Genomic DNA, 144,179 nt, shown 5'->3' on the forward strand with positions numbered 1-144,179 from the left:
TTGGGCACTGGCCATTACATACTCAACGTCCAGATTTTCGGAGTGAGCAGGGTTGTCAGACTCTGAAATTCCCAGATGGTAACTCAAAATAGTTGTCTTTCTCTTCAAAGTAGACCCCATGATGCCTAGGCATTAGTCTTTAGGGAAAATCATGGGCACTATCTGGACAGTGGAGCTATTAAAAGCCACTGGCAGAATTTTGATCCATTCAACTGTTGAAGGACACTTGGGTCACTTTTACTTTTTGGCTATTGTAGATAATGCTAATGTGAACATGAGGGGACATAGTGGACATATATGTGTTTGAGTCTCTACTTTCACGTCTTTTGGGTACTTACCCAGAAACAGAACTGGTTGATCAGATGGTAACTCAATTTGTACTTTTTTGAGGAAATGCCATGTTGTTTTTCAGAACCTGAATATGATTTTATCTTCCCAGCAACAGCACACAAGGGTTCCAAAGAGTGTTTTCAATTTGTTTTTTTGCTGAGGAAGACTGGCTCTGAGCTAACATCCGTGCCCATCTGCCTCTCCTTTATATGTGGGACGCCTGCCACAGCATGGCTTGCCAAGCAGTGCCATGCCTACATCCCGGATCCGAACCGGCGACCCCGGGGCCACCAAAGTGGAATGTGCGAACTTAACCGCTGCACCACCGGGCAGGCCCATAACATATACTTCTTAATTTATAAGCATGAGCTTCAGCTTTATGCTCCCTTGATTCCAGTGATACATGGAAACATTACTCAGACATTGCTCTATCCTCTTTTGCCATTTTTGTGGTATTTTTATGCAGATTATATCCATTAATGATATATCTCAATAATACATTGTCACACATTTCTTTACCCTCTGTAGTCATTTTCTTAGCTCAATACAGTTTTGCTCCCATCGTGTCATTTCTGCATTTAATGGCAAACATATTACACATAGAGAACCTTTCTACGAAGTACAGTCCCAACAGCACTTTACATACATAGCATTTTATACAAGTCCTTTGTTATCAGTTAAGTGAAGAAAGGAGGAAAAAGGTACTGATTCTGTCTTTCATACTTACATAATCACTTATACTGGTGTTTTAGTTTTTTATAATGATTTGAATTACCTCCTGGGGTCACTTGCTTTCAGCCTGAAGAACTCCTCCAGTAATTCTTGCATGCAAGTTGGCTCTCAACATAACCTCTCAGTTTTTTTGATCTGGGATTTTCCTTATTTTACCTTCCTTTTTACAAGGTACTTCTGATAAATATAGGAATGCTGGTTGAAAGGTTTTTTTCCCTGTGCACTTTGAAAACGTTATTCCTCTGCCTTCTGACCTCCTTTTTTCCTGCTGAGATGTCAGCAGTTAATTTGACTGCGGTTTCCTTGTAACAGATCTGTGATTTTGTCAACTACTGTTTTTCTGCCCAGTATGTTTGCATGTCTTGTAATTTTGTTGCAAATCAGACATTTTAGGTAATGTACTGTAGTAACTCCAGAAACTGGTCCCCTTCCATCTGGGGGGTTTTACTGGAATTGGCTTATTTATTTGTTCAGTGACTGGCTGGATTTCAGTCTATGTCCCCAACAGAGGGGAACTTCTGACACAGCTCCTAGAAGGGGACATGGCTTGGGGAAAACCTGCCCTCCTGGGCCAGTGATATTGGGAGGGCCCTCTTTCTCCTTCAGGAACCACAGCCAGTGGGTAAACTCCATTAACTGTGGGCTGATTTCTCTCTTGTTTTCACCAATGTCCTGAGGCACTTAAATTGCTCTAAGAATCAATTCAATAAAAGTGTGGCTCCTTTACAGAAATATTTTCTTCTTTTTGTTTCTAAAGATTGTCACCTGAGCTCACAACTGTTGCCAATCTTCTTTTTTATTTGTTTTTCTGCTTTTTCTCCCCAAATCCCCCAAGTACACAGTTGTATATTTTAGTTGTGGGTCCTTCTAGTTGTGGCATCTGGGACGCCGCCTCAATGTGGCCTGATGAGCGGTGCCATGTCCCTGCCCAGGATCCGAAGTGGCGAAACCCTGGGCCGCCAAAGCAAAGTGCAGGAACTTAACCACTCGGCCACGGGGCCAGCCCCAGAACTATTTTCTAAAGTCATGGGGTGATATTTCTTCTGAGCCCTGCAAGCCTCCTGCCAGCCAACTAATTCCCTGTTTTGCTTTGTTTTTGTGAGGAAGATTGACCCTGAGCTAACATCTGCTGCCAATCCTCTTTTTGCTGAGGAAGCCTGGCTCTGAGCTCACATCTGTGCCCATCTTCCTCTACTTTATACGCGGGACGCCCACCACAGCATGGCGTGCCAAGAGGTGCCATGTCCCCACCCGGGATCCGAACCTGCGAACCCCGGGCCACCAAGAAGCAAACGTGCGAACTTAACTGCTGTGACCCCGGGCCAGGCCCTCTATTGCAGTTCTTTATAGAACAAAGACAGACTTTGTGGGTGGCCCCATGGCTGAGAGGTTAAGGTCGCACATTGTGCTTTGGCAGTCCAGGGTTCATCAGTTTGGATTCTGGGCACGGACCTACACACCACTCATCAGGCCATGCTGTGGCAGCGTCCCACACAGAAGAACTAGAATGACTTACAACTAGATATACAACTATGTACTGAGACTTTGGGGACGAAAAAACCAGGAAGATTGGCAAGAGATGTTAGCTCAGGGCCCATCTTCCTCACCAAAAAGCATAACTAAAAGAAAAGACAGACTTGCCCTGAACAAGTAGAAACTCTGCCCCTCGACGGCCTGGGACTTGAACTACAGTTCTTCCCCTGGGTTTCCAGCCGGCTCAGCCAGACTGCAGATTTTTAACTTGACCCTGTCTTCATAACCACATGAGTCACTTTCTTTTTTTTTTTTAAAGATTTTATTTTTCCTGGGGCTGGCCTGGTGGCCGAGTTGTTAAGTTCGCGGGCTCCGTTGCAGACGGCACAGTGTTTCATTGGTTCGAATCCTGGGCGCGGACATGGCACTGCTCGTTGAACCACGCTGAGGCGGCATCCCACATGCCACAACTAGAAGCACCCACAACAAAGAGTATACAACTATGTACCAGGAAGCTTTGGGGAGAAAAAGGAAAAAAATAAAGTCTTTAAAAAAAAAAATTTATTTTTCCTTTTTCTCCCCAAAGCCCCCTGTACATACTTGTATATTTTAGTTGTGGGTCCTTCTAGTTGTGACATGTGGGATGCCACCTCAGCATGGTATGATGAGTGGTGCCATGTCCACGTCCAGGATCTGAACTAGGAAAACCCTGGGCTGGCGAAGCAGAACGTGAGAACTTAACCGCTCGGCCCTGGGGCTGCCCTGAGTCACTCTCTTAAATAAAAAGAAAACAGACATATATGCATGAGCACACATGCACATAACAGATCATATTGGTTGTTTCCCTGAGAAACTCTAACACCAGACTTTATTTTTCATAAATATATGCCAAATGAGTGATTCATTTTAAGTGGGAAGCCACTTCTCATTGTATAATCTTCCAAACAGTGATTGTTATGAAGTATTCCATGGCTTTTCGCAAAGGATACAAATGTCTCTCTCTATTTTGTTCACAAGTGATGTTAGAGCTTCTGCTTCCTTCCTACTTGAAACTGGTGAGTATTTCCTGGAATGGGCTTCATCCTCAGTGCATTAGGGTGGCGTGACCATGACAGAAGCTCTGCTGACCTACTCCTCAATAAAACTGGTGAAAATTACTTAATAACAAACATTTCAAGCCACTGGAAATAGTCCCAAAGGCAAACAGCAAGTGAAGAACATTTACTCAAGAAAATCTATGAAGTTTTGTAAGAAACATGAGAGTCTGGCACTTGAACCAAGAACAATCCACCCTCAGCTCCCCAGCCCATGTTGGGGGAGACTCCCCCTGAGACCACTGCGCCGAGAGCACCTGGCACCTTGTCACTCAGCTCCACTGACAGGGCTGCCCAGGAAGAACAGGATGCAACACCGGGAACCCCACCCCCAGTACCTGCTGCTGAGGGTTAACAAGCGCTGGGTGGGACTGTTGGAAACGTTGGGATGCTATTGTCTCAGTCCCTGCATGTGGAACTGAGGCGAGACCTTGGGAGTGGTGAGCTGACAAGACTTGGCTGCCAACTGCCCTTGTTCCAGCGCATGAGGCGGCTGTAATAAAAGAAGTTCCTGAGGTGCCAGGAGACAATCAGGAGGACCTCTGGCTGCTGCCTGTCTACTGCACTGCGCCCTCAGCTCCTAAAATGAGGCTGTCACTCAGAGAGGCTTCCTACTGTCCCCAAACACCGGGAGGGTCCTAGCACTGAGATTTCACCTGTAGATGAGGCCAAGTGAGACATCAACACAAAACTCTTAATTACTTTCCAAATAACTATCTTGGTTGGCACATTGTGACCTGTAAAATAAGGTCCTTGATTTCTGTGAGGCTCTGAGGGGACACCGCAGGTAGGTATAATGTTTTCTAGGACAATTTTACCCACAGTGTGACCTGGTGCCCTGCAGCATGGGAACACTTCAGTCCAGGGGAAAACACGCAGATCATTCCTAAAGCATATTCACACCCTGGAGATGCTGACGGTCAGATGAAGTCCAACTGCCATGTTCGAAGGGCCCAGAAGGTCAAGGAAATGGCCCATGGCACTGTGGATGGGCTCTCCAGGGTTCTGTTTGGGACATATGTGGATCTTTGATAAACCCTTGAAGCCAATTTGTGTATTGGTTCCCTAATATTGTGTTCCCCAAAGCACCATCTTATCAGTATCCCAAGGGATTAAATCATGAACAAAGCTTAGAATAGATTCCTGGAGGTGATCAGAAAGGACAGGACGGCCACTAGGACCAGACCATAAATTTTTCTTCCCTCGAAACGTGCAACCTTGTTCTGTCCATTTCCTCTTTTCCTGTCTAGTAGCCAAATGAAGGGCTTCCATGGATTCATTTTTTAAATATCTCAGAAAATGAAAGATAATTTTGGTTTTAGGCCAAATCCAAAGAGAAGTTTGTAATCTTGAAGAGCCACACTTTTTTGCAGCTGAATCAGCAAAATGATCACCTTTACTTTCCTCCACGTTTGCCTTAGAATGTCCAGGAAGCTTTGTTACTGCTGAAGGTCTTGTTCTCCGAATGGCGTCAACAAGATTGAACACACAGGAGCTAGTGTTTATCTACTGACCTGTAGAGGTTAGGAATCCTCTCTGTTTCCAAAGCATGCTGCAATCATGAGCTGCTCCAAAGGCACATCTGCTGTCCGCATAGATACTGGCAGTTTTCCCTTTGGCTGGATAACAGGCTCGGGCTAGGGCCATAAGTTCAGCCTGTTGTGCAGAGGTAGCTGTTGGCGAAGGACCAGCTTCTATTGTTTCTATTGAAGACACAGTTGCATATCCTAACTTATATTTGATATTTTCATCTTTCAGAGAAGACTCATCAGGAAAGCAAACTACATCAGCATTTTCAAGTGAGCGTTCTTATAAATCCAGCCTGGGGAACAATAATTGGTTTGTCAAAGTCAGAAAGTCATGAGATGTTTCATCAAAAGGCAAAGGGAGGAAAGTGGCAGGACTGAGGGAATGGCAGTTAGTAAGAGTGACATTTGGTGAAGATAGAAGAAATAGCTCATAGGGGGTTAGTCTGCTGGCAGAGAGGCGCTGAGTATCATGAGTTACAAATGGCTTCCATTGAGTGGGGTACACAAATAGAGGAGGGTTGGTGACATTTAGGCACTGGTGCCATTAGTCCCATTCAAGGTAGAGTGCTTGAGTCACCTGGCTAGTAGCACACCTGGTGGCATTTGGGGTGCAGCCCCTCTAGGGTTGACTTCCCTCTAGGGCTGCACCGGGCCCCCATCCGGGGTTGCAGTCATGGGTGAGGGCTGTGTGGTTCCAACAGCTTTCCAGGGTTGCCTCTCTGGGGTGGAGGAGAAGCCCATGGCCCAGATGGCACAAAGGCACAGAGGAAGGCCAGCAGTGAGCAGCCACATTTTATACTTTAGTCTCTGCCCATGGCTGCCCTGTGTGAAGATTATGGGGCTGTTGCGAGTCAGGAGCTCATGGGTGGCCTCCTCCAAAGTCGGGTAGGGCCACATGTTGTGACCATATTGCCATGCTGTCATCTCCTAGTGTTGCTGCTGTTAACCGACCTGAGTGCCTCTTCTCCCTTTCAGAGACCCAGACGGTTCCTTCACTGGGTCTGGATACAATTATTCCCACTTCCTATGGGGAGGGATGGTTAGGAGAAATGAGCCTCCACTAAAGCCACTAAACACTGGACTTTCAGCTGGTATTTGCAGACCAAGTGGGGAAGTGTGGCCCAGCAGCAGCATAGTGGTTCTGTGTTCTTCTAATGGGCCAGGACTGTATATGACCAGGGGTCATAGCTAACCAGCTGTCCCTGATTGGGCTGCCAATGAATATTGGAAGAGAAAATGACTGACATTTTTCAGCCAGCACAATGCCATAGTGGTTAAATGTGCATGCTCCGCTTGAATGGCCTGGGGTTCTCTGTTTCAGATCCTGGGCATGGGCCTACACACTGCTCATCAAGCCATACTGTGGTGGCATCCCACATAAAATAGAGGAAGATTGGCAACAGATGTTAGCTGAGGGCCAATCTTCCTGACCAAAAAAAAAAAAAAAAAAAGACACGACATTTCCAATGTGTAAGGTGACTCAAAATTGTTTTGACATAATATTGTCCCATAAGATGAAGGCGTCAGATTCCCCCATGACAATCATCTGCAGCATGGTGGGGGGAGACCAGTTGGGGTGAGGAGAATGATGGCCGTGTGGCCTAGAGTTTAAAGTGGTGAGCACCCCTGGCAGCAAGGAAGCCCATTTAGGAGTCCGTTTACCTCCTGGAAATTTAAGGAGCCAGGATTTTCCAAGACCACAGTGGCGTTCAAAAACACCTGTGCCTCATATGGGAGATGAAAGTTCCACTAGATGCCCTGTTGGAGAGCCCAGTGTTGGGTGACATGCGCCATAAAATGAGATTCTTTGATCTAAGTGGGGGGTTAAAATCCCCTACTATTATCGCGTTGCTGTCAATCTCTCCCTTGAGGTCTGCTAATGGGTACTGTATATATTTAAGTGTTCCCATGTTGGGTGTTGAAATGCTCCACACAGAGGAGGAGACAGAACGAAGGCTAGAAAGAAATGAAGGAAGTCTCCAGGAAATATCTGACTCAATTAGGAAATGGAACGTAAGAATTACAGGTATTTAAGAAGGAGAATGGAGCAGAAAGTGTGTTCAAATAATAGCAGAGAACTTCCCAAACCTAGATAAAGGGATGGAAATCCATGTGGAAGAGGCTTCCAGATCTCCTAGATATGTCAATGTAAAAAGACCTACTGCAAGGCATATAATAGTAAAACTGGGAAAAAATGAATGACAAGGAAAGAATACTAAGGGCAGCAAGGCAGAAGAAAATAACCTACAAAGGAACCCCCAGCAGTCTTTCAGCGGATTTCTCTGCAGAAACCTTGCAGGCTGGGAGTGAATGGAATGCCATATTCAAATCTTTCAAAGACAAAAATTTTCAGCCAAGAATACTCCATCCAGCAAAAATATCCTTCAGATATGATGGAGAAACAAAAACTTTGCCAGACAAACCAAAGCTAAGGGAGTACAAACCAGAAGACCCCCCTCCAAGAAATCCTCAAGAAGGCCCTCATACCCGGAAAAAAAAAACAAAAACAAAAGCAAAAACAGGGATAAAGGGGTTACAAAGCTCAGAGTAAGAAGATAAATAGGCAGACAGAATCAGAATAGGATAGCAAATACTCAAGTATAGAATTAAAGATAAAGGGAAGGAAAATACTGAAAACAAAGATAACTTTGTCATTTTAACCACCAGCTCACAACACAAGATGGAATAAGATGTGACAAAAACAATTTACGAGGGGAAGAGGAAAGAGGTTGAATCAGTTTAGACTAAGGAAATAAGAGGCTGTCAGAAAATGGACTATCTTATACACGAGAATCTGAACACAAACCCCTAAACAAAAAAGCAGAAAGAGACACAAATAACGAATAAGGACAAAACAAAGAAACACCTCATAACAAACTACATCATTCAATGGGTAGAACAAAGCACACAGGACAAGAAACAAAGGAAATGCAGGAGAACCAGAAAACGAGTGATAACATGGCAGCATTAAGCCCTCGTATATCGATAATCACCCTAAGTGTAAATGGATTGAATTCTCCAATAAAAAGGCACAGAGTGGCAGGATGGATTAAAGAATAAGAGCCAACAATATGCTGCCTCCAGGAAACACATCTCAGCTCCAATGACAAACACAGGCTCAGAGCCAAGGGATGGAACATGATACACCAAGCTAATGGCAAACGAAAGAAAGCAGGTATTTCAATACTCACATCAGACAAACTGGACTTCAAGATAAGACAAGTAAAGAGAGACAAAGAGGGGCACTATGTAATGATCAAAGGGACACTCCATCAAGAAGAAATAACACTTACAGATGTCTATGCACCCAACACAGGAGCACCAAAGTTCATAAAGAAACTATTAACAAACCTAAAAGTAGATATTAATAATAACTCAATAGCAGGGGACCTCAACACTCCACTCACATCAATGGATAGATCATCTAGACAGAAAGTCAACAAGGAAACAGTGGAATTACATGAAAAGCGAAACCAGTTGGACTTAATAGACATATATAGAACACTCCATCCCAAAACAGCAGAATACACAGTCTTCTCAAGTGCACATGGAATATTCTCAAGGATAAACCATATGTGGCGAAACAAGGCAAGCCTCAATAAATTTAAGAAAATTGAAATAGTAACAACCATCTTTTCTGATCACAAAGCTATAAAGCTAGAAATTAATCAAAGAAAAAAGCTGAGAAAAGCACAAAGATGTGGAGACTAAACAACATGCTATTGAACAAGAAATGGAGCATTGAAGAAATTTAAGGAGAAATAAAAAAGTATCTACAGAGAAATGAAAGTGAAAACATACTATATCAACTCACATGAGATGCAGCAAAAGGCATATTAAGAGGGAAATTCATTGCAATAAGGCACACCTTAATAAGCAAGAGAACTCCCAAATCAGCAATCTCAAACTGCACCTAAATGAACTAGAAAAAGAAGAACAAACAAAGCCCAAAGTCAGCAGAAGGAGAGAAATAATAAAAATCAGAACAGAGATAAACGCTATTGAAACAAAAAAGGTGGTAGAAAGGATCAATGAAACCAAGAGCTGGTTCTTTGAGAGGATCAATAAAATTGACAAACTCCTAGCCAGACCTGCAAAGAAAAGAAGAGAGAAAGCTCAAATGAACAAAATCAGAAATGAAAGAGGAGAAATAACAAGACTCCACAGAAATACAGCAGATTATAACAGAACACTACAAAAAACTATATGCCAACAAAATGGATAGCCTAGAGGAAATGGATAAATTCTTAGACTCTTACAACCTCGCAAAGCTGAGTCTAGAAGAAACAGATAATCTTAATAGACCCATCACAAGGAAAGAGAGTGAAACAGCAATCAAAAGCATCCCAAAGGATAAAAGCCCAGGACCAGATGACTTTCCTGGGGAATTCTACTAAACTTTCAGACAGGATTTAATACCTATCCTTTTCAAGCTATTCCAAAACTTTGGGGAGGATGGAACACTTCCTAACACATTCTACAAGGCCAACATCACGCTGATACCAAAGCCTGACAAGGACAGCAGGCAAAAGAAGAACTACAGGCCAATATCGCTGATGAACATAGACGCAAAAATTCTCAACAAAATTTTGGCAACCCGAATTCAGCAATACGTGAAAAGGATCCTATATCACAATAGAGTGGGATTCATACCAGGGACACAGGGATGGTTCAACATCTGAAAATCAATCAATGTGATACACCATCAACAAATGGAGGAATAAAAATCACAGGATCATCTCAATAGATGCAGAGAAAGCATTTGACAAGATCCAACGGCCATTTATGATAAAGAACTGTGGAAAAAATGGGGATAGAAGGAAATTGCCTCAACATAATAAAGGCCATATATGACAAACCCACAGCCAACATCATACTCAATGGGCAGAACTGAGCGCCATCCCCCTGAGGACAGGAATAAGACAAGGATGCAGACTATCACCACTCTTATACAACGTAGTACTGGAGGTTTTGTCCAGAGAAATTAGGCAAGAGAAAGGAATAAAAGGAATCCAAATAGGGAGGGAAGAAGTGAAACTCTCACTGTTGGCAGAAACATGATCTAATATATAGAAAACTCCAAAAAATCCTTTGGGAAACTAACAGACAAATTAACAACTACAGTAAAGTTGCAGGGTACAGAATCAACTTACAAAAATCAGTTGCTTTTCTATACTCCAATAACGAACTTGCAGAAAGAGAACTCAAGAATACAATTCCATTTGCAATCACAACTAAAAAAATTAAGTACCTAGGAATAAACTTAACCAAGGAGGTGAAGGACTTATACAATGAAAACTCTAAGACATTACTGAGAGACATTGATAACGACTTAAAGAGATGGAAAGAGATTCCTTGCTCATGGATTGGAAGAATAAACCTAGTTAAAATGTCCATACTACCCAAAGCAATCTACAGATTCAATGCAATCCCAATCAGTATCCCAATGACATTCTTCACGGAAATAGAGCAAAGAATCCTAAAATTTATATGGGGCAATCAAAGACCCCAAAGTGCTAAGCCAATCCTGAGAAAAAAGAACAAAGCTGGAGGTATCACCATCCCTGACTTCAAAATGTACTACAAAGCCATAGTGACCTAAACAGCATGGTACTGGTATAAAAACAGGCACACAGATCGATGGAACAGAACTGAAAGCCCAGACATAAAACCACTCATCTACGGACAGCTAATCTTCGACAAAGGTGCCTAGAGCATACAGTGGAGAAAAGATAGTCTCTTCAATAAATGGTGTTGGGAAAACTGGACAGCCGCACGCAAAAGAATGAAGGTAGACCACTATCTCACACCATACACAAAAATAAACTCAAAATGGATCAAAGACTTGAAGATACATTCTGAAACTATAAAACTCCTGGAAGATAATATAGGTAGTACACTCTTTGACACTGAACTAAAAAGGATCTTTTCAAATACCATGTCCTCTCAGACTAGGGAAACAAAAGAAAAAAATAAATAAGTGGAATTCATCACACTAAAGAGCTACTGAAACGCAAAAGAAACTAGGATCAAAACAAAGGGACAACCCACCAAGTGGGAGAAAATATTTGCAAATCATGTATCTGACAATGGGTTAATCTCCATAATATATAAGAAAGTCACACAGCTGAACAATAAGAAAGCAAACAACCCAGTCAAAAAGTGTGCAGAGGAGATGAACAGACATTTTCCAAAGAAGATATACAGATGGCCAATAAACACATGAAAAGATGTTCAACATCACTAATCATCAGGGAAATGCAAACCAAAACTACACTAAGATACCACCTTATGCCTGTTCAAATGGCTATAATCACTAAGACTAAAACCAACAAACGTTGGAGAGGGTGTGGCTAGAAGGGAACACTCACGCACTGCTGGTGGGAATGCAAACTGCTCCAGCTACTATGGAAAACAGTATGGAGATTCCTCAAAAAACTAAAAATGGAACTACCATATGACCCAGCTATCCAGCTACCCCATTTGAAATCAACAATCTGCACAACTAGAATGATCCACAACTAAAAATACGTAACTATGTGCTGGGGGGGATTTGGGGAGAAAAAAAAGCAGGAAAAAGAACCACAAAGATTGGCAACAGTTGTTAAAAAAAAAAAGAAATCAACAATCCAAATTAACATATGCACTCCTATGTTCACTGCAGCACTATTCACAATAGCCAAGACATGGAAGCAATCCAAGTGCCCACTGACCAATGATTGGATAAAGAAGATGTAGTATATATATGCAATGGAGTACTACTTAGCCAGAAAAAAGACATATTCATCCCATTTCCAATAATATGGAAGGACCAAGAGGGAATTATGCTAAGTGAAATAAGCCAGTCTGAGAAAGACAAACACTAGATGGTTTCACTCATATGTGGAATATAAACAAATACTTGGACAAAGAAAACAGTTCAGTGGTTACCAGGAGAAGAGGGGAGGCACAGGGAGTGAATGGGCGCACTTATGTGGTGACAGACAAGAAATAATGTACAGCTCAGGGCTGGCCCAGTGGCACAGTGGTTTAGTGCACACGTTCCACTTCAGTGGCCCAGTGTTCGCCGATTGGGATCCCAGGTGTGGACATGGCACTGCTTGGCAAGCCATGCTGTGGCAGGCGTCCCATGTATAAAGTAGAGGAAGATGGGCACAGATGTTAGCTCAGGGCCAGCCTTCCTCAGCAAAAAGAGGAGGATTGGCAACAGATGCCAGCGCAGGGCTAATCTTCTTCCAAAAAGAAAAAAAGGAAAAAAAACAAATAATGTACAACTGACATCTCACATTGATCTAAACTATTATGAACTCAATAGAAAAAGAAATTGCAAATAAAACAGCAATGATGTGTGATCAAACTCTTGTTAAATAAGTAGAACTCAAAACAGAACACCAAATATTGGTGAAGATGCAAAGTTACAGGTAAGCCTCATTCATAGCTGGTGGAAATGGAATTAGGTCCACCTACAGTGAAAGACAGGAACGTTTTTTCAAGTCAAAATACACTGTTACTATGTAGAGCGAGATCCAACAATCACACTGTTGTTATTTTTCCAAATGAGTTGAAAACACACAAAACCTACACATGAATGTTTGTTGGCACTTTATTCACAATTGGCAACAGTTAGCATTTTAAGCAAGATGTCCTTCAAGAGTCGAACAGAAAAAACAAACAGGGGTGCATCCATACAATGAAATACTGTTCAGTGATACAAAGAAATGAGGTATCAAGCCATGAAAACACATGGAGGCACTTTGAAAGTCTATTGCTAAGGGAAAGAAGCTGATGTGAGAAGTCTATGTAGTGTGTGATTCCAAGAATATGACAATTAGGAAAAGACAAACCAGGAGCCAGTAGAAAGATCTTAGTTTGTAAAGGATTTGGGGCTCGGGGGAGGGATGAGTCAATAGGTGGAGCACAGAGGAGTTTCAGGGAAGTGAAACTACACTCCATGACACAGAAATGATGGATCCACGTCATTATATATTTGCCAAAACCCATACAGTGGAGGACCCATACACACAGAGTCAACGCTAATGTGCACCGTGCACTGTAATTTGTCCAATTCACCCCTTTTTTTTTTACTGAAACAGGACATCTCTCGTTCAACACACTTCAATAAGCCAGTGTGGTGCTCTATGAGCCTGAGACCCATAAGGGAGGGGAAACTTCCATCGAATGCCTTGTTGGAGAACACGACACTGTATCATCTGAGAAGTGCCATGGTCACTCCCAGTAGTGTCAGAACTCCAAGGGGGATAGAGTGTCCTGGTGGGTCCTTGTATTGTAGACCTAGTAATGTACAGACAAGGGTTACCTTATTCCTATTTTGAGTATCTCTGAGTCAAGAGATTCTCAGAGTTCTTTTAGTACAAAGGGGCCTCTCGTAGACAATTGTCCAAGAGTTTGTGAACATATGCAGATGAGACCAACTTTTGGCCAGTAGAAAGATGACTGCCTGAAGTTTGGTTAGGCCTGGTGACACCTGGGTTTGGTTCTTCATCAGGGATGTCCCAATTAAGGGATGAAGAGCAGCAACTCCACTGAGCTCCGCAGGTATGAATGTGTATTGTTGTCCTTCAAGTCTATGCACTCCCCAGTGCTGTGCACTCAGTTAATCCCGAGGAACTACCCCGGGGACCACGGTGTCTGAGAGAGGGGAGACCTCCTCCAGCACCCCAGCATCTTTCAAGGAACTGAAGAAAGAAATGCCATGCTCCTCCTGCAGGTGGCACAAGCTGTAGGGCCAAGGTTAGGCTTTATCATATCACAAGTAGATGTCAGTCACTGGGCTGAGCTGACAGGGTGCTGTCTTGGGGGTCAAAGGCATAACAGGCACCTCGGTAGAGGGTCACATGCTCAGTGCTTATGAGAGCCTCTGTTTTCAAGAGATCTCAGTTCCTGGACGTAACAGCAGATCTAATGGCATATAGTTTGGGGCCCAGGGCAGTTTCTTCATAGGATGCCTATGGACAACTTAAGGCCCTCCTCCAGAGGGCATCACACCACTGCCATCAGGGTCACACGCCTCCTCCATGACAATTGGTTGCTTTAAAGAGTTTAAGGAACCCAGGCTTAAGGGGGGGTTGAACTAATCCCTTTGCTGTGCCAAACTCAGACTGTGGAGTTGGTCCGCTCTAACCCAGAGGGTCAGGATCTTTGTTGCAATAGATGCAGGGGTGGCAGCAGCTGTTACCTGGGGCCCTGGTGAGCCCTCTGTGATCTTACTACCTACTGGCAGCATTTTTCTGTCTCTTCTCTTTCTCTCTGAATAATTGCTCTTTAAACAGGGACCATCAGGGGGCTCAGCTAAGTCACACTATAATCATCCATTTAACCCCAGGCTCCCGCTAATGTCAAGGAAACTCCAGCCTCAGGCTCACCTTCACTCTAAACACACAGATTCCACTAAAGACACTGACAGAGGCCACATTCCTGCTCCCAAGGACAAGGAAAAACTGCCCCAAATTACCAAAACTGCCAACTTGGTGTTCTCTGTAGTTAGAACCCAGTGTGCTGGGTCAACAATGCAACACAGGACAGCACAGTGCCCAGGAGGAGCTGCCCAGCAAGCAGCAGCCCACAGGGCAGGAGCCTCCAGGCTTTCTCGTCAGCCTGTCCAGGTAAGAAGGCCCAGGGGAAAAGGGAGGATGAGGCTTAAGTTTACAATAGTCAAGCAGCAAATCTGTGCACCCTGGCCACTCATTACAACAGCAAACTTGGGTGAGGAAAATAAGCATTCACACTGGCTTGTTTTTACATAAAGAAACACGAACAGGATGGTGAAGGAGTGATCAACACTGGTCATGTAGGGAGGCTGGAGTCAGAGCAGAGGAGTGGGGCAGGACGTGCAGGCAGGGAGTCTCCTTAAGGGAGTTTCCTCTCTTAGGAATTTCTTAAACCTTCTCTTGCACTATCTATTTAAAATAAGAAGAGAAATTTATATACACCTTATTTCCTATGCTTGATCATTATTTTTAAATAACTTTTGCTTAAAAATTAATTTCATTTTAACATTTCTAAATAGGAAACCACTCCAAGGTTTAATCCTTTAGCACTCACGGCGATAAAGCTGCAAACCATAAAAAATTTACAAATCCCTTTCCAACAAAAAGGACAAAGGACCTCACAGTTTGTCCCTCCAGTATATTTACACTGTGGATATTATCAGCATGGAGTAGCTTATTGTAATCCATTAGGGGTTTGCAATTAAGCCCTGAAATAAACGAGGAATTCCAGAGATGTTCATGAACTTTGACCTGTTTTGTCATATCAATGAAAACAGGAACTCAAGGGGTCTTCCCTCACACCATTAAAACAGGAATTCATCCACCTTAGGAACAGCATAGCTTGTTAAATGTCAAAGTCCTCTAGGGACACAGATGATGAGGATCAAGGCTGCCCAGGGAGAGAAAGAAGCCCAAGGCGTCCTGCCCTATGGACCCACCTACATCATCCTCCAGGAAGCATAGGACGTCCTGACCTGACCACTCTGATTCTTATCTAAAGTTACAGGACCACCCAATAACCACACCCCACCTGTACTGAGACCATTTTAATGACTTTTTCACATAATCTTCCCCTTGTCTTGTATAGAGATAACTCACACACCTATGCCTTATAAATTTAGAGTTACCCTCAACCCATTTTTGCGTCTCTTCGCTGCCCATGGATCCTATCCCCATGTTGCAGCTCTTACTGCCCATGGGTCCTGTCCCCATGCTATTCTCTGAATAAAGGAGCACGACTGCCAGACCTTGAGAGTCCACAAAATCTTTCCTTCGACTCCTCAGCTCACCAAGCCCGCATCAATAGACACACAAAAACTCACCTAAAAATGGAATACAGACTTGAGAGCGTACATACACACATCTCACATCTTGAGGTTCTCTTGCCTAAATGGAACACAAATTCTATTTGGTTCCACAATTTTCTTCCCTTACTCACATAATAACTCTCCATCAACTTAGATTTTAAAACTCCAAGAGCAAACAAATCTAGAATCAGAGGGCTGCAGCCTTCAATTGATAAACGGATCCAAGGAAACACAAATATGCAGATCAGCTCATAGAAGCTGCCTGCTTACCTACAGTTCAGAAGGAAAACCCACACTCAGAAAGTTAACCATATTCCAAAACTTGCAGTCTAGGCTCTCCTGGCTGAGATGTAACCCCTGGAGGGGGTCGGTCCCTGGTGAAGGAGGGTGGGGACCTGAGCAGCCACAGGAATGAACTCTGGGAGGCCCAGAGGACAAATAGGTTTCATAGGACGAATTGGGCTGTTAAAAGCACTGGGAATAATCAACCCTTCACTAACTAGGCTTCCTCTACAGTTTCCAATCCTACAAGGCCCTGGGTGATTTATATTGGGCCGTATTAACTACTTTATTTGGGTGCTGAGGTCCCTGGGGTCCCAATTTGTCAAGCCAATTTGTAAGTGGCAGAAACTTCATTTAATTTTAACTCTGATCAATTAGCTCTGATCATTGGTTCAGAACTCCTCAGCTCACTATGGGATATTTTATGGTAATAAGTGTTATGACCATGGAGAATTTAGGCAGGACCACAGTTCTGATGGCTAAAGATGAAATACTTGTCCTATTTGTCCTCTATATTATATTCATTAACACCCCTAAGATCCTCAGGGGCACCTTCCTTAAATTTAGTGGGTTCCCAGGTATAACTGTAATATGACACCTAGTGCCACCAAGGTTGGGAGCCTCCCCTATAACAACTGGTTGCTTTATAAGGTTTAAATCCTGGGCTTAAGTCAGGTTTGAACTAATCCCTTGTGTCACAGGGGTGCCATGGGTCTTGTCCCCTCCAACCCTGAAGGTCAGGATCCTTGTGGCAGTAGAGGCAGGGGCAGCAGCAGAGGTACTGAAGCGGCCTGGGGAGCCCTCTGGTGTCAGGAGCGTGGACTCAGCCTGCCACCTACTGCCTGCCTTTCCCCTCACTTCTCTTTTTCTTTAAATGACAGCTCTTTCAAGAGTGAATATGTGATGGACCCACCTCTTACAAAGGGTATAGTCCCTGTCCACCCCCATCCCTGGAGTATGTCAGGGCCCACCCAGCCTCTGTCACAGCTTCACTCTAACACACAGAAACATCCCACCAGAAGCATGACCCAGGACTCATTTAAGGAGGTCTCAATCCATAGTCCTGCTCCCAACTGCCTATAAGTTCTTCAAACTGCCAGCACTGGGCAGCTGAACCTACAACTGTGGCTTAGAACTATAGGGTCAGCAATGCAACAGGGGGCCACTGAGCTCACAGCACGAGCTCCCCAGCAAGCTGCACCCACAGTGCCCGTCACCACAAGGCGGCAGAGCCGGTAAGCAAGTCAGAGCAGGACAAGACAGACCCACGGGTAGGGACATGTCTGGACATGCTGCGCGGGCGCCAACTGTTATGGTCACCTGCAGAGGGGTGGTTCCCTTGTTGACACTGATGCCAGGGTGGCACACAGACACACAGACAGGATAGGAAAAGGCTCAGGACTCACATAATAGAGGTCTGAGGGGAGGGCAGGGCCAGCCTCTCAAGCAGCTCTGACAGGGCTCAGAAAGCAAGGAATGGAGCCTGGCCTGGGGGTTCACTGGGCCTGGGGGTGGGGCCGGGGCAAGAGCTCTGCACACAGGCAGGGGCTGGTGTGGTGGGAATCTCCTGCCTTCTCTAGAGGAGAGAGCACCCAGGCTTCCTCCTCAGCTTGTCCAGGTGGGGGCACAAGGGGAGGAGAGTGGGGTGAGACTTAAGCTGTGAGCAGTCACCCAAAATGTAGAGACGGACTTCTCCTTACAGGGACAAATGTGGTTAAGAAAAATATGCATTCCCATTGATCTATATAAAGAAACACTGACAGCAGTCTCAAGAAATGATCAAGGACCGGCCCCGTGGTCAAGTGCTTAAGTTCGTGAACTCTGCTTTGGCAGCCCAGGGTTTCGCTGGTTCCGATCCTGGGCACAGACACGGCACCACTCATCAAGCCATGCTGAGGTGGCATCCCACATGCCACAACTAGAAGGACCCATAACTAAAAATATACAACATGTACCAGGGGACTTTGGGAAGAAAAAGGAAAAATAAAATCTTTTTTTTTAAAAAAAGAAATGATCAGAACTGTATTGGGGGTGGCTAGATTAACAGCACTGGAGGGGACAAGGCTATATTGGCAGTGAGTCTTCTAGAGTTCGACTTTGCTATCTTACAGATTCATTTCAACTAAGCAAATGTATGTATATGTAGGGGAGGAAGACATTTCCACTACCCACTCTAGGTCCTTCTGCCTGGACCACGAATTAAATTCACATGAGACAGAATAACAGGAGAAAATCCATCAAAACTTTATAACATGTATACATGGGAGAGACCCAGAAAAACTGGGTAGCTCCCCAAAATGGCAGAGTTTCTCACCTTAAATACCCTCCTCAGCTGAAGACAAAGGAGGATGCTGGGGGTGGGGGAAGTCAGTTATGGGAGGTTCCAAGAAAAGCACAGTAAACAAGAGTAAGGTCATTATGCAGATTTGAGTCCTTGTCTTCTACACTGAGAAGAGTTTCTAGAGAGAAGGTCATCCCCCCTTCTTCCTGGTACAGAGAGGGAGACACCTTTACAGATGGAGATTTCCTTTACAAATGGACATGTCTCTTACAAAGGCTAAATTCTACTTTTCAGAGTTTCTGAAAAGTAACTCTGATGTGACAGCATTTGTATGTTCTGAAATGTGAGTGACCATAATTGTGACTGGTGTCTGGAGAATATCCCTGCAAATTGGTGCTCTCTGAAGTCTACGGCCTTGAATGTGAAAATTGTCCCACTTCCATGGGCCCAACCAAACCACTAGCCTGTTAGTAACTGCCCATGGGTCAGTAAAAATGTGGACAAGAGGCTTGTCATGGGCAACGGGACTCTGCACAGCCATTTGTACTGCCACCAGCTCAGCAAGCTGAGCCAACCCTGACTTGCCATTTTTGATGAGTGGCACCACTGCTGTCCATCAGGCTCCACCATGTCCAGTGGTGGCATTGCTGTCTGTGAAGTACAAGGACTCTTAGTAGCTCCATCGGCTCTTCCCAGCGTCCACCCAGGCCACCAGAGGCTTAGGCAATGGGGGTGCTGTCACCAGTTCCTCAAGGTCCATGGGGTGAGGCTCAGGGAAGTCACATCCTCCTGTAATTTAGAAAGATCTGCCATGTCAGGTTTAGCCCATTCCTGAAGGTACCATTTCCAGTTTAGCAAAGAGGCATTGGTGGCCATGCCGAGCCACTGTTGGGAGGCATCCCTTTTCCATGATGTGACAGGAATGTGGGCATGCAGGAAAGCAGGCTCCTGTCCTGTGAAGGCCTGTTTCTAACAAAGCCCAATGAGTGGGCAGAATTTGATGTTCCAATGGGGTATAGCAGGCAGCTGGGGGAGGCAGCCCTCTGTTCTAGAAGCCCATAGGCAACCAGGAGGAGGCATGTTTAGTCCAAGGGTCCAGGACGCATAGTCCATGGTGGCCAGGGCTTCCATCTGAAGGGGCCAGAAGCACACAAGGGGAGAGCTTGATGAACTGATCTTTACACCAGCTGTGAGTCTTGCTGTTGAGATTCTCCCTAATGAAATGTGGGGGATTGTGTGACTGCGTGAATGAGTCTGAGAGTGATGACTAAGTGCGGTGTGTGTTGCTCCAAAATGTCAAGAGACCTAAGATGTGTTGGGCTTGTAGCTTGATGGGAGGCTGAATAGTTAAGAATTGATGTTCATTTGCAAGTGAAATTGCCCAGCCTTTAGAGGACCCATGAATTCCCAGAAATTTAACAGTTGCGGCTGCCTTTGAATTTTATGTGGGGCCAGCCATAGCTCATCCTCTACATTGTAGGTGGGTCACCAGCTATGCTAGGCTCTCATGCACCACATCCTCTGAAGTGCCCCGAGTTCGAATGCCATCAAGATAGTGTCTGACTGTGTGAGGGGACACTGTAAGGGCATCCAGGATTTGCCAGCAAAGATTGTGGGCAATAGCCTGGATATTAACATCACCCATAGGCAGCCGGGTAAAGGGATGTTGGGTCCCTTCAAATATGCAAACAATTTGACTGGGACTCCTTGGTGATCGATGCTGTAGAGAACACATTAACTGGATTGATCATGTCACAGTAGTCCCCTGGAGTCCTTTGGATGTCTTTTACTAATTGGACAACGTAGGGAATGGGAGCCTTAATAGGGGGCACCTGAGCATTTAAATTTCCATCGTGGACTGTGAGGCACCACTCCACAGGAGCAGGCTTCTATACCAGCCAAATGAGAGAATCGAAAGGGATGTAGTGTTTCATAAATCTTGAATTGTGGGCCGTAATTCCTCAGTCCCCTTTTGGAAATGATACTGGGAGTATTTACTGTCCTTAATGAGGAGTGGTAGTTTACTGGCTACCAATGGGCAGCTCCCACCAGGAAGGCCAGGGTTGTGGGTTTCTTCCAGATGGTGTGGTGGCACCTTGAGGTGTCCATACTATAACAGGAAAGGGTATGGCCAGAGACGTCACCACCACTAAAAGATTTTCTTTTTTTTCTTTTTTAGGAAGATTAGCCCTGAGCTAACATCTGTGCCCATCTTCCTCCACTTTTTTTTTGAATATATGTGGGACGCTGACCACTGCATGACTTGCCAAGCAGTGCCATGTCTGCACTCAGGATGCAAACCGGCGAACCCTGGGCCACTGAAGCACAACGTGCGAACCTAACCGCTGTGCCTCTGGGCCGGCCCCGAAGGTTTTTAAGGCAGGTTGTTTGGAGAGCAACATCCAATGGAAGTTGAACGCCTTCTCCTATCCCACCTGTTACACCTTGAAATTTAAAGGGTGCCCCTGGCTGATGTTTGGAGGGGTTCCCAGGAAGCACTGTAACTGGGGCTCCAGAGTTGATGAGACCAGTAAAAGGTTGTTTCTTGTGTGTGTCTCAATAGATAATTAAAGAAGTGTGCGGGCGATTGTCCCCCAGGGGAGAGACACTCTCTGGGGAACAGCCAGGTTCCTAGCACAGGGGCCTCGATTGCTGCCACTCTCAGAGATCAGGGGACGGATCTCGGATCCTGCTGCCAGGGCTGGGGCATTCTGAGAGATGACAGCATCTATACTTGGGTTGGGGGGGGTCAGCAGTCTCTTGCAGAGCCCACAGTCCCTGAGCAAATGCTTCTACTTTGTGATCGGGCTGTCCTGAACTTAGGTCATTCGGGACCCCTGATCTCCAGAGCTGCCAATGCAGGGAGACCTGCTGGTCATCTCATGAAGGAGCGAGATGGGACAAGGTGCCAGCCCTCTGTGGTACCAATAAGGAGCCTGCAAGCCCCCATATTCCCTAGGGACCCTCTGTTGTGTTTCTGGGGGAGGGGGCAGTGGGGCCCATTCACCTTTACTGGCAAACAAGATCTGGAAAATTCTCTTTTCTGTGTCCAGCTACAGCATTGATGCAGTCTACTGCCTGTTGTAGTGTAGCTGACATTTCTATGAATTGTGACAGCATGGCCTTAAGAATAGCAGACCCCCCTTTAAGAAGAACTCTTGAGATACTGGCCCCAAGGGTGTCTCCTCTGGGGTGGAAATGGTCAGGGGCTCTGTGGGGGCCTGCCTCTCAACAGAATGATACACCCATTGAACCATCCGATTTGATGTAACAGGAGGTGCGTGTCATGCCGGGTTTTCCATGCACAGCGAGCCTTCGCTGTGACAACCGTGATGGAAGGCTGGGCTTGGCGCCAAGCCATGAAAGTCCAAGTCAGGAGAGGCAGAGGGTCTCCCCCTCATCCCTGTGGGCTCCAGAGCTTGGGGGGGGTCTCTTCTGCAGAGTCCATTTCCTCCTTTTTTGTCTGCATCTTCTGCCCTGGTGGCTCACGTCTTTTGAGAGTGTCCTCGCTGTGGTGACAAGTCCGTGGTGTCCCCTAGGGTATCGGTAATAAAATGGGCCCTCAATATCTTGAGGTTTTTTTTTTTTTCTTAACAAATTGTGAATTCTGGGATCTTTGACCAGTCCAGCCAGCTGGCATGACTCAGTCTCAGTGAGCAACAGCTCGGAGCTTGGTCCAAAGACCTGTAAGAGCCAACATGTGCACCTCTCCTCCTCCCTTTGCACAATTTTTTCTAAAAACCCTTGGACTTCTCTCAGGATAATTATTATACTTACGTGTCTCTGTCTCTCACTCCTGCTGGATAGTGACAGGGAAGACCTGAGCACATTGCCTCTTCCCAACTCCCATTCTAGGGTGTCCCCGTCATCTCCCGGGGGCTGGAGCCCACCTCTACCAGTCCAGTGTTAGCTGATGCGCTCAGGAAAGCTCCCGAGCCCCAAGAACACACCAATGACGATTTGGCCTGTTGATGCACCACCGCGCTCAGTGGAGCCCAAGACATTGGAGCAGGGCTCTTACAAGCATCTGGTAGTTTTCCAACCTCCTCTGGGGACTTGGGAGGACCTGGTACCATGTGCTCAGGGGCCTGCTTTTCGGGAGAATTCATTCTGCTGCACCACATCAAGGGTGGGCCTCCCGATGTCCCCTGGGGTTAGGGATGATTTGTGACAGCTGCAAGGAAGGCAGCACCATAAGAAGAACTTCCCTTGGCAGCGTTTACCCGGGCAGACTGCCATGATGCCCCTGGGAGAGTTGCCTCTGTCACAGGGTAGGGCTGGCTGGCTGAGCTCAACACCCCGATACCTGCCACTGACACGGTGGGCCCAGCAGCCACCTCCCCTCCCGGCAACGATCTAGGGGAACTCTCCTCGGCTCCCAGGACCTGATGGACCAGGCCCCTGGTTCCTGCCTGGGGGGACGGGGCAGAGCCCTACCTTCCCAGTCAGCCCTCCTGGGCTCAATGCCAGGGCTTCCTAATGTGATTACAGCCCATCACCTCCAGCCCTGACACCCAGCGGGGTCTCTCAGAAAGGAGTGGGAGACACACCCACCTCAGACTGAGGCCTGCAGACCGGTCTCTGCAGGGTGCTCTGACCTACAGCACTGACAGTGTAGGGTGGGAATCCGAGGCTTCACCCGGCAGCAGCTTATGCAGCAGTGGAAATACCTGCCGCAGATCCCAGCAAGCGGTGGTTCCTCCCAGAGAGACTGAGCAGTCCAGGAGAGGAGGTTAGTAAGCCTTTCACAGCTCCAAGGCATTGAGTGCATACAAACAGCCCGCAGCCCCATCCCCCTGGACAATTGTCTGCAGAAGCTGGAGGTGGTGTATTGAATTGATCGGTAGATTATGACCCACTGAAGGAGGGGACACAGGCCACCCACACAAGGTCAGCAGGCAGTTCCCTCAGCATCCGAGCTCCCACTGTGGGGAAGTGAAACCCACAGGCTCATTTTGATTGAAGGGGCAGTTTCAACGCACCCACCCAAAGGGACAGAGTCACAGGATTTATTACTCAAAGGTCACAGAAGCGGGGGCTGAGGGTGCAGTGAGCCGGGCGAAGGGCCATCCTCTGTCCAGGTCAGGAGCGAGCAGGAGACAGAGAGCAGGGAGCAAGCACCCGGTACTTAGAAGTGCGCTGTGGCGGAGGTCACTAACTATTCCCGGGCTGAACTCTAAGTGCTCAGTTTAAAAGGCGCCCTGGGAAAGTAAAGCGGGAACTTAGGGCAGAATCCTAAACTCAGGTCCTTCTCAAACCGTACAGATTCTGGGTGTGAGCAGGGGCCTCAGACTGTAACACACTGAGGCAGGAACTCAGAACAAAAGTTGTTTCTCACCAGCCACCATACAGAGAGAAACCTCTTCCCCAGCTCCTCAGGTGGGCCCCGCTCTGGGTGCGCCCACTGCTGTCCTGGGGGATAATGGTATTGCCAGGGCTCTCTTCCTCCTTTAGGGGCCACACGCGGTGGTTCCATTCAGTTAACTGCTGCCTGATTGCTCTCCTGTTTTCATCAGGGTCCTGGGGGCGTCATTGGCTCTACCAGTTAGTCCAATAACAGTCTGCTCCTTTGTAGAAACACTTCCAGAAGTCAGTGTTGGATATTTGTTCCGACCCTTGGAAGCCCCCTCCCAGCAGTCTACTTCTCTGGTTCTTTCCAGAAACCAGTCAGCCCACAGTCTAAGTTGGATCTTTATGAAATACTTAAATCTACTGCTAATTGCCTTTCACCTCATTCTCCACTTCTTTAAGAGCGTCCTTTGACTTGCACTTTTCGTGATCTCGTCAGCCACCTTCATTCTTTGGAAAGGAATGAAGAGCTATGTGCTTTACGGCTTGCTTCACCCCCACATTCAGGAAAAATCTCTGTGCCAGGACCCTGGAGTTGTCTGGAGGACAACGGGAAGCCTCTTTCTGATTGACAATCCCACTTCAGGAGTTGAGTGCTCAGGGGAGGGGAGAGACAGCAGCCAGAGGTCGTCTTCATTGTGTCTCCTGGCACCTCATGGATGACTTATGTTCCAGCCACCTCAGCAGCTGGGACAGGGGGACCGGTGCCCCAGGATTGTCAGGTCACTGCACCATGGATGTCACCTCAGTTCCATGTGGAGGGAGTGAAACAACGGTGTCCCAACTTTTTGAGCCAACTCGCACCGCACTTGGTCACCCTCAGCAACAGGCCGCTGGGGCAGGCTTTGACAATTTGGAGTCCGCTCTTCCCAGGAGGAAAGCCCTCGGAGTGGCAGCTGGGGTGACAGGGCTTGACTTTGTTTTTGTTTTATATTCCACGGAGGAAAACATACGGCATTTTCCTTTCTCCTTCGGACTTATTTCACTGAGCATAACACCCTCAAGATCCATGCATGATGTCACAAATGGCAAGATTTCATCTGTGACAACACTGACTCAGTAGTTGTTCAGTAGCCTGTTGTTTTCTCGCCACAGATTTGTGATTTCTCCAGCTTTCTTCCTGTAGTTGACCTCTGGTTTCGTACCATTGTGGTCAGAACAGATTCTTGATGTGATTTCAGTCTTCTTAAATTTATTGAGACTTGCTTTGGGTCCCAACACAAATGTTCCACGTGCACTTGAGGAGGATGGTATTCTGCTGCCTTTGGATGGAACAGTCCGTATATATCTAGGAAGTCTGTTACCGTGTTTCATTTAAGGCCAATGTTTGCTTGTTGACTTTCTGCCTCGGTGACCTACCCACTGATGTAAGTGGGGGGGTTAAAATCCCCTACTATTATCGCGTTGCTGTCAATTTCTCCCTTGAGGTCTGCTGATGGGTGCTGTACATATTTGAGTGTTCCTGTGTTGGGTGCACACATATGATTAACTGCTATGTCTTCCTGATGGGTTAGCCCCTTTATCACTATATAATGTCCATCTCCGTTGTTACTGTTTTGGGGTTGGAGTCTATTTGTCTGATGTCAGCATGGCCACACCCCCTTTCTTTTGGCTGCCATTTGCCTGGAGGCTCCTCTTCTGCCCCTTCGCTTTGAGCCCGTGTTTGTCTTTAGAGCTGAGCTGAGTGTCCTGGAGGCAGCAGAGAGTTGGGTCATGTCTTTTACTCCACGTGGCCTCTCTGGGCCTTTTGACTGGTGATGTCATTCCATTTACATTTAGGCTGATTATTGATCTAGGAGGACTTACTGGTGCCATTCTGCCTTTTGTTTTCTAATTGATCTATATCTCCATTTTTCCTTTTCCCTTGTTTTCTGTCTGACATTTTACTTTGCGGTTTCCAATTGTGTTTTTCTAAGTTTCCTCTTTTTCAATGCTTGGTTCCTCTGCTCTAAATTTTTGTTTTGTGTTTACCTTGAGATTTGTATAAAACGAATCATAGATAAAATAGTCCTTTTTCTACAGATGCTTTCTTATCTTCATTTGCCTATACTACTTCTAAGAATTCGCTACACTGAGCTCCTGTAGATGTCTAGAAAATCTGTCTGTTACCGTGTTTCATTTAAGACATTTTCCATGAGTTACCTTGTTTCATCATTGCCATTTTGCGGGCAGGATTAATACTCTACTTTCAGACCAGACGTCAGGATTATGTTGCCACATGCAATAAGTTAATACAAAAGTTTATTCTCCAAAATACCTTCTAAAGAGAACAGGCCAAGGGAAACCTTGTTCATGTGGCTTGTGCAAAGGACCACAGCCTGGCTATTTAAGATGCGTAGGTTTAGAGGCTTCACATTTTAAAGGTCTGAGCCTCCCATCTGCAGACACAAAAAGCAAAGGGGCACGTGTCAACGTTCATAACTTGTTCACCATTATGATCCCGACAGGGTGAGCAGGTGTCTACAGCTGATTGAGAGTCAAATGTGGAAAATCAAGTCAGTGTCTATTAGTATTCACTCCTGAGGTTGCTTGGCTGCATGATGCCACTATTCAAATAAATTTGATTTGCATATTAATTAAACAGCTATGTGAAAAGTGCAAACATATTGTATTTAAGGTGACAAAGCCTCAAAAAAACATTTGAATAGAGTCATCCAAATATGTGGAGGGATCCAGGAACATGTAAGTATGGTTCCAGAACTCTGTTCAAATATTTAACTGATATTATTTTAATCTGTTGTCTCATTTGTTGTGCTATTAGTGGCACCTGCCTACCCACATACCACAGGCAGCCCTCTTAGAGGAAGAGAGTTCTCCCTGGATGGATAATAAATACTTTAAAGGCAACTCGTCAGCAGCTACCACGGCTGCCAAGGGGTTTTCCTTCAGGGAAACAACTCAAACACGAGCTGTCTCCTACACGAATTTTGAGTGTTTGGGACATTTCTTGTTTGGCAGGAAGGATGTTTGTTGAATGACTTCATGTGTGCCCAGGTCAGTAGCAGTGACTCCCATGACAATGAGCACGTGAGTGCAAATGGTAGGGAAACAGCACATCTGTATGTGATGAGCCAGAGGGGTTTTGAAGGAGGTACCCCAAATGAAGTATTTACATGCAGGGCACACAGACCACAGGCGATGTGTGGGGAAGACTTGGAAGTGAGATACGACAGTGGTGGCCAGGGAGCACTGTTACAATAAACCAGAGACCTGTAGGAGTGACCGTTCTGGCAGGAATGTCCAGTAGGGAAAGGGCTCTATCAGCTGCCAGTGAGCCTGACGATGACAACAAAGCAATGAGCCCCAAATGAGATTGAGTCTAATCAATGCCTCCAACAGCAGGAAGGCCCATTGAGAAGAAAGCAAATTGGCCTGAGGAGGCCATTAGACCATCCGAGGAAGGGTGTAGCCTGCGGTGGTAAAAGAGGTAAAATGTCCACTGAATAACTTATTCGAGAGCCCAGTGTTTTCTGTTTTCAGAATTGAGCTGATAGTATCAATAAATTTAGAGCATCTTGGCGAGTCCTTGCATTTTGGCTTCAGCAGGGTAATGTACGACGGCATGAGTAATTTGTTCATATCAAGTTCTACCATGGTCTGCACACAGCAAGGAGCCCAGGGGACAGGGGGATAGGCCTACCAAGTCTACTTGCCATCAGCTGTAGGGACCCCTTCCTCATCCTGGAAGGTGCGTCCATTAATGATATTACCAGTGACTTGCTTTTTCACATCCGGTTCACTGATCCATCGCTGGTTAACCAGGCAGAGGAGGGAAGCCACATGAATTTTGCCTAGACTCTTAAGTTGGAGGTCTGTAAGTGGTTTCACATTATGTGGTATCATAAGGCCAAGGTGAATACGATCATGTCTGAGGTGTCAATGTGTCTCTCAGAAATTCATGTCAATTTATCACCCTGAGCAATAAAAATCAGCCTCTCCAGATTGAGGTTTAATATGGGCAGAGTAAGGAGTGGCCAGAGTTGTCATTGGGTATTAGAGGCAAGATATTCCCAGAATTGTTTAAAACAGAAACGGCAACCTGGGTAAGGGGTTGGTGCCATTCAGGGGACGGCACAGCGAGATCATGGGTAACGGCCCAGGACCTGTAAAAATGTACAGACCAGTTGGATTCTGGGCCAAGAAAGTCTCTATTCTAACAGGACTGCTGTTTGATCACTCTGAGGCTTCAGTCCATTCTTTGATCAAGGATGGCCTGTGTGATGTGGCGACAGAAGGCAGCATCTCTGCAGTGCACTCTGTTGGGTGTGGTGGTGCACACTGTCCATAAAGTTTACGAACACCCTGGTCACCCATGTGCTCTTAAGTGACTCTCCAAGTGGCCAATCTATCTAAAATGGAAATGATCTCTTCAGAATGCATTACATCAGAGAAGAATGAACCACTTCCGACTGCTCATGGGATATTCCAGAGGAGCAATGTTGGCTCCGTGCTGTAAATACCCATCTCTTCAATGAGGAGGCTTTTGATTAGAAAGCCTGGGGGGTCCTGCAATCATGACCCAAAGCAAAATGGGAAGTTGGCTTGGTGGATCATCCACTGAGGCCCTGGAAGGGACTCCATTTACATAAAGACTTGTCAGCTGCCAGCAGTACCTTCTCTAATTGTGTGCAGCACCGAATGAAGAGAATAGTTCTGGTACAAGAATGCTTTAGGTAATTTATGTCCACCATGGGACTTTAGAGACGCCTGTATGCTCACTGAGAGGCATCTAAGGCATCCTTGAGAAGGACTGTGGGGAGGGGGACACTAATGGAATGTTATTTCAAAGATTCCAGAACCTTCTGTTTCCCAGTTCAACCTAAGTCAATTTCTAAGTGTCGTGTGACTAAGTAAGCAAGCAGCTCTGATAAATTTAAGATTTATCAGATGTCAGAGTGTCACTGTGGCTGACAGAATGTGCCCATCACATGGTTTCTACCACTGCTTCTGTCACCCTCTCAGCTCAGTCCCCTCCTGTTGCCTCAGAGAAAATGTACAGTGAGACATGTGTGGATTTCTAAAGACTTTTCCAAGTCAGCAGGCACAGAGTAGGCTTGAGTTGGGAAATGAAGAGCTGGCAATGGTCTATGGATGGCACCAAAAACAACTGATGCTAATGCACATGGACGAGGATGTCCCCAGGCAGATTCTGCTTGGGATACTTTGTTTACGTTTCTGACCTCAGAATTTCCAAAGATCTGTCCTCGAACCTGATTTAAACTCAAAGACAGAGTCTGGGAGCCCTCTCACTTCACTCATAGTTATGAGTCTGAGCTGAGGGCAGGTGCAACCATAGGGGGTGTTTTCTCAAGCAAGCCGGGGTTGTAAGAAAGGCCCGTTGAGGACTGAGTCCTTCATCTCAGTCCTGCAATCTTCCTAAGGATCCTATAGTGGTGGAAGGGTTTGACCACATAAAAATGCAGGTTCAGGAGACCTTGACATTCTACTAGCATATGAAAGCAATTATGATATTCACTTTCTAATAATTACACATTTAACACATATATAAAATACTTAAGTGCTCTCATGAGTTTTCAGAAATGTTAGGAATACTGCCATCAAAAGGTGAAAAAATCCCATCACCTCAAAAGAACAATCCTGTGGTGTCCATTTGAATTAAACCCCCAATTCATAAGTTCACACTTAAAAAACAAGGGAAGACATTCTGTTCCCTTTGCTATTTTAAACCTTGAAGCTGTTATTGCTCTTCCCCAATTTTCCACACCACGTGCTGGACGTCTAAGTATACGGAAATGAACCCTGTGATCAGCTGCCTGGGCTCCGGTGCTTTCTGGATCATTGAAATTAAAGACTCCCAGTCACTCCTGTGATGAAAAGATGGTGAAAATTTCCCATGTCTCCTCTTACACTCAATTAGGATGTTACTAAAAATCATACCCTCTCTCCCCAGCTCACTCAATTATTCCTGGGATGGTTGCCTCTAACCAGCCAGAGGTCTTTGTGCTGTTTCCATGGGGAGATCACAGCAGACTCACAGAGATGTCACTCTACTCATAGAACTCACTCAGGATGAGCTAGAACAGGGCAGGTGAAGGCAACTGTCTCTCTAAGTGGGAGGAACTCCATGGTTTACTGGGGTGTATGTTGCACACTCCAGTCTGTAGAGCAGCAAAACAAAAATGCCAAAGACTCTAACATTTTAAGTATTTGATGGTAATATAAAAATCCTCGCAAATGACATTAAAAACAAAAAACAATACAAATACCTGTGGCTTAGATCAATAGGAAGTCTCAAATCCCAGATAATAATAATAATGACATCCTCGCTCACTCCTACCCTCATAGAAAAGATATAAACACACCTCAGCCTACTAGCTCAATGCTATTTTTTACTTTTCTTCAAAGGCCTTTCTTCTATTCTACAAAACAAAGCTTCACTGCGTCCATCAGTTCTGCTTCTCCACAAACATGGAAGCACCAGGACTGCCAGGACTTGTCTGTTTCATGCTCTGTATCCAGATCCCACTGTCTCAGCTCTGCTACAGTGTGTACACTGACTCCACACTGCATGGCTTGTGAGGGATGCTGACGGTACCAGCAAGAGCACAGTCTCGGAGAAGGAAAGGCTTCAGAGTGGCACAGTGGTCCTATTTCCTTGGCTGGGTTTGCACTGTCTCACAATTTACCTAAATTCAAAGGCCTCAGCTGAGTCTAAAGGAGATATTGAAAACATTATGTAGGATGCTAAGAAGAGAAGTTATGTATTTAAATGAGGTACTTCACAGTAAACAGTGTCTAATTCACCACAGGAAATACATCGGTGTTTTGACTGTGAGTAGGAAAGGCAAAGCTGTTCCGGAGGACCAGGAGCTGGCTGCATCCACTGCAAGGCCAGGTCTTACCCTGCTGAAGAGAAAAGGGTCCAACAGCTTGTTCATTAAAAGTACAGTTTCCAAGACAAAACTAACAGTATTTTGTGACCACACAGGAAAAAATGGTAAAGGATAAAAGTCCAAATCATAAATGACTCTTTTCCTTCTTCTTACTAAAATGACTCACTGGAACTTCTTAAAAATTAACTTGCCTTCACTACATTCTTTTTGCCTTCTAGAAAACAATGATTCGGTTCACAAAAAAAAAGTTTACAAGAGATAGAATTAAGTTTACCTCCTCACATCATTGAAGACAGAACATAACCTGCCTCCTTGAATAGCAGTCAAATCAACAAACAGAGACCAAAATCTTGTATGAAGTCCTTCGAGCACCATTACTGTTACACCTCATGGTCCCTTAGGTCTGTGGTCATTCTCACTAGAATTCCTTACACCCCTCTCTGACGGCAGGTGCAATCCTGCAGGTCACTGGAAGAGGGCACTGAAGAAAAACATGGTGGTTAATTTTGGGGTTAAAAATGAATGAGAAATTATTTTCATGACAAAAGTTGTAAGTGTAAAAGAATAAGAAATACAGTTTGCCTGATGGAGAAATCCCTGAATTGGAGAGCACATGATAAAAGTGACTCAAAATGTATAATGATTACATGAAGAACCTTGCAAACTATATCTGAAAATCCATAATCAAAAATGGATATTAACATAGTCTGTAAAAATGAAATCCACAATAATATTAACATAGGATGCACTGGAACAGTTGATAAAATATATCAATGAAACAACTACAGAAGTGTTCATTTCCCAAACAGATGGACACACTTTTATTGACATACACTCAAAGGTCATTGACAACACATTGGGGGAATACGTTCAAGCTGCAAGTAACAAGAAACACAGTCTTCCCAACATGAGAAAGGTGATTGTTCTCACATGGAAGAAGTGGGTCAAGGCAGCTGCTGCACAAGGCAGCAGAGAAACAAACTCGCAGGTTCTTCTTTTTACATCCCTTTGTAGATGCCATGGTGAAGCAGGAAAATGTGCTCACTAGCACTACGAGCAGCAAAGGTGTTTCCTATACACGTTAGACTTTACTCAATTATCATCTAGAGAAAAGGGGAATCAGAGAACGCTCCCAGCACAAAGGTTGGAATTGGCTTCCTGGTGCACACAAGAGGTCTTACAGAAAGATCCTACCTTGAATGGATCTTTGATGTGAAACTGGTGGAAAATGCATCTTTAACAAAACAGAAATCAACTAATTCTTGGTGGTTTCCAAGATACTCTTGACAAGAAGGGCAAAGAATCCAGCAAAAGGGATGGAAGATGGTGTCCTTGAATTTCCTATGTAACTGTCTCCCTCCCTTGGTGATGGATCGAAAATCGGCCTAAGGCCTTATGTGCTTCTGCTTTCCAAATCTCATGCAAGTGAGGCCATTGTGGAATTTCAACAAGCAACCATCAAGGGGACGCAATCTTAAATATCTAGCTCTTCAGATAACCCTCACTGACATAATGCAGTACAGGGGTGATGTGTCCAGCTCTAGATTTTGTTGCCCTGCCACAGGCCTCTACTTAATTCAAAGTCTATTCACCAAATACCAATCAGAAGGAAGGACAAACAGCAAAGGCACAAATAGGAAACTAAGAATTCACAGGAAGTATACTCTTGGATAAACGTGCCATGCATAAATTTTTTCTCAACTGTTTAACAGTACAGAAAATAAAAACAGGCTCCTCCACCCACCACCCCCAGAAAGGAGCTTTCTCTGAAACATGTACAATATGTACAATGGATGAGGCACATGCAGGAACCGTAAATACAAGGCCAGTAAGAAAATCACAACAAATACAAACTGTCACGTTTCAATACCCCCTTCACACAAAACAATTAAAACATTACAAAAAAAACCAAAAGATAAAAAATTAACTGATTTAAGGGAAAAGCACTACCTATAAATCTTATGTACTATTTATGAAGGATGACTAGCAGAATCATCTCACCTCAATACTCATTTCTGAAGTAATTAATAGAAATCCACAGTCTAATGTTGCACTTTAAGAAAGGCTTGACAAATACAACATATTTACCACTTCGATAGCGACTCTTTACTGTTGAACGTTTTCTAGAACCTCATGTACAAATTAATTTCCATGAAGCTTTCTCATATGACTTACGTTTACATTTCTTTTTGGTGGGAGTTTCACATAGAAGGGTGTAGGCCAACTGAACTCTTTCTCAAGCTCTCAACATTGAAGACATTTTTATCCAATGAGTCCTTTCTGCCTTCAAGAAAGAACTGGGGTGAGAAAAGTCCCAAATTGTTTCTATCTACCTGCTTTTACCTCTAGTGTGCATTTGTGCATATCCTCAAAAGTTTGCATGAGAACTAAAGCCTTTCTCACGTTCCTCACATTCATAGGCTTTCTCTCCAGTGTGACTTCCTAAATGCACTCGAAGATATTTGGAAGCAGTGAAGGCTTTACTGCATTCTTTACATTCATAGGGCTTCTCTCCAGTGTGAGTTCTTTCATGTTTTCGGAGAGAACTGGAACAAGTGAATGCTTTACTGCAGTTTTTACATTCATAGGGCTTCTCTCCTGTATGAGTTCTTTCATGTACTGAAAGAGAACTGGTACAACTGAAGGTTTTACAACATATTTTACATTCAAAGGGTTTCTCTCCAGTGTGAGTTCTTCCATGTCTTTGAAGAGAACTGGAAGAAGAGAGTGCTTTACTGCAGATTTTACATTCATAGGATTTCCCTCTTGTGTGCGTTCTTTCATGTTTTGAAAGAAAACTGGTAGAAATGAAGGCTTTACCACATATTTTACATTCAAAGGGTTTTTCTCCAGTATGACTTCTTTCATGGACTCGAAGATAACTGGAACAAGCGAATGCTTTACTGCATTTTTTACATTCAAAGGGTTTCTCTCCAGTATGAGTTCTTACATGAATGCGAAGATAACCGGAACAAGCGAATGCTTTAATGCATCTTTTACATTGGTAGGGTTTCTCTCCAGTATGAATTCTTTCATGAACTTGAAGAGAACTGGAAGAAGTGAATGCTTTACTGCATGTTTTACATTCATAGGGTTTCTCTCCAGTATGAGTTCTTTCATGAAATCGAAGATGACTGGAAGAAGTGAATGCTTTACTGCATTTTTTACATTCAAAGGGTTTCTCTCCAGTATGACTTCTTTCATGTCTGTGAAGATAACTGGAAGAAGTGAATGCTTTACTGCATTTTTTACATTCATAGGGTTTCTCTCCAGTATGTATTCTTTTATGCATGTGAAGCTGACTGGCAGAAGTGAATGCTTTACTGCATGTTTTACATTCATACGGTTTCTCTCCAGTATGAATTCTTTCATGTCTTTGAAGATACAGGGAACAAGTGAATGCTTTACTGCATGTTTTACATTCATAGGGTTTCTCTCCACTATGAGTTCTTTCATGAAGTCGAAGATGACTGGAAGAAGTGAATGCTTTACTGCACTTCTTACATTCATAGGGTTTGTCTCCAGTATGAATTCTTTCATGAAGTCGAAGACAACTGGAAGAAGTAAATGCTTTACTGCATGTTTTACATTCATAGGGTTTCTCTCCAGTATGAGTTCTTTCATGAACTTGAAGAGAACCGGAACAAGCGAATGCTTTACTGCACGTCTTACATTCATAGGGTTTCTCTCCAGTATGAGTTCTTTCATGAACTTGAAGAGAACTGGAACAAGCGAATGCTTTACTGCACGTCTTACATTCATAGGGTTTCTCTCCACTATGAATTCTTTTATGTCTTTGAAGAGAACTAGAATAAGTGAATGCTTTACTGCATTTTTTACATTCATAGGGTTTCTCTCCAGTATGAGTTCTTTCATGAAGTCGAAGATAACGGGAAGAAGTGAATGCTTTACTGCACTTCTTACATTCATAGGGTTTCTCTCCAGTATGAATTCTTTTATGCATGTGAAGAGAACCGGAAGAAGTGAATGCTTTACTGCATGTTTTACATTCATAGGGTTTCTCTCCAGTATGAATTCTTTCATGTCTTTGAAGATAACGGGAATAAGTGAATGCTTTACTGCATGTTTTACATTCATAGGGTTTCTCTCCAGTATGAATTCTTTTATGCGCGTGAAGAGAACCAGAAGAAGTGAATGCTTTACTGCATGTTTTACATTCATAGGGTTTCTCTCCAGTATGAATTCTTTCATGTCTTTGAAGATAACGGGAATAAGTGAATGCTTTACTGCATGTTTTACATTCATAGTGTTTGTCTCCAGTATGAATTCTTTCATGAAGTCGAAGATGACCAGAAGAAGTGAATGCTTTACTGCACTTCTTACATTCATAGGGTTTGTCTCCAGTATGAGTTCTTTCATGTGGTTGAAGTAAAGTGAGATAAGTGGAGGCTTTCCCACATTTCTTACATTTATATGGCTTCTCTCCATATTTTTGATACTCATATGTTTTATGTTCAGTGTGACATCTGATGTGTGTTGTAAGGGATGACTGATGCGTGAAGACACTTCCACATGCACTGCATCCCCATGGTTTACCTCCTGTAGTTTTCTTGTTCAGACTGAGATTTGGAAGAAGGCTGACGTTTTCTCCACACTGACTACCCTCTTCACTTTCACAGAGTCTCCCTACCCTATGCTTTCTGTAAAAATGAGAAGCATATTGTTAATGATTTCTCTATTAATGATTTTATGCTTATGTTTATTATGATTGATAGCAAATGTTTATGTTTTCTCCCTTCTGTGAATTCTCTGAAATTAAATATACTGAAGTTTCTGAAAGAGGACTTCACCCTTGTTATTTTCCAAACAGTGATATTCATAGATAAGGTTCACTAATAGTATTTATAAGTGAAATATTTTGCAAAAATTGAACCCCTACATCACATTTCAGAAAGTACATTTTGTGAAAATTTTATAAGAATAGCTAAATTTGAAGCAACGGTTCTATTGTAAAACAATTTCTTAACATACAAGGATTCTCACATGAGACAGAGCTTTCTATTGTGTGACTCACCTTACTTTTCTCCCCTGGTCTTTGTACTGATCTTCAAGATCACAATCTTCCCATGTTATTCCTGAAATGCAGACCCAAGGAGTTTGTTCCAAATATTAGAAATTAGACAAAAATTTCTAGATTCTAAGTCTATGCTAATCTATGGCCATTTCTACTTTATTTACTAACAACCTCCCCTTTCCACATCTACATCTTAGAACACGGACGATGGGCAAGAACCACTTGTTCTCTCATTGATGACGTGAAGGAATGTCCTCATTCTTACCTACTGAGGCCAGGTGCCTGAAGGTTTCCCACATCACATCTCTGTAGAGTTTCTTCTGTGAAGGATCCAGTAAAGCCCACTCCTCTGGGGTGAAGTTCACAGCCACGTCCTCAACGGTCACTGAGTCCTAAAACACCACAAATATGTGTAGAGTAGCATACATGAGCCTGACAGCACTGGGGATCTACACTGCAATTCTAGGAAGGTTAGATGGGATTCTATTATCTCCAAACATTTATTCTATGTGTGATCATCACAAGCTCCCTCTTTTCTGTACACAATGCTCATCAATTTAACAATATTGTTAACACATGGAAATACACATTTTCACTGTGATCACATTCCATCTGATTTCTCTCTAAGAAAAAGTTCCAGAACATGTTGGGAAATGACTCAAATGCTATACAAATGAAACAAATATCATTTGTGGAACAATGATTCTTTGTAAGAAAAGTTCTTTCATCTTCTTCCATATTACCCACAGATTACAGCACTCCATGAGGCAGAGGGTGAAATCTATGGGATGTTTCAGTGAATAAAAATATAGGGAACAGGGCCGGCCCAGTGGTGCAGCAGTTAAGTTCATACGTTCTGCTTCTCAGTGGCCCGGGGTGCACCAGTTCGGATCCCAGCTGCAGACATGGCACCACTTGACATGCACAGCTGTGGTAGGCATCCCACATATAAAGTAGAGGAAGATAGGCAGGGATGTTAGCTCAGGGCCAGGCTTCCTCAGCAAAAAGAGGAGGACTGGCAGTAGTTAGCTCAGGGCTAATCTGCCTCTAAAAAAAAAAAAAAGAAAACAAAACATAGTGAAGAACTGGAAGCTTTTTGATCTGATCCAATCACCAAACTGAGAGTCCAGGAGACCTGTGAAATCACACTTTGAGCAAGCCCAGCTGCCCATATTGTCCTAAACTACTCCAGGCCATTACAGGTAAGCAGATGCAGCTGCCTGAATGTAAATATTCTCGTGGGAAAACACTGCTTTTCAATTGTGCAATATGCATCATAGACTCAGTTCAACCTTTCTCACTCTGGAAGATTTGATAGGGCTGGAATTATTATAACCTGAGAGCACAGGCACAAAGAAGAAGGCATGAAAACTTAGACCATAAGATCACTATACTTATGGGCCTCAAAGCTACTTCTCAGCAATTTTAGCACACATTGTGAGATAATAAAGTGCCACAAGAGCTCTCTCTGGTCAAATGCTAACCATGTACCAGAGCTTTGCTTCCCTTGAGGAGTAGGTTAAGACCTGCAGATTGGGGCCCGCCCCATGGCTGAGTGGTTAAGTTCCTGCACTCCACTTGGGAAACCCAGGGTTTCGCTGGTTAGGATCCTGGGTGCAGACATGGCACTGCTCGTTAGGCCATGCTGAGGCGACATCCCACATAGCACAACCAGAAGCACTCACAATTACAATATATGACTATGTACTGGGGTATCTGGGGAGAAAAAGCAGAAAAAACCCCACAGGTGGATTGGCAACTATTGTTAGCTCAGCTGCCAATCTTTAGGAATAAAACAAAAGAGCTGCAGATTACAAGGGAGCTCCTTGAAGTCCACAATGGTTTGATGTCAAATTTGCCCATGATTATAAAATACATGAAGGATTTAACAGTGGTCTCCCCACAAAGAACATAAAATTTCCTTTGTCCAACGTCAAGAGGAAGTGTTTCCTGAATAGCCACTCTGGATGATGCCCTGCCGACTTCTGATCCTGCGCCTAAGAGCTTAGAAGCTGTCATTCTTGATCTCACAAGGAGAAAATGAACAAACTTGAAATGAACAACCCTTCTTAGATCCAGGAGAGCCTTGAGGTCCCAGGACAAACAGAGTCACCAAACTTGGGAAAGACAAAAAAAAAAGATGGCAGTTTGAAATATGCCCCACATATTCTGTTCTTAATAAGGCCTGTACTAAAAAAAAAAAAAAAAAAACTATTTCACCAGAGTCTAATGCAAGGGCAAAAATAACAAAAAAGACAGAACACAATTTCCACAAAGCCTAGGACAAGCCTCTGTAAATGAAGGCTTAAAAGACAGTGGGAACACCTGAAGGAAAAGAGAGAGACAGAAGAAAACATCAGGTAATAATCACCAAATTACTCTAAAATTAATGATAGCCAGCACACAGTCCATCCAGGAAGCTCACAGAACACTAAACATGATAAAGTACAAAAGTGCACTCCCAAGGGTACCACACTGAAACTGGAGAAACATCACAGACAGAGAATGTGTTGAAAAGTGCCAGAGAAGAAACATGCCTTAAACAGAAAGAAACAAAGATTTGAATTAAATTGGATGACTTCTCAAAAACGACGCAACAAGAACAGAGGAGACTGAACGAATTAGAGTGTTGAAAATAAAACTCACTTTCCCAGAATTCGGTCAAGCAAAATTATCCTTCCTTACAAAGAAGAAATAAGGACTTTCTGACACAAAATTTGAGGAAACTTGTCCCAAGTACAAATACTTAGAATGAAATTGTTGGAAAGTTTATCAGAAACAATGTAAATGATAAAGGTAGGGGATTAGAAGAAGAAAAGATGAGGGGACATATCTTTTATGTTTCCTATAATTAATACAACAGATGACACTTTAACTACTGTCACAAAGAATGAATTTGGTAATGAGAAGCTAATGGACAAGAAACATAAATGACAGCAATGTCACAAGACACAGGGAAAGGAAAATTGGGGACAGTGTGTTAAGAGGTACTTACACACAGTGAAGTGGCACAGTGTTACTTGGCAGAGGGGTGGGTTAGTTGTAAATGTACGCTGAAAACTCAAGGGCAACCACCAAAATGTGTTTTGTAAAAAATGTGTAACTGATATGCTAAGAGAGGGGAAAAAAAGAGTTACAGGAAATGCTCAATTTTAACCAGAGAAGGTGGCAAAAAGGTAGAAGACAAAAACAAACAAGGATAAAAAAGCAAAAACTAACATTTTGGTAAATATTAATCCAACTGAATCATTAACCTCCTTAATCATCAATGGTCTCATTACAACTGAAAGACACAGTAATAGAGTTCAAAAAATACCACTGTATGGTGTCTACAAGAAACCCACCCTAAGTATAAAGTCAGAGGGAGATGGAGGGTGAAGGGATGGAGAAGAACAGACCGTGCCAACACGAATCCAAAGGAAGCTGCCAGAGGAATAGACATCATAGACAATGCAGATTTCAAACTGAGGAAAATGCCGAGATAGAGGGGCAGTAAGTACTGATAAAGGGGCCTATTCTCTGAGAAGGCACAGCAACGCTGCATGTGTAGCTGCCTAACAACAGAGGGGCAACACACCTCAGGGAGGAACTGACCGAATGCAGGAGAGATAGACAGATCCAGTACCACAGCTGTAGAAGTCAACACCCCCTCATCAGGAATTAGACATTTCAGTAGGCAGGAAGTGAGGAAGGACAGACGTGCAATGAACAGCACTGCAAAACAGCTGGGTTTCAATGTAATCTGCGGAATACTTCACAGAATAGCAGAACATACATTCTTCTCAGGTTCACACGGAACATTCACCAAAACAAACCACACCCTGGGACACAAAGCACACCTTAACAAATTTGAAAGAAGAGAAATCATACAAAATAGGCTCCCATACCACCTAGGCATTCCTCTAGAAGGCAGTACCAGCAATAGTTGAAAACCCCCGAATGTGTGGTGCTTCAAAAATACACTTCTAAATAATACATAGTATGAAAGTAGAAGTCTCAAGAAAAAGGAAAATTTATTTTGAATTAAAAACATGAAAACACAACATAGCAAAGGTTCTTGGATGTAGCGAAAGCAGTATCCAGGGGGAAATTCATGCCATCAAACAAATACACTGGAAAAATCAAAGATCTCTAATCACTAATGCAAGCATGTACCTTAGCAAAGAATAAAAAGAAGAGCAAGTTAAACCCAAAGCAAGCACAATAAAAGAAATAATAAAATAAGAAAGGAAACGAATGTCATTGTGGGAAATCAATGGAGAATATGAAAACAAAAAAGCTGCTTGTTTCACAAGACCAACAAAATTGAGAAATATGCACTCAAGATAAAGGGAAGAGGGACGACAGAAATTACTAACATCAGAAAGGAAAGGAGGGGAAATGAACATAAAATAAGATTTGAGAAAATGCAACATCTATTTATGATAAACCAGTAATAGAGGAGAACTTCCACTTCTTAAGAAAGAACACCTTCACAAATCCTGTAGCAGAATTTTTGGTGTTTGTTCCAGCAACAACTGGAAGAACTCACAATGACAGAAACGACTCCTGGGACTAATAAGAGAGTACAGCAACTCTGCTTTCCTTCTAGACTCAGACGAACAGTCAACTGATCTTTGACAAAGAAGGAAAGGAGATTCAAATGAAAAAGCAAGTATTTTAAACTAACAGTAGGAGAACTAATGGATATCCACGTGCAAATACACACAAAACAAATGTAGACACAGGCCTCACACATTTCATGAAAATTAAGTCAAAACACATCACAGATCTAAACGTAAATCGCCAAAGGAATAAGCTCCTACAAGAGAACACAGAAGAAAATCTGGATGACCTTCTGTTTGTTGATGAATTTTCACATAGAATACCAAGAAGCAAGGTCCACAAAAGAAAAAAACAAAAAATTTTACAATTTTAAGTCAAATGAAAAACTCCTCCTCTGAAAAAGATGGTGTAAAGACAAGATCAACACAATTCAGAGTACGAGGAAATCTCTGTAAAACATTTATTGGATAAATGATTGGTATCTGAAATATGCAAAGAATTCTTCAACTGTAATAGTAAGAGGAAAAACATGCAATTAAAAAATGGGCAAAAGATCTGCAGACAGCTCACTGAAGGAGAGAGATCTAGATGGGAAATAAGCAATATGAAACATGCTCCACATCAAATGTCATTAGGAAATTGCAAAGAAAACAACAGTGGGCAGCACTAAACACTTATGAAATGGGTAAAAGTCAAAATATTCAGAACAGCAAATATCAATGAAGATGCAAAGCCACAGGGAATCCTAGTTCATCGCGGGTGGAAATGGGATTTGGAACACCCACACTGCAAGACCGGAACCTCCTTTCAGAATAAGACACACTGTCACTACACAGAGTAAGAGACAGCAATCACGCTCCGTGGTATTTTTCCAAATGAGCTGAAACCTTATGTTCGCACAAAACCTACATAAGGATGTTTAGAAGCACTTTATTCATAATTGGGAAGAGTTAGAATTTTCAACAAGATCTCCTTCAAGTATCAAACAGTCAATCAGTGGTGCATCCAAACAATGAGACATCGGCCAATGATAAAAAGAAATGAGGTATCAAGCCATGGAAACACATGGAGAAACCTTAAAAGACGATTATTAAGTAAACAAGCCAATGTGACAAGGCTATGTAGTGTATGATTCCAAGTATATGACATTCTGGAAAAGACAAAAGTATGAGGCACTAGAAAGATCTTTACTTGTGAAGGATTTGGAGGTTGGAGGGAAGGATGAGTCAATAGGTGGAGAACTGGGGAGTTTCAGGGAAGTGAAACTACACTCCATGATACAGAAATGATGTGCCCACGTCATTACACATTTGTAAAAACTCACACAGTGTGTAACACACAGAGTCAATGCTAATGTGCACCGTGCACTGTAATGCGTCCACATAGGCTTGGAAATTCTAAGAAATGTACCACAGTGATACCCGATGTGAAAAAGTGCAAACTGTGTGGATGCAGAGAGAAGGGTTATGTGGAAATGCTAAATTCTAATCAATTTTTCTGTAAACCTAAAACTGCTCTAAAAAAATGCAGTCTTTTAAAAAAAGGATGAAGACAAACATTACAAGTCAGCCCTTTTTTACTGAAACAGGACACCTCTCATTCAACGGACTTCAACTTATGTTCAAGATTGGCCCTGAGCTAACATCTGTGGCCAATCTTTTCTTCTTCTTCTTCTTCCAAAAGCCCCCAATACATGGTTGTACATTGTAGTCGTAGGTCCTTCTAGTTGTGCAACAACTTCAACATATTTCAATAAGCCAGTCTGTGCTCTAGGAGCCTGAGACCCACAGGGGAGGGGAAACTTCCATCAAATGCCTTGCTGGGGAGCACAGCACTGGATCCTCGGAGAAGTGCCATGGTCACTGTGAGTAGTGGCAGAACCCCAAGGTGGATGACGAGTGTCCTGCTATTGTAGACCTATTAGTGTACATACAAGTGTGACTCTGACTTCTATTTTGGGGATCTCTGAGTCAAGAGATTTCCAGAATTCTTTTACAACAAAGGGGCAAGACAACCGGTTGCTTTATAGAGTTTCAGGTGCCTGGGCTTAAGTTGGGTTGAATTAATCTCTTCACTGGGCCAAACTCAGACTGTGGTGTGGTCCACTATAACCCAGAGGGTCGCGATCTTTGCTGCAACAGGTACAGGGCTGGGAGCAACAGCAGAGTGACTTAGGGGCCCTGGGGAGCCCTCTGGAATCTTGCTTCCTACTGGCTGCAATTTCCTGGCCCTTCTTTCTCTCTGAAATAATTGCTCTTCAAGGAGTGACCATTGGATGGGCTCAGCTCAGTGACAGGGTACAATCATCCTCATAACCAGAGACTCCCCCTAATGTCAAGGTGACTCCAACCTTACTCTCACCTTCACTCTCAACACACAGAGAGATGCCACCCAAGACACTGACAGAACATCACATTAAGGAGGCCTGGGTTCCCAGACTCCTGCGCACAGAGGACAGGAATTTCCAAAACTGCCAAGTCAGTGTCCTCTGCAGTTAAAACCTGGGCTTGGTGGGGTCAACAGTGCAACACAGGGCAGCACAGCGCCCAGGAGGAGCTGCCCAGCAAGCAGCAGCCCACAGTGCAGGAGCCTCCAGGCTTTCTCATCAGCCTGTCCACGGAAGAAGGCCCAGGGGAAAAGGGAGGGCGAGGCTTAAGTGTTCAGTCATCAAACATCATCAGCATCAAACCCTGGCCACTCATTACAAGAACAAACCTGAGGGATAAAAATAGGCATTCACAGTAGCTTGTTTTTATATAAAGAAACACCAACAGGATGATGAAGCAGTGAGCAAAACTGGTCATTTGAGAGTGGCTGGAGGAAGAGCAGGAGTGGGGCAGGGCATGTGGGCAGGAAGTTGGCTTAAGTTACTGTCATCTCTTACAAATTTTTTAAACATTCCCATGCAGGGAGCAGCCTGGTGGCCCAGTGCTTAAGTGCTCACGTTCCGCTACAGTGGCCCGGGATTCGCTGCTTCGGAACCCGGGTGCAGACATGGCACCGCCTGGCACAGCATGCTGTAGTAGGCGTCCCACATATAAAGTGGAAGCAGATGGGCACGGATGTTAGATCAGCGCCAGCCTTCCTCAGCGAAAAGAGGAGGATTGGCAGTAGGTAGTTCAGGGCTAATCTGCCTCAAAAAACAGAAAAAACATTCCCATGTATTCTTCACTTGAAATAAGGGGAGACCGGGGCAGGCCCAGTGGCATAGCAGTTGAGTCCACATGCTCCGTTTTGGTGGCCTGGGATTCGCCAGTTTGGATCCTGATCATGGACCTATGCACTGCTTGTGAAGCCATACTGTGGCAGGCGACCCACATATAAAATAGAGGAAGATGGGCACGGATGTTAGCTCAGGGCCAATTTTCCTCAAAAATAAAATCAAATAAGGAGAGACATTTATATATGCCATATTTTCCTATGTTTGATCATTACTTTTAAATAAATTTTAGTTTTAACATTTCTACATAGGAAACCATTTCAAGATTTAATCCTTTAAACACTAATGGACATACAACTGTACACCATAAAAAATGTACCAATCTCTTTCTAACAAAAAAGACAACGGGCATTCTTGTTTCTGCCTCCGCTATATCTACCCTGGGAATATTTTTAGGAAGGAGTAGCATATTACACTACCTTAGGGGTTTGCAATTAAGCCCAGAGATAAACTAGGAATTCCAAAGATTTACACAAGCTCTGACCTGATTCCTCATATCAATGAAAAGAGAAATTCAAGTGCCTTTTCCCACATCCATTAAAATAGAATTCAGGGGCTGGCCTGGTGGCATAGCGGTTAAGTTCACTTTGCTCTGCTTCGGTGCTCTGGGGTTCGCAGGTTTGGATCTCAGGTGTGGACCCAGCACCCCTCATCAAGCCAGGCTGTGGCAGCATCCCACATAAAATGGAGGAAGATGGGCACAGACAGTAGCTCAGTGACAATCTTCCTCTCACACACACACTCACACACAAACAATAAGAAAATAAATAAAATTCATTTGCCTTAGGAATAGTATAGCCTTTTAAATGTCAAAGTTCTCTAGGGACATGGACACACAAAAGTGATGTGAACATGGAAAATGCACCTGACAAATAAAAATGGCAAGTAATAGGAGATATTGGAGTATACGAGGAAGCCATTTTGGGTAAACACAATTCGGCCTGACCTCCTCTTTCCAAAAGGGCCTGACCTTGGCCGTTGAGCATGCATTGTACATCTGCTTTAGATATTCCCATGGCAAGAACAAAGGCCCTTGAGATAAAGGTGGAACTTCTCTTCCCCTCCCAACATTGGCATTTCTTTAAGGATTAAGCATCTTTCCTTAGGCTAGGAACTGTTTGCTTGTGGTGCCCGCCTGTGACTGCCCAGCTCAAGACAATAGACTTGCTCCCTGCTACCCCCTCCAAACACAGCAGGCCATTACCTGCTGTGTCCATCAAGTGCTGTGCCCACAGGGCAATCTTGTGACTGTTGTGGGAGGGACATTTCAATCATATGTGAAACACCCTCTTTGAGGGTATATAACCACCCTGTGTACCCCCACTTCTTTGCAGTGCTCTGTTCCTTTGTGGAAAGACTCTCCCGGGTTATAATCCTCAGATTTCAGCTCAGAATAAACTCACCCAAATTTTCATTTATAGATTGGTTTTTTTCGTCGACACACCTGAGAACTGAAATACACCCATCTCACCTCTTGAGGTTCTCTTGTCTAAATGGAAGAAAATTGTTTCCACAATTGTCTTGCCTTGCTCACATCGTATCTCTGACATTACATTTCCAAAGCCAAGTGCAAATGGAAACTAGAATCAGAGGATCGCAATCTTCAACTGATCAAGGAATCCAAGGACAGAAACAGGAATATTCCAATCAGCTCATAGAAGCAGCCTGCTGGCCTGCAGTTCACAAGGAAACCTACACTCAGAAAGGGACCATATTCCCAAACTGGAGGTGTAGACTCTCCCCACTGAGACAGAACCCCTGGAGAGGGTCAGTCCCTGGGGAAGGACGGGGGGGACACCTGAGCAGCCACAGGAATGAACTCTGGGGGCCCCACGCACCCTCCCTCTCCTGTGAGCATGGAAGCACTGCCTCCCTCAGACTCCCACTCTCACACGTGAGGAAACTCTCAACTGCATTCAGTTTAAGCTTCTGACCCACATGAACTCCCAATTCATGAACACTTTGTCCACAGGACAGAACACCCGATCTTCACAGATTTCCTCAGTGTGCAGATTACACTCTCAGTGCTCCTACAGTGTGGGTGCAAAACTCAAACGATGTCTAAAATGTCCAGGCCTAAGAACCACAACGACAACCTCAGACAAGGCATCACTCCCCACCCCATGAGCACGTGCACCCCCAGCTGTCCAGGGCTCTGCAGCTCCTCTCAGGATAAAGGCTCCTTCCATGGGGGTGTGAGCAGGAGGACACCTGCAGAGGGAGGCTCCGCAGGAAGGACAACAGGGCCTGCAAGGCCTTCCCTCTGCAGGGTCAAGGGGGCTTTAGCTTGAGTCTTGGACTGAGGGCCTCTGCTCCCCACTGGAGATGCTCTGGAACATCATTGTTATTTTAAATCAAACAAGCCCAGTGTTGGAATAATCCAGCAAGATCACTTAAACCCAGTCCTTCCATGGAAAATAGGGAAGAAAAGTATAAGGTATTTCTACCACTTCAACTAGAAAACCTCAAATATCTATTCCATTCAGCAAAATAATGTCAGTTGATTATTACTGTTAACTGAGGGAGGGCTCGCCACCTGATGCGCACAGAAGCTGAGACCAGGGCACACCAGGCTTTGAAAAAAGGAACAGTTGATCCATTGGCAAGGATACAGGAGGACAGGCTCTCAACTCCGTCTCCCTCATCCAAAGCGTGGGCTGAGGCTTAAGGGAGCAGGGAGGGCCGGCTGGGATGCAAAGACCTGGCAAGGTGAGGTCTGACTGGCAGATCAAAACTCTCCCTTCCGCACAGGCTCCCGGCTGGCTGCCTCCTGTGACAAAGAGCTTTAAGGTCCTGTTGTTAAGATGGGGTTAGGGATGGGCAGCTGGCAGGAAATGCACCATAAACAAGGGTGAAGTTGTCATGCAGATTCAACTCATTACCTTCTCCACTGGTAAGAGTTTCTAGAGATCTAGAGTCATCCTGCCCTTCCTGGCACACAGAGGGAGGCACCCTTACAAAGGGACGTTTCTCTTAGAATGTAAATTTCCCTTACAAAAGAGTAACTTCTAGGTTTCTGAGATTTGCCTGTCTGCTGTTTTTTTAATAATCACCAGCTCAAAATAGCCCTTATGCCAAAGACGCACGCTTTGGGATGACAACTCTGTTCCTGGTCCTGTGGTGACATTATTTCCATCACAAGACATCACACTTGAACGCTTGTGGTCAGCATGTCTAAGCCCTGGAATTTCATTTGAAAACATCCAAAAGTAAAGAACAGATCTCAGAAACTTACTACACATGCTCAGGTGAAGACAGAGTGAAACAAGTATTCTTAACAAATGGAATCTAACAAACGAATATTATATTTTTCCTGAAATTCACCTCTTTGGTGCCTGTTTGGAACTATTTTATAGTGTCTTCCAAGGTCTGTTCAGTAAATGTATTTACCCTTATTGAAAAACCAAGACTTAAATAAGTGAATAATTTTTTCTCATTCACAAATGGGGGGTGGGCGGATGCCAATGGGACCGATCACCCAGGACATTTTTTCAACAGGAACCTCCATCCAAAGCACTTCCCATGGGATGTCTGGGCCCAGAGGATCCTTGGGGAGAGGCACAAGGATTTCCTGTAGTGAGGTTCCAGATGATTATTCTCTGCTTTCCTCTCATGTACAATATCTACATGATGAGGATCCAGGCTGCCCCAGGGAAAGAAGCCCAAGGCGTCCTGCCCTGCATACCAATCTGTATCATCCTCGGAAAGCACAGGACATCCTGACCTGATCCCAGCTGATTCTTATCTAAAGGTACAGGACCACCCAATAACCAAACCCACCTGCACCAGCCATTTTAATGACTTTTTTGTTTTGGAAGATTAGCCCTGAGCTAACATCTGTGCCCATCATTCTCTACTTTATATGTGGGATGCTGCCACAGCATGGCTTGCCAAGCGGTGCCATGTCTGCACCTGGATCCAAACAAGCAAACCCTGCGCCCCCGAAGCAGAACGTGAGAACTTAACTGCTGCGCCACCGGCCAGCACCACAACTTTTTCACACGATCTTTCCTTTGTCTTGTAAAGAAATAACTCACATACCTATGCCTTATAAGTTTAGCCCTGCCCTCAATCCATTGCAGCTCTTCCTGCCCATGGGTCCTGTCCACACGCTGTTCTCTGAATGAAGGAGCACTACTGCCAGACCTTGAGAGTCCAAGGAATCTTACTTTCGACTTCTCTGCTTCTGGAGTCTGCATCACACAGACAAATCTAGTCTTTAACATAGAACCATCCTGGGCCCCCGGGTGGCCCAGTGGTTAAATTCGCGTGCTCCGCTTCAGTGGCCCAGGGTTTCGACAGTTCGAATCCTGGGTGCAGACATGGCACCACTCATCAGGCCATGCTGAGGCGGCGTCCCACATGCCACAACTACAAGGACTCACAACTAAAATATACAACTATGTGGGGGGTGGAGCTTCGGGTAGAAAAAGGAAAAAGAAAATCTTACAAAAAAAAAATAGAGCCATCCATGGCTCTGGGGGATAATGATAAACGGTTAACATATTGGGTCTGGTTGAAACGCGCCATGGAGGACCAAGTGTTGATAAGGATCCTGTGAATCAAAGAGGGGAAGTGGCTTTGGGAGGGCGGGGAGGCATCTGAAAATTTACGGATTTACTGTCTGTCCCAGGAAGAGCAGCCTGTGGGGACAGGACTGTGGATTTGAGACCCGGCTCCCCGAATACATGGAAAATTCAGAGAAAACAGGTGCCCCCTGCGGAGAAAGGAGGCCCTGGGGACCCACAGACCGCAGCCCCTCCGCGCACGGACCCCGGAGCCCGAGGCCCGACTGTCCTGCCGACCCTCCTGCGGGCCCCGCACCGTCTGGGACACGCGGGGCTGCGGGCGCACAGCGGCCCAGAGACGCTCCGACCCAAGTCGCCGCGCGCAGGGACCACAGGACGCCCGGGGCCCGGCTGCCGGCCCCGCCCCCACGCTGCGGCCGGAGGGGCCTGAGAGCCCAGCGGCGACACCGCGCACTCGGGGCCGCAGATCCCGGAAGGGACCGCGGGAGGCCGGGACCGCGGGAGGCCGGGCCCGCCCCGCCGCTTCCCACCAGCCCCGCCTGCCGTGTCCTCGCCCCGGGGCCGCACACTCACCATTTCCAGGGCTCCTGGGTCCCCCGAGTCCTTCCTACGACCTCCACGGCCAGTGCAGGTCACAGTGCGACAGAGGCTCTGGCAGAGCCACCAGGATACTTACGGCAGAAGACAGCTCACCCGCAGCGCGGCAGCAGCCGGAAGCCACCTTCACAGGAAGTCCAGCGCACGGCCCCACCCTCCTGCCCCAGAGCCTCCCCTGATTGGACGATCCCAAACGCCCCGCCCCCTCATGCCAGAGTGACAGCAGGGGGAGGCTGCCGAGCTCAGCCAAACCCGCCTAGGCTGCGGGCTGGAACCAGACTCACCCGGCACGTTTGCATTTAAACGGAACTTTTTCCTGGCCTGGGGCTGCCTCTATTGTTTCCACCTTTGTGAACTCAGGAGTCCAGGTGTGCAGGGGGAAGTACTGACTGAGTTTCAAATGGCGCAAGTGATGCGGGGTCGGTGAGCCGAGGAGTCGAAAGAAAGATTTCTTAGACTCTCAAGATCTGGTAGTAGATAAGAATCAAACCGGATTGAGTAAATGGCAGAAATCACCGCTCAAATATTATCTTCAGCTAAAGACAAAGGAGGATTTTGGGGTGGGGGGTCAGTTACATGAGGTTGCCAGACAGTAAACAACTTAAGTTCTTGCCTTCCCCATTAAGAGTTTCCAGAGATAAAGCCATCCCCCCTTCCTCCTGGCGCAGAGAGGGAGGCATGGAGATTTCCTTCACAAATGCAATTGTCTCTGATCAAAGGGCAAACAAATTCCACTCCTCGGAGCCTGCTTCTTATCTGTAGTTTTAAAAGTAACCAGCCTAAAAATCCTCATCATAAACTGTTTTAAAATTAAGCAGCCTAAAAATCCTCATCATAAACCCCCCCTGAACCCATTTGGCCCCGAAATCTTTTGGGGATATGGACGATGGTCAGTCTTCTGTAACTACTTCCGGCTGTACAAGGTCGTGGAGCTGTCCCTAAATGGGGCTATGGGTACAGGTAGGAGGTTCAGCGGACCGGAAGGCTGCGCCCGTGGCGTCCAAGGCTGACAAGGTGTACAGATCCTCTGGCGATGAGAGAATTATTTGATGGGAAGTAGTACAGGAGGTGAAACTTTGTTGACATGTGGAAGACAAACAACGAAATAGACAACAAATTATAATAAGAAATACAAGCAAGATGATTAACCCAATGAATAAGGTTTTGATAGTAGTCCAGAAACCTGGACCTGACCAAGAGTTCAACCAATCATTTAGAGATAGGGTAGGGTCAGACATGGACTTAACTTGGTGGCTCATATCAGATAGGAAGCCAGAGATATTCCGATGGTAGTCAGGAATATAAACACAACATTCAGTTTTTATAATGGCACAAGTACCCCGTTGCGCTGCTGTCAAGACATCCAGTGCCATTCGGTTTTGGAGGACTGCCTTACGCATTTGGGACTCTTCTATATCAAGCAGCAAAAGGCTATGTTGCGTATCATTTAATGCTTTCATAGTAAATTTGTTTAGAGCTTCCATGTGCCAGATGACACTTTCAATTCCTAATTGGGGAAGGAAAATTGAGGCAAGGTGGTCATACCAGTGGAAGACAGAACAGGTCCAGCGCTGTTGCTGGTTGGGTAGGTTAGCAGGAGGAGATATAGTAAATGTAGTTCTACCTTGCATCCAGACGAAGCCTAGGGTGCATCGTCCAATCCATCCAGGTGGTAGCCAAGGCCATAAGTTGGAGCCACATAACCAATGAGTGCCATTAGGGGCTAACCAATGTATGCTAGGCCATCTATCCCAGTCAGTCCCAAACCAATCAGTATTTCTTAAGGCTACGATATGAGAACACATATAATGGGGAATTTTTCCCATAGGTCGGGTGCTATTAGGCCATGTATCACAGGTGTGATTGCTTTGTTCCCAACATAGAGTGGCCTTTTGACTGAGTTGGCCACTAGTAGGAGTGAGCCAAATATGTTCGTCCCAAATTTGATATAGTCCATCCTGTGTATAAGTTGGGGACTTTACCTTTGGAACTTTTTGTTTATGACCCACCTGTGACAAGGCAAATCTAGTTAGTTTTTGGGCAGTAGTATTGAAGGAAAAGGTTTGATTGTGGCCAGGGTACTCCGAGGTGTCAGAGACGGATGGCCACAAGGAGACATTATGATTAGTAATAGATGAACCTTGTAAAAGAGAAGAGCTAGAATCTAATATCCATGAACGCCTACTATAGCGTTTACTGAAACATAATTTTTTTCTCTCTAAAATCACCCTCATTTTTACAAAAGATAGCCAAATTAAGATAAACTGGTTTGCAAAATAAGTCTAGCTTCAATAAAACTTAGTACAATTATTTACATAAGTGCAGCAAGAATAGCAATTGATTATACAGGCTTTTTAAATCTGCTTTGCTGGAATTTTTATGAGGAATCTCAGATTGAACTGTAAAGGCCTCTCGAGGCCAGAAAAGCCAAGCCAAGGACATGCTGTCAGATTTTGCCTGCAGTACCTCCAGATTTGGGTGGACTCCTCTCTCCTCGAGGTCCTCCAAAATATTCTGAGGTTCCTTGCACCTGCCAGATAAGCAAGCTTCCTTACTTACCGGGTAAGATTGCCAGAATCTCTGTAAACAAGGTACCAGGCCCATGATTCCAAGTGGCTGTATTCCAGAAAGTCCAATCTTTGTTCCTGAAAAGCTGTCTTGTCATATCTGAGCCTGTATGTTTCAAATATGACATTCCAGTCAAAGCCTTGGTAATATAACCAATGTGTCCTGTTATAAGGAGAATAGGTTCTTATTGAACTTATGCAAATAACTATATTGCCACGAAATAACCATGCTCACTCACAAAGAGTTTCTAAATTCTGGAGGGATCAGGTAGGGAGAAAAAGATAAATGTTTTAGTTTTGCTCATAAAGGTATAATTTCACCAAATTGCTATAAGTCATAGTTAGCATAAGAGAAAAGATTTCCTTAAATCTGAGAAAACAAAACATCAAAACTCAGCAATATTTCAAATAGAAGTCATAAAAAATTATAATCATCCTCATCAGTTCACACAGTCCTGTATAATCAATTATTGAGTTTAATCTTCCGTTAGCAGATCTATGAGCTCAGTTTCTGTTAGAATTCTGTAATTTCTTACCCAGTTCAGTTCTATAATCTGAAAGTTTATCAGAACCCTGTAGTTTAGAACCTTTGTGTCAGAATCCTTTCCAGGAATTTTCTCTGAAGATGAAACATATTTGCAAAAGCAAAAAGTATCAGAGTAAAACAGCAACTATCTGTAAATGGACAAAAGACTCAAAAGGGCAATTGACAAAGAAGCTTGGCTACTTCGGTACAACACTTCAAGATAACAATTGGAATTACGACCATAACCAGGACAGATCAGAATTTTAGGAATGCTATATAATGTTAAGACACTTATATCAATAACATTTACCCACATAATACCACCTAAGAAAGTTTATCATCGCTTATTTGACAATGCTTCCCATGTAGTTTAACATTACAAATAAGCCTAATTAGTTTAGAATCTTCCACCTTAGAGGGAAGATAGAGCAAATTTCTCTGTGAAGTCCCAGGGGCTCTCTGAAAATCCCCAGAGAAATTCTCCTCCTCCTACCAGGTTAAAAGAAAGCCTTCCTTCATTCAGGATTTGAATATTTTTGAGGCAGAAGCTTGTCAAAAATATCAAAAGTTTTTAAAATACTTGTTCAAATGGGAAACAACGCTCACTGTTGAACAATGCTCAGGTATCCATTCAAAGTGACAACAGAGACGGTCAAGAGCAAACAACACAGTCAAAAAATTTTAGAAGAGATCTCTTTGTTTCTGAATATAAGAAATTGTTTTAACAAAACATAGATTTTTGTCTTTTAGGTTGAGTTAGAGCAGGCCAAAAGTTCAAGAAAATTATCCTTTGAGAGAAAACCAAATTTTAATTCCTGTACCAGCTTATTTTTAACATTAAAACTCATTCACTTAATTGGATTTACTTTAGTCTACTTGACCAGGCATAAAACTCCTTTCAGAATTTCTCCTTCACAAACCTTCTACAACTTTCTTTTTGCCTTCAGAATTTGTCCCAAAGTCTTTCTTTTTTCCTTTCTAGTACATTAGGACAAATTTATCTTTCTTAACCCATCAAACAAAATACTTCCATTCTTTGTACCTTCTTTACTGAAAACTTACACCTTACTTTCCTTGAATACAGAGCTGTTTTCCTTATTAATTCCCAGTAGCTTTAATTATATAAGTTAATAACTTTTAACCCTTAACAGACCCTAGTAAACACTGAAAAGGTAAGCAATCTTTTGTATCAGCATTCTAAACACTTCATAATTTCTAGAAACACGCCGCTTCACAATAAAACACAAGGCACGCTTTTTAATAGACCCAAAGGCTTTTAGCCTCTTTACAATAAGAAGCCAAAAGTAAGTAACTCATATATGTTTAGCAATAATGTTTCAGTTCTATCCAATCCAAAAATGACCCAGATACTCAGATTTTTATCATTTAACTTAACTTGGCAAAACTCAAGATTGTTACCAAAAAGAATTTCGAAGCAGTTTTTTCCAAGTATACAGACCAAAAAACAGTTATTGTATCTATTTTTATCTATTTAATTTATACCCACTTTTATCTATTTAAACCGTTTGTTTCCAACAATTATGTTCAGATTACCTACGAAAACCTTGTGAGACATTAGACAAAACTGGTCATCATTTAAAGCTATTATTTTACTGACGAATTTAACAGACAACGTGAACTTATTTGACTAGTAAACCCAGGCTGTATGCCTGCATCATATGCAAATACCAACAACTCTTGAGGGCATGCCTTTTCAATCAAACCAACAAACTTAAACAAGCTTTCATTTACCAAAGGTTAATTCACATCACGTTAACTTGAAAGACATTGGATTAATTTCTACTACATTTAGAATTTGTGTAAGCGCTTACTTTAAGCTAATTAAACAGAGCTCTTAATTTTGGTAATACCATCCGGAGGTAAAATATCACACATATAACGTACACATAGACACACATACACAGAGACTGCACAGCTATTGTTGCAGCTATTGTTTTTTGACCAATATTTGTGGAGAAGATACTCAAGATGCTAGATTTTTTGCAAGGGCACGCTTATGGGCGTTTTGCCTTTCCCGTCCTCTCTTTTTTCCTTTTTTTTTTTTTTTTGCTTCAGTCTTAGGAATTAGTGATGGGCTTAGATAGTAGTTCCTGGAGGGGGGAGATGATAATCCTTTTCATGATAAAGGAACTAGGTGGAGTCCAAACTGCCTCTAGAGCTGTATTTCCAGTCTTGAAGGATTTTCTAAGGACAGTTGCTCTTGATTTCCCAGAAGCTGGATTGTAACTCAAATTACATTCCAGGTTGATCTACCTGTCCAGCTGCATCACAAAGGCACAGAGAAACCCCTCAATTTTTCTCCCAGATGTAGTTAGAATGCATCCACAGGGTGGGTCTCTGGGGATGCTCAGGGGCCTTCCCTCTGGCGGTAAAGCCAGTGTCTGACTGACAGCAGCTGGAGAAAGGGTGCAGAGGCCGATTGCGGGTGTTGACATAGCTATAAGATTTAGTCGAGTCCCGCTCAGCCTGGGCACTTTGTCTCTGAGCGAGCATGGTTGAGGCAGGGAAGCAAGAGGCAAAGGCCTGGAACTGGCTGGAGGCACTCCCAGTGCCAAGGTTGAGAGTTAAGTCCCTGGCAAAAGGCTTTCAAGTTTTGATTTTACAGAAGGTCCAGGTTCTGGTCAGGTCCAGCCTGAACTTAACCTAGACTTGGTGACAACAAAGGAGGTGATGAATGAAACAGACAAAGAAAGGTAAAGAAGAGATCAGACCTAGTCTTCCTGGCCTCTTCCAGAGGGTTATCAAGATAAGAGTCACACAACAGTTCCTGTGCTGGGACACACTACCCTAGCACGACAGTTCACAGAATGAATCACAGGTCTCCTACCCTCATAGCCGACTTAGTAGGTGACTAAAATACTCAATGAGTCAACCGTCAAGAGAGGGCACCCCCACTTAGGGTTGCTGGGGTGATCAGGCCCAGAAACCCAAAGTTGGGGCTCCCAGGGGTGGAGCCTTTTACTCTTTAAAGATTTCTTTGTTTCCCAGTTGCAAAGCTCAAACGGAGATGAAAATGGTCATTGTAACTCTAAGAGAGACGAAAGAAACGGGTCCATTACCGTGAAAAATCCCCCCTGAACCTAGGGCAGCGTCCTACCCGTCGTTCCTACTGTGGGGTTCCTATAGCAAGGGGTGATGGGGGCGTCCCCCGGCATTGCATCCCTTGTATACCTTCCCTGTTATGCCTGGCAGTAACAGGTGCCTGGTGCCTATTCTGCCTGGCAGCATAGGCCTGGTGAATGGTCCCCGAGAGAAAAGGAGAAAGAAAAGGAGCCATTACCTTGAAAATCCCCCAACTGGGGTTCCTGTAGCAAGGGATGATGGGGGCATCCCTTGAACATCTTCCCTATTCTGCCTGGCAGGAATAGGTGCCTGGTGAATGGTCCCAGAGAAAGGGAGCCAGTACCTTGAAAATCCCCCAACTGGGGTTCCTGTAGCAAGGGATGATGGGGGCATCCCTTGAACATCTTCCCTATTCTGCCTGGCAGGAATAGGTGCCTGGTGAATGGTCCCAGAGAAAGGGAGCCAGTACCTTGAAAATCCCCCCAATAGAGTTCCTGTAGCAAGGGATGATGGGGGCATCCCTTGAACATCTTCCCTATTATGCCTGACAGTAATAGGTGCCTGGTGAATGGTCTCAGAGAAAGGGAGCCATTACCTTGAAAATCCCCCCATTGGGGTTCCTGTAGCAAGGGATGATGGGGGCATCCCTTGAACATCTTCCCTATTCTGCCTGGCAGGAATAGATGCCTGGTGAATGGTCCCAGAGAAAGGGAGCCATTACCTTGAAAATCCCCCCAATGGAGTTCCTGTAGCAAGGGATGATGGGGGCATCCCTTGAACATCTTCCCTATTATGCCTGGCAATAATAGGTGCCTGGTGAATGGTCCCCAGGATAAAAGGATAGAGAAAAACAGTGAGGAATTTTCCGCCAGTCTGGGGGACATTCTACCCAATTGCATCCTGGAGCCATTCTCCCAAGAAGGGGTTCCCATACTCCACCAAAGGTTAGAGTTTGGTACTTTCCTTGAACTGGAGTCCCGAGTGGGACTTTCCTCGCAGTTCAGAGCGTGGTCAGGTGCCAGAGGGAGGGATCCCAATCCAGCCTTAGGAAAAGAAACCTTCCACAGGAGTCTTGGAGATTGACGGCCGTCCTAATGACTTAAGTGGCCGACCCGCGCCCACGTAAAATTTGTCTATTAGAGATAGAGTCAGGAAGGAATGGATTAATTCATTCTCCACCACCCTGAGGCTTAAGGTACTGATTCTCTTCAAGCTGAATGCCACAATTTGCCCCATAGAGTAGCCATGGGCAACAAACGTGGATTCATACAGCCATCCAAGAAAGTTCCCGATGGAGAAGTGAATTTAGATCCATCCTCGAAAAAGAGAAAGGCACAAGGAAAAGGGCACTTACCAGAACTCGAGCTCACAAGCCGATGAAGCAAGTCCCCGTAGGGGCCACCAGAAATGATGCGGGGTCGGTGAGCCGAGGAGTCGAAAGAAAGATTTCTTAGACTCTCAAGATCTGGCAGTAGTGCTCTTTTATTTAGAGAATAGTATAGAATAGCATGGGGACAAGACCCACGGGCAGTCAGAGCTCCTGCTGCTGCCCCGAGTTGAGTGTTAGGGCTAAATTTAAGGCATAGGTATGTGAGTCATCTCTTTACAAAACAAAGGAAAAAAAACTTAAAATGGTACCAGTGCCGGTAGGGTCCGGCCATTGGGCGGTCCCACAACTTTTAGATAAGAATCAAACCGGATTGAGTAAATGGCAGAAGTCACCGCTCAAATATTATCTTCAGCTAAAGACAAAGGAGGATTTTGGGGTGGGGGGTCAGTTACATGAGGTTGCCAGACAGTAAACAACTTAAGTTCTTGCCTTCCCCATTAAGAGTTTCCAGAGATAAAGCCATCCCCCCTTCCTCCTGGCGCAGAGAGGGAGGCATGGAGATTTCCTTCACAAATGCAATTGTCTCTGATCAAAGGGCAAACAAATTCCACTCCTCGGAGCCTGCTTCTTATCTGTAGTTTTAAAAGTAACCAGCCTAAAAATCCTCATCATAAACTGTTTTAAAATTAAGCAGCCTAAAAATCCTCATCACAAGTACAGACTGATGCAGGCTCGGTGAGCAGAGGAGTCCGAAGAAGGATTTCTCATACTCTCAAGGTCTAGCAGTAGTGCTCTTTTATTCAGAGAATAGTATGGAATAGCATGGGGACAGGACCCATGGACAGTAAAGAGCTGCTGCCTGGGGACAGGACCCACGGGCAGCAAGAGCTGCTGCAGTATGTTGAGGGTTGGAGCTAAAATTAAGGTGAGTTATCTCTTTACAAGACAAAGGAAAGAATATGTAAAAAAAGTCATGAAAATGATGTCAGTGCAGGTGGGGTCTGGTTATTGGGTCCTATAACTTTAGATAAGAATCAGACCGGATTAAGTCAGGATGTCCTGTGCTTCCCAGAGGATGTTGATGGTGGGGGGAGTCAGCTACATGAGGTTACCAGACAAGCACAATAAACAACGCTTAAGTCCTTGCCGTCTCCATTAAGAGTTTCTAGAGGTAAGGTCATCCCCCCTTCCTCCTGGTGCAGAGAGGGAGAAGCCCCCACAGATGGAGACTTCCTCCACAAATGCAAATATCTTCATCAAAGGGCAAGCACATTCCACTCCTCAGAGCCTCCTTCCCTTCTGCAGTGTTTTTAAAAGTAACCAGCCTGAAATAATCCTCATCACAGACCATGAGGGTGACCCGGGCCAGGCCATGTGGAAATAATAAGATCTTATGTCCTCTAGGGGCCATGGGCTTGTGATAAGGCTGCGAGGCCAAATGTGGAACTCTGACCCTTGTTGAGAAAGACTGACACTTAAATGTGACCTCACCATCTGTGATAAAGGGTCAGGCTCCCTTTTATTCAGTGATCCTTGTCAGCAATGAGCCTTCCACCCATGCCTCCCACCCCACTCACTTGCTCCTTAAGATAAAGAGTCCATGGGGACTGGCCTAGTGTGTAGTGGTTAAGTTCACACGCTCTGCTTCAGGTGGTCTAGGGTTCACAGGGTCAGATCCCGGGTGTGGACCTACACACCACTCATGAAAGCCACTCTCTGGCGGTGTCCCACATACAAAATAGAGGAAGACAGGCAACAGATAGCTTAGGGCCCATCTTCCTCACCAAAAAAGAAAAAACAAAAAGATAAAATATCCCAGTACACTTGGCTCTGGTGGGAAGTTTGAATCCCACAGCCTAGGCTGGGTGCGAGGACTCTTCTCAGTGTAACCACAGTGTGTGACGTGTTCATTAAAGTCTCAGGTGTACATCTGACACTGGAAGGAAATTTATTTTAGATCAGTTTTTGCCCTTGTCCCTAGAGACCTCTCAAATGTTAACGGCTATAACATCCAGATCTAAGGCCGTTGACTTACCTTCCCTGATATAAGAAAAAGGACGTCTTTTTGAATGAATGTTGGATGCACCTGGAAACTCTTCCCACACCCCTTAGCTTTATCAAGGGATAACTGAACAACACAACTGTCCATATTTAGAGATCACAGTGCGATGACTTGATATATGTATACAATTTGTGTACTTGAAATTTGCTAAGACAGCGGATGAAGTCTTCTCACCACCACACACACACCCCCCCCCCCCCCCACACACACACACAAAATGTGCCTAAGTACCCAGGAGTGGAATTGATGGGTCACATGGCAATTTTAGCTTTTATATTTGAGGAACTCCCAGGGTCTTTTCCACAGTAACTACACCGTTTTGCATTCTCACCACCCACGTGTGGGAGTTCCAATTTCTAAATACATCCTCAACTACACTTCTTACCTCACATCTTGATTCCAGCCATCCTAGTGGGGGTGAAGTGGTATCTCACTGGGGTTTTGATTTGCATTTCCTTCCTCATTAAGGATGCCCAGCATCTTTACATATGTTCTTGAGCATTTCCCTGTCTTCCTTGGAAAACAGTGTATTCAGATCCTTTACCATATTTAAATAGAGTTTTTTTGACTTTTTCTGATTAAGATTGAAGAGGTCTTGAGGTATTTTTGATAAAAGTTCCTTAACAGAATTACGATTTGCAGAATTTTCTTCCATTCTATAGGTTGCGTTTTCACTCTCTTGCCTTAAAATTTCTGCTTTTGATTGTGGTACCATACGCATACCATACAATTTACATTTTCAACCATTTTTAAGTGCAGTTCAGTTGTAGCCCATGTCAGAACTGGCTTTCTTTTTCAAGCTGAATGATACACCATTGTAAGTATGTGCCAGATTTTCTTGATCCATTCATCCGTTGAAGGGCACCTGGGTTACTTCCACCTTGTGGCAAATGTGTAAAATGCTAGTATAAACAGCAGTGGATGTATATCTGTTGAAGTCCCTGCTTTCAAATCTGCTGCAATTCCCAGAAGCGGCAGTGCTAGTTCAGGCAGTAACTCAGTTTGTAATTTTTAGAAGAATTGCCATGTTGCATTCATACCATCAAAATAATTTTTCATTCATAGCAGTAGTGCACAAGAGTTCCAAAGGGTGTGTTCACTGTCTCGATGGGGTCCTTTGAAGCACAAAAGTGATTGATTGGATGAAGTGCAAATAACGTATTTTTTCCTGTTTTGGCTCTCGGCTTCTTATCTAATAGTTCTTTGCCAAACCCAAGGTGCTTAAGTTTTTTCCTATATTTTATCTGATTGTGTTATTGTTTACTCTAAGTTTTAGGTCTTCATCCTTTATGGTAAATTATTGTATGTGATTTCATATAAGGATAAAACCTCTTTTTGGGCATATGGCCATCCACTTGCCCAGCACCCATTTATGAAAAGAATATTCTTACCCCGTTCTTGGCAATTTTAAAAAATATCAGTGGACCACAGAGGTATGGGTTTAGTTCTCAAATCTCAATCTAGTCCGTAGATCTGTATGTCTGTCCTTGTGTTAGTACCACACACTCTTGATTACCATTGCATATGACAAAGTTGGAAATCAGGAAATGTTAGTCCTACCATTTTGTTCTTCTGTTTCCAAGATTGCTTTGACTACTCTGACTCCCTTGCAATTCCCATAATTTTATGAGCGAGCCTGCCACTTTCTGTAGAGGAATCACTTGGCATCAATGACAGGAATGTGCTGAACCTCAGGTCATCTGGGGAATAGTGCCATTTCAACAATGTTAAGTCTCCTGATTCATGAAATTGGGAGGTTTTGCCATTTGTTTATACATTTTTAATTTCTTCTGCCCAGATTTTGCACTTTTGTGGGCATCCATTTTGTACTTCTTTGGCTAAGTTTATTCCAAAGATGTTCTTCTTTTGAACTTACTGTCAATGCATTTCTTCATTTCATTATCAGATTGTTCATTGCAAGTGTATAGAAATACAATTGATTTTTATATCTTGATCCTGTATCCTACCATGTTGCTAACTGTAATTATCAGTTCTAATAAACTTTGTAGTGGATTCCTGACAGTTTGCTAAAACCAAGATAGCTCAGCTGGAAGTAGAGATAGGTTTACATCTTTCTAACCCTTCTTTATGCATTTTGTTTTCTTTTGCTGCATAAAGATTCCAGCTAAAATCTCCCGTACATTCTGGAATAGAAGTCGCAAGAGCAGGCATGCTTTGTTGGTTCCTTTCTTTAGGGGAAAGCAACCAATCTTTTCCAATTAAATATTATACTAGCTGTGACTTTTCCATAGATGCTCATTATGACGTTAGGAAATTTCCTTAATTCCTGGTAATCTGAGAGCTTTCACCATGGAAGGGTACTGCATTTTGTCAGTTATTTTCCCTGGGTTCTGTTGAAATGATGTGACGCCATTGTTACTTTTTAGTCTGTTGATATCCTTGATGACATAAATGGATTTTGGATATTAACCCAACCTTTCATCCCTTGAATAGATCCTTCTTGATCATGGTGGGTAATTCTTTTATATCTTCCTGGATTGGGTTTGCTGGTATTTGCTGCAACTGGCCTCAAAAAATGAGTGCAAATTATTCTCTCCATTCTGATTTTTAGGAGAGTGTGTGAGGAATTGGTATTAAGGGTCTCTGAAGGTTTCAGAGATTTCTGTGCTGAAACAATCTGGGCCTGGCCTTCCTTTGTGGGTGGTCGCTTGTTTACCAATTCAACCCCTTCACTTGTTACTTCTATTCCGATTTTCCAGTTATTCTTGATTTAGGTTCTGTAGTTTCTGTCTTTTAGGAATTTGTCCATTTCATCTCAGTTCTCTAATTTGTTTCCTTTTCTTCTTGCTTTTGGGTCTGGTACCTCATCTTTTCAAGCCGGTTAAAGCAAAGGTTAGGTTACTGATTTGAGATCTCTCTTGCTTGTTAGTATAGGCATTAATGGCTATAAATTTATTTCTTTGTACTGTGTTAGTTGCAGGCCATAAACTTTCACCCCGCAGGTACAATACAATGTTCCTTATTAGCTCTAGTAATATTTTTTGTTTTAAAGTCTATTTTGCTAGATATTTGTGTCATCTCTCCAGTTGAATTTGGGGGGCTGAATCCAGATGTACATTTTCCCCTGCGTTTCCTTGCAATCTGTATCTTTGAATCTATAGTGCGCTTCCTGTACAGACCATGTATTTAGATCATGGTTTCTTTGTTTTAATCTGAGGTGACAATCACTTCCTCCTGCCTGGATCGTGTAATGCAATCGCATTTAGTATTCCTGACCTAGTTGCAATGACACCAGCCTTTTTAGTTTTAATTTATGCAATTGTCATGTTCTTTTTAGTTTCTCCACTCCTTTTTTTTTTTTTTTTAAGATTTTATTTTTCCTTTTTCTCCCCAAAGCCCCCCGGTACATAGTTGTATAATTTTAGTTGTGAGTCCTTTTAGTTGTGGCATGTGGGACACCGCCTCAGCATGGCCTGATGAGTGGTGCCGTGTCCGCACCCAGGATCTGAACCGACACCCTGGGCCACTGAAGCAGAGCGCGCGAACTTAACCACTCGGCCATGGGGCTGCCCCTCTCCTCTTCTTCTTTATGGCTTTCTATTGCATTAACTGAATATCTTCTAATGTAGCATTGCAATTTTTAAATGACTTCTTCACTCTATTGTTGAAGTTCTTTCTTCTTTAGGGGTTGCTCTACTATACAACACATGCTTCTTAATCTATAAGAAGGAGCTTCAGATTACACCAACTTCATTCCAGTGATGCACAGAATCTTTACTCATATAGAGCTCTATTCTCTTTTGCCATTTTTGTGGTATTATTCTGATGCAGATTACATCTACTAATGCTAGAACCAATAATATCTTGTTACATTTATTTCTTTACTGTCTATAGTCACTTCCTTAGCACAACACAGCTTTGCGCCCACCCAGGACCTTTGTGCTTTGAATGAGAAACAAATTACACATATGTTACAGCTCTATATGGAATAAGGACAACAGCACATTAAATACATACTATTTTATACAGTTTCCTTGATATCAGCTAAAAGAAAGAAAAAATAGGTATTTATTCTGTCTTCAATATACATACATAATTACGTGTACTGCTGTTCTTCTCTCTTTAGGTTGATATCAACTACCATCCTGGGTCACTTGATTTCAACCTGAAGAACTCCATCAATAACCTCATAAGGCAGTTGCCTATTAATATACTTTCTCAGTTTTTGTTAATCCGGGAGTCTTTATTTCATCTTTATATTCTATAAAGTAGTTTTGGTGAATGTGGGATTCTTGGCTGACAGGTGTTTTCTTTGTGCACTTGCAATATGTTGTCCCTCTGCCTCCTAACCTCCCTTTTCTCTGCTGAGACATCGCTTGTTAATTTTATTGCGGTTTCCTCTAATCTTTGGGTTATTTGTTCAACTGCTGTTTTTTCCCCAGTATACAGTTCCTACTTTCTGGAATCTTTGCATGTTTCATATCTTTGATACAATCCACACATTATAGGTAATACATGGTAGAACTGGGTACTGGTCCCCTTCCTACTGGGACTCTTTATTATTATTAGCTTGTTTCTTTGTTCAGTGACTGGGCAAAGTATTCTAGCTAAGTCCGTGTCCTGCACACAGAGGGAAACTTCTGACTTAGCCCCTGGAATCGGGCATGGCTTTGGCTGTGTCTGCTGTCCTGACACAGTGGCATGGGGGCTCTCTTCCTCTTCCATGGACACAACCAGTGCTTAAACCAGATTAACTGCTGGCTGTTGCTCTACTGTTTTCACCAATGTCCCGGAGGCATGACTTGCTCTACCAAATCCTCCAGTGAAATGCTGGCTCCTTTGAAGCAATACTTCCTGAAGCCCCTGTTTGATATCTGTTCTCATCGTCCACGTGTCCTTCCAGCAGTCTGATTCCCTGGTTCTCTCAGGAAACCTAGTCAGCCTACAGTCTAAGCTGCGTCTTCATTAAATATACTAATTGTCTTTCACCTTATTCTCCACTTTTTATTTTATTGAAGTCATATAGTTTACAACATTGTGAAGTGTCAGGTGTACATTATTATTGTCAGTCACCACATATATGTGCCCCTTTACCCCTTATGCCCACTGCCCCACCCTCTTCCCAGCTGGGAACCACTAATCTGTCCTCTTTGTCCATGTGTTTATCTTCCACATATCAGTGAAATCCTGTGATGTCTTTCTCCGTCTGCCTTATTTAGCTTAACATAATACCCTCAAGGTCCATCCATGTTGTTGGAGATGGGATGATTTTCTCTTGTTTCACGACTGAGTAGTATTCCATTGTAGATATGTCCCACCTCTTCTTTACCCAATCATCAGTTGATGGGCACTTGGATTGCTTCCACATCTTAGCTATTGTGAATCATGCTGCAATGAACATAGGGGTGCATAAGTCTCTTTGAATTGTTGTTTTCAAGTTCTTTGGATAAACAGCCAGTAGCAGGATAGCTGGGCCATACGGTATTTCTATTTTTACTTTTTGAGAAATCTTCATACTGTTTTCCATAGTGGCTGCACCAGTTTGCATTCCTATCAGCAGCATATGAGGGTTCCCTTTCTCCACATCTTTTCCAACAGTTGTTGTTTTTGTCTTGGTAATTGTACACAGTCTAACAGGTGTAAGGTGACAGCTCACTGTAGTTCTGATTTGTATTTCCGTAATGATTAGTGGTGTTCAAAAATCTTTTCATGTGCCTGTTGGCCAACTGTCTGTCTTCTTCAGAAAAGTGTCTGTTCATATCCTCTGCACATTTTTTGATTGAGTCATTTCTTTTTATGTTGTTGAGTTGAATGAGATCTTTATATATCTTGGAGAAAACCCATTATCAGATATATGATTTGCAAATATTTTCTCCAAGTTGGTGGGTTGTCTTTTCACTTTGTGCTTGTTTCTTTGGTTTTGCAGAAGCTCTTTAGTCTGACATACTTCCACTTGTTTATCTTTTCTTTTGTTTCCCCAGCCTGAGTGGACATGGTATTCAAAAACAAGCTGCTAAGACTGATGTCCAAGAGTGTACTGCCTATATTTTATTCTAGGAGACTTATGGTTTCACATCTTACCTTCAAGTCTTTAATCCATTTTGAGTTAATTTTGGTGTTTTGTGAAAGATAATGGTCTACTTTCAGTCTTTTGCTCATGGCTGTCCAGTTTTCCCTACACCGTACATTGAGACTTTCCTTTCTGTGTGGTATGTGCTTGGCTCCTTTGTCGAAGATTAGCTGCCAGTACATGTGTGGTTTTACTTCTGGGCTTTCAATTCTGTTCCACTGATCTGTGTACCTGTTTTTGTACCAGTACCATGCTATTTTGATTGCTATATCTTTGTATTATATTTTGAAGTCAGTGGTTGTGATGTCTCCAGCTTTGCTCTTTTTTCTCAAGATGGCTTTAGTTATTCGGAATCTTTTGTTGCCCCATGTGAATTTTAGGATTCTTGGTTCTATTTCCCTGAATAATGTCACTGGGATTGCATTGAATCTGTAGATTGCTTTAGGTAGTATAGACATATTCACTATATTTATTCTTCCAATCCACACACATGGAATATCTTTTCATCTCTTTATAGCATCATTGATTTCTTTTAATAATGTCTTATAGTTTTCGTTGTATGAGGCTTTCACCTCCTTGGTTAAATTTATTACTAGATATTTTATTCTTTTTGTTGCATTTGTAAATGGGATTGTATTCTTGAGTTCTCCTTCTGGTAGTTTGTTATTAGAGCAAGGAAATACAACTGATGTTTGTAAGTTGATTTTCTGCGCTGCCACTTTGCTGTAGTTGTTGATTATTTCTAATAGTTTTCTGATGGATTCTTTAGGGTTTTCTTAAGTAGAATCATGTCATAGGCCAGCAGTGAGAGTTTCACTTCTGCCTTGGCAACTTGGAGTGCTTTTATTTCATTTTCTTGCCTGATTTCTCTGGACAAAACCTCCAGTACTCTATTGAATAAGAGTGGCAAAAGTGAGCACTGTTTTCTTTTTCCTGTTCTCAGAGGGATGGCATTCAGTTTTTCTCCAAGAGTATGACGTTGGCTGTAGGTTTGTCATAGATGCCCTTTATTATACTGAAGAGCTTTCCTTCTATACCCATTTTATAGACAGTTTTTATCAAGAATGCATGTTGGATGTTGTCAAATGCTTTCCCTCCATCTGTTCAGATGATCATGTGATTTTCATTCCTCATTTATTAAAGTGGTATATCACATTGATTCGTGGATATTGAACCATCTCTGCATCCCTGGAATAAATTCCAGTTGATGATGATGTATGATACTTTTAATGTCTTGCTGTACTCAGTTGGCCAATATTTTGTTGAGCATTTTTGCATGTATGTTCATCAGCAATATTGTAATTTTCCTTCTTTGTTTTGTCCTTGTCTGGCTTTAGGATCAGGGTGATGTTGGCCTCATAAAATGAGTTAGCAAGTATTCCATCTTAAATTTTTTGGAACAGTTTGAGAAGAGTAGATATTCTTCTTCTTTGAATGTTTGGTAGAAGTCTTCAGAGAAGCCATCTGGTCCTGGAGTTTTTTTCTTTTTTCTCTTTCTTTTTCTTTTGAGGAAGATCAGCTCTGAGCTAACATCTGCTGCCAATCCTCCTCTTTTTGCTGAGGAAGACTGGCCTTGAGCTAACATCCGTGCCCATCTTCCTCTACTTTATATGTGGGACACCTACCACAACATGGCTTGCTAAGTGGTGCCATGTTGGCACCTAGGATCCGAAGCAGCGAACTGCGAGCTGCCAAAGCGGAACACATGCACCTAACTGCTGCGCCACCAGGCTGGCCCCTGGACTTTTATTTTTAGGGAGGTTTTTGAGTTGTATGATGTATTTTCATTTTCATTTGTCTCCAGGTACTTTTTGATTTCTCCTTTAATTTCTTCAATGATCCATTGGGTGTTCAGTAGCATGTTGTTTAGTCTCCATATATTTTCGCTTTCTCAGCTATTTTCTTGTTGTTGACTTCTAATTTCACAGCATTATGGTCTGCAAAGATGCTTGATATGATTTCAATCTTCTTGAATTTATTAAGGTCTGCCTTGTTTCCCAACATATGGTCTCTCTTTGAGAATGTTGCCTGTGAACTTAAGAAGAATGTGTACTCATCTGGTTTTTAATGGAGTCTTCTGTATATATATCTATTAAGTCCTTCTGGTCTAGTTTTTCATTTAATTCCACTATTTGCTTGTTGACTTTCAGTCTGGATGATCTATCCATTGATGTCAGAGGGGTTTTGAGGTCCCCTACTACGACTGTGTACCTGTTGATTTCTCCCTTTAGTTCTGTTAATGGTTGCCCTATGTAGTTTGGTGCTACTGCGTTAGGTGCATATATATTCATAAGCGTTATGTCCTCTTGGGGGAGTGTCCCTTTTATCAGTGTATGCTGCCCCTCGTTGTCTCTCATTGTCTTTTCATCTTGAAGTCTCGTTTGTCTGATATAAATATTGCAACACCTGCTTTCTTTTGTGGGCCATGAGCTTGGAGTATCATCTTCCATCCCTTCACTCTGAGTCTGTGTTTGTCTTTAGAGCTGAGATATGTTTCCTGGAGACAGCATACTGTTGGGTCTTGCTTTTCAATCCATCTTGCCACTCTGTGTCTTTCCATTGGAGAATTCAATCCATTTACATTTAGAGGGATTATTGATATACAAGGGCTTCCTACTGCCATTTTAACACCTATTTTATGGTTGTTCTGTCTTTCTTTCTTTCTTGTCCTGTGTATTTCCGACTGCCAATTCAGTTTGGTGATTCTCTATGATGGTTTCCTCAGTTTTCTCTGTTTCTCATTTGTGTGTCTGTTCTGATTTTTTCTTTAGTGCTTACCATGTGTTTTGTATAAAAGATTTCATAAGTGACATGGTCCATTTTCTCATAGCCTCTTAATTCCTTAGTATAAGCAGGTGCCATCTCTTATTTAAATTTTTGTTTAAATTCAAATTATTGTTGTCAAAACTTACTCCATTTTGTGTTGTGAGTCTGTGATTAAAATGAAGTAATTATAGTCATTCTTGATGCTTTCCTTCCATCTATCTTTAATGTTAAAATTAAGTGTTTAGTAACCTGCTCTGATAGAGAGCTGCAATTTTCTGATTTTGTCTATTTATCTCTTTGCTCAAGGCTTTCTAAATCCTTTTTCTCATGTCTGAGGGCCTCCTTGATCACTTCTTGTAGGGGTGGTCTTGTGGAAATGAACCCCCTCAGCTTTTCTCTTTTAATATGGGAAAGTTCTATTTCTCCATCTTATCTGAAGGATAGTTTCACCAGATAGAATATTCTTGGCTCAAAACTTTTCTCTTCCAAAATTTTGAATATATTATTCCACTCTCCAAGCCTGTACGGTTTCTGCTGAGAAATCTGCTGAAAGCCTGATCGAAGTTCCTTTTAGGTTATTTTCTTCTGCCTTACTGCCCTTACTGTTTTTTCTTTGTCATTGCATTTTGCCAGTTGTACGAATATATGCCTTGGAGAAGGTCTTTTTACTATGATGCTATTAGCGGTTCTATTAGCTTCATTTACGTGTAATTCCAGCTCCTTCCCCAGGTTGGGAAGTTTTCAGTGATTATTTCTTCGAAACAGCTCTGGGCTCCCTTCTCCCCCTGGAATGTCTACAATCCTTATGTTGCATTTCCTGATTGAGTGAGGTATTTCTCAAAGGTTTCGTCATTTGAGTCTTAGTCCTCTCACCTCCTCCATCAGAAAGATTTCTATATTTGCATCCTCTAAATTATTGATTCTGTTCTCCATAATATCAGCTCTGTTCATTAAGTATTCCAGATTTTTCTTTATCTCATTAATTGCTTTTCATGTCTATGACTTCTGATTGGACTTTTTTTGTACTTTCAAGCTCTTTTGTGAAAAATTCCCTGTGCTCATTAATTTTATTCCAGATTTTATTGAACTGTCTTTCTGAATTTTCTTGTAACTCACTGAGTTTATTTCTGATAACTATTTTGAGTTTTGTGTCATTTGGATTTTACATTTCTGTGACTTCTCGATTGATTTCTGGGTACTTGTCATTTTCCTTCTTGTCTGGAGTGTTAATATACTTCTTTATGCTGTTTGATGGGGTGGACTTTTCCCACCAAATAGTGGTACTAGGTGGTTTCAGAGTCCACCGGCCACCCCTGTGGGAGGCAGGAGCTGTGTTTTCTGAGCCCACCATGACCCCTGGCAGTTGTTCCTATTATTGGTAGCTGTGCCACCAGGGCCCATCTCTGTTTGCCTGCTGGCTGCTGCTGCTTTACACACATAGGCACAGGCACTCTGTCAGGGATCCCCTGCTCTGAGGGGCTGGGAGAGCCTATGCACCAGGTAGGAGGGGTGCTTTCTTTCCTGCATGTGGTCCTGCACACTTCTGCTCTCCACTTACTTTCTGCCTGCCTGGGCTGTTTGGCTTGGTGGGGACCCCCTCACAATTGCTTAGCTGCCTTGGTGTGGAGCATTCCCACAGGCTGAGGCAACTCCAAGAGTGAGAGTATTCCCGTGGATGGCTGCCTTTCTCCCATTCTTCTCCAAGTCATGTGCCAGGCACCACATGAAGTCCCACACCCAAATGGCTGCCACTCAGCAGGGAGAAGAGATCTGCTTACTTCCTCCCACTGCCTGCTGGGGCGGGGTTCTGCACCCGCACCTTCAGACATATGGCACCTTGGATCTCTCAGACATCTATTGTCTCTTGTGAATGTCTTCTCTTCGTTTGCGACTATCCTTTTCCTTGTATCTTAGGGGGACAGACTAATTGAAGATCTCACTCTGCCATGATGCTGACATCACCTCATTTTTGATATTTGACTCTCAATAAGCTTTAGCTACCTGCTCACCCTGTCTGGCCCACAATGGATAAATAAGTCAGGAGGGTTGACACATGTATCTTTTCTTTTTGTGTGAACTCTTAGGAGGGTCAAACCTTGGAAACCTGCAGCCTCTACACAAATGCACCTTAAAGTTCAAGCTATTCTCCCTCACACAAGCCACTCCAGCCTGCTTAGCCTTGCCCTGCTCTCCTTAGAAAATACCCGCGAGCAATGAACATATTCTTATTCACTTGATTCGTGTGGCAACAAAGTCGTGGCACCTAATCCCATTTTATATAGGGTGTTAATCCTGACCTTCAAAAGGCCAGTGATAAAACAGAAGATAACCAATGGAAAATGTTTTTTGGGTAACAAATGGGTATTCAGGTAATGGCATTTTTAGAAGATGAGAAAAAGAAATCCAAAACCAGAGAAAACATAATCTTTTTAGATGCATTAGATAAAAAAGAAAACTTTGAAACCACCCACATTGCTCTAGCAGTAGAATTCACACATGCAAATAGGATAGTCTCACAAGAGGAAACACAGCAACAGAGGTGAATGGATGGTTTCTGTTCTGATGTATAAAGAGCTCTGAGTGATCTCATCTTCACAAAAAGAAAAAAACAACCACCTGAAAAGCAACACTTCTTCTTAGATACACGCGAGATTTGAGATGACACGGCAAACCAATGCTTCCCAAATGAGAAACTGAGAAGTATGGAGAATTACTGCTTACCTGGAGGAGAAGCAACTGCAGCCAGCAACCCCTGGAAACACATATCCGGTTAACAATGAATTTGCCGGAGGGACAGTTTGCAGTAGTTTGAGAGTTAAAAGCATCAGGGAGTCCAGTCTTAGGAAACCCGCAAAATGTATGTATATTTCCACTAGTAACCCAAAGACGTTCTCATTTTGAAGACTGGAAAAAATTGTCTCATGCTTCATGCACGAAAGCAGGGTAAAACTTTTTCCTATACGCCCAAAGCTTTCCGTGCTCTGTTAACTTAGGCCATCACTCCAAGGAATCTATTAGCCAAAACCTTGTCTGATCGAGGAAAGAGCTGTAAGACAACTCCCAGATTCTTCAGAATTTCTCTGACAATAGGGGAGGAATGAATGCTAAGAACCTGTTCTGAAGCTCACAGTCCAGCGATACTGTCTCATCAAAACATTACAGTGTCTTTTTTCTGAGCAAGAGTCACCCTGAACTAACAAGTGTTGCCAATCTGCCTCTATTTTTGCTTGAGGAGAATTAGCCCTGAGCTTACATCTGTTCCAATCGTCTTCGATCTTCTATGTGAGTAACTGCCACAGCATGGCTGAAGAGTGGTGTAGCTCTGCACCCAGGATCTGAACCTGCAAACCTGAGCCACTGAGGACGTCAGCATCAGGCAGAGTGAACTTTCCTGGTAATCATCCCCCTCCAATACACAACGAAAAAACATTCATACTCAGAGGACATCCAAACACAACACAAATAACATCAGAGAGACACAAGCAGCCCTACTACAGAGGGTGGAGAGGCTGGAGACCCCCTCGGAGGAGGTGGAATGGGGTAAGAGAAAACTTCACCCCACCCAAAGGCCATGATCGGGGAATGTGGGAGGCCTCTGAGAGGGAAGGAACGGGGGAGGGGACATTCATTTGTGGGAGCACCAAGCATTCCAGAGGGCCCATGCAGCCTAGAGGGAAGACCTCTACTGGAGCAAGAGCTTTTGCAGGAGGTGACCTCATCAAGCCAACACCCCAGGGGAGCAGATGGTGAGAGCAGAGGGGGAAAACAACAAGAGCATGCAGGAGAAAGAACCCCTCCCCAAACCCACCCAGCATTGCTCCAGACCCTGGGATTTCAGCTGAGGGCTGATGGCTCAGCATACATGGCTCTTGACCCCCACCCAGTAGCATTGGGAGGTAACTGCAACCCAATAATACCAGGATGCAGAAAAACAGAGCGACCCCTTCTAGCAATATCAAAAGCTATGTCAAATTTCCAGACCAGAGAGAAAAATGAGAAGTACCCAGAAATCAGTCCTGAGGACACAGAAGTATGTCGGGTAAATGACAGTGAATTCAAAATAGCTATCATCCAAAAACTCAACGAGGTAAAAGACAATGTAGAGAAACAACTCAGGGAGTTCAGCAGCTACTTCATAAAAGAAATCAAAACTATAAAGGAGAATCAAACAGAAATATTAGAGATGGAAGACACAATGGAAGAAAGAAAAGAAAAATGGAGTCCCTGAACCCTCGAGCAGACATTATAGAGGAGTGTATCAAGAGCTGGCCCAGTGGCACCGCAGTTAAGTGCGCAGGTTCCACTTTGGCAGCCCGGGGTTCACCGGTTCAGATGCCGGGTGCGGTCATGTCACTGCATGGCAAGCCCTGCTGTGGCAGGAGTCCCACATATAAATTAGAGTAAGATGGGCACAGATGTTAGCTCAGGCCTAATCTTCCTTCAAGAAGAAAAAAAAGAAATAATGTACAACTGACATCTCACATTGATCTAAACTATTATGAACTCAATAATAAAAAGAAATTCCAAATAAAGCAACAATGATGCGTCAATAAACACTTGTTAAATGAGTAAAACTCAAAACACTCAGAACACCAAATATTGGTGAAGATGCAAAGCTACAGGTAAGCCTCATTCATTGCTGGTGGAAATGGAATTAGGTCCACCTACAGTGAAAGACAGGAATGTTCTTTCAAATCAAAATGCACTCTTACTATGTAGAGTGAGATCCAACAATCACGTTGTTGGTATTTTTCCAAACGAGTTGAAAACACACAAAACCTACACATGAATGTTTGTTGGCACTTTATTCACAATTGGCAAGAGTTAGCATTTTAAGCAAGATGTCCTTCAAGAGTTGAACAGAAAACACAAACAGTGGTGAATCCATACAAAGAAATACTGTTCAGTGATACAAAGGAGGATGGGGACCCCTGAGCAGCCACAGAAATGAAGTCTGGGAGCTCTAGAGGACAAATAGGTTTCATAGGACAAATTGGGCTGTTAAAAGCACTGGGAATAATCAACCCTTCACTAACTAGGCTTCCTCTATAAGTTTTCAATCCTTCAAGGCCCTGGGTGATTTATATTGGGCCGTATTAACTACTTTCTTTGGGTGCTAAGGTCCCTGGGTCCCAATTTGTCAAGCCAATTTGTAAGTGGCAGAAACTTCATTTAATTTTAACTCTGATCACTTAGCTCTGATCATTGGTTCAGAACTCCTCAGCTCACTATGGGATATTATATGAGGATGGGTGTTATGACCATGGAGAATTTAGGCAGGAACACGGTTCTGATGGCTAAAGATGAAATACTTGTCCTATTTGTCCTCCATATTATATTCTTTAACACCCCTAAGATGATCAGGGGCACCTCCCTTAAATTTAGTGGGTTCCCAGGTGGAACTGTAATATGACACCTAGCACCACCAGGGTTCTGAGCCTCCCCTATAACAACTGGGCTTAAGTCAGGTTTGAACTAATCCCTTGTGTCACAGGGGTGTCATGGGTCTTGTCCCCTGCAACCCTGAAGGTCAGGATCCTTGTGGCAGTAGAGGCAGGGGCAGCAGCAGAGGTACTAAAGCGGCCCGGGGAGCCCTCTGGTGTCAGGAGCGTGGACTCAGCCTGCCACCTACTGCCTGCCTTTCCCCTCACTTCTCTTTTTCTTTAAGTGACAGCTCTTTCAAGAGTGAACATGTGATGGACCCACCTCTTGCAAAGGGTATAGTCCCTGTCTACCCCCATCCCTGGAGTATGTCAGGGTCCACCCAGCCTGTCACAGCTTCACTCTAACACACAGAAAGATCCCACCAGAAACACGACCCAGGACTCATTTAAGGAGGCCCCAATCCATAGTCCTGTAACCGAAAGTTCGGTCTCTGAACCCGATGCCAATGCAAATAATGAGAACAGAGTCTTGAGTGGAAGAGGAAAGGTTTTTACTATGCCAGGCACAGGGAACAAAGCAAGGGCTCATGCCTCAAAAATTGCTAGCTCCCGGATGGGGAATGGGTAGGGATTTTTATTTGGGGTTTTGGGTAGGGGAGGGGGGAACATGTAGCTTGTGCAGCTCGGTGCTTTCCCATCAGCCTGCGTTTGGCCTTGAAAGGCTGCTTGCAGCAAGGCATGGGGGGAGGGTGAGATAGGAGGATGGCAATTGGCGACCTTCTCCGTTGTCTCCTCTTCTTGTTTGAGGCGGGTTCGAGCGCCAGGAGTTGAGGAGTTGAGGTCTGGGAAGCCTCTGCTCCTTGATACTCTTGAGACAGCAGCTTTCCTGGAAAACTCAAGGACTTTAGTTTAGTCCTTTAGCTAAACTTTAGTGTGCCTCCAACTCCAGGCCACCTGGGCTTGTAACAATGTGTAACTCCCATTTAGTTGTAAACTCAAAGAGTCCAAGTTTAAAGAAACAAGTATTTACATATGAATAGAGCTAGAGAAGCAGGTAAAGGGGTGGTGGGTTTTAGTTTTCACCCCATATACGCTGGGTTCAATGTGGGGAACTGATATCAGGGCTGACATTAAGAGCCTGTAACAGTCCTGCTCCCAACTGCCTATAAATTCTTCAAAATGCCAGCACTGGGCAGCTGAACCTAGAACTGTGGCTTAGAGCTGTAGGGTCAGCAAAGCAACATGGGGCCACTGAGCTCACAGCACGAGCTCCCCAGCAAGCTGCAGCCCACAGTGCCTTTCACCACAAGGCGGCAGAGCCGGTAAGCAAGTCAGAGCAGAAGACAGACCCACGGGTGGGGTCATGTCTGGACATGCTGTGCAGGGTGCCAACTCTTATGGTCACCTGCAGAGGGCTGGTTCCCTTGTTGACACTGATGCCAGGGTGGCACACACACACACACACAGACAGGATAGGAAAAGGCTCAGGACTCACATAATAGAGGTCTGAGGGGAGGGCAGGGGCAGCCTCTCAAGCAGCTCTGACAGGGCTCAGAAAGCAAGGAATGGAGCCTGGACTGGGGGTTCACTGGGCCTGGGGGTGGGGCAGGGGCAAGACCTCTGCACACAGGCAGGGGCTGGGGTGGTCGGAATCTCCTGCCTGCTCTGGAGGAGAGAGCACCCAGGCTTCCTCCTCAGCTTGTCCAGGTCGGGGCACAAGGGGAAGAGGGTGGGTGGTGCTTCAGCTGTGAGCAGTCACCCAAAATGTAGAGTCTGACTGCTCATTACCAGGACAAATGTGGTTAACAAAAATATGCATTCCCATTGACCTATCTAAAGAAACACTGACAGCAGTCTCAAGAAATGATCAAGGGCCGGCCCCGTGGTCGAGTACTTAAGTTCGTGCACTCTGCTTTGGCGGCCCAGGGTTTCGCTGGTTCCGATCCTGGGCACAGACATGGCACCACTCATCAAGCCATGCTGAGGCGGCATCCCACATGTCACAGCTAGAAGGACCCACAACTAAAAATACACAACATGTACCAGGGGGCGTTGGGGAGAAAAAGGAAAAGTAAAATCTTTTTTTTAAAAAAGGGAAACGATCAGAACTGTATTTGGGGGTGGCTAGATTAACAGCCATGGAGGGGACAAGGCTATATTGGCAGTGAGTCTTCTAGAGTTTGACTTTTCTATCTTACAGATTCATTTCAACTAAGCAAATGTATGTATATGTAGGGGAGGAAGACATTTCCACTACCCACTCTAGGTCCTTGTGCCTGGACAATGAATTAAATTCACATGAGACAGAATAACAGGAGAAAATCCATCAAAACTTTATAACATGTATACTCGGGACAGAGCCAGAAAAACTGAGTAGCTCCCCAAAATGGCAGTTTCTCACCTTAAATACCCTCCTCAGCTAAAGACAAAGGAGGATGCTGGGGGTGGGGAGAGTGAGTTATGGGAGGTTCCCAGAAAAGCACAGTAAACAAGAGTAAGGTCATTATGCAGATTTGAGTCCTTGCCTTCTACACTGAGAAGAGTTTCTAGAGAGAAGGTCATCCCCCCTTCTTCCTGGTACAGAGAGACACCTTTACAGATGGAGATTTCCTTTACAAATGGACATGTCTCTTTCAAAGGCTAAATTCTACTTTTCAGAGTTTCTGAAAAGTAACTCTGATGTGACAGCATTTGTATGTTCTGAAATGTGAGTGACCATAATTGTGACTGGTGCCTGGAGAATGTCCCTCCAAATTGATGCTCTCCAAATAGTATGGCCTTGAACGTGAAAATTGTCCCACATCCATTGGCCCAACCAAACCACTAGCCTGTTAGCAACCACAAATGGGTCAGTAAAAATGTGGACAAGAGGCTTGTCATGGGCAACGGGACTCTGCACAGCCATTTGTACTGCCACCAGCTGAGCAAGCTGAGCCAACCTTGACTTGCCATTTTTTATGACTGACACCACTGGCAGGAAGGTACACTACTGGACTCCATCAGGCTCCACCATGTCCAGGTTTAGCCCATTCCTGAAGGTACCATTTCCATTTTAACAAAGAGGCACTGGTGTCCATGTCGAGCCACTGTTGGGAGGCATCCCTTATCCATGATGTGACAGGAATGTGGGCATGCAGAGACCAGGCCCCTGTCCTGTGAAGGCCTCTGTTTCTAACAAAGCCCAATGAGTGGCCAGAATTTGATATTCCAATGGGGTATAGCAGGCAGCTGGGGGAGGCAGCCCTCTGTTCTAGAAGCCCATAGGCAACCAGGAGGAGCCAGGAGCACGCAAGGGGAGAGCTTGATGGACTGCCCTTTACACCAGCTGTGAGTCTTGCTGTTGAGATTCTCCCTGATGAATTGTGGGGGATTGTGTGACTGCGTGAATGAGTCTGAGAGTGATGGCTAAGTGCGGTGTGTGTTGCTCCAAAATGTGAAGAGACCTAAGATGTGTTGGGCTTGTAGCTTGAGGGGAGGCTGAATAGTTGAGAATTGATGTTCATTTGCAAGTGAAATTTCCCAGCCTTGAGAGGACCCATGAAGTCCCAGAAATTTAACAGTTGTGGCTGCCTTTGAATTTTATGTGGGGCCAGCCATAGCTCATCCTCTACATTGTAGGTGGGTCACCAGCCATGCTAGGCTCTCATGCACCACATCCTCTGAAGGGCCCTGACTTACAATGTCATCAATATAGTGTCTGACAGTGGGAGGAGACACTGTAAGGGCATCCAGGCTTTGCTAGCAAAGATTGTGGGCAATAGCCTGGCTGTTAAGATCACCCATAGGCAGCCAGGTAAAGGGATGTTGGGTCTCTTCAAATATGCAAACAATTTGACTGGGACTCCTTGGTGATCGATACTGAAGAGAACACATTAGCTAGATTGATCATGGCACAGTGGTCCCCTGCAGCCCTTTGGATGTCTTCGACTAATTGGACAATGTAGGGAATGGGAGCCTTAATACGGGGCACCTGAGCATTTAAATTTCCATCGTGGACTGTGAGGCCCCAATCCACAGTAGCAGGCTTCTATCCCAGCCAAATGGGAGAATCGAAAGGAGATGCAGTGTTTCATAAATCTTGAATTGTGGGCCATAATTCCTCAGTCCCCTATTGAAAATGATACTGGGGGTACTTACTGTCCTTAATCAGGAGTGGTAGTTTACTGGCTCCCAATGGGCAGCTCCCACCAGGAAGGCCAGGAATGTGGGTTTGTTCCAGATGGTGTGGTGGCACCTTGAGGCGTCCATAGTATAAGAGGAAAGGGTAGGGCCAGAGGGATCACCACTACTAAAAGATATATATATATATTATTTTTGAAGAAGATTAGCCCTGAGCTAACATCTACTGCCAATCCTCCTATTTTGCTGAGGAAGACTGGCCCTGAGCTAACATCTTTGCCCATCTTCCTCCACTTTTTTTAATATATGTTGGAAGCCGACCACTGCATGACTTGCCAAGCAGTGCCATGTCTGCACTCAGGATCTGAACAGGCGAACCCTGGGCCACTGAAGCAGAATGTGCAAACCTAAGCGCTGTGCCACTGGGCCGGCCCCGAAGGGTTTGTCATGCAGATTGTTTGGACAGCAACATCCAATGGAAGTTGAACGCCTTCTCCTGTCCCATCTGTTACCCCTTGTAATTTAAAGGGCGCCCCTGGCTTAGGTTTGGAGGGGTTCCCAGGAAGCACTGTAACTGGCGCTCCAGGGTCAATGAGAGCAGTACAAGGTTGTTTCTTACCTGTGTCCCAGTAGATAATTAAAGAAGTCTGCAGGTGATTGTCCCCCAGGCGAGAGACACTCTCTGGGGAACAGCCAGGTTCCTAGCACAGGGGCCTCGATTGCTGCCACTGTCAGAGATCAGGGGACGGATGTTGGATCCTGCTGCCAGGGCTGGGGCATTCTGAGAGTTGACAGCATCTATCCTTGGGTTGGGGGGGTCGGCAGTATCTTGCAGAGCCCCCAGTGCCTGAGCAAATGCTTCTAACTCGTGGCCGGGCTGTCCTGAAATTAGGTCATTCGGGACCCATGATCTCCATAGCTGCCAGTGCAGGGAGACCTGGTGGTCTTCTCATGAAAGAGAGAGATGGGACAAGGTACCCCCCCCCCCCCCCCCGTGGTACCAATAAGGAGCCTGGAAGCCCCCATTTTCCCTAGGGACCCTCAGTTTTGTTTCGGGGGAGGGGGCAGTGGGGCCCATTCACCTTTACTGGCAAACAAGATCTGGAAAATTCTCTTTTCTGTGTCCAGCTACAGCATCGATGCAGTCTACTGCCTGTTGTAGTGTAGCTGACATTTCTATGAATTGTGACAGCATGGACTTAAGAATAGCAGACCCCCCTTTAAGAAGTACTCCTGAGATGCTGGCCTCAAGGGTGTCTCCTCTGGGGTGGAAATGGTCAGGGGTCTGTGGGGGCCTGGCTCTCAACAGAACGATACACCCATTGAACCATCCAATTTGACGTAACAGGAGGTGCGTTTCACACAGGGTTTTCCATGCACAGCCAGCCTTCGCTGTGACAACTGTGATGGAAGGCTGGGCTTGGCGCCAAGCCATAAAAGTCCAAGTCAGGAGAGCCACGGTGTCTCCCCCTCATCCCTGTGGGCTCCAGATCTTGGGGGTCTCTTCTGCAGAGTCCATTTCCTCCTTTCTTTTGTCTGCATCTTCTGCCCTGGTGGCTCACGTCTTTTGGGAGTGTCCTTGCTGTGGTGACAAGTCCGTGGTGTCCCCTAGGGTATCTGTAATAAAATGGGCCCTCAACACCTTGAGGTTTTTTTTTTTTTTTCTTAACAAATTGTGAATTCTGCGATCCTTGACCAGTCCAGCCAGCTGGCATGACTCAGTCTCAGTGAGCAACAGCTCGGAGCTGGGTCCAAAGACCTGTAAGAGCCAACAAGTGCCCCTCTCCTCCTCCCTTTGGACAGTTTTTTCTAAAAAACCTTGCACTTCTCTCAGGATAATTATTATAGTTACGTGTCTCTGTCTCTCATTTCTGCTGGATAGTGACGGGGAAGACCTGAGCATGTTGCCTCTTCCCAACTCACATGCTGCTGGCTCCCATTCTAGGATGTCCCCGTCATCCCCCGGGGTCTGGAGCCCACCTCTACCCTCGCAGTGTTAGCTGATGCGCTCGGGAAAGCTCCCAAGCCCCGAGAACGGAGCAATGGTGATTTGGCCTTTTGACGCACCACCACACTCAGTGGAGCCCAGGCCATTGGAGCAGGGGTCTTACAAGCAGCTGGTAGTTTTCCAACCTCCTCTGGGGACTTGGGAGGACCTGGTACCATGTGCTCAGGGGCCCTGCTTTTCGGGAGAATTCATTCTGCTGCACCATGTTAGGGGTGGGCGTCCTGATGTCCCCTGGGGTCAGGGATGATTTGTGACAGCCAAAGGAATGCAGCACCATAAGAAGCACTTGCCCCAGCAGCGTACACCCAGGAAGCCTGCCAGGATGCCCCTGGGAGAGTTGCCTCTGTTATGGTGTAGGGCTGGCTGGCAAAGCTCAACACCCTGATACTGACCACTGACACCGTGGACTCAGCAGCTGCCTCCCCTCCCAGCACAGATCTAGGTGAACTCTCCTCAACTCCAGGACCCGATGGCCCTGGCCCCTGATCCCTGCCTGGGGGGACGGGGCAGAGCCCTACCTTCCCAGTCAGCCCTCCTGGGCTCCATGCCAGGGCTTCCTAATGTGATTACAACCCATCACCTCCAGCCCTGACACCCAGCGGGGTCTCTCAGAAAGAAGTGGGAGACACACCCACCTCAGACTGAGGCCTCCAGACCGGTCTCTGCAGGGCAGTCTGACCTACAGCACTGACACTGTAGGGCGGGAATCCGAGGCTTCACCCGGCAGCAGTTTATGCAGCAGTGGAAATCCCCACCGCAGATCCCAGCAAGCGGTAGTTCCTCCCAGAGAGACTGGGCGGTCCAGGAGAGGAGGTTAGTAAGCCCTTCACAGCTCTGAGGCATCGAGTGCATACAAACAGCCCACAGTCCCATGCCCATGGCCAATTGCGTGCAGAAGCTGGAGCTGGTGTAGTGAATTGATAGGCAGATTATGACGTGGTGAATAAGGGGGCACAGGCCACCCACAGAGGGTCAGCAGGGAGCTCCCTCAGCATCCGAGCCCCACTGTGGGGAAGTGACACCCACAGGGTCATTTTGATTGAAGGGGCAGTTTCAATGCACCCACCCAAAGGAACAGAGTCACAGGATTTATTACTCACAGGTCACAGAAGCAGTGGCTGAGGGTGCAGTGAGCCGGGGGTAGGGCGGTCCTCTGTCCAGGTCAGGAGCGAGCAGGAGACAGAGAGCAGGGAGCAAGCACCTGCTACCTTGAAGTGTGCTGTGGCGGAGGTCACTAACTATTCCCGGGTTGAACTCTAAGTGCTTAATTTAAAAGGCGCCCTGGGAAAGTAAAGCGGGAACTTAGGGCAGAATCCTAAACTCAGGTCCTTCTCTAACCGTCCAGATTCTGGGTGTTAGCAGGGGCCTCAGACTGTAACACGCCGAGGCAGCAACTCAGAACAAAAGTTGTTTCTCACCAGCCGCCATACAGAGAGAAACCTCTTCCCCAGCTCCTCAGGTGGGCCCTGCTCTGGGTGAGCCCACTGCTGTCCTGGGGGACAATGGTATTGCCAGGGCTCTCTTCCTCCTTTAGGGGCCACACGCGGTGGTTCCATTCAGTTAACTGCAGCCTGATTGCTCTCCTGTTTTCATCAGGGTCCTGGGGGCATCATTGGCTCTACCAGTTAGTCCAATAACAGTCTGCTCCTTAGTAGAAACACTTCCTGAAGTCACTGTTGCATATTTGTTCTGACCCCTGCAAGCCCATTCCGAGCAGTCTAATTCTCTGGTTCTTTCCAGAAAACCAGTCAGCCCACAGTCTAACCTGTATCTTTATGAAATACACAAATCTACTCCTAGTTGCCTTTTACCTCATTCTCCACTTCTTTGAGAGTGTCCTTTCACTTGCACTTTTCGTGATCTCCTGCCAGCCATCTTAATACTTTGGAAAGGGATGAAGAGCTATGTGTTTTATGGCTTGCTTCACCCCCACACTCAGGAAAAATCTCTGTGCCAGGACCCTGGACTTGTCTGGAGGACAATGGGAAGCCTCTTTCTGAGTGACGATCCCACTTCAGGAGTTGAGTGCTCAGGGCAGGGGAGAGACAGCAGCCAGGGGTCGTCTTCATTGTGTGTCCTGGCACCTCATGGATGACTTATGTTCCAGCCACCTCAGCAGCTGGGACAGGGGGACTGGTGCCCCAGGATTGTCAGGTCACTGCACCATGGATGTCACCTCAGTTCCACGTGGAGGGAGTGAAACAACAGTGTCCCAACTTTTTGAGCCAACTCGCACTGCACTTGGTCACCCTCAGCAACAGGCCGCTGGGGCAGGCTTTGACAATTTGAAGTCCTCTTCTTCCCAGGAGGAAAGCCCTCGGAGTGACAGCTGGGGTGACAGGGCTTGACTTTGTTTTTGCTTTGTACTCCACGAGGAAAACATATGGCATTTTCCTTTCTCCTTCGGACTTATTTCACTGAGCATAACACCCTCAAGATCCATGCATGATGTCACAAATGGCAAGATTTCATCTGTGACAACACTGACTCAGTAGTTGTTCAGCAGCCTGTTGTTTTCTCACCACAGATTTGTGACTTCTCCAGCTTTCTTCCTGTAGTTGACCTCTGCTTTCACACCACTGTGGTCAAAACAGATTCTTGACTGATTTCACTCTTCTTAAATTTATTGAGACTTGCTTTGTGTCCCAACACAAATGTTCCGCGTGCACTTGAGGAGGATGGTATTCTGCTGCCTTTGGATGGAATGGTCTGTATATATCTAGGAAGTCTGTCTGTTACTGTGTTTCATTTAAGGCCAATGTTTGCTTGTTGACTTTCTGCCTGGGTGACCTACCCACTGATGTAAGTGGGAGGTTAAAATCCCTACTATTATCACGTTGCTGTCGATTTCTCCCTTGAGGTCTGCTAATGGGTGCTGTATATATTTGAGTGTTCCCGTGTGGGTGCACATAGATTATTAACTGTTATGTCTTCCTGATGGGTTAGCCCCTTTATAAGTATCTAATGTCCATCTCTGTTGTTACTGTTTTGGTTTGGAGTCTATTTGTCTGATGTCAGTATGGCCACATACCCTTTCTTTCGGGTGGCATTTGCCTGGAGGCTCCTCTTCTGCCCCTTCACTTTGAGCCCGTGTCTGTCTTTAGAGCTGAGCTGAGTGTCCTGGAGGCAGCGGAGAGTTGGGTCATGTCTTTTACTCCACGTGGCCTCTCTGGGCCTTTTGACTGGTGATGTCAATCCATTTACATTTAGGCTGATTATTGATCTAGGAGGACTTACCGGTGCCATCCTGTCTTTTGTTTTCTAATTGGTCTATATCTCCATTTTTCCTTTTGTCTTGTGCTTCTGTCTGCCATTTTACTTTGTGGTTTCCAATGATGTTTTTCTCAGTTTCCTCTTTTTTGATGCTTGGTTCCTCTGCTCTTAATTTTTGTTTTGTGGTTACCATGAGATTTGCATAAAACGTCTCATAGATAAAATAGTCCTTTTTCTGCTGATACTTTATCTTCATTTTCCTATACTGCTTCTAAGAATTCCCTATACTGAGCTCCTCTGCATTATGAGAAAAGACATTTTCCATGAGTTACCTTGTGTCATCATTGCCATTTTGGGGGCAGGATTAATACTCTACCTTCAGACAAGATGTCAGGACTATGTTGCCACATGCAATAAGTTCATACAAAAGTTTATTACTCCAAAATACTTTCTAAAGAGAATAGGCCAAGGGAAAGCTTTTTCATGTGGCTTGTGCAAAGGACCACAGGCTGGCTATTTAAGATGCGTAGGTTTAGAGGCTTCACATTTTAAAGGTCTGAGCCTCGCATCTGCAGACACAAAAAGCAAAGGGGCACGTGTCAACCTTCATAACTTGTTTACCGTTGTGGGCCTGACAGGGTGAGCAGGTGTCTACAGCTGACTGAGAGTCAAATGTTGAAAATGAGGTCAGTGTCTTTATTATCGTTCACTCCTGAGGTTGGTTGACTGAATCATGCCACTATTCAAATAACTTTGCTTTAAATACTACTTAAACAGCTATGTGAAAACTGCAAACATATTTAAGATGACAAAGCCCCAAAAACCATTTGAATCAAGTCATCCAAATGTGTGGAGGGATCCAGAAACGTGTAAGTATGTTTCCAGAACTCTGTTCAAATATTTAAGTGATATTATTTTAATCTGTTGTCTCATTTGTTGTGTTACTGGTGTCAGCTTCCCACCCACAAACCACAGGCAGGCCTATTAGAGGAAGAGAGCTCTCCCCAGATGGGTAATAAATACTTTAAAGCCAAATGGTCAGCAGCTACCACGGCTGCCAGGGAGTTTTCCTTCAGGGAAACATCTCAAACACTAGCTGTCTGCTACATGTATTTTGACTGTTTTGGACATTTCTTGATTGTCAGGAAAGATGTTTGTTGAATGACGTCATGTGTGCCCGGGTCAGTAGCAGTGACTCCCATGACAATGTGCACGTTAGTGCAAATGGTAGGAAAACAGAACATCCGTATGTGATGAGCCAGAGGGGTTTTGAAGGAGGTGCCCCAAATGAAGTATCGACACGCAGGGCACATAGACCACAGGCGATGTGAGGGGAAGACCTGGCAGCAGGATATGACAGTAGTGGCCAGGGTGCACTGTTACAATAAAGCAGAGACCTGCAGGAGTGACAGTTCTGGCTGGAATGTCCAGGAGGGAAAGGCCTCTATCAGGTGCCACTGAGCCTGACGATGACAACAAAGCAATGAGCCCCAAAGACTGGGATTGAGTCTAATCACTGCCTCCAACAGCAGGAAGGCCCACTGAGAAGAAAGCAAATTGGCCTGAGGAGGCCATTAGACCATCCTAGGAGGGGGGTAGCCTGCGGTGGTAGAAGAGGGACAATGTCCACTGAACAACCTATTCGAGAGCCCCGTGTTTCCTCTTTTCAGGATTGAGCTGATAATATCAATAAATTTAGAGCATCTTGGCAAGTCCTTGCATTTTGGCTTCAGCAGGGTAATGCATGACGGCATGAGTAATTTGTCCATATCAAGTTCTACCATGGTATGAGCACAGCAAGGAGCCCAAGGGGGGGGATGGGCCTACCAAGCCTATTTGCCGTCAGCTGTAGGGACCCCTTCCTCACCCTGGAAGGTGTGTCCACTGATTTCACCAGTGACTTGCTTTTTCACATCAGGTTCACTGGTCCATCACTGGGTTAACCATGGCAGAGGAGGGAAATCACTTGAATTTGGCCTAGACTCCTAAGATAGAGGTCTGTAAGTGGTTTCACATTATGTGGGACAATAAAGCCAAGGTTAATACCATCAGGTCTGAGGTGCTGATATGTGTCTCAGAAATTCAAGTCAATTTATTACCCTGAGCAATACAAATCAGCCTCTGCAGATTGAGGTTTAATATGGGCAGAGTAAGGAGCGGCCAGACTTGTACTTTGCGAGGCAAGATATTCCCAGAATTCTTTAAGACATAGTGGGCAACCTTGGAGAAGCGGTTGGTGCTATTGGTGGGACCACACAGCTAGATCATCGGTAATGGCCCAGGATCTTTAAAATGTACAGATGGGTTGGATTTTGGGCTAAGAAACTTTCTATTCCTAACATGACTGCTGTTTGACTGATCACTCTGAGGCCTGTCTGATGTAGCGACAGAAGGCAGCATCTCTGCAGTGGACTCTGTTGGGTGGGGTGGTGCACACTGTCCATAAAGTTTATGAACACCCTGGTCACCCATGTGCTCCTAAGTGACTCTCCAAGTGGCCAGTGTGTGATCTCCTCAGAATGGATCAAATCAGAGAAGAAGAAAACACTTCTGACTTGTTCATGGGATATTCCAGAGGAGCAATGTTTGGCTCCATGCTGTAAATACCCATCTGTTCAATGAGGAGGCTTCTGATTAGATAGCCTGGGATGTCCTGCATGCAGGCCCCAAGGCAAAATGGGAAGCTGGCTTGGAGCATCATCCACTCAGGCCCTGGAAGGCACTCCATTTACATAAAGACTCCATCAGTTGACAGCAGTGGCTTCTCTAATTGTGTGCAGCACCGAATGAAGACAATAGTTTTGTAACAGGAATGCCGTGGGTAATTTATGTCCACCACGGGGGTTTAGAGACTCTTGGTTGCTCAGTGAGAGGCTGCTAAGGCATCTTTGAGAAGGACTGTGGGGAGGGGGACACTAATGGAATGTTCTATCAAAGATTCCAGAGCTTTCGTTTCCCAATTCAAAGTCAGTCCATTTTAAGTCTCCTGTGAATGAGTAAGCAAGCAGATCTGATAAATTTGAAATGGCTGTCACTGTGGCTGACAGAATGTGCCCATGACATGGTTTCTACCATTGCTTCTGTCACCCTCTCAGATCACAGCCCCCTCCTTTTGCCTCAGAGAAAATGCACAGTGGGACACGTGTGGATTTCTAAAGATGTTCCAAGTAAGCAGGCACAGAGTAGGCCTGGGTTGGGGAATGAGCAGCTGAAAATGGTCTGTGGATGGCAGTGAGATCTGATGCTGACATACATGAATGAGGATGTCCCCAGGCAGATTCTGTTTGAGATACACATTTACGTTTTAGACCATGGTATTTCCAAAGACGTCTCCATGAACCTGACTTAAACTCAAAGACAGAGTCTGGAAGCCCTCTCACTTCACTCCTAGTTTTGAGTATGAGCTGAGGGCAGGTGCAACCCTAGAAGGTGTTTTTTTAAATTGAGACAAGGGTGCAAGAAAGGCCTGTTGAGGACTGAGTCCTTCTTCTCAGTCCTGCAATCTTCCTAAGAAGGATGCCACAGTGGTTGAAAATTTGAACACATAAAAATCCAGGTTCAGGAGACCTTGACATTCTTCCAGCATATGAAAGCAAGTACACTATTCACTTTCTAATAATTACATATATAACATATATATAATATACTTAACTGCCCTCATGAGTTTTCAGAAATGTTAGGAATACTGCCATCAAAAGATCAAAAAATTCCATCACCTCAAAAGGACAATCCTATGGTGTCCATTTGAATGAAACCCCTCCAATTCATAAGTTCACACTAAAAAAACAAGAAAACATTCTGTTCTCTTTGCTGTTTTAAACCTTGAAGCTGTTGTTGCTGTTTCACAATTTTCCACACCATGTGCTGGACGTCTAAGCATACAGAAATGAAACCTGTGATCAGCTGCCTGGGCTCCGCGGCGTTCTGCATCATTGAAATTAAAGACTTCCAGTCACTCCTGTGATGAAAAGTTGTTGAAAATTTCCCATTTCTCCTCTTACACTCAATTAGGATGTTACTCACAATGACACCCTCTCTCTCCAGCTCAGTCACTTATTCCTTGGCTGGTTGCCTCTAACCAGCCAGAGCTCTTTGTGCTGTTTCCACGGGGAGATCACAGTGGACTCACAGAGATGTCACTCTACTCACAGAATTCACACAGGATGAGCCAGAACAGTGCAGATGAAGGCTACTGTCTAAGTGGGAGGAACTCCATGGTTTAATGGGGTGCATGTTGCACACTCCAGTCTGTAAAACAGCAAAACGAAAATGCCAAAAATGATAACATGTTAAATATTTAATGGTAATATAAAAATGCTCTCAAATGACATTAAAAACAAAAGAAAATACAAACATCTGTGGCTTAGATCAATAGGAAGTCTCAAGTTCCAGATAACAATAATAATGACATCCTTGCTCACTCCTACACTCATGGAAAAGATATAAACACACCTCAGCCTACTAGCTCAATGCTATTTTTTACTTTTCTTCAAAGGCCTTATTTCTATTATATAAAACAAAGCTTCACTGTGACCACTTCTGCTTTTCCACAAACATAGAAGCACCAGGACTGCCAGGACTCATCTGTTTCATGCTCTGTGTCCAGACCCTACTGTGTCTCAGCTCTGCTACAGTGTGTACACAGACTCCACACTGCATGGCCTGTGAGGGACGCTGAAACGGTACCAGCAACAGCAGAGTTTCAGAGAAGGAAAGGCTTCAGAGTGGGACAGTGGTCCTATTTGGCTGGCTGGGTTTGCATTGTCTCACAATTTACCTAAACTCAAAGGCCTCAGCTGAGTCTAAAGGACATAGTGAAAATATTATGTAGGATACCAAGGAGAGAATTTATGTATTTCAACGAGGTACTTCACAGTAAACAGGGTCTACTTCACCATAGGAAATACAGTGGTGTTTTGAGTGTAAGTAGGAAAAGCAAACCTGTTCCAGTTGACCATGAGGTGGCTGCATCCACTGCAAGGCCAGGTCTTACCCTGCTGAAGAGAAAAGTGTCCGATGGCTTGTTCATTGAAAGTACAGTTTCCAAGACAAAACTAACAGTATTTTGTGACCATAGAGGTAAAAATGATAAAGGATAAAAGTCCAAATCCTACAAATCATTCTTTTCCTTCTTCTTACTAAAATGACTGACTGGAACTTCTTAAAAATTAACTTACCTTCACTACATTGTTGTTCCGTTCTACAAAACAATGATTCGGTTCACGAAAAAAAAAAGGTTTACAAAAGATAGAATTAAGTTTACCTCCTCACATCAACGAATACAGAAAATAACCTGCCTCCTTGAATTGCAGTCAAATCCACAAACACAGGTCAAAATCTTGTAAGAAGTCCTTTCAGCACCGTTACCGCTACACCTCAAGGTGCTTTAGGTCTGTGGTCATTCTTACTAGAATTCCTTACGCCCCTCTCTGACTGCAAGTGTAAATCTGCAGGTCACTGGAAGAGGGCACTGAAAAAAAAACATGATGGCTAATTTTTGGCTTAAAAATGCATGAGAAATTATTTTCATGTCAAAAATTGTAACTGTAAATGAATAAGAAATACACTTTGCCCAAGGAAGAAATCCCTGAATTGGTCTGCACATGATAAAATTGACTCACAATGTATAACGATTAAATGAAGAACCTTGCAAAGTATATCTGAAAATCCATAATCAAAAATGGATATTAATATAGTCTGTAAAAATGAAATCCACAATAATATTTATTAACATAGGATGGACTGGAACAGTTGATAAAATATATCAATGAAACAACTACAGAAGTGTTTATTTCACAAACAAATGGACAAAGTTTTATTGACATACAGTCAAACGTTACTGAGAACACATCGAGGGAATCCAATCAAGCTACAAGTAACAGGAAAAACACAGTCTTCCCAGCACACGCAAGGTGATTGTTCTCACATGGAACAACTGGGTCAAGGCAGCCACTGCACAACGCAGCAGGGAAACAAACTCGCAGGTGCTTCTTTTTATGTCCCATTGTAGATGCCATGGTGAAGCAGGAAAATGTGCTCACTAGCACTATCAACAGCACAAGGTGTTTCCTATACACATCAGACCTTATTCCATTATCATCTAGAGAAAAGAGGAATCAGACAATACTCCCACCCACAAAGGTCTGAATTAGCTTCCTGGTGGACACAAGAGGCCTTACAGAAAGACCCTAATTCGAATGGATCTTTGATGTAAAACTGGTGGAAAATGCATCTCTAACAATATGGAAATCAACTAGCTATTGGTGGTTGTCAAGATACTCTTGACAAGAAGGGCAAAGAATCCAGAAAAAGGGATGGAAGGTGGTGTCCTTGAAGCTCCTATGGAACTGGCTCCCTCCCTGTGTGGTGGCTCAAAAATCGGCCTAAGGCCTTGTGTGCTTCTGCCTTCCGAATCTCATGTAAGTGAGGCCATTGGGCAATTCCAACACGGCACATAAAGGGGACGGATTCTTAAAGATCTAGCTCTTCAGATTACCCTCACTGACATAGTGCAGTACAGGAGTGATGTGTCCAGCTCTAGATTTTGTTGCCCTGCCACAGGCCTCTACTTAATTCAAAGTCTATCCACCAAATGACAGTCAGAAGGAAGGACAAACAGCAAAGGCCCAAATAGGAAAATAATTCACAGGAAGTACACTACTGGATAAACTTGCCATACATAATTTTTCCAACTGTTTAACAGTACAGAAAATAAAAACAGGCTCCTCCACCCACCACCCCCAAAAAGGAGCTTTCTCTAAAACATGTACAATATGTACAATGGATGAGGCACATGCAGGAACTGTAAATACAAGGCCACTAAGAAAATCACAACAAATACAAACTGTCACTTTTCAATGGCCCCTTAACAGAGAAAAATTAAAACATTATAAAAAAAGCAAAGATAAAAAATTATTAAGAGATTTAAGGGAAAAGCACTACCTATGAATCTTATTTACTATTTATGAAGGATGACTAGCAGACTCATCTCACCTCAATATTCATTTCTGAAGTAATTAATAGAAATCCACAGTCCAATGTTGCACTTTAAGAAAGAAGTTTGATAAATACAATCTACTTACTACTTTTATAACCATTCTTTCCTGTTGAAAGTTTTCTAGAAGCTCACATACAAATTAAATTCCATGAAGCTTTTTCATAGGACTTACCTTTACATTCCTTTTTGGTGGGAGTTTCACACAGAAAGATGTAGGCCAACTGAAGTCTTTCTCATGCTGTTTACATTCAAGACATTTTTATCAAGTGAGTCCTTTCATGGCTTCAGGAAGAACTGGGATGACAAAATCTATCCCACACTGTTTATGTCTACATGGTTTATCCTCTCGTGTGCATTTGTGCATATCCTCAAAAGTCTGCATGAGAAGTAAAGCCTATCTCACTTTCCTGACATTCATGAGGCTTTCTCTCCACTGTGAGTTCTTTCATGTTTTTCAAGAGAACTGGAAAAAGCGAATACTCTACTGCATGTTTTACATTCGTACGGTTTCTCTCTTGTATGAGTTCTTTCATGTCTTGAAAGAGAACTGTTATAACTGAAGGCTTTACCACAGATTTTACATTCAAAGGGTTTCTCTCCAGTGTGACTTCTTTCATGGACTCGAAGATTACTGGAACAAATACTTTACTGCATTTTTTACATTCATAGGGTTTCTCTCCAGTATGAATTCTTCCATGTACTCGAACATAACTGGAAGAAGTGAATGCTTTACCGCATTTTTCACATTCATAGGGTTTCCCTCCAGTGTGAGTTCTTCCATGTCTTGAGAGACAAACGGTAGAAATGAAGGCTTTACCACATATGTTACATTTAAAGGGCTTCTCTCCAGTGTGGGTTCTTTCATGAACTCGAAGAGAACAGGAAGAAGTGAAGGCTTTACCACAGTTTTTACATTCATAGGGTTTCTCTCCAGTATGAATTCTTGCATGTATTTGAAGATTACTGGAGGATGTGAATGCTTTACTGCATTTCTTACATTCATAGGGTTTCTCTCCAGTATGAATTCTTCCATGTCTTTGAAGAGACCCGGAAGTAGCGAATGCTTTACCACATTTTTCACATTCGTAGGGTTTCCTTCCAGTGTGACTTCTTGCATGTACTGAGAGACTAGTGGTAGAAATGAAGGCTTTACCACATATGTTACATTTAAAGGGTTTCTCTCCAGTGTGAGTTCTCTCATGTATTTGAAGATAACTAGAAGAACTGAATGCTTTACCACATTTTTTACATTCATACGGTTTTCCTCCAGTGTGAGTTCTTCCATGTGTTGAGAGACAAATGGTAGAAATGAAGGCTTTACCACATATTTTACATTTAAAGGGTTTCTCTCCAGTGTGAATTCTTTCATGGACTTGAAGAGAACTGGAAGTAGTCAATGCTTTACTGCACTTCTTACATTCATAGGGTTTCTCTCCAGTATGAGTTCTTTCATGTGGTTGAAGTAAAGTGAGATAAGTGAAGGCTTTCCCACATTCCTTACATTTATATAGCTTCTCTTCATATTTTTGACAGTCATATGTTTTATGTTCAGCGTGACATCTAATGTGCATTTTCAGCAATGAATGATGTGTGAAGGCTCTTCCACATGCACTGCATCCCCATGGTTTAGCTCCTGTAGTTTTCTTGTTCAGACTGAGATTTGCAAGAAGGCTGACGTTTTCTCCACACTGACTATCCCCTTCACTTTCACAGAGGCTCCCTACCATATGCTTTCTGTAGGAATGAGAAGCACATTGTTAGTGATTTCTCTATCAATGATTTTATATTTCTTATGTTATTACGGTTTATAGGAAATGTTTTCTTCTTTCTGTGAATTCTCTGAAATAAATATACTGAATTTTCTATTATCCAAACAACAATATTCATAGATATGATTCATTATTACTAAGTGAAAATATATTGTAAAAAGTGAACCACTGCATCACATTTTGGAAAGTGTACTTGACGAAAATCCTTGAAGAATACCTAAATGTGAAGCAAGGGCTATTTCTTTTGTTTGCTCTTTTAAAAAAAAAATGTCTCGACATGCAAGGATTCTTACATGAGAAAGAGCTTTCTACTGTGTCACTCACCGGAGTTTTCTCCCCAGGTCTTTGTACTGATCTTCAATATCATGACCTTCCCATGTTATTCCTGAAATGCAGACAAAGAACGTTTATTCCAATTATTAGAAACTATAGAAGAACATTTAGATTCTAAGTATGTGATAATCAATGACCATTTCTACTTTACTAACAACCTCACCTTTCCACATTCTACACCTTAGAACACTGTTGTTGGTTTTCTTTTTGAGGAAGATTAGTCATGAGCTAACTTCTGCTACCAATCGTCCTCTTTTTGCAGAGGAAGACTGGCCCTGAGCTAACATCTGTGCCCATCTTCCTCTACTTTATATGTGGGGCGCCCGCCACAGCATGGCTTGACAAGCGGTGCCATGTCCGCGCCCGGGATCTGAACCAGTGAACCCTGGGCCACCGGAGCAGAATGCGTGAATGTAACTGCCATGCCACCAGGCCAGCCGCTTACAACACTCTTGATGGTCCAGCAGCACTTGTTCTCTCATTGATGCAGTGACTGAATGTCCTCATTCTTACCTACTGAGGCAAGGTGCCTGAAGGTTTCCCACATCACATCTCTGTGGAGTCTCTTCTGTGAAGGATCCAGTAAAGTCCACTCCTCTGGGGTGAAGTTCACAGCCACGTCCTCAATGGCCACTGAGTCCTAAAACACCACAAATGTGTGTAGATTAGGATACATGAGCCTGACAGCACTGGGGATCTAGACTCCAATGCTAGGAAGGTCACATGGGATTCTACTATCTCGAAACATTTATTCTATGTTGTGATCATCACAAACTCGCTTTTTCTGTACATCATGCTCATCAATTTAACAATATTATGAACACATGTAAATATTTACACAGTTTTACTGTGATGACATTACATCCGATTTCTCTCTAATAACAAGTTCCAGAACAGGTTGGGAAATGACAGAAATGCTATACAAATGAAGCAAATATCATTTGTGGACCAATGATTCTTCGTAAGAAAACTTCTTTCATCTTCTTCCACATTATCCACCCGTTACAGCACTCCATGAGGCAGAGGGTGAAATCTACGGGATGTGTCAGTGAATAAAAACATAGTGAACAACTGGAAGCTTTTTGGTCTGGTCCCATCACAAAACTGAGAGTCTAGGAGGCCTGTGAAATCACACTTTGACCAAGCCCAGCTGCCCACACTGTCCTAAACTACTCCAGGCCATTACAGGTAATCAGATGCAGCTGGCTGAATGTAAATATTCTTGTGGTGAAACGCTGCTTTTAACTTGTGTAGTATCTATCACAGACTCGGTTCTACCTTTCTCACTCTGTATGATTTGATGGGGCTGGAATTATTATGAACTGAGAGCTCAGCCACAAGGAAGAAGCCATGAAAACTTAGACCAGAAGATCCCTACTCTCACTGGCCTCAAAGCTACTTGTCACCATTTTTAGAACACACTCTGAGATAATAATGTGCCATAAGAGCTCTTTCTAGTCAAATGTCAACGGAGTACCTGGAGCTTTGCTCCCCTTGAGGGGTAGGTTAAGAGCTGCAGATTGGGGCTGACCCCGTGGCTGAGTGGTTAAGTTCGCACACTCCACTTTGGACATGGCACCGGTCATTAGGCGATGCTGAGGCAGCGGCCCACATAGCACAACCAGAGGCACTCACAACTACAATGTACAACTATGTACTGGGGGGTTGGGGTAAAAAAGCAGGGGAAAAAGAAAGAAGAAGAAGATTGGTAACACTTGTTAGCTCAGGGGCCAATCTTTAAAGAACACAAAAAATAGAGAGCTGCAGATTGCAAGGGAGCTCCTTGAAGTCCACAATGCTTTGATGTTAAATGTGCCCATGATGATAAAATACATGAAGGATTTAACAGTGGTTTCCTCCAAAACAACATAAAATTTCCTTTCTCCAACATCAAGAGGAACTGTTTCCTGACCACCCACTCTGGATGATGCCCTGCTGACTTCTGATCCTGCGCCTAAGGAGCTTAGAACTGTCATTCTTGATCTCACAAGAAGAAAATGAACAAACTTGAGATGAACAACCCTTCTTAGATCCAGGAGAGCCTTGAGGTCCCAGGACAAACCAGAGTCTCCAAACTTGGGAAAGACAAAAAAAGATGGCATTTTGCAATATGCCCCACATGTTCTGTTCTTAATAAGGCCTGTACTAAAAAAAAGAAATCTATTTCCCCAGAGTCTAATGCAAGGGCAAAAATCACAGGGAACACAGAACCCAATTTCCATGAAGCCTAGGACAGCCTCTACAAGAGAAGGTTTAAAATCCACATAATGGGAAAACCTCAAGGAAAAGAAAAGCAGAGCGAGACAGAGGAAAACGTGAAATAGTAATGACCAAAATACCGTAAAATTAATGATAGCCAGAACACTGTCCATCCAGGAAGCTCACGGAACACTAACTACAATAAAGTACAAAGTGCACACCCGAGGGTATCACACTGAAACTAGAGACACATCACAGACAGAGAATGTCCTGAAAAATGCCAGAGAAGAAACACAACTTTGACAGAAAGACACAAAGATTGGAGTTAAATCAGACTTCTTCTCAAAAACCATGCAACAAGAACAGAGGAGACTGAAAGGTAAGTGTTGAAAATAAAACCCACTTTCCCAGAATTCGGTCAAGCAAAATCATCCTTCAATACAAGGAAGAAATCAGGACTTTCTGAGACAAAATTTGAGGAAATTCGTCCCGAATACACATACTTTGAAGGAGACTGTTCGAAAGTTTACAAGAAAGAATATAAATGATAAAGGCAGGGGATTAGAAGAAGAAAAAATGAGGGCAAGTATCTTTTATGTTTCCTATAATTAATACAACAGATGACACTTTGTTTAAACTAATGTCAGGAAGAACGTATTTGGTAATGAGAAGCTTCCGGCAGGAGAAATAAATGACAGCAATGTGAGAAGACACAGGAAAAGGAAAATTGGGGACAATGTGTTAAGAGGTACTTGCACATGGTGAAGTGGCACAGTGTCACTTGGCAGAGGGGTGGCTTAGTTGTAAATGTATGCTGAAACTTTAAGGGGAACCACTAAAATATGTTTTTTAAAAAGTGTGTAACAGATATGCTAAGGGGGGGAAAAAAGAATTACAGTAAATGCTCAATTTTAGCCAGAGAAGGTGGCAAAAAGACAAAAACAAACCAGGGTAAAAATGGAGAAAGTAAAAATTTGCGTAAATACTAATCCAACTGAATCAATAAAAACTTTAATCATCAATGGTGTCATTACACCTGAAACACACAGTAATAGATTTCAAAAAACACCATCATAGGGGCAGCCCTGAGGCAAAGCGGTTAAGTTCGTGCACTCTGCTTCGGTGATCCAGGGCTCGGATGCTGGGCGTGCACATGGCACCACTCATCAGGCCATGTTGAGGCAGCATCTCACATGCCACAACTAAAAGATATAACTATATACTGTGGGGATTTGGGGAGAAAAAGACTGGCAAGAGTTGTTAGCTCAGGTGCCAATCTAGAAAGGAAAAAAAAATGATTGGCAACAGATGTTACCTCAGGCGCCAATCTTTAGGAAAAAAACAGATCATTATATGTTGTGTACAAAAAACCCACTCTAAGTATAAAGTCACAGACAGATGCAGGGTAAAGGGATGGAGAAAAACAGACCATGCCAACACGAATCCAAAGGAAGCTGCCAGAGGAACAGAGATCATAGACAATGCAGATTTCAAACTGAGGAAAATGCCGAGATAGAGGGGCAGTAGGTACGGATAAAGGGGCCTATTCTCTGAGAAGGCACAGCAACGCTGCATGTGTACCTGCCTAACAACAGAGGGGCAACACACCTCAGGGAGGAACTGACCGAATGCAGGAGAAACAGACAGATCCAGTACCACAGCTGTACAAGTCAACACCCCCTCATCGGGAATTAGACATTTCAGTAGGCAGGAAGTGAGGAAGGACAGACGTGCAATGAACAGCACTGCGAAACTGCTGGGTTTCATTGTAATCTGCAGAATACTTCACAGAACAGCAGAATATACATTCTTCTCAGGTTCACATGGAACATTCACCAAAACCAACCACATTCTGGGACATAAAGCACACCTTAACAAATCTGAAAGAACAGAAATCATCCAAAATAGGCTCTCACACCACATAGGCATTCCTCTAGAAGGCAATACCAGCAATAGTCGGAAAACCCCCTCATATGTGGTGATTCAAAAATACACTTCAAATAATACAGAATATCAAACTAGAAGTCTCAAGAAAAATGAAAAATTATTTTGAACTAAAAGAATGAAAACACAAGATAGCAAAGGTTCTTGGATATAATGAAAGGAGTATATGGGGGAAATTCATGCCATCAAACAAATACACTGGAAAAATCAAACATCTCTAATCACTAATGCCAGCATATACCTTAGCAAAGAATAAAAAGAAGAGCAAGTTAAACCCACAGCAAAAATAATAAAAATCAGAAAGGAAATGAATGTCATTGTGGGAAATCAATGGAGAAAATGAAAAGAAAAAAGCTGCTTGTCCGAAATGAATATAAACTAAGAATTGAGAAAATGCAACATCCACTTATGATAAACTAGTAATAGAGGGGAACTTCCACTTCTTGAGAAAGAACACCTTCACAAATCCTGTAGCAGAATTCATGGTGCTTGTTCCATATGATATGACTGTCTCTACACAACAACTGGAAGAATTCACAATGACAGAAATGACTCCTGGGATTAATGAGAGCACAGCAAGTTTGCAGGATGTGTGAGTCGACTGCTTTCCTTCTAGACCCACACGAATAGAGTCAACTGAGCTTTGACAAAGAAGGAAAGGAGATTCAAATGAAAAAGAAGGTATTTTAAACACACAGTGGTTGAAATAATGGATATGCCCGTGCAAATACACACGCACGAAAGAAATGTAGTCACAGGCCTGACACTTTTCAGGAAAATTAAGTCAAAACACATCACACATCTGAATGTAAAATGCCAAAGGAATACACTCCTACAAGAGAACGTAGAAGAAAATCTGGATGACCTTGTGTATGTTGATGAATTTTCACATAGAAAACCAAAGGCAAGGTCCACAAAAGACAACACCAGAAACTTTACTTAATTAAAAGGAAAGACTCCTCCTCTGAGAAAGATGGGGTAAAGGGAAGATCAACATAATTCAGAGTAAGAGAAAATGTCTGTAAAACACCGTTGGATAAATGATTGATATGTGAAATATGCAAAGTATTCTTAAACTTTGATAGAGTAAAAAAATGCAATTAAAAATGGGCAAAAGATCTGCAGACAGCTCACTGAAGAAGAGATCTAGATGGGAAATAAGCAAAATGAAACATGCTCCACATCAAATGTCATTAGGAAATTGCAAAGAAAACAACAATGGGGATCACTAAACACTTCTTAAATGGGTAAAAGTCAAAATATTCAGAACAGCAAATATCGGTGAAGATGCAAAGCCACAGGGAATCCTAGTTCATCGCAGGTGGAAATGGCATTTGGAACACCCACACTGGAAGACAGGAATCTTCTTTCAGAATAAAATACACTGTCACTACATAGAGTAAGAGCCAGCAATCACGGTCTGTGGTATTTTCCCAAATGAGCTGAAACCTTATGTTCACACAAAACCCACATAAGAATGTATTTCTTTTGTTTGTTTGGGTTTTTCTGAGGAAGATTAGCCCTGAAGTAACTACTGCCAAGCCTCCTCTTTTTGTTCAGGAAGACTGGCCCTGAGCTAACATCCGTGCCCATCTTCCTCTACTTTATATGTGGGATGCCTGCCACAGCATGGCTTGTCAAGCGGTGCCATGTCGACACCCAGGATCTGAACCAGCAAACGCCGGCCTGCTGAGAAGCAGAACATACACACTTAATTGCTGTGCCACCGGGCCAGCCCATAAGAATGTTTATAAGCACTTTATTCATAATTGGGAAAAGTTAGAATTTTGAACAAGATGTCCTTCAAGTATCGAACAGTCAATCAGTGGTGCATCCAAACAACGAAACACCGTCAAATGATAAAAAGAAGTGAGGTATCCAGCCATGAAAACACATGGAGGGACCTTAAAACTTATTCCTAAGTGAAGAAGCCAATGTGACAAAGGTTCTGCAGTGTATGATTCCAAGCACATGACATTCTGGAAAAGAGAAAAGTATGAGACACTAGAAACATCTTTACTTGTGAAGGGTTTGGAGGTTGCAGGGAGGGATAAGTCAACAGGTGGAGCACAGGGGAGTTTCAGGGAAGCGAAACTACACTCCATGATACAGAAATGATGGGGACACATCATTACACATTTGCCAAAACCCACACAGTGTGTAAGACACAGAGTCAGTGCTAATGTGCACCGTGCACTGTAATCCGTCCACATGGGCTTGGAAATTGTAAGAAGTGTGCCACAGTGATACCAGATGTGAAAGAGTGCCAACTGTGTGGATGCAGAGAGAAGGGTGATGTGCAAACTGTCAATTCTAATCAATTTTTCTGTAAACTTAAAACCGGTGTCTTTTGAAAAAATGATGAAGACAAACTCATGACAATTCACCCTTTTTTTCCAGAAACAAGACATTTCTCCTTCAAGTGACTTCAAGTTATTCTTTTTTCAAGATGGGCCCTGAGCTAACATCTGCTGCCAATCTTTTCTTCTTCTTCTCCCAAAAGCCCCCAATACATGGTTGTATATTCTAGTCATAGGTCCTTCTAGTTGTGCCATGACTTCAACTGATCTCAGGAAGCCAGTCTGGTGCTCTAGGAGCCTGAGACCCACAGGGGAGGGGAAACTTCCATCGAATGCCTTGTTGGGGAGCACAGCACTGGATCCTCTGAGAAGTGCCATGGTCACTATCAGTAGGGTCAGACCCCAAGGTGGATGACGAGTGTCCTGCTATTGTAGACCTATTAGTGTACATACAAGTGTGACTCTGACTTCTATATTGGGGATCTCTGAGTCAAGAGGTTTCCAGAGTTCTTTTCCCACAAAGGGGCAAGACAACTGGTTGCTTTATAGAGTTCAAGTGCCTGGGCTTAAGTTGGTTTGAAACAATCCCTTTGCTCTGACAAACTCAGACTGTGGTGTTGTCACTATAACCCAGAGGGTCAGGGTCTTTGTTGCAATAGACCCTCTGTTGCGGCGGCAGAGTGACTTGGGGGCCCTGGGGAGCCCTCTGGAATCTTGCTTCCTACTGGCTGCACTTTCCTGTCTCTTCTTTCTCTCTGAAATAATTGCTCTTGAAGGAGTGACCATCGGATGGGCTCGGCTCAGTGACAGTGTACAATCATCCTCATAACCGCACACTCCCCCTAATGTCAAGGTGACTCCAGCCTCAGTCTCCCCTTCACTCTCAACACACACACACGTGCCACGCAAGACACTGACAGAAGATCACATTAAGGAGGGCCTGATTCCCAGGCTCCTGCTCTCAGAAGACGGGAATTTCCAAAACTGCCAACTCAGACTCCTCCACAGTTAGAACCCAGGCTTGGAGGGGTCAACAGTGCAACACAGGGCAGCACGGTGCCCAGGAGGAGCTGCCCAGCAAGCAGCAGCCCACAGTGCAGGAGCCTCCAGGTTTTCTCATCAGCCTGTCCAGGGAAGAAGGCCCAGGGGAAAAGGGAGGGCGAGGCTTAAGTGTTCAATCGTCAAACATCATCAGCATCAAACCCTCCCATTCATTACAAGAACAAACTTTGGGGACAAAAACAGGCATTCACACTGGCTTGTTTTTATATAAAGAACCACTAGCAGGATGGTGAAGCAGTGAGCAAAACTGGTCATGTAGGGAGGCTGGAGTCAGAGGAGAAGAGTGGGGCAGGACCGCAGGCAGGGAGTCTCCTTAAGTGTTTCCTCTCTGATGAATTTTTTAAACCTTCCCACACACTATTTATTTAAAATAAGGGGAGACACGGGCTGGCCCAGTGGTACAATGGTTAAGTCCACGTGCTCTGCTTCACAGGCCTGGGCTTCACCAGTTTGGATCCTGGTCGTGGACCTACGCACCTCTTACCACGCCAGGCTGAGGCAGGCATCCCACATATAAAATAGAGGAAGATGAGCGCAGATCTTAGCTCAGGGCACACCTTCCTCAAAAACCTAAAATGAAATAAGGAGAGATTTATATATGCCATATTTTCCTATGTTTGATCACTATTTTTAAATAACTTTTAGTTTTAACATTTCTACATCGGAAACCATTCCAAGATTTAATCCTTTAAACACTAATGGACATAAAACTGTAAAACATAAAAAACTTACCAATCTCTTTCTAACAAAAAAGACAAGGGGCATTTTGTTTTGTGCCTCCACTAGATTTACCCAGGAATAAGACTGACCTAAACATGGAAAATGTACCTGAGAACTGACATACACCCATCGCACATCTTGAGGTTCTCTTGTCTAAATGGAAAAAAACTGCTGGTTTCCACAAATTTTTGCCTTGGTCACATCATATCTCTGAAATTACATTTTCAAACCCCATGTGGAAATGGAATCAGAGGATCAAGGAATCCGAGGACAGAAACAGGAATATTGCACTCAGCTCATAGAAGCAGCCTGCTGGCCTGCAGTTGCGAAGGAAACCCACACTCAGAAAGAGACCATATTCCCAGACTTGAGGTGTACACTCTCCCAGTGGAGACAGATCCCCTGGAGAGGGTCTGGCCCTGGGGAAGGAGGGTGGGGACACCCGAGCAGCCACAGGAATGCACTCTGGGAGCCCCACATGCCCTCTCTCTGTGAGCGTGGAGGCACTGCTTCCCCCAGGCTCCCACTCTCACAAGTGAGGAAACTCTCAGCCGGATTCAGTTTAAGCTTCTGACCCATATGAACTCCAAGTTCAGGAACCCTTTGTCCACAGGATGGAACATCTGATCTTCACAGACTTTCTCACACTGCACAGATTACACTCTCAGTGCACCTACAGTGTGGGTGCAAAACTCAAACGATGTCTAAAATGTCCATGCCTAAGGAACCACAACCACAGCCTCAGAAAGGGTGTCACTCCCCATCCCATGGGCACGTGCACCCCCAGCTTTCCAGGGCTCTGCAGCTCCTCTCAGAATAAAGGCTCCTTCCATGGGGGTGTGAGCAGTAGGACACCTGTGGGGGAGGCCCCCCAGGAAGGACAGCTGGGCCTGCAAGGCCTTCCCTCTGCAGGCCCAAGGGGGCCTTAGCTTGGGTCTTGGCCTGGGGGCCTCTGCTCCCCATTGGAGATACTCTGGAGCATCACTGTTATTTTAAATCACACAAACCCAGTGTTGGAATAATCCAGCAAAATCACTTAAACCCAGTCTTTCCAAGGAAAATAAGGGAAAAAATTATTCGGTATTTCTACCACTTCAACTAGAAAAGCACAAATGTCTATTCCTTTAAGAAAAAAGGTGAGTTGCTACTGTTACTGAGGAGGGCTTGCCACCTGATGCACAGAGAAGCTGAGAAGACGGCACAGCAGTCTTTGAAAGAAGAAACACTTGACTGTGCCATCGATTGGCAAGGAGACAGGAGGACAGGCTCTCAACTCCGTCTCCCTCATCCAGAGCATGGGCTGAGGCTTAAGGGAGCAGGGAGGGCCGGCTGGGTGCCAAGACCTGGCAGGGTGAGGTCTGACTGGCAGATCAAAACTTTCTCTTCCGCACAGGCTCCTGGCTGGCCGCCTCCTGTGACAAAGACCTTTAACACCTGGCTGTTAAGATGGGGTTAGTGAAGGGAGGTTACCAGGAAAAGTACAGTGAACAAGGGGCAAGTTGTCATGCAGATTTAACTCCACTGACAAAGACTTTCTAGAGATCTAGAGTCATCCTGCCCTTCCTGGCACACAGAGGGAGGCACCCTTACAAAGGGACATTCTCTTAGAATGTAAATTTCCCTTACAAAAGGGTAACTTCTACTAGGCTTTCAGAGCTTTGCCTGTGTCTGCTGTTTCAGAATAATCATCAGCTCAAAATAGCCCTTATGCCAAAGATGCAGGGTTTGAGATGACAATTCTGTTCCTGGGCCGGTGGTGACATTATTTCCATGACAAGAAATCACACTTGAACACTTGTGGTTTGCGTGTCTCAGCCTGGAATTTCATTTGGAAGCATCCAAAAGGAACACACCTCAGAAACTAACGACACTCAAGGGAAGAGAGTGAAACAAGTATTCTTAACAAATGGAATGTAACAAAGGAATAGTACATTTTTTCTGAAATTCAGCTCTTTGTTGCCTGTCTGGAACTATTTTATAGTGTCTTTCAAGCTCTACTGACTAGATATATTTACCCTTCTTGCAAAACGGACACTTAAATAAGTGAATAATTGGGGCTGGCCCCATGGCCCAGTGGTTAAGTTGGAGCGCTTCGCTGCAGGCGGCCCAGTGTTTCGTTGGTTCGAATCCTGGGTGCGGACATGGCACTGCTCATCAAGCCATGCTGAGGCAGCGTCCCACATGCCACAACTAGAAGGACTCACAACGAAGAATATACAGCTGTGTACCGGGGGGCTTTGGGGAGAGAAAGGAAAAAAATAAAATCTTAAAAAAAAAAAATAAAACTGACCACTTTCTAAAGAGAATAATTTTTCCTCGTTCACAAACCTGGGGGTGTGTGGCAATGCCAATGGCACAGATCACCCAGCACATGTTTCCAAGGGGAACCCCCACCCAAAGGACTTGCCATAGGATGTCTGGGCCCAGATGATCCGGGGAGAGGCACCAGGATTTCCTGCAGTGTAGTTCCTAGTGCTTATTCTCTGCTTTCCTCTCACGTAAAATATCCACAGACAAATATAATCTTGAAAATAGAGCCATCCAGGATTCTGGGGGATAATGATAAACATTTAAAATATTGGGTCTGGTTGAAACGGGCCAGGGAGGACGAAGTGTTGATAAGGATCCTGTGAATGAAAGATGGGAAGTGGCTTTGGGAGGGCAGGCAGGCATCTGAAAATTTACGGATTTACTGTCAGTCCCAGGAAGAGCAGCCTGTGGGGAAAGGACTGTGGATTGAGACGCTGCTCCCCAAACATTTGGAAAACTCAGGAGAAAACGGGTGCCCTCTAAGGAGAAAGGAGGCCCTGGGGACCCACAGACCGCAGGCCCTCCGCGCACGGACCCCGGAGACCCAGGCCCGACTGTCCTGCGGACCCTCCCACGGGCCCCGCACTGTCTGGGACACGCTGGGCTGTGGGCGAACAGCTGCCCAGAGACGCTCCGGCCCAAGTCGCCGCGCGCAGGGACCGCAGGACGCCGAGGCGCGGCTGCCGGCCCCGCCCCCACGCTGCGGCAGGTGGGGCCTGAGGGCCGAGAGGCGCCGCCGCGCACTCGGGGCCGGAGACCCCGCAGGGGACCGCGGGAGGCCGGGCCCGCCCCGCCGCTTCGCACCAGCCCCTCCTCACGCCTCCTCACCCCTGGGCCTTACTCTCACCATTTCTGTGGCTCCTGGGTCCCCCGAGTCCTTCCTACAACCCACAGGACAGGCGCAGGTAAAAGCCTGACAGATGCCGCGGCACAGCCACCAGAGAGCACTGAAACACGCCACACGCGATTCTAAGCCCGGAACCAACCTGACGTCCACGCAGGTGCGTTGCGTAGCCCCAGCCACGCCCCTGATTGGACAGTTCCCGAGGACACGCCCCTCCCGAGGAGGCCAGGCTCAAGGGACCCACCTTCCCCCGCTGGGCCGGAATCTGTCCTTTCTGGCTTATTTGCATTGAAACAGAACTTTTGCCTGGCCTGGGGCTGAGTCTGCTCTTCCCGCAGCTTCTGCAAGACGACTTGTTGCAGGTGTGCACTGGGAATCCCTGATTCAGTTTCAAGGAGCAAGTACAGACAAGAGGGTGGCCCAGGCCAGGACACACAGGAAAAGAAGTTCTTCGGGCCTCTAGGGGTCAAGGGCTTGGCGTAAGGCTGTGAGGCCACTCATGGAACTGTGACCCTTGTTTAGAAAAGCAGACACTTAAACGTGACCTCCCCAGCTGGGATCAAGTGTCTGGCCCCAGTTTGATCTTTCCGCCTTGGCAGTGATCAGCCTTCCACCCATCCCCGCCCCACCCCCACTCATTTGGTTCTTGGGCTAAAGAATCCCGGGGCCCTGGGCTCTGCTGGGAAGTTGGAACCCCACAGCCCTAGCGGGGGATAGGGACTCTTCTCACCAACCACAAGCAATGACATGTGGTCACCAAGTTTCCAACTGTACGTTTTCCACTGGAAGGAAGTTTCTCTTGGATCAATTTTTTCCTGTGTCCCTCGAGAACTTTCAAATGTAAACCGAGTAACATCCCTCAAGCAACTGATTCCCATTTTCATTTCTATATTGTTATGCAAATGTGGGATGCTCCCGGAAACTTTTCTCCCCACCCCCTCAGTTTTAATGAGGTATAATTGACTAATAAAAGTGTCCGTACTTAAAGATTACAACAGGATGATTTGATAGACTTTCTCTGTATTGTATAATGGAAATTAGCTAAGAGAATGGCTCTTAAACTTTCTCACCACACACACACACACAAAAGCTAACTAAGGTAATGGATGTGTGAAGTTGGAAATTCTTATATGCCTGGATTTTGGAAATTTATTGATTTATTTACTTCAACAGCTTTCTCGAGATGTAATGCATAGACTGCACAGTGCACCCTCTTAAAGTGTACAGATACGTGCGATAATCACAACAGTTTTTCAACATTTTCATCCCTTCAGAAAGAAACTCCTTTGCCCTTTAGCTATCGCTTGATGAGTGGTGTGGACGTCCACTTCCGGGATCTGAACCCGGGAACCCAGGGCTGCTGAAGCAGAGCCTGTGAACCCAACCACCCCACCACCAGGCCAGCCCCAGTCTTAGGAAAGTTTTAACCTTCTTACTCATTATTTATTGAAAATAAGGAGGAAAATGTTTATACTCCTTATTTTCCTATTGATCATTATGTTTAATTAACTTTTCATATTCAAAATTAATTTAATTTTAACTTGTCTACAGAGAAACCACTCCAAGATTTAATCCTTTAAACACTAATAACCCTTGTACACTGCTGGTGGGGGTGCAGGCTGTGCAGCCACTGTGGAAAGCAGTATGGATTTCCTGTATGGACTTGCCAGGTGAGCCAGCTGGTCCACTGCTGGGTGTTTATCCTGGGAACTTGAAAAAACAAATGCATCAAGATACCTGCACCCCTGTGTTCACTGCTGCATTATTTACGGTGGCCGGGACTTGGAGGTGGCCTAGATGCCCATCGAGGGACAAACGGATAAGGAAGATGTGCTGTGTGTACGCAGTGGAGTGCTGCTCTGCCATGAGAAATGAAGGGACAACATGGATGGACCTTCAGGGTGGCAGTCAGAGGGCCAGGGTCAAGTGCCATATGATCTCACTCATAAGTAGAAGATGAAAACAACAAACACACGGCAACAGAGATTGCATTGGTGGTTGCGGGGTGGGGGGGTGACGGGAGTGACTGGGCACACGTGTGGTGATAGATTATAGTTTAGTCTTTGGATGGTGAACATGATGTCATTCACACAGAGTGCAAAATATATTACGATGTACACAGAAAAAAATAAATATATATGGAAAAATAAACTTAAAAAATTTTAAAAACACTAATAAAACTGTAAACATTAAAAAAACTTACAAAATGCCCGTGTTTTATTTTAAAGATTGCCACCTAGGCTAACAACTGTTGCAAATCCTGTCTTTTTTCTGCTTTTTCTCTCCACATTCCCCCAGTACATAGTTGTATATTTTAGTTGTGGGTCCATCTAGTTGTGGCACGTGGGACGCCGCCTCAGCATGGCATGATGAGCAGCACCATGTCCTCGCCTACGATCCGAACCTGTGAAATCCTGGGCCACCGAAGCAGAGCAAGCAAACTCAACCACTCGGCCATGGGGCCAGCCCCACAAAACCCTTTCTAAGTAAAAGGACAAGGGCATTATTGTTTGTCCCTCCACTATATGTCACACTGGGGATATTTTCAGGAACGAGTAGTGTATTATAACACATTGGGGTGTACAATTAAGCCCTGTGATGAACTAGGAATTCCAAACATTTACATAAGCTTTGACCTGTTTCCTCCTCTCAATGGAAACAGAAATTCAAGGGCTTTTCCTTCACCTCCATTAAAGTAGGAATTCATCTGCCTGGGTGTACAGAGTTCACGGACCTCCCCGCCTTCCAAGGACACTGGGCCTGGGCCCTACACGAACGAATGCGTCTGGGCTCAGGGCAAAAAAGGTGGCCACTTCGGCCCTGACTCTAAGGCACAAGTTACAAAGAATATGTCCTGCGCCATGTTCCTTGTCTGGACTGGCCACCCTGACAGGCACCTGATGGGACTTTAGAAACATCCCATCCATGGGAACAAAGACAGAAGCACCCCATCCGTGGGAACAAGAAGAAATGACTCAAAGTATCCAAATGTCTGAAACCCGAGTTGGAACCCAGAGAAACCCTAGGATAAAGGGAGTCCCAGGCACGGAACGATTGGGAGTGTCACCGAGGAAAGGACGCTTTGCCTCAGACTCGGACAATCGGCATCCCACCTGCCGTGCAAACTGTCGGGACTTCCCGGCCGACTGTGGTGTGGATGGTGTGAGTACCGGTTTGTTGTTTCCCTGTATCCCCGCTCCTCGTCCTGTTTCCCTTTATCAATACCCTCTGATTACTTAAACAACCAAGTACCCTGGGCGGTACCTGTCATTCCTTGCCCTTTGAGGCTGCCGGCAACACTGAGGAATAGTATAGACTTTTTTTTTTTAAGGAAGATTAGCCCTGAGCTAACATGTGAGCCAATCCTCCTCGTTTTTGCTGAGGAAGACTGGCACTGAGCTAACATCCATGCCCATCTTCCTCCACTTTATATGTGGTACACCTACCACAGCATGGTGTGCCAAGCAGTGCCATGTCCGCACCCGGGATCCGACCTCTGCACCACCGGGCCAGCCCTGGAATACTATTGACTTTTTTTTTTTTTGAGTTCGTAATAGTTTACATGAATGTGAGATTTCAGTTGTTCATTATTTCTTGACTGTCACCACATAAGTGCTCCCCTTCACTCCCAGTGCCCCGCCCCACTCCCCTTCCCCTGTTAACCACTGACCTGTTTTCTTCGTCCCAGTACTTGTTTATATTCCACGATAGTAAAATCATCTGGTGTTTGTCTTTCTCAGACTGGTTCATTTCACTTAGCATGACTCCCTCTAGGTCCTTCCATGTTACTGCTGTATACACATTTAAGTGTCTTCTAAGGACACGGGCACACAAAAAGTGACCTAAAATAGGAACAAGCACCTAAGAACTTAAGTAAACCCATCTCACATCTTGAGGTGCTCGAGCCTCAATGGAACAAAAATTCTATTTGCTTCTACAATTTTCTCACCTGACTCACATCATCTCTATCAACTGACATTTTAAAACCCCAGGTGTGAACGGAAACTAGAATCAAAGGGCTGCAATCTTCACCTTATACAGGAATCCAAGGACAGAAACAAGAGTATATGAATCAGCTCACAGGAACTGCCTGTTTGCCCACAGTTCAGAAGGAAAACACACTCAGACAGTGACTACATCCCAAATAGAGGATCGAAACACCCCAGTTGAGATGTAAGCCCTACAGTGCTTTGTGGCTGGTGAAGGAGGGTGGGGACCCCTGAGCAGCCACAGATATGCACTCTGCAATCCCCACACACCCTCCCTCTCCTGTGAGCATGGAAGCACTGCCTCCCCCAGGCTCCCACTCTCACAAGGGAGGAAACTCTCAGCCGGATTCAGTTTAAGCTTCTGACCCACATGAACTCCAAATTCATGAACCCTTTGTCCACAGGATGGAACACCTGATCTTCACAGACTTCCTCACTGTGCACAGATTACACTCTCAGTGCACCTACAGTGTGGGTGCAAAACTCAAACGATGTCTAAAATGTCCAGGCCTAAGGAACCACAACCACAGCCTCAGAAAGGGCATCACTCCCCACCCCATGGGCACGTGCACCCCCAGCTTTCCAGGGCTCTGCAGCTCCTCTCAGGATAAAGGCTCCTTCCATGGGGGTGTGAGCCGTAGGACACAGGCAGGGGGAGGACCCCCAGGAAGAACAGCTGGGCCTGCAAGGCCTTCCCTCTGCAGGCCCTGGGGTCCTTAGCTTGGCCCTTTAACTGCAGGCCTCAGCATCCCCAGAGGCTTTGGAACATCAGGTTTTTTTAAATGAAACAAACCCAGTGTTTGAAGAATCCAGGAAAATCACTTAAGCCCAGCCTTTCCTTGGAAAATAGGGCAGAAAATTATAAGGTGCTTGGACTACTTCAAGGAAAAACCAAAAATATCTATTCCTTTCAGAAAAAAAGATGCTAGGGAACTATTTCCATGGCAAGAAATCACACTTGACCACTTGTGGTCTGCAAGTCTGAGCCCTGACATTTCATTTGAAAACACCCAAAAGGAAGGCTCAGCCCTCAGAAACTGACTACACACGTTCAGGGGAAGAAAAAGTGAAACAGATATTCATAACAAATGGAAGGTAATAGGAATATTTGATTTCTTTCTGAAATTCACCTCTCTGTTGCCTGTTTGTAACTATCCATACTGTCTTCCAAGCTCTATTGATTAAATATATTTACCATTAGTGAACAATGGAGAAATCAATAAGGAATCAATCTTTGCAAGGTCACAAACAAAGGCAACAGCAATGCCAAAAGGACACAACACCCAGGAAAGCTTCTTAAGTGGAAGCTCCAACTAAATGACTTCCCAAAGGACATCTGTGCCCAGAAACATCCTGGGGGGAGAGGCACAAAGACTGCATATAACGTAGTTCATATGGGTATTTTCTGCCGCATTCTAATGTAAGACATCCAAAGAAACATAATCTTTTAAAAAGAACCACCTAGGGCTCAAGGAAAAAAATGATCCACAGTTAAAATACTGGGTCTGTTTGAAATACCCCAGGGCAGATGAATAGTCCCTAATCAGGCTGTTAACCAGAGACAAGAAGTGGGCTTTGGGAACGTGGGGAGGGACCGGAAAAGTCAGGGACTTCCTGCCAGTGCTGCGCAGAGCCAGGCTGGGGTACAGGATAGGGGATTTGAGAGGCTGCTCCCCAAACATTTGGAAACGCAGGAGAAAACGGATGCCCCGGGGGGAGAAAGGAGGCCCTGCACGGCTCCTCCCACACGACTCCTGGAGACTGAGTCACAACTGTCCCTAATGGCCATCCCTGGGGTCAAAGCACAAAATGGGGAGACGGAGGCTGTGGGTGCAGAAGTGTGGAGAGAGCGGCTCTGGGGCTGAAGTCACCACATGCAGTGACAGACAGGATGCCCAGGATCCTGGCTGCCGGCTCAGCCCCCACGTAGCAAGGGGGACTGAGGTTGGATCAGTGTCACCTGCAGACTCGGGGCCCCAGACTCCAGAAGTGTCCACAGGGCGGCTGGGTCCTACTGTGGCCGGTGCCAACCAGCCCCTGCTGCACGTCTCCTCACCCCAGGGCAATACACTCAGCATTTCTGGGTCTCCTCGGTCTCCCTGAGTCCTTCTCATGGCTCCCATGGCCAGTGTAGGTCACAGCAGAACAGAGTGGCAGAGCCACCAGGGACCATTAAGCGCATGTGACAATATACCCCACGCACGACAGGAACAAGAAAGGAGCTCCACGTTGGTGCACGGCATCACCCCAGCCACCTGTCCCAGGGGCTCCCCCGATTGGACAGTCAGGAAGGCCCCACCCTCTCATGGATGAGTGACAGTGCGGGGCAGGCTGCATGGCTCCAAGGAACCGGGGTTTGCCGGTTCAGATCCTGGTGAGGACATGGCACGGCTTAGCACGCCATACTGTGGTGGGCGTCCCGCGTATAAAGGAGAGGAAGATGGGCACGGATGTGAGCTCAGGGCCAGGCTTCCTCAGCAAAAGAGACGAGAACCGGCAGTAGTTAGCTCAGGGCTAATCTTCCTCAAAAAAAAAAAAAGAAACTATGAGAACCTCCCTCAGTAAACTCCCTCAACCTGAAATAAAGCATCAATGAAGAACCCACAGCTGACATCATTCTTGATGGTGAAGGACTGTGGGCTTTCTCTCTCAGATCAGAGAGAAGACAGAGATGTCTGCTCTCACCAGCTCTACCCACCATGGTGAGAAAGGTGCTACACATTTCAAAGACATACGCCTGCAGACAGACAGACAAAGTCAACAAAGGCTTCCTCACTGGACAAACACGTGCACACACCCACACGAGACACACAAAGTCACCAACCCTCAGAGACGATGGCCCAGAGACCCACAGCTCAGGCCCTGAAGAGGGAGAGTCAGGGCCCACGATGGCTGCAGTGATCACCGTGTTCCAGCCCCCTGCAGTGATCACCGTGTTCCAGCCCCCTCACGCTGCTGTGATCACTTCCAGAAACATGCCCCTCACGACGTGTCCATTCCTCACTTTGCTTTCCCAGTGGAAGCACAGTGCAGACAACAAAGTTCCGAGAATCATCGCCCAGCTGCCATGCCCTCCACTTCAGTCTCTGTGACCTCGAGTCCACCAGTGCCTGAAGTCTCAGCTGTGTGCAGACCTCTTGTGGGTCAACCCCATGAGCCATCCTTACCAAGGCCTTTATGACTGCCCCACCCTGGAACATTCCATGATGGAGAGGTGGACACCTGTGAACCTCAGACCCCATGTCACCCAGCCACAGAGACATCAGCTTAGGGACCCAGAAAAGTACTGCAAGTTCTTACAAGAGCATGCGGGCATGTGGCTTGTCTCATTTCTGCCTCTTCCCTTCAAGAAGCTGTGGGTGTGGCCTCTGACAAAGGGGGGATGTCCCCTGCACCTGAGCAATTCAGAAAAGCAGAAATCCCCACAATTTCCCACCTCTTCCGTTGGCATGGTGGCAGTTGCATTCTAGGACCCACATGAACAGAGGGGACCCACGACTGTGGAGGTCTGGCTGAGATCACCATTTCCCGCAGGCCTCAGGGCTCCAACTCTGCAGGGTGAGTCCTGATCCAGAAAAAGTAAGCACTGCCCTTGGTGGGTGGGCTCCAAACTCACTCTGGAGGCGGGTTCTGAGGTGAGCTGGTGGGCTCAGCACATGAGCCACTGAAACCGCAGGGATGAATGTGCCAGAGATCTAAGGAGAGTGCTTTAGGTACAGCTGGGCACCTGGGGAACTCCCAGAGCTAGGACAAGGCAAGACAAATCTTTGACAATATTGGTGTCATCAAGACTATTGTGAAACTGTGCTTGTTGGTGCAGAGGTGATGTGTATGTGACAGTGAGGAGTACTGTGTTCCAGGGACCTGTGCCTCAGGACATGGGCTCTGGGTTCTGCCATTGCCTCACCTCCCAGTCAACATAGAATTACAAATGTGAAAATAAATATGGGAAATCCCATTTACAACTGAGTCAGGAAGGGGCCAGCCTGGTGGTGTAGCGGTTAAGTTCACACAATCCACTTTGGAAGCCTGGGGTTCACCGGTTCAGATCCTGGCTGCAGACCTATGCACCACTTGGTAAGCCATGCTGTGCCAGGCATCCCACATATAAAGTAGAGGAAGATGGGTATGGATGTTAGCTCAGGGCCAGGTTTCCTCAGCAAAAAGAGGAAGACTGGAGTGGATGTCAGCTCAGGGCTAATTTGCCTCAAAAATAAATAAATAAATAAATAAATAAATGGAGTCAGGAGACCTGAAGGGTTAACACCCACACATTAGTACTCGCCATGCATTGCAGACCCCAAAGAAGTGTCCCCCCCATTCCCCAACAGGAAACCCCTTACTTTACAGACCTCAGCAAGAGGGACAAAGAATTTCTCCTTGCCCAGCAACAGCCCAGCCAATGAGAAGCCACCACACTCAGCCACTGTCAGTACCCAGATCTCTCCTCCTCCTTCAAGGGACTTCTGTTGGGAACAGCCCCTCCCAGCTCCCTCCTGTCCTCTGTGAAACCAAGCTCCTTTGTTCTCCTCCCTCCCCGCCTATGGCTCACCATAATTTGCAGGTCCTGAATTCTATTTCCTCTGCTATTACCAAATAAACACATTTCCCTGGTAAAACCACTGACTTTTTCAATTTTAAGGACAACACAACAGAAAACTTCCAGAGTGGGGCACATGTTGCATTGAAACACGTTTCCCAGCAAGGAGACACCAATTGGGCTTCAAATGGGAAAATTCAGAGCTGGAAAGGGCCTCAAGACCTGCTCTGGGAAGACATGATGTCGATGCCCAAGGGTTAGACGAGGATGCGCCCAGGCAGATCCCACATGGAGTTGCGTCAGGCCCAGCTTTACGTTTCTCGCCACCACATTGCCAGGCTATGACGCAGGAAACCTGGTGTCAACTGAAAGATGGAGGCCGGGAGCCCCATCACTTTCTCATCAGTTATGTGAATGACACAAGGGCAGGTGTAGCCCTAGAGCGAGTTTTCTAATTCAGACTGGGTACCAGCAACAGTCCATAGTGGCCTATGTCCTTCTTTCCCAGTCCTTCCACTCCTTCCGAAGAAGGAACCCAAGGTGGTGGAAGGAAGTGTTGCACACGTAGCCAAGTTCAGGAGAGTTTCACGTTCTCCTAGCATGTGAACATCTCTGTTGTTTTCTATTAATTGTTTTCAGTATATTCACATACAAAGAGCAGTGGTGAGTTTTCCTGAATGTACAGTTACACCACCATCAGGATGGAGGACACTCCTTCACCCCAGAGGAACAGGCTCATGCTGCCCATTGTACTGAACCTGTCATCCTTAGAAATAGATCTGTTTCAGGTTCCTATGCATTTCCCTCGTCCAGAATGTCACACAAGTGGATACCATTTTGCCTTATGAGTCCTGTTAGGAAACTGATGCCATATTTGTAAAATTGCATTAACTATACAAAATTTGTGGTGTTCTGTGAGTTTGAAACTTTTGACATTGCCCAGGACAAGGGCACATATTATGCCTTCAAACTAAGAGATTCCACTGTTATGAGGTATGCGAATTTGAGTGAGCCCACGGGCCTAACTTCCTTCATTTGCATCATGGGGGGAGGATGGGGGCAGGGAAGAAAATGAGATACCAATAATTATCAAATCACATAATCTCTACACTGCTAAGAAAACACAAATTACTACAAACAAAAGGGAACAAGCTTGCATTTCCATTGTTGTTCAATGGAACAAAAACTGCCACATTTTACCGCATCGTCCATAACATCTCCTGGAAATGTGAACATGGCTGAGTGGAGTGGAGGCGGAGGGGGTGGCAGAGATTCCACATCCTCTCTGGACACTCCACCCTCCCAGCACCTGATGTGGTCACCAGCACAGAAACCCTCTGAATTCTGTCTGTAAGGGTTCCGATGCAGGTTTCATTACACAGGCACAATTTATTCAATCATTGCCCAGTGGTGATTAGCTCAGTCTCCAGCCCCTCTCCTCTCCACAGACGCTGGGAGCTGGGGCTGAAAGTTCCAAGAATCTAATCAAGGCTTGGTGTTTCTGGTGTCCAACCCCCAATGTGAAGCCACCAAGGAGCTGGCCAAGAGTTGTCTCATTAAAACAAAAGACACTCCATCACCCTTCTCACTCAAGAAATCCAAGGGCATCAAGAGGTTTTTACTAGGAACTGAGGACAAACACCAAACATCTCCCTTACAATACCACAGAAGGTCAGGCCCAGGGACACAGGCTCACTAGAGAATGAGAGCAAAACATCAGACTAGGAATGCTTCCTCTCTGCCCACACCGACCTCCACATCTACTGGACTCTCGTTTAATCATAGTGGACCACACTCAAGGAACTAGATGCTGTCTGGTAACATCAAGAAGACAAGGACGTCCCCTCCCAACACTCCGAGTCATGCTGTACTGGAATTCTGAGTTAAGGCAATTAGACACAAAAAGGAAATAAAAGGGACAAACATTAGGAAGCAGGAAATAAAGCTGTTCTTGTGGCACAAGACTGTCCCCAGCAAGCAGGAGACAATAGCCCATGTCGCCGCCAGGCAGCAGAGCAGGGGAGCAAAGTCAGAGCAAGAGAAGACAGACCCACAGGTGGGGTCATGTCTGCACATGCGGCTCAGGGAGCCAACTATTATGGTCACCTGCAGAAGGGTGGTTCCCTTGGTGAGACTCAGGCCAGGGTGGCACACACACACAGAGGGTAGGACAAGCCTTAGGACTCACATCACAGAGGTCTGAGGGGAGGGCAGGGCCGGCCTCTCAAGCAGCTCTCACAGGGCTCAGAAAGCAAGGAATGGAGCCTGGCCTGGAGGTTCACTGGCCCTGGGGGTGGGGGTGGGGCTGGGGCAAGAGCTCTGCACACAGGCAGAGGCTGGCCTGGTGGGAATCTCCTGCCTGCTCCAGGGAAGAGAGCACCCAGGCTTCCTCCTCAGCTTGTCCAGGTGGGGGCACAAGGGGAGGAGGGTGGGTGGGGCTTAAGCTGTGAGAAGTCACCCAAAAATGTGGAGTCCGACTGCACACTACAAGGACAAAGTGGGTAAGAAAAATATGCATTCTCGACTGATTTATATAAAGAAACACTAACAGGGCTGAAAAATGATCAAAACTGTGTATTTGGGGTGACCGGAGTAACAGTGCTGGAGGGGACCAGGATAGGTTGTATCTTTGCTATCTTACAGATTTATTTCAAATAAACAAATTTATATCCTTTAATTTTAACTCGTGTACATAGGACGCTATTCTAAGATTTAATTCCTTTAAAGACTAACTTTGAGAAAAGCGTAAATCATACAATATTAAATTTTGAAATCTCTAAGTAAAAGGACCTGTGGCATCCTAGTTTGTCCTTCCTCTATAGCTCACACTCGCCTATTTTCAAGAATAACGGCCTATTATACGGCAATCATAGTTTGAGTTTAAACCCTTAACTGTTTTAGATTTTCAAAGATTTACATAACATTTCAGAAGTTTTCCTCACATGGAATAAAACAGAATTTCAATTGCTTTAGCCTTTTAAATTTCTATGTTCTCTAGAGACATGCACATAGAAAAAACCAACCTAAAAATGAAAAAATTTTCTTGCTTTCCTCACATCAAATTCCTCAATCAACTTACAGTCTCAGGGCCCAAACTGCCAAGGGAAACGAGAGCCAAAGGGCTGCACTAGTCCACCGATAAAGGAATCCAAAGGGAAGAAACAAATGCTGCAACCAGCTCAGATGAGCAGCCTGCTTCCCACAGGACAGAAGGAAAGCCACAGTCAGAGGTCCCACGTTCCTGACTCTCCTGGTGGAGACAAAGCCCTGGAGGGGGTCAGTCCCCAGAGAAGGAGGGGAGGGCACCTGAGCTCTGGGAGCCCCACACACCCTCCTCTCCCCAGGGAACAGTGCACATGCTCCCTCTCTTAGGCTCCATTCTCACAGTGAGGAAACTCAGCTAGATCCAGTTTAAGGTTCTGACCCAAATGGACCCCCAGATTAATGGGCCCTAATCCAGGACACATAGCTCTTGACTCTGACAGACTTTCTCCATGTAAACAAATTACTCCCTGCGTGCACCCACACTATGCAAGCAAAACTCCAATTATGTCTAGAAACAGGCCCAAGGGAACCACAGCTACAACCTCAGACAGGCATCACTCCCCACCCCATGAGCACGTGCACACCCAGCTTTCCAGGGCTCTGCAGCTCCTCTCAGGATAAAGGCTCCTTCCATCGGTGTGTGAGCAGGACAGCTGCAGGGGGAGGCTCCCCAGGAAGAGCAACTGGGCCTTCAAGGCCTTCCCTCTGCAGGCCCAGGGGGGCCTTAGCTTAGACTCACGGCCCTCAGGCCTCTGCCCCCACTGGAGTTTTCTGCACCATCACTGATATTTTAAATACACAAACCCAGTGTTTGAACAATCCAGCCAACACACTCAAACCAGTCGTTAGGTGGAAATGAGGGAAGAAAATGGTATAGCAATTTGCTAAATCAACAAGAAACCACACAAGAATATACTGCATTCTGGAAAAACAATGATAATATCAGATTATTTCCAAGACAGGAAATATTATAAACTATGAATCCTACCTGAACAATTCAGGTCTGCAAGTCTAAGCTGTGGAAATCCATTTGAACTCACCCAAAATAAAAGAACAGACCTCAGAATATTACGACCCACGATGGGAGGAAAAAAGGAAAACAAGAATTCAGCCCAGGCCACGTAAAACTGGAATACTTTAGTTTTTCTGACATTCACCTCTTTCGTGCCTCTTTGGAAATCCTGTACATTGTGTTTCGTGTTGATTAAATAAATTTTTCCTCATTGAAAAACTGAGACTAAAATAAAGTGAATAAACCTTTCTAAAGGTGACTAACGCAGGTGGGGACAGTGCTGACAGGACAGATCATCCCGGGTATTTTCTGAAGAGGAACCTGCCCCCAGAGGACTGCCCAGAGGATGTCTGCGCCCAGGAAGATACTGGGGAGACGCACGAGGATTTCATACAACGTAGTTCCAGGCGGTGAGAGGCTGCTTTTCACTCACGGAAAATATCCACACACACATCTTTTTAAAACAGGAATCCACGGACTGTGAGAAAACGATAAGCAATTAAAACATTCAATCTGTTTCAATTCCAACAAGGACAAATACTTGATGATAATGCTGTGAATCGAAGGCAGGAAGTTGGCATATGGGAATTCGGCGAGACACTGGAAATTCAGGCATTTGTTCCCAGCCCTGGGAAGACCTGGACGCGCAGGACAGGGTCAGGGATTTTAGACTCTGCTCCTCAAATGTACGGAAAATTGAGAAGAAAACGGGTGACCCCTGGGCAGACAACAGGCCCTCGGAACCCCACAGCCCCTCCGCGCACGGACCCCGGAGACCGAGGCCCGACTGCCCTGCGGGCCCTCCCGCGGGCCCCGCCCCGTCTGGGACACGCGGGGCTGCGGCCGCACAGCGGCCCAGAGACGCTCCGGCCCAAGTCGCCGCGCGCAGGGACCACAGGACGCCCGGGGCCCGGCTGCCGGCCCCGCCCCCACGCTGCGGCCGGAGAGGCCTGAGGGCCGAGCGGCGCCACGCGGACTCGGGGCCGCAGACCCCGGAGGGGACGGGGGAGGCCGGGCCACCCCCGCCACTTCCCACCAGCCCCTCCTCCCGCGTCCTACCCCCGGGGCTGAACTCTCACCATTTCTAAGGCTCCCGGGTCCCCAGAGTCCTTCCTAGGACACTGCGGTCGCTAAGGGTCACAACTCGACACCACAGGGGGCCGAGCCACGAGGAGCCCTTAACCGAAGGAGACGGGGTCCCCAGCGCGGCCGGAGCAGGAACTTCCGGGCGGACGGGGAGCTTTGCCCCACCCACCAGCCCCGGCGCCGCCTCTGATTGGACAGTACAAAAGACTCGCTCACTTGAGTGACAGCCCTTGAGTTGAGGTGTCTGAGCAGAATGCCAGACAGAATTCGTCCGCTGCGGGGACATTTGCATTGAAAGGTAGTGCTGGGAGGGGACTCGTGGGACTGTGATCCTTCTTTACAAACACACACAACTGGAGGTCCCCTCACTATATGCAATGATTAGTCTCTCTCCATTTTGATGTTTGTTGACAACTGGAGTCTGACATAGTTTTGCCAAATAGGTACACAGACAGATAGGATGAGCAGAGAACTAGGCCAAGAAAGGGGTACAGAGGATCTGTTAAAAACTAACATTGCCTGTTGAGGAATGGATAAAGAAGATGTGGTACATATATACAATGGAATACTACTCAGCTGCAAAACAGAACAAAATCATTCCATTTGCAATAACATGGATGGACCTTCAGAGAATTATGTTAAGTGAAATAAGCCAGCAAGAGAAAGATAATCTGTGTATGACTCCACTCATATGAGGAATTTAAAACTATGGACCAAGAACAGTTTAGTGGATACCAGGGGAAAGGTGGGGTGGGGGGTGGGCACAAAGGGTGAAGTGGTGCTCCTACAACATGACTGACAAACATTAATGTACAATTGAAATTTCACAACATTGTAACCTATCAATAACTCAATAAAAAAAAATTTAAAAAAAAAACAAACTAACATTGTCTGTTGAGTGTCTGCAGATGGAAGGTTACAGAAAGAGCCTGAACACAGAGGGTTCCCACAAGCAACTGGCCGAAGCCACTTCTATCCGCCTCGATCTGCTCTGAAGTGAACTTTCCCCGTTATTAACTCATTAATGTTTTCAATTCTCCTCCTCTGGGAGGGACCAGGGAGCCATTTCTGGATCATACTTTGTATGTAGTAGCATGTGTCCCTTCTACCAATGAGACTTAAAGGAACGTGACAGTAGGCAATAAACCCTGATGTCCTGCCTCTTCCATGAACTGTACTATGATCTCACAATAAAAGGACCCCTCAAATCCTTGTTGGGGGAGACTCTGCTTTGGGAGAGAGCCCTGGTGTTCCCTGTTGCTTCTGCAAGAAATAAAACTTTCTTCACCTACTTCTGCTTTGCTTGTATTTTCAGCTCTGCTCTGACTAAGAGGTGAACCCATTGAGTTCAGTTACAGTACCAAGGATGCAGTAGGTGGGCATTCTTCCATTGCTTCAGTGAGATTCAGAATAAGCGCAGTGGGAGAAAAAAACAACATCATTTTAGAAGAAAATTGACTTCTGGGTGTTCAGAATAGTTACGCTTAGAAAATGTTTCTAACATTAAAATATTTGTATCTTATAAAAAATGTAAGCAGAGACTCTTTCTTACCAATGGTTAAATCACTCTCTGTGGTCATGACCCACCTGTTCCTTGTGGTTACACCATTTAATCCAAATATAATGAGACATCGGAAAACTGAGTTTCATCAAAATGATCATTCCATTATGATACTACACAGTGCCGTTCATTCCAGCAGTGTTGAGGACACGTGGACAGGCATACTTTCCATTTAGTCTGCACAGATACCATCTCTGCTCATTTCCTCTCCCAATTCCTTGAGGAAGTGCTCACCTTTGATGTCATCTGAGACAAACAGCCCTCTCAAGTCCACCCAAAGTGTAACCATAACTCCATCACACTCAGGGACAGAGAAGCATTCCTGGAAGAATGCTGAGGGGCCAGGCCTAAGAACCACAGTGATCTCAATGAAGAGAGAAAAGCAGGGCCCAGTTTACCTCCAGGGTTCATCATACCAAGGGGAGCACAGCTGGGCAGTAGCATCATCGAACAGTCACCATCCAATGTAGGAAGAGAAATTCTGTGGATATTCAGCATCAAGCACTGAGAGATGCAGAAGATATTTCCATCATCTTATGTTACTCACCTTCCCTTTATGAACTATCTGGAAAATGATAGTCTAGAAGGAGGTTTCCAGGAAATCACTCTGACTTCCTAACTCAGGAATGCCTCTGTTGTTTGTTTTAACTCCCAACTCCTCATCTCTACCTCAAACAAAGGACACACCATCCTAAGAATGGGCATTCACCTGGGAAGATGCATGAGTCTGGCTCTGCTCTCAGACTGTCAGAAACATGGTGCCGAGGAAACTACATTTCATCACTGCCCTCCCCACCATATTTTCATTGCAGTGTGGGAATTGCACAGCTCCAGTAGTGGCCCCATCTGCACAGAAACTTAGGATGTGCTTCCCGCACTCATGAACCCATAAACTGTTCTGCTTCTCACAGGTAACATTAAGGACAGCCTGGCTCTGTCTTGAGGTCACCTCCAGGTGCTCTCAAAGGTCCTTTACTCACTGTGCTCAGCACGAGAGATGTGATACCTGAAGGCTGTGTTTGGTAATTGCACGTTCTTCCTGTTAGTCTCCATCGTGGCAAACATGAGGGCAAAATGTACTTAGAGCGCTGGTGCATCCAGCTGCACTGAGGGAAGCCCATGACCACAAGGTGGTCTTCTCAGCAAACAAAGAGCTCCACTGAAGCAGCACAGGGAGTTCTTTGTAGGTATGGAGAAATATTTTTCCCATGACCTTGAAAAATGGCCCCAGTGGAATGAACTGCCCAAGATTCCAGAAGCTGCTCTGTTGGAGGAGGTCACTGAGAGGATGTGACCACTGGTTGACACTCCAGATGGACTCGGTAAGTCAGAGGCTTCTTACTCCCCTGTCCTTGGAATCTACACTCCTCCCAATGTTCCTGAGACATTTCAATGACGCAGCCTGAAGAGAAGAATGTGCTGTTGAGATCATCTGGACGGTAGACGTTACTGAGCCCCATCAAAGCCTCTATAGAAACTTTTACAATTCTGGTGGGCAGGTGCAGACATCTGCTCATTTTGCCTCGCCTAACTCAAGCTCATATACATGTTCCCTTGTTTATTCAAACGGCCATCTGCCAATCTGGAGTGAGCTGCTTCTCTCTTTGCTCTCTCTTTGCCCCCCATGCATGGGAGCCAGTTTCAGATGTCACCTGGAGAGCTCCCGAGGTGGCCATCCAACAAGATCTTAGCTCTGAATGACAATGAGAGCACAACTGTTTCTCTTTGTGCTGGGAATGATGAAGTACCTTTAAACGGCACGACCTCAAGACAGATGTTTCCACTTTTAAAACTGTTTTTTCTTCAGGGTCTGGGTGAAATATTGGCATGGTGTTGGAGGTAGCAGTGGGAAGAAGGATTAACCAAATTGTTCTATCTGGTGAGGAAGGCCTGAATTACCAAAAACTAATTGTCACAGCATTTATATATTGAAGATTTCAAAATATGGGATAGTAACTATCCATAGAGGAAATCAGAATAGTCATCACAGGACTCTGCTCAATACATGAGTTCTTCATAGTCTTACAGGCCAGTTGCAACCTCACATGTCAAGGAACCAGTGGGTCATCTGCAGTGTAAAATGTTAATTCCATGGAGAGAAATTCTGCTTTCTAAGTTGTTATCAAGATGGTGATGACAATGACAGTGAGAATACTAACAGGAGTGCTGACACTAATAATAAGGCACGTTGGGGAGGCTTACTGAGTGTGAGGCACGGCACTCAGCACCTTAGGGGGACTGGCTCATTGCTTTTCATCTGCACAGACTTCTAACAGGGAAGCATTAATATGATCCTGTTTGATAAGAGAGGAAACAGAGAGTTAGGGGAGCTGAGTGATGGGTGTGACTTTACACAGGCAGTCAGGAGGGGGCTCGGATTCATCTCCAGGCTGCCTGACTCAGACCAAGCTTTGCCACCAAGCACACTTCACCTCTTATTATGAAATTAGGACAAGTGGCTCCTTGACTAGGACTGATTCCTCTGTGTGAATCACAAATAACTCTGTTCTTCCCCACAGGCCTTATTCAAATCCCCACTATGGAACTGATTGTCCTTGCCCTTGGTTGAAATCTGAAGAGGGTGCCACAGTAGTTCTAGTGACCTTTTCGTGCTAAAATCCCGTGGTCACCCCCAGGCACAATGACAACCAGGCCAGCTTAGTACTCATAGAAGATGTTTGGGAGCAGAGCATGAAGAGGAACTGCTGTGTGAGAGGCAGCCCATCGAAAGGGCGAGCCAATCCAAACAAGAACCAAAGATGTTTCTTCTCACTCCAAGTGTTCATCATCAATTTCCTCTATAACTTCACCTCAGAAAACACAGTGATCCATCTGATGAATAAGACGGACGAAGCAAATATTGTTATTGGAGATGAGAACACTGTTTATTTGACAAGCTAAAGATAAAATAAGTCAAAAATTACTACACCTAATGAAGGAGTCAATTTGCTGAACATTGTGTAAATACACACATAATATATAACAACACAGAGGATTTCATTACAATCACATGTCCTGCATCATATATATGAAATGTGGAGGTTTAGGGCCAACGCCATGTGTGAGAGCTACGTGCAGACAAGCCTACGTCCTGGAGGGGGGACAGAGGCATCCCCTCCATGGAAACATAATCAACTTTGGTGCATGGAGGACTCCTCAAGTCAAAGATGCAGCTCCCTCTACACACACCAACATTTTAAAGACAGTTCCATTCAAATCTGCATTAGGATCTGTTTTTCTGTCTCAAAATACAATAATCCTAAAGTATATCTCTGAAAATAAGTCCAAAGGGTATCCAGGAAAATACTGCGAATAAAGAATGATGAAGAACAAGTTTCACCAGATGCACCAATTCCAAAAGTTAATGAGTTGTCATAATTTAATGTTCTGTTGCCACCATAAGAACTGACCAGTTGGTTGTCAGAGGGGTGATTTTGCCTCTCAGGGAACATTTGGCTGCATCTGGAGGCATTTTGGGCTGTCATGACTGTGGCAGGTGGGGAGCACTGCCACAGACATCTAGGGACCCTGCGATTCACAGAACAGTCACCTCAACAGAGTACTGTCTTGTCAACATCGAAGTAGTGTCAACGTTGAGAAACTGTGGACTGGGCAGATGAGCCCCTGATGCTCTACAAACAGACACAAGGATGGAACAAAAGAGACTGTGAATCCTGGCAGTCTAGAACTCTCCTGTCTCCTTCACGCAGAACAATTCTATATGGGGTAAAGAGTTAAACAGTAAAAAACATAAAACGAAAATACTGAAAGTAAACATGAGAAAGTATTTCTGTATACTTAAGCAGTGAAAGTCATGACACTCCAAGAAAAATGTAGATGAAATTTGAATAGATTTGAAAAACTAAAAAATGTAAACGTAGCATTGCTAATAATAAAAGACAATAGAGGGGGCCGGCCTCGTGACCGAGTGGTTGAGTTCACGCCCTCTGCTTTGGCAGACAAGGGTTTCCCCAGTTCGAATCCTGGGCGCAGACATGGCACCTCTCATCGAGCTATGCTGAGGCAGCATCCCACATGCCACAACTAGAAGGACCCACAACTAAAACATACACAACTAAGTACCGGGGGCTTTGGGGAGAAAAAGAAAAATGAAATCTTTAAAAAAAATAATTGTTAAAAAGAAAGATCTTTAAAAAATATATAGAGAGAAACACCAGCTGGGAAAATGTTTTCAATAATAATATAGAGAGAAAGATCATACTAATAGCAGTTGAAATAGGTCTTAATAATCAAAAACAAGATATAAATGTTCCAATACAGATGTTCAAAGACCAGTCATAAACCTTATAAAATTATAAATTATTAAATGCTTCATAAAGTTATAGATTAGCTCATTAGGCCCAAGATATAAAATGAAAATAGTTGTACTTATTTATGTGCAAAATACATATGTGGATTTCCTAACCCTTTTAGTGAGGCCTGTTCTGGTGAGAAAGGCCAACTGCGTGCTTCTTGGTCTGTTCCCCAACAAAGACAGCAGCCCGCAAGTAACACCTTATCTGTGGAGGAATGGAAGAGACAAGGTCTATCCTCAAAAACCTGAGATACATGGGGGCATCTTTTACCCCCTTCTTCTTTAATTTGCATGTTTGCTGTTACAAAACTCTGGAGAGTGAGTTTAGACTGTCATGAAGTTAAAGAGCTTGGGCTGGTAATTGTACCTGTTTTCCAAGTTTGGAATCACTACTGGCCCATGTGAACGAGGTCTGTGGCATCTGGTGTGCAACTCCTTACACAATAGAATACGCATGCTTCTCAACTACACATGGGCCTTTCTCTAGCATAGAGTAAACTTCACCATTAAAAAACCTCATAAATTTTAAATGCTAGGAAATTTCTATTTTAAAATACAAACTAAGATCTCTGACCACAATGGAATGAAAATAGAAATCAGTATCTTGGGAAAATTTGGGGAAAAAGCCAAATTTGAGCCAATTAAACAACACACTCCTAAATAACCAATGGGTCAAAGAACTCAAGAAGTGAATTAGAAAACATTTTTAATGAATGAAACAAAGGACACGATATAGCAAATTTTTACAGGCTACATTGAAAACACTATGTAGATAAAAATTATACCCACAAATGCCTAAACTAACAAAGAAGAAAGATCCCAAATCAATGACCAGACCTGTTAGCTAATTCAAATCCAAGAGGATGAGAAACCAAACCAAACGTATTGAGAAAAGGAAATAAAACGTAGAACAGAAATTAAGCAAACAGAGAATAGAAAACCCATACAGAAAATCAATGAAACCCCAACAGGATTGACAATAGAAAACTAGCAGACAATAGCTGGATTGATGTAGGGAAAAGGAGAGTAGACTCAGATCCCTAGAAGCAGAATGAATGAGGGGATATCACTACTGAGATTACAGAAATCAAAAGCATTAGAAAGGAATTAACAATTGCATGCAAATTAGATTACTTAGATGAAATGCACAAATTCCTAGAAATACACAAGCTACCAAAAGTGACTCAAAAAGGAAATCTGATTAGAATTAGAACAAGTGGTTGAATTAGTAAGCAAAAAACTACCCATAAAGACAAGCCCAGGCCCAGAGGGTGTCACAGCAGAATCCTCCAAAACATCCAATCAAGGCTTAACAGGGACTCTTCACAAAGTCTCCCCCAAAACAGAATCAACACAACACTTCCAACTCATTTTGGGGCCAGTGTTATCATGATACCAAAATCAGACAAAAGGATCCCAAAAAACTACAGACCTATTTGCTTTGTGAATATGGATCCAGAAAAACGTCAACTAACCCTAGTACCTAATCCAGCAACAACTTAAAAGATTTATACACCATGAACAAGTGGAATTCATTCTGGGGATGCAGGGTCGGGTTAACCGCTCAAAATCTATTAACGTAACACGTCACATTAATAGAGTGAAAAGCAGAAGTGGCCTGATCAGCTCAATAGACTCAGAGGAAATACTTGACAATATTAGACATCCTTTCACAATAGAAACACTCAGGAAACCGGAATTTGAAGGAAATTTCCTGCCCTGATGATGAGGAAGTATGGGACACCCACAGCTAATGTTATATTTAAAGGGGAAAGGCTGATTATTTTCACCAAAAAATGAGGAAGAAAACAAGAATGTCTGCCCTTCCACTTCTAGTTGACAATGTACTGGCAGTTTTAGCCAGAAAAGGAAATAAAAAGCATCCAGACTGGGTAGGAAGATGTAAAACTTTCTTCACTTGCATGTGATTTATCTTTTAAATAGAAAACTCTAAGGAACCCACGAAAAAATCTATTAGAACTGATAATGGAGTACAGCAAGTTTCTATGAAGCAAGATCAGTATATAAAAATAAATTGTATTTTATACACTGCCATGAACAACCTGATAATGAAATTAACAAAATCAATCTATTTATAATAGCATCAAAAAGAATAAAATACAGGCCAGCCCGGTGGCATACCGGTTAAGTTCACACGTTCTGCCCCTTGGTGGCCCAGGGTTCACTGGTTCGGATCCCGGGTGCGGACATGGCACCGCTTGACAAAAGCCATGCTGTGGCAGGCGTCTCACATACAAAGTAGAGGAAGATGGGCACGGATGTGAGCCTCTTCAGCAAAAAGAGGCAGATTGGCAGTAGTCAGCCCAGGGCTGATCTTCTCAAAAAATCCAGAATAAAATAGGAATAAATTTAATAAATTAAGTAGTAAACAGATCCTCTGAAAATGCAAAACATCAATAGAAAATAATAAAGCTCTACAAGTGTGAAATAACACATGTTGGTGAGGCTGTGACGGGAACCCTGTGTACTGTCTGTGGGAATGTAAGTGGTGCAGCCACTATGGAAAACAGGATGGAGGTTCCTCAAAAAACTAAAATAGACCCACCATATGATTCATATGATCCTCCACAGCACGGCTACTGACAGACGAGGGGTGACCTTCCACACCCAGGAACCGAACCCCGGTCGCCAAAGCAGACTGTGCCAAACTGCAAGCACTAGGCCATCAGGGCTGGCCCACCACAGTCAATTTTTGAACATTTTTCTCACCTCAAAAAGAAACTCTTCTGCCCTTTAGCTGTCATTCCCAAACTTCTCCTCTTCCTTCTACAATTCCCAGCCCGAGATAACCACTCATCTACTTTCTGTCTCTATAGATGTCCCTTTTTGGGTCTTTCCTAGGAATGGAATAATTCAGCGTGTGTACTGACATTGACTTTGGCACTGGCTTCAGTAATTTAGCATAACGTTTTCAAGGTACATCCATGTTGGACCACATATCAGTACGTCATTCATTATCATGGCCAAATAATATTCCAGTGGACGGATAAAACTTGTTTATCCATGTGATGTGGATTAAGGCTGCCTCAGCTAGAGAAGCCCAAGGTGACCTGGCCTACATGCCAAACTATATGACCCAGTGGACTTTTTTTATGGTATGAATTAGGACTGCCCCAGGGAGAGAAGCCCGGGTCATCCTCACCTGCATGCCAATCTATATGGCCAGATTCATATCTAAAGTTATATGACCGCACAATAACCAGACCCCATCTGCACTGAAATCATTTAATGACTTTTTACATCATCTTTTCTTTTCTCCAGTAAAAATAAGTCACGTACCCATGCCTTATAAAATTAGCCCTAACCCTCAACTCGGGGCAGCAGCAGGAGCTCTGACCGCCTGTGGGTCCTGTCCCCACGCACCAGCTCTGCCTGCCCATGGGTCCTGTCCCAATGCCAGCGGGGCAGCAGCAGCTGCTCTGCCTGCCCATGGGCCCTGTCCCCATGCCAGCGGGGGCAGGAGAAGCGGCGGCAGCAGAAGCTCTGACTGCCCATGGGTCCTGTCCCCATGCTATTCCACACTATTCTCTAAATAAAAGAGCACTACTGCCAGATCTTGAGAGTCTAAGAAATCTTTCTTTCGACTCCTCGGCTCACCGATCCCGCATCACATGCATCCATTCATGGATATTTGTGTGGTTTCCACCTTTTGGCTACTAGAAAGAACATTACTACAAAATTCATATACAAGTTTTTTTGTTTGTTTTTAATTTTTTTATTTTAAGATTTTATTTTTCCTTTTTCTCCCAAAAGCACCCCGGTAGATAGTTGTGTATCTTTTAGTTGTGGGTCCTTCTAGTTGTGGCATGTGGGATGCCGCCTCAGCATGGCTTGATGAGCGGTGCCATGGCGGCACCCAGGATTCAAACTTGCAAAACCCTGGGCCGCCAAAGCAGAGCACACGAACTTAACCACTCGGCCAAGGGGCCGGACCCCACGTACACATTTTGTTCCAACGTGTGTTTTCATTTTTCTTGGGCACATACTTAGGAAAGGAATTGATGCATTGTATGGTGATTCTAAGGTTTAATTTTTTAAGGAACCCTCAGGCTGTTTTCCACAGTGGCTGCACCATTTCATATTTGAACCTCCCATGTATGAGGGTTGAAATTTCTCTATGTATATTTGACGAGATCTGATATTGCCTCATTTTTTGATTCTAGCCATCCTAGTGATTGTGAAGCGGTATCTCACTGAGGTCTTGATTTGCCTTTCCTTGATGACTAATGATGTGCAGTAGTTTTTCAAATGCTCTTGGCCATTTGTCTATCTCTCTTGGAAAAATGTGTATGCACAACTTTGTCATTTTTAAATTGAGTTATTTGACTTTTTATTATTAGATTATAAGAGATGCCTATATATTTTTAATACAGGTATGCAAATGTCACAAGGTATGGATACTAGCTGGGGAATTCAAACCCTCTAAAATGGGATCAATGGCATAAATGGTTAACAGTCACCAACACAGAGGCCGGTCTGGGGGCACAGCGGTTAAGTGCACATGTTCGGCTTCAGCGGCCTGGAGTTTGCTGGCTCGTATCCCGGGTGCAGACATGACACCGCTTGGCAAGCCATGCTGTGGTAGGTGTCCCACATATAAAGTAGAGGAAGATGGGCATGGATGTTAGCTCAGGGCCTGCCTTCCTCAGCAAAACAGGAGGATTTGCAGCAGTTAGTTCAGGGTTAATATTCCTCAAAAAACAAAAAAGTCACCACCCCTGTCCAAATGGTCACCAATATCCTAACCTTGGGGCACTGGCCTGGCCATTAAATACTCAAGGTCCAGATTCTGGGGGTGAGCAGTGTTTTCAGACTTTGAAATTCCCAGGTAGTAACTCAAAATAGTTGTTTTTCTCTTCACAGTAGACCCCATGATGCCTAGGCCTTAGTCTTTAGGGAAAATCATGGGCACTGTGTGGACAGTGGAGCTATTAAAAGCCACTGGCAGAATTTTGATCCGCTCAACTGTTGAAGGACACTTGGGTTACTTCCACTTTTCGACTATTGTAGATGATGCTAATGTGAACATGAGGGGACATATATGTTTGAGTCTCTACTTTCAAGTCTTTTGGGTACATACCCAGAAATAGAACTGGTTGATCAGTTCTATTGGTAACTCAATTTGTACTTTTTTGAGGAACTGCCATGTTGTTTTTCATGACCGAATATGATTTTCTATGCCCAGCAACAGTGTGCAAGTGTTCCAAAGACAGTTTTCACTTGTTTTTTTGTTTTTTTGTTTTTTTTTGCTGAGGAAGACTGGCTCTGAGCTAACATCCGTGCCCATCTTCCTCTACTTTATACTTGGGATGCCTGCCACAGCATCACTTGCAAGCAGTGCCATGTCCGCACACTGGATCCAAACTGGCGAACCCCAGGCCGCCGAAGTGGAATGTGTGAACTTAACAGCTGGCCCACCGGGTTGGCCCATAACATAACTTCTTAACCTATAAGAATGAGGTTCAGCTTTATGCTCCCTTGATTCCAGTGATACATGGAAACATTACTCAGACATAGCTCTATTCCCTTTTGCCATTTTTGTGGTATTTTTATGCAGATTATATCCATTAATGATGTAACTCAATAATACATTGTCACACATTTCTTTACCCTCTGTAGTCATTTTCTTAGCTCAATACAGCTCTGCTCCCATCGTGTTATTTCTGCACTTAATGGCAAACATATTACACATAGAGAACCTTTCTACGTAGTACAGTCCCAACAGCACTTTGCATACATAGTATTTTATACAAGTTCTTTGTTATCAGTTAAGTGAAGAAAGGAGGAAATAGGGACTGATTCTGTCTTTCATACTTACATAATCACTTATACTGGTGTTTTAGTTTTTTATAATGATTTGAATTACCTCCTGGGGCCACTTGCCTTCAGCCTGAAGAGCTCCTCCAGTAATTCTTGCATGCAAGTTGGCTCTCAACATAACCTCTCAGTTTTTTTGATCTGGGAGATTCCTTATTTCACCTTCCTTTTTACAAGCTAGTTTTGATAAATACAGGACTGCTGGCTGAGAGGTTTTTTCCCTGTGCACTTTGAATATATTACCCCTCTGCCTTCTGACCTCTTTTTTTTTCTGTTGAGATGTCAGCAGTTAATTTGACTGGGGTTTCCTTGTGAGAAATCTGTCATTTTGTCAACTACTGTTTTTCCCCCTATATGTTTGCATGTCTTGAAATTTTGTTGCAAATCAGACATTTTAGGTAATGTAGTGTAGTAACTCCAGGAACTGGTCCCCTTCCTTCTGGAGGGTTTTACTGGAAATGGCTTATTTATTTGTTCAGTGACTGGCTGGATTTCAGTCTATGTCCCCAACAGAGGGGAACCTCTGACACAGCTCCTCGAAGGGGATATGGCTTGGGGAAAGCCTGCCCTCCTGGGCCAGCGATATTGGGAGGGCCCTCATTCTCCTTCAGGAACCACAGCCAGTGGGTAAACTGCACTAACTGCTGGCTGATTTCTCTATTGTTTTCACCAATGCCCTGGGGTGCATAAATTGCTCTAACAATCAAGTCAATAAAAGTCTGGCTCCCTTATAGAAATATTTTCTAAAGTCACTGGGTAATATTTCTTCTGAGCCTTGTAAGCCTCCTGCCAGCCAACTAATTCTCTCTTTTTTTGTTTTTCTTTTTTGAGGAAGATCAGCCCTCAGCTAACATCTGCCGCCAATCCTCCTCTTTTTGCCAAGGAAGACTGGCCCTGAGCTAACCCATGCCCATCTTCCTCTACTTGATATGTGGGACGCCTAACACAGCATGGTATGCCAAGTGGTGCCATGTCCACACCCGGGATCCGAAGTGGCGGACCCCCGGCCACCAAGAAGCCAAAAGTGCAAACTTCACCGCTGCGTCAACTGGCCAGCCACCCGACTGCAGTTCTAAATAGAACAAAGACATACTTTGTGGTGGCCCCCTGGCTGAGAGGTTAAGATCCCACATTGTGCTTTGGCAGTCCAGGGTTCATCGGTTTGGATTCTGGGCACGGACCGACACACCACTCATCAGGCCATGCTGTGGCAGCGTCCCACACAGAAGAACTAGAATGACTTACAACTAGATATACTACTATGTACTGAGACTTTGGGGAGGAAAAAACCAGGAAGATTGGCAAGAGATGTTAGCTCAGGGCCCATCTTCCTCACCAAAAAGCATAACTAAAAGAAAAGACAGACTTGCCCTGAACAAGTAGAAACTCTGCCCCTCGACGGCCTGGGACTTGAACTACAGTTCTTCCCCTGGGTTTCCAGCCGGCTCAGCCAGACTGCAGATTTTTAACTTGACCCTGTCTCCATAACCACATGAGTCACTTTCTTTTTTTTTAAAGATTTTATTTTTCATTTTCTCCCCAAAGCTCCCCCGGTACACACTTGTATATTTTTCAGTTGCGGGTCCTTCTCATTGTAGCATGTGGCATGCCACCTCAGCATGGCCTGATGAGTGGTGCCATGTCCGTGCCCAGGATCCGAACCGGTGAAACCCTGGACCACCAACATGCAGCTCTCAAACTTAACCGCTCGGCACTTGGGTGCCCCGAGTCACTTTCTTAAATAAAAAGAAAACAGACATATATACATAAGCACACATGCACATAACAGATCATGTTGGTTGTTTTCCTGAGAAACTCTAACACCAGACTTTATTTTCAATAAATATATGCCAAGTGATTGATTCATTTTAGGTGGGAAGCCATTTCCCATTGTATAATCCTCCAAACAGTAATTTTTATGAAGCGTTTGATGCCTTTTTGCAAAGCATACAAATTTCTCTCTCAATTTTGTTCACAAGTGATGTTAGAGCTTCTGCTTCCTTCCTACTGTAAACTGGTGAGTATTTCCTGGAATGGGCTTCATCCTAAATGCATCAGGGTGGCGTGACTGTGACAGAAGCTACGCTGAAGCACTCCTGAGGGAAACTGGTAAAAATTACTTAATAACAAGCATTTCAAGCCACTGGAAATGGTCCCAAAGGCAAACAGCAAATGAAGAACATTTACTCAAGAAAATCTATGGAGTTTTGTAAGAAACATGAGAGTCTGGCACTTGGACCAAGAACAATCCATCCCCAGCTCCCCCAGCTCATGTTGGGGGAGACTCCCTCCCAGACCACCACCCCGAGAGCACCTGGCACCTTGTCACTCAGCTCCACTGACAGGGCTGCCCAGGAAGAACAGCATGCAACACCGGGAACCCCGCCCCCAGTACCTGCTGCTGAGGGTTAACAAGCGCTGGGTGGGACTGTTGGAAACGTTGGGACACTATTGTCTCAGGCCCTGCACGTGCAACTGAGGCGAGACATTGGGAGTGGTGAGCTGACAAGACTTGGCTGCCAACTGCCCATGTTCCAGCGCATGAGGCGGCTGTAATATAAGAAGTTCCTGAGGTGCCAGGAGACAATCAGGAGGACCTCTGGCTGCTGCCTGTCCACTGCACTGTGCCCTCAGCTCCTAAAATGAGACTGTCACTCAGAGAGGCTTCCTACTGTCCCCAAACACCTGGAGGGTCCTAGCACAGAGATTTCACCTGTAGATGAGGTCAAGAGAGCCATCAACACAAACCTCTTACTTACTTTCCAAATAACTATCTTGGTTGGCACATTGTGATAAGATCAAATCAGAGGACACTCGACAAAGTGGAGCATGAGATGAAAGGCAAATAGGAGTGGATTTGCGTATTTAGGGAACATACACCCTACACTGCACACTGAATATGTTTTCTGGAAAGAACCAGGGACTTACACTGCTGGGAGGAGGCTTCCAAAACTCAGGACAAATATGAAAGAGCAGCATCACAAATTATTTCTAAAAGGAGAAAATTTTGCAGGATGAATTAGTCAAGCAAGTTATGCTCCCAGGACATTGGTGACGTCAATTAATAAAAGGCATGAACTGCAGGAGAAGCAAGAGGTTTATTTGGTGCCCTGGGAATTGCCATTTGGGAGGCACAGATTTGAGTCGAAGCTCAAATTTGAGTAGAAGCAGGGAGCAGGGAGTTATAAAGGCAAACCCACAAGCTTCCATAAGGCGTCTGGAATAATTAATGACCAGTGCTGGCAAGGAGCGAGCGGACACGCCAGTAGGTGAATGATCCTTAAGTTGTTCCTAAGCAGCGTGTTCATTTCTGGAAGAGAAATTGTTCCAGGATGTGGCTTGTGTGGTCAGGTGAAGTTCAAAGGTTCGGTCCCCACCTGCCTGTGCACCTGCATAAGCCTCGCTTAACGGCCTCCCAGCTCCATTTTTGAAGTCTTGACATAACTTACTCCATTTCAGTATCCTCATCTACGTTTCTTCCTTTTGATTGAGACATTTTGCCAGAAAGCATCGTGGCTCTCCTCTTTGTTGTCGTATGTTTAGGAGTCTCCCTCTTTGCCCAGAAGGCTCATTCTTGGGAAGTCAGGTCTCATTTAGGGGGGAAACTGAGGGCTCTCACGGGAGTAACTTAATCAAGGGTCTAGACCACATTAGAGCACGAAGTAGGTGGCCAGGTAATGAGGTTTACGCATCATGTTCTAGTCTGCAGATGTCGACAATGGTCTTGTTCTCAATGTTCCTCACTGGATAGGTCTTTTGAATAGTCTCAAGTCTCTGAGCAACCATGACCTTGATGTTTTGGGAAGCCATGCAGCACTGAGAAGTACTCGCAATGAGCAGTTTAAAATGACAAAAGGAGAGGAAATTATGATTATAATAAACAAAAGAATTTGTAGCCTAGACCCAAGGATAGCCCCCAGTCCAGAAGGAAGCCACCTAAGTATGTCAGGAAAGTTGAAATTCAACCAGCGTGGAGTAAAATCAGAGTGGCCCTTCAGAGATTTAGCGAGTTGGACAAGCTTCAGTGTCCCTAATTCAACGGGTTGAGAATTATTCATGCAGGTGCAACGGGAGGTGTCGGCAGGAGCACAGACTCCTCCTTGGGCAGCAAGGAGAGAGTCCAGGGCTGTCCTCCTGTCCAGGACCGCTCAAGCTAGAGCACCTGAGGGCTCTGTGGTACTCTTATTGATTTGCAGTAGAGGGAGCAGCTGCACTGACAGTTCTGGTAAGATTCCTCATCATCAGGTCCAGTTGGAATGGAATGTGCTAACTTCCAGCCAAGAAAAGAGTCCCTTAAGGAAATAACATCCAATATGTCCTGAATAAGCAGCAGGAAGGTCACAGCCTTGACTGAGACCACAAGTATTATCCTCGGATTCAGGGGGACCTTCATCAGGATGGTCCTCTGTGATGGAGAGGGCCCTTTGCTTTTGGGTTTTCTGGGTGGAATCAGTTTGTCGAGAGATCACTTTAAGTCTAGTCAAAGCAGTGGTTAATCGGCCTAGGAGACAGGTACCACCCATTTGCCAGCTCTGTAGCCAGGCATATGCCTACGGTTTTCTATCATATCCACCTATCAAAATACATCCTGAAGGGGCAAAGAACACCAGGCAAGGGTCAAATATTCAAGGACTCATTTACAGATAAAGAAGGTAGCATCATTGTGAGCCAACGATCTGTCTTGTTTGTGCGTATGGGAAAAGAATCATTCTCTAAACTGTCTACAATGTCATCAGTCCTCTGGAAGAAGGCCCTGCAGAGAGGAGTTGCCCATCATCATTGATTAATCAGGAGTAACCACGGCCTCTGTGACGACATTTGTGGTAGAGCCACATGTACGTATGTGGGACTTCGTGGATGGGCATGGGTGGAGCAATTTTAGAGGCATTTGAGCATTCCTTGAAAGGAGTTAGAGAAATGCAGGGACAATCTTCCTGTTTAATGAAAAAAGTTGTACTATGTAGGTGAAACTAGAAGGCTGGGTTGTCCACACCCAAGCTCCAAACCGGTGAAACCCTGGGCTGCTGGAGCAGAGCACACGAACTTAGCCACCAGCCTCGGGGCCAGCCCCCAGGAGACATTTTTAATTTAAGATCTCCAGTGGGTAGAGACGTGCAGTCAGGTGAAGGTGCCTTTATAACATGAGAAACATGAATCCAGGAGTCAATACCCTGTAGTTTCCTGCACAAGGAGTGGTCAACAGTACCTGGTATGGCCCTTTGCATCACGCTTGTAGGACATTCTTGTGAAGTTGTCTTCCAGGAAACCAAGTCTCCTGGCTGAAGCCTGTGGTGATGTCCATCTTTGTCTCCCAGGAGTGCCCTGGGAAAGGATTGCTCTCCTAGGGAAGTACTATCCTTAAGAGCCCTCTGAGCTCCTTGCAGTAGGTCAGAATGTTTCCCTTAAGGTGGACAGGCTCGTACAGTCCTTGATCTAATCTCATAGGTCATCCTGCAGTGATTTCAAATGGGGGAAGCTTGTGCTTCCAAAAGCTGTAGCTCTAAGGTTCCGTAATACCAAAGGCAAGGCTTTCAGCCATGGGAGATGAAAAGATTCTAGGAGCTTGGCCCATTCAGTTTTTAGGATCCCATTAGTTCTTTCACTGACACCAGAGGATGGAAGACGATAGGCACAATGAAAATCTTGTAAAACGGGCCAGATTTTACATATGGATTGCAGGGTTTGACCTGTAAAGTGAGGTCCTTGATTGCTGTGAGGCTCTGAGGGGACACCGCAGGTAGGTACAATGTTTTCTAGGAGAATTTTACCCACAGTGTGACCTGGTGCCCTGCAGTATGGGAATGCTTCAGTCCAGTGGAAAACACGCAGACCATTCCTAAAGCATATTCACATCCTGGAGATGCTGACGGTCGGATGAAGTCCAACTGCCATGTTCGAAGGGCCCAGAAGGTCAAGGAAATGGCCCATGGCACTGTGGATGGGCTCTCCAGGGTTCTGTTTGGGACATATGTGGATCTTTGATAAACCCTTGAAGCCGATTTATGTATTGGTTCCCTAATATTGTGTTCCTCAAAGCACCATCTTATCAGTATCCCAAGGGATTAAATCATGAACAAAGCTTAGAATAGATTCCTGGAGATGATCAGAAAGGACAGGACGGCCACTAGGACCAGACCATAAATTTTTCTTCCCTCAAAATGTGCGACCTTGTTCTATCCATTTCCTCTTTTCCTGTGTAGTAGCCAAATGAAGGGCTTGAATGGATTTGTTTTTTAAATATCTGACAAAATGAATGATAATTTTGGTTTTAGGGCAAATCCAAAGAGAAGTTTGTAATCTTGAAGAGCCACACTTTTTTGCAGCTGAATCAGCAAAATGATCACCTTTACTTTCCTCCACGTTTGCCTTAGAATGTCCAGGAAGCTTTGTTACTGCTGAAGGCCTTGTTCTCTGAATGGCATCCACAAGATTGAACACAAAGGAGCTATTTTTTATCTACTGACCTGTAGAGGTTAGGAATCCTCTTTGTTTCCAAAGCATGCTGAAATCATGAGCTGCTCCAAAGGCACATCTGCTGTCCGCATAGATACTGGCAGTTTTCCCTTTGGCTGGATAACAGGCTCGGGCTAGGGCCATAAGTTCAGCCTGTTGCGCAGAGGTAGCTATTGGTGAAGCACCAGCTTCTACTGTTTCTATTGAAGACACAGTTGCATATCCTACCTTATATTTGATATTTTCACCTTTTAGAGAAGACTCATCAGGAAAGCAAACTACATCAGCATTTTCAAGTGAGCGTTCTTATAAATCCAGCCTGGGGAACAATAATTGGTTTGTCAAAGTCAGAAACTCATGAGATGTTTCATCAAAAGGCAAAGGGAGGAAACTGGCAGGACTGAGGGAATGGCAATTAGTAAGAGTGACATTTGGTGAAGATAGAAGAAATAGCTCATAGGGGGGTTAGTCTGCTGGCGGAGAGGCGCTGAGTATCCTGAGTTACAAATGGCTTCCCTTGAGTGGGGTACATAGAGGAGGGTCGGTGACATTTAGGCACTGGTGCCATTAGTCCCATTCAAGGTAGAGTGCTTGAGTCACCTGGCTAGTAGCACACCTGGTGGCATTTGGGCTGCAGCCCCTCTAGGGCTGACTTCCCTCTAGGGCTGCACCGGGCCCCCATCCGGGGTTGCAGTCATGGGTGAGGGCTGTGTGGTTCCAACAGCTTTCCAGGGTTGCCTCTCTGGGGTGGAGGAGAAGCCCATGGCCCAGATGGCACAAAGGCACAGAGGAAGGCCAGCAGTGAGCAGCCACATTTTATACTTTATTCTCTGCCCATGGCTGCCCTGTGTGATGATTATGGGGCTGTTGCGAGTCAGGAGCTCATGGGTGGCCTCCTCCAAAGTCGGGTAGGGCCACATGTTGTGACCATATTGCCATGCTGTCATCTCCTAGTGTTGCTGCTGTTAACCGACCTGAGTGCCTCTTCTCCCTTTCAGAGACCCACATGGTTCCTTCACTGGGTCTGGATACAATTATTGCCACTTCCTGTGGGGAGGGATGGTTAGGAGAAATGAGCCTCCACTAAAGCCACTAAACACTGGACTTTCAGCTGGTATTCGCAGACCAAGTGGGGAAGTGTGGCTCAGCAGCAGCATAGTGGGTCTGTGTTCTTCTAATGGGCCAGGACTGTATATGACCAGGGGTCATAGCTAACCAGCTGTCCCTGATTGGGCTGCCAATGAATATTGGAAGACAAAATGACTGACATTTTTCCGCCAGCACAATGCCATAGTGGTTAAATGTGCATGCTCCGCTTGAATGGCCTGGGGTTCTCTGTTTCAGATGCTGGGCATGGGCCTACACACTGCTCATCAAGCCATAGTGTGGTGGCATCCCACATAAAATAGAGGAAGATTGGCAACAGATGTTAGCTGAGGGCCAATCTTCCTGACCAAAAAAAAAAAGATACGACATTTCCAATGTGTAAGGTGACTCAAAATTGTTTCGACATAATATTGTCCCATAAGATGAAGGCGTCAGATTCCCCCATGACAATCATCTGCAGCATGGCGGGGGGAGACCAGTTGGGGTGAGGAGAATGATGGCCGTGTGGCCTAGAGTTTAAAGTGGTGAGCACCCCTGGCAGCAAGGAAGCCCATTTAGGAGTCCGTTTACCTCCTGGAATCTTAAGGAGCCAGGATTTTCCAAGACCACGGTGGCGATCAGAAACACCAGAGGCCTGTGCCTCATATGGGAGAGGAAAGTTCCACTGGATGCCCTGTTGGAGAGCCCAGTGTTGGGTTACATGCACCGTAAAATGAGATCCAATGATCTAAGTGAGGGGTTAAAATCCCCTACTATTATCGCGTTGCTGTCAATTTCTCCCATGAGAGCTGCTAATGGGTGCTGTATATATTTCAGTGTTCCTGTGTTGGGTGCACACATATTATTAACTGTTATGTCTTCCTGGTAGGTTAGCCCCTTTATCAGTATATAATGTCCATCTCTGTTGTTACTGTTTTGGGTTGGAGTCTATTTGTCTGACGTCAGCATGGCCACACCCCCTTTCTTTTGGCTGCCATTTGCCTGGAGTCTCCTCTTCTGCCCCTTCACTTTGAGCCCGTGTTTGTCTTTAGAGCTGAGCTGAGTGTCCTGGAGAAAGCAGAGAGTTGGGTCATGTCTTTTACTCCATGTGGCCACTCTGGGCCTTTTGACTGGTGATGTCAATCCATTTACATTTAGGCTGATTATTGATCTAGGAGGACTTACTGGTGCCATCCTGCCTTTTGTTTTCTAATTGGTCTATATCTCCATTTTTCCTTTTCCCTTGTGTTTCTGTCCGCCATTTTACTTTGTGGTTTCCAATGATGTTTTTCTCAGCTTCCTCTTTTTTAGTGCTTTGCTCCTCTGCTCTAAAATTTTGTTTTGTGGTTACCATGAGATTGTATAAAATGTCTCATAGATAAAAGCCCTTTTTCTGCTGATACTTTCTTATCTTCATTTGCCTATACCGCTTCCATGCTTTTCCTCATTCCCTTTTATGTTTTTTTGGTCACAAATTATCCCAATTTATGTTGTGAGTTCATTACCAAATTGAAGTAGCTATAGAGATGTTTAGTTATTTGTTATCCTGTAACCTTTTTGCCATAATTAAGTGTTTAACACTCGATCCTGAAATACCCATGCAATTTTCTGGTTTGTCTGTCTATTTATCACCTTACTCAAAGTCTTGAGTGATTTTGCTTTTTCACTTCAGGTGGAAGAGCTCCCTTCAACATTTCTTGTAAGGCAGGTCTAGAGGTGGTGGACTCCCGTAGGTTTTGTCTGTCTGGGAAAGCCTTGATTTCTCCCTCATAACTGAAGGATAACTTGGCTGGATAGAGTATGCTTGGCTGGCCGTTTTTATCTTTCAATAGTTTGAATACGTCATTCCACTCTCTCCTGGCCTGCAGAGTTTCTGCAGAGAAATCTTCTGATGATCTAATTGGGATACCTTTGTAGGTTACTGCTTTTTTTCCTTGGCTGCCTTTTAAATTCTTTATCACTGACTTTTGACAGTTTTAATAGAATGTGTCTTGGAGAAGGTCTTTTCGCATTGACATAATTAGGGATTCTCTTAGCTTTGTGGACTTGTATATCTATTTCATTCCCCAGATTTGGGAAGTTCTCGGCTATTCTTTCCTTAAATAAGCTCTCTGCTCCCTTCTCTCCCTCTTCTCCTTCTGGAATTCCCATTACTATTATGTTGCCTTTTTTAATGGAGTCAGTTCTCATAGAGTTTCTTTATTTTCAAAAAATCTTAGCTCTCTCTCCTGTTTGACACAAATGATTTCTAGATTTCTACCTTTGAGCTTTCTGATTCTCTCTTCCATATCGTCTACTGAATTTCCAATGCTTTTTCCTGCATTCTTCATCTCATTTGTTGAGTTCTTCAGCTCCAGAATTTCTGTTGGATTCCTCTCTTAGAGTTTCAATCTCTTTGGTAAAGTACTCCTGATCATTAATTATATTCCTGAGCTCATTGAACTGTCTGTCTGAGTTTTCTTGTAGCTCATTGAGTTTCCTCATGACAGCTATTGTGAATTCTCTATCAGATACATCACAACCTTCTGAGAATTTCTTTAGTGTCTGGAGAATTGTCATTTTCTTTTCGTGACACCATGTTATGATTTGTCATGATTCTTTATGAGTTGTTCCTCTGCCAGCACATTTGAAGGGAACACCTTTCTTATTTAGGGACAGCTTTGTTTACTTTGATTCTAACAGTTCAACAGAGGGGTATTTAGAGGATTATCTTTGTTTTCCAAAAGGGGCCCTATAGCACAGGAAAAAATCATGAATTTGGGGGAGTTTCCTAAGACTAGAGGCATGAATGTTTTTGACTCTCAGACTAGTCCACACGTTGGCAAATTCATCCCTAAAAGTTTCTGTGTTCCTAGAGGTGGCTGGCTCCAGTCACTTCTCCTCCCAGTAAGCGGTAATTCTCTATTTACACCTGTTTCTCATTTTGGGGGCGTTGGTAGCCATGTCATCTAAAGTCACTGATGGATCTAGGAAGAGGTGCTGCTTTTCAGGTTGTTCAGTTTTCTCTTGTGAAGATGATAATGCTCACTCTTTTAATCAGAACACAAATCATCCATTCACTTCTGTTGCTCTGTATTTTCCCTTGGGACACTACACCCACCATTTTCACTTACTGATTCTACTGCTAAAGCCATGTGGGTGGTTTCAAAGATTTTTTCTGACCAGTGAATCTAAATATATCATATAGGGATCTCTGCATTTGGATTTCTTATTCTCCTCTTGTAAGAATTGCCTACACTGACCTCCTGTGCATTATGAGAAAGACATTTTCCATGAGTTACCTTCTGTTTCATCACTGCCATTTTCGGGGCAGGATTAATACTCTACCTTCAGACCAGACGTCAGGACTATGTTGCCACATGCATTAAGTTAATACAAAAGTTTATTACTCCAAAATACTTTGTACAGAGAGTAAGGCGAGGGGAAGCTTTTTCATGTGGCTTGTGCAAAGGACCAAAGGCTGGCCATTTAACATGTGTAGGTTTAGAGGCTTCAGGATTTACAGGTCTCAGCCTCCCATCTGCAGACACAAAAAGCAAAGGGGCACGTGTCAACCTTCATCACTTGTTTACCGTTGTGATCCTACTGGGTGAGCAGGCATCTACAGTTGATTGAGAGTCAAATGTCGAAAATGAGGTCAGTGTCTTTATTAGTGTTTACCCCTGAGGTTGGTTGACTGACTGATGCTACTATTCAAATAAATTTGATTTGAATATTAATTAAACAGTTATATGAAAAGTGCAAACATACTATGTTTGAGATGACAAAGCCTCAAAAAACCATTTGAATCGAGTCATCCAAATGTATTGAGGGATCCAGAAACGTGTAAGTAGGGTTCCTGTTCAAATATTTAAGTGATATTACTTTAATCTGTTGTCTCATTTGTTGTGTTATTGGCGACACTCTCCTACCCACATACCACAGGCAGGCCTCATAGAGGAAGAGAGCTCTCCCCAGATGGGTAATAAATACTTTAAAGCCAACTGGTCAGCAGCTACCACGGATGCCAGGGGGTTTTCCTTCAGGGAAAATATCTCAAACACGAGCTGTCTCCTACACGAATTTTGAGTGTTTTGGACATTTCCTGATTGGCAGGAAGGATGTTTGTTGAATGACTTCATGTGTGCCCAGGTCAGTGGCAGTGACTCCCATGACAATGAGCATGTGAGTGAAAATGGTAGGAAAACAGCACATCTGTATGTGATGAGCCACAGGGGTTTTGAAGGAGGTGCCCCAAATGAAGTATCGACATGCAGGGCACATAGACCACAGGCGATGTGAGGGGAAGACTTGGCAGCGGGATATGACAGTGGTGGCCAGGGAGCACTGTTAACAATAAACCAGAGACCTGTAGGAGTGACCGTTCTGGCAGGAATGTCCAGCAGGGAAAGGCCTCTACCTATCAGGTGCCAGTGAGCCTGACGATGACAGCAAAGCAATGAGCCCTGAAGACTGGGATTGAGTCTAATCACTGCCTCCAACAGCAGGAAGGCCCATTGAGAAGAAAGCAAATTGGCCTGAGGAGGCCATTAGTCCTTTCTAGGAGGTGGGTAGCCTGTGGTGGGAGAAGAGGTAAAATGTCCACCGAAGAAGTTATTTGACAGCCCAGTAGTTCCTCTTTTCAGAATTGAGCTGATAGTTTCAATAAATTTAGAGTATCTTTTCGAGTCTTTGTATTTTGGCTTCAGCAGGCTGATGTAGGATGGCATGAGTAATTTGTCCATATCAAGTTCTACCATGGTCTGAGCACAGCAAGGAGTCCTGGGGACGGGGGGACGGGCCTACCAAGTCTACTTGCCATCAGCTGTACAGACCCCTTCCTCATCCTGGAAGGTGTGTCCATTGATGATATTACCAGTGACTTGCTTTTTCATATCAGGTTCACTGGTCCATCACTGGGTTAACCATGGCAGAGGAGGGAAATCACTTGAATTTGGCCTAGACTCTAAAGTTAGAGGTCTGTAAGTGGTTTCACATTATGTGGGACCATAAGGTCAAGGTTAATACCATCTGGTCTGAGGCGTTGATATTTGTCTCAGAAATTTAAGTCAATTTATCACCCTGAGCAATAAAAATCAGCCTCTGCAGACTGAGGTTTCATATGGGCAGTGTAAGGAGTGGCCAGATTTGTAGTTGGATATCTGTGAGGCAAGATATTCCCAGAAATCTTTAAGACATAGAGGGCAACCTTGGATAAGGGGTTGGTACTATTGGTGTGACCAACAGCTAGATCATGGGTAATGGCCCAGGATGTGTAAAAATGTACAGATGGGTTGGATTCTGGGCCAAGAAAGTTGGTACTGCTAACACGACTGCTGTTTGACCACTGTGATGCTTCAATCCATTCTCTGATCAAGGATGGCCTGTCTGATGTAGCAACTGAAGGCAGCATCTCTGCAGTTCACTCTGTCGGGTGTGGTGGTGCACACTGTCCATAAAGTTTATGAACACCCTGGTCACCCATGTGCTCCTAAGTGACTCTCCAAGTGGCCAGTGTGTCTAAAATGGAAATGATCTCCTCAGAATTGATTACATCAGAGAACGGAACACTCCTGCTTGTTCATGGGATATTCCAGAGGAGCAATGTTGGCTCCATGCTGTAAATACCCATCTCTTCAATAAGGCGGCTTTTCAGTAGAAAGCCTGGGGGGTCCTGCATTCAGGACCCAAGGCAAAATGGGAAACTGGCTTGGAGCATCATCCACTCAGGCCCTAGAAGGTACTCCATTTACATAAAGACTCCGTCAGTTGCCAGCAGTGGCTTCTATAATTGTGTGCAACACCCTGTGAAGAGAACAGTTCTGGAACAAGAATGCCTTGGCTAATTTATGTCCACCATGGGGGTTTAGAGACACTTGGATGCTCAATGAGAGGCTGCTAAGGCATCTTTGAGGAGGACTGTGGGGAGGGGGACACTAATGGAATGTTATTTCAAACATTCCAGTCCCTTTTGTTTCCCAATTCAATGTAAGTCAATTTCTCAGTGTGATGTGAATAAGCAAGTAAGTAGATCTGATAAATATGGGATGTCTCTGGTCACTGTGGCTACCAGAATGTGCCCATGACACGGATTCTACCACTGCTTCTGTCTCCCTCTGAGCTCACAGCCCCCCTATTGCCTCAGAGGAAATGTACAGAGTGGGACATGTGTGGATTTCTAAAGACTTTTCCAAGTAAGCAGGCACAGAGTAGAGTTGAGTTGGCCAATGAAGAGCTGGAAATGGTCTGTGGATGGCACTGACAAGATCTGATGCTGACACACATGGACGAGGATGTCCCTAGACAGATTCTGCTTAGGATACACTTTTATGTTTCAGACCACAGTATTTCCAAAGATCTGTCCATGAAACTGATTTAAACTCATAGACTGAGTCTGGGAGCCCTTTCACTTCACTCTTGTCATGAGTATGAGCTGAGGGCAGGTACAACTCTAGGGGGTGTTTTTTAAATTAAGACAGGGCTGCAAGAAAGGCCTGTTGAGGACTAAGTCCTTCATCTCAGTCCTGCAATCTTCCTAAGAAGGATCCCACAGTGGTGGAAAGGTTTGACCACATAAAAATGCAGGTTCAGGAGACCCTCACATTCTTCTAGCATATGAAAGCAATTACACTATTCACTTTCAAATAATTATATATAACACATATATAAAATACTTAGGTGCTCTCATGAGTTTTCAGAAATGTTAGGAATACTGCCATCAAAGATGAAAAACATCCCGTCCCCTCAAAAGAACAATCCTGTGGTGTCCATTTGAAGGAAACCCCTCCAATTCATAAGCTCACACTAAACAAAAAAGAAAGGAAAACATCCTGTTCCCTTTGCTATTCTACACCTTGAAGCTGTTATTGCTCTTCCCCAATTTTCGACACCATGTGCTGGACGTCTAAGCATAAGGAAATGAAACCTGTGATCAGCCACCTGGGCTCCGGGGCTTTCTGGATCATTGAAATTTAAGACTTCCAGCCACTCCTGTGATGAAAAGATGGTGAAAATTTCCCATTTCTCCCCTGATACTCAATTAGGATGTTACTAAAACTTACACCTTCTCTCCCAAGCTCACCTCAGTTACTCCTTAGATGGCTGCGTCTAACGACGCAGACCTCTTTGTGGTGGTTCCACTGGGGGATCACAGTGGACTCACAGAAATGTCACTCCACTCATGATTCACTCAGGATGAGCTAGAACAGGGCAGGTGAAGGCAACTGTCTCTCTAAGTGGGAGGACCTCCATGGTTTAATGGGGTGTATGTTGCACACTCTAGTCTGTACAGCAGCAAAATGAAAATGTCAAAGACCATAACATTTAAAATATTTAACGGTAATATAAAAATCCTCTGAAATGACAATAAAGACAAAAGACAACACAAATATCTGTGGCTTAGATCAACAGGAAGTCGCAAGTCCCAGGTAATAATAATGACATCCTCTCTCACTCCTACCCTCATAGAAAAGATATAAACACACCTCAGCCTGTCAGCTCAATGCTACTCTTTAGTTTTCTTCAAAGGCCTTACTTCTATTCTATAAAACAAAGCTTCACTGTGTCCATCATTTCTGCATTTCCACAAACATGGAAGCAGCAGGACTGTCAGGACTTGTCTGTTTCATGCTCTGTATGCAGATCCCACTGTCTCTCAGCTCTGCTACAGTGTGTACACTGACTCCACACTGCATGGCTTGTGGGGGACGCTGAAACGCTACCAGCAAGAGCACAGTCTCGGAGAAGGAAAGGCTTCAGAGTGGCACAGTGGTCCTCTTTCCCTGGCTGGGTTTGCACTGACTCACTATTTACCTAAACGCAAAGGCCTCAGCTGAGTCTAAGGAGATATTGAAATTATTACGGAGGATGCCAAGAAGTGAATTTATGTATTTAATTGAGTTACTTAATGGTAAACAGTGTCTAATACACTATAGGAAATACATTGGTGTTTTGACTGTAAGTAGGAAAGGCAAAGCTGTTCCAGAGGACCAGGAGCTGGCTGCATCCACTGCAAGGCCAAGTCTTACCCTGCTGAAGAGAAAAGGGTCCAACAGCTTGGTCATTAAAACTGCACAGTTTCCAAGACAAAACTAACAGCATTTTGTTACCATACAGGTAAAAATGGTAAAAGATAAAAGTCCAAATCATAAATGGCTCTTTTCCTTTTTCTTACTAAAATGACTCACTGGAACTTCTTAAAAATTAACTTACCTTCACTACATTCTTTTTGCCTTCTAGAAAACAATGGTTTGGTTCACAAAAAAAAAGTTTACAAGAGATAGAATTAAGTTTACCTCCTATTATCATTGAAGACAGAACATAACCTGCCTCCTTGAATAACAGTCAAATCCACAAACAGAGGCCAAGATCTTGTATGAAGTCCTTCGAGCACTGTTACTGTTACACCTCATGGTCCTTTAGGGCTGTGGTCATTTTTACTAGAATTCCTTACACCCCCTCTTTGACTACAGGTGCAATCCTGCAGGTCACTGGAAGAGGGCACTGAAGAAAAACACGGTGGTTAATTTTTGCATTAAAAATGAATGAGAAATTATTTTCATGACAAAATTTATAACTGTAAAAGAATAAGAAATACAGGTTGCCTGATGAAGAAACACCTGAATTGGTTCGCACATGATAAAATTGACTCAAAATGTATTATGATTAAATGAAGAACACTGCAAAGTATATCTGAAAATCCATAATCAAAAATGGATATTAATAGTCCGTAAAAGTGAAATCCACAATAATATTTATTAACATAGGATGGACTGGAACAGTTGATAAGAAATATCAATGAAACAACGAGAGAAGTGTTCATTTCACAAACAGATGGATGTAGTTTTACTGACATACACTCAAAGGTCATTGACAACACATTGAGGGAATACATTCAAGCTACAAGTAACAAGAAACACACACAGTCTTCCCAACATGAGAAAGGTGATTGTTCTCACGTGGAAGAACTGGGTCAAGGCAGCTGCTGCACAAGGCAGCAGAGAAACAAACTCGCAGGTGCTTCTTTTTATGTCCCATTGTAG

The 144,179-nt window shown here is 44.6% G+C and overlaps 2 protein-coding genes across 3 annotated transcripts; both read right to left on the reverse strand.

The window, feature by feature from the left end:
• Positions 1–19,373: 19,373 nt before the first annotated feature.
• LOC106824761 (zinc finger protein 709-like) lies at positions 19,374–48,831 on the reverse strand. 2 transcript variants are annotated; one of them, XM_044751800.2, is made up of 5 exons: positions 48,643–48,802; positions 36,629–36,822; positions 36,041–36,167; positions 35,776–35,836; positions 19,374–35,401 (listed from the first exon to the last, which is right to left on the reverse strand). In XM_044751800.2, the coding sequence occupies exons 2-5, from the start codon at positions 36,695–36,697 to the stop codon at positions 33,109–33,111; spliced, it is 2,550 nt and encodes an 849-aa protein (XP_044607735.2). In that variant the 5' UTR covers positions 36,698–36,822; positions 48,643–48,802; the 3' UTR covers positions 19,374–33,108. The 2 variants fall into 2 exon arrangements, with proteins under 2 accessions (XP_044607735.2, XP_044607736.2); XM_044751801.2 differs by lacking the exon at positions 36,629–36,822 and having other exon boundaries at positions 48,643–48,831.
• Positions 48,832–87,520: 38,689 nt separating this feature from the next.
• LOC123275633 (zinc finger protein 709-like) lies at positions 87,521–116,052 on the reverse strand. The gene is given in 5 exon segments (XM_070492097.1): positions 87,521–89,391; positions 89,394–90,487; positions 90,847–90,907; positions 91,369–91,495; positions 115,900–116,052. Coding segments are annotated over 5 exon segments (1,509 nt in total). The 5' UTR covers positions 115,903–116,052; the 3' UTR covers positions 87,521–89,167.
• Between the last annotated feature and the right edge of the window lie 28,127 nt (positions 116,053–144,179).

The sequence above is a fragment of the Equus asinus genome, chromosome 20 (genome assembly GCF_041296235.1).
Source record: "Equus asinus isolate D_3611 breed Donkey chromosome 20, EquAss-T2T_v2, whole genome shotgun sequence".
Taxonomy (NCBI): Eukaryota; Metazoa; Chordata; class Mammalia; order Perissodactyla; family Equidae; genus Equus; species Equus asinus.

What these genes read in the sequence shown, in the direction of transcription:
- LOC106824761 (XM_044751800.2), bottom strand. Translation starts at nt 36,697, where the DNA reads ATGTCAAGTGGTGCCATGTCTGCAGCTGGGATCCGAACTGGTGCACCC. An exon ending in GGGCCACTGAGAAGCAGAAC is followed by an intron (nt 36,168 to 36,628) that starts GTATGAACTTAA and finishes GTGGTGTTTTAG; the next exon opens with GACTCAGTGACCGTTGAGGA. An exon ending in CAGGCACCTGGCCTCAGTAG is followed by an intron (nt 35,837 to 36,040) that starts GTAAGAATGAGG and finishes TCTGCATTTCAG; the next exon opens with GAATAACATGGGAAGATTGT.